This window comes from Telopea speciosissima, chromosome 8, assembly GCF_018873765.1.
Source record: "Telopea speciosissima isolate NSW1024214 ecotype Mountain lineage chromosome 8, Tspe_v1, whole genome shotgun sequence".
Taxonomy (NCBI): Eukaryota; Viridiplantae; Streptophyta; class Magnoliopsida; order Proteales; family Proteaceae; genus Telopea; species Telopea speciosissima.
The window spans coordinates 16489405-16625145 of NC_057923.1; the positions used below are offsets into that span (position 1 = coordinate 16489405).

Below are 135741 nucleotides of genomic sequence, written 5' to 3' on the forward strand. Positions count from 1 at the left end.
GTCTTTTAGGACTGGAAACCTTCCATGTGTGTATAATCTATACCACGTGGCTAATTTTGAGGTTAGTGGATCTGACCGTTGATGTTCCCGTCAATAGTAAAAGCCTCTCTGTAGTCAATACGGTTGCCAACGGCAGCTTCTTATCTAATCCTTCTTCAATTACCTATTTATGTTTATCAAAAAAAAATTACCTATTTATGGGTGGGATTAAAAATAGGGCAAGAGATCGTTGTCTGGTCGTGTAACGTTGTACTTAGGGGTGTCACTGCCAGGCCCACACCGACAGACCCAACCGCTTAAAGACCGAATCGGCCCGACCTGATTAATAAACGTGTCGGGCTTCAGCCCGACCCGTTTATAAATGGTCGTTCCCGGTGCTGGAGGTGGCACCGTCGGGTGCCCGACCGACCCGCCCATTTAAAGCCCCGACCGAGCCCGAACCCTTTTGCCCCGTTTAAACCCGACCCCCTTAGCCCGATAATTATTACCTATTCTACCCCCAACCCCAAGGCACGGCCATGTCCAAACGGCCAAAAGAGAAAAGACCCAAACGCAAACGTTCCAACTTCCAACTCCCTAACGACCTAGGTAACCTAACCCTCCTAAATGAATAAGTAACCATTAACCTTAATTATTTACCAAAAAAAAAACCATTAACCCTAATTAACCTTCCAAATTCCACCTCTTTTTTTTTTTTTTTCTATTTAGTCTCGCAAAGTCAAAATTTCAGTCTTTGAGTAATTGTTTGTGGATTCAATCTAACACATTTCCTCATAGGGTTTGTTTTATGATGGGGTCTTATAATCTAATGAGGATTACATTTGGAATTAAGGTGGCTTCTTTAATTAACTTCTACCAGCATCTAACAAGTGAATGAACCCAAACAGATTGGTAGTTACGCTCGTGTTCAAGGCAGTTGTGCATTTTATTGCATTGGTAATATTTAAATTTGAGCAATGCTAGGAGGACATTATCTGCCCACACCGTTTAGTACCCGTTTAGTGCCCATTTAGAGTTAAATAGGCCACTAGCCCGACCGAGGCCCGTTTAAGACCCGTTTACCTTGAATAAGGCTGCCCCGATTAAAGACCGAACACCGACCGACCGATATTAAACAGTACCATGTCCACCCAATGCAAGCCCGAACACCTAAACGGTCGGACACGGTGTAGCCTATAAAATTGGTGAGGCTCGGTGAGGCCCGTCTAGGCCCCAACCTAGACCGACCGAACCCGACCGGTTGACACCCTTAGTTGTACTGGTATGAGGACAATGAGAGGGTTTATTGCTACCCAGGTTGGAGAAATGTTCCTGCTACCTGGGCTTTGCAACCAAAGAAATGGAATAATTCACTTTCCCTTTGGATTCACAAATATCCTCTTAGGTTTTTGCATTTACCAAAATACACTTTTGGATTCCATTTCTTTGACTGTGAACCAGGTAACAGGAACATTCTTACAACCTGGGAAGCAGCAAATTTTCGTCCATCAATGTAGATGTGATTATTTCATAAAGGTATGGCGGTATTTTTATGCATTTCTATACCTTAAGGGTGTCCAAACCAAACAGAAACTGAATCAAATCATTTAAGTCGAAATTGGAGGACTGTTTAATAAATCGTTCGATTATGATTTTATAAATGACACCATTTAATTAATCGGTTCAATTATGTTTAGACCGTTTAATCCAACGGTTTCAAACCGTGTAATCCAATTAAAACCGTATAATCCCAATGGACATTAACCTCACGCCGCGGTGACAAAGGTTGCCGGTCATGAGGCTGGCGGCAACTCACCCGTTAGAAAAAAAAATCCACCAACGACTTCCCATATGGTCCTGCAGATTCCAATTCAGCCTAGTGATCTGCAAGTTCTATTTTTTTAAAAAAATTGAAACATCGCTACTTAGTAAAAAAACACAATGGAATTGCAGCATATGTCGCAACTACTGGCCTACAGGTGGCTGGTTGCGACCCTCAAAGGCTCTTAAAAAAAATCAGGTACACCCCAAAACCGCTAGAGGTCTGAAAACCATTTTTTTTTTTATTAAACCTTCGAACTGCCCACGCAGGTCTTAAGAACTTGCCACATGTGCACAACAGGGCCAACCTACTTGTGGGTTGCAACTGTGATTCGTCGATAAATTTGTTGGAAAAACCTAACAGAGATAACACGGAATAGATAGGAGGCAGAACCTCTTTATCTAATACCAACTAAAAGGAATTAACTGTTGGGAGCTTGCAAACTTACCTCTAATTGGACCATTGGCCTGTCAACTGTTAAACTCCAACTTGCCATTTTTTAACAATGACGATGGTGGTGCCAGTGGCTTGGTGCTTCTAGTTTCTGAGTTTTTAATGGCTGCTCTGATGGAGAGTAATGCCTTTGTTATCAAAACCAGGGATCTATCATGGATTAAGTAACTTATCCAATAATCCCTCCCATCAAGGTAGTTATTGGTAAATGGTTCTCCCAAACCCCCAACTAATTATGTTGACATTGCATCATAGGCCACATCATCTTACAGTAACAGGATAACAAAGTAACTTTTCTTAAGAAGGGAAAAAATGTAGTAACGTACATGTTAATGTAAACATAAAAAACGAAGATAACAAACTAAGTTAAACAAAAATGATACGGAGATTTAATGTGGTTGACACACCAATATGATGTGCTACATCCACAGGCGAAGCTAACGATGATTCACTATTTGACAGAAGAAAATACAACAAAGATCTCTCAAGAACAGCCAAAACTCGCAACAATAACTCTCCCCAGAAAACCCTAACTCAAAAATCCCCAAATATCACTAACCTCACAAAATTTTCCTTTTTAGGTCACCACCAAAAATGTCAGAGCTGAGCCAACTTCGAAACGGGTACAAGAATTCAAGAACACATAACATAACCTCTACAATCCAAGTTCGTACTCTTACCCTCTTTAGTATGTGTATATAACATGTACACACTTGTGTATTGAAAGATATAAGATTTCCATAGCCTGAAGGGTTCTCACGAACAGTTTCAGAATTTCCCTTATCCAGAAGAATAGTTGACATGTTCTGTCGCACTCAAACTCTCACACATTATCCTATTGGTACAAAGCATTACAAAAACAATTATTATTACTAATTAGTTTATCAACTCAACACCAATAATAAGAACATTTATATTAAATAAATCAAGTTATTCATATAAACTAAACAGACTAAGTATTCATAAAACCACGGCAAAGGAGGAATTCCTTCACCAATGACCATCATTGGCCTGGGATGGATGCCAAAGAACAATGGAAGGTATTACAAACCTCTAACCAATAAGGAGAAGTAATAATGATCCTAGATGAATGGGTATTTCTTTTACCGTGGGTAAAGGAAAACTTTCTCCTAAACTATATAACCATCCAAGACAACTCAACATCAACATGACATTATACACAGTTATCACCACATTAATTATTTTAATATTAAAAAATATTTAATGCATTATTTTATGCATATATTTACAAAATATCCCCACTTAGATCTTAAAAGGCTTGGGAAGGAGATGCCTCTTGAGATTTTCAGAGGCTTTTAGCTTGGTCTTGATCCTTGGATTGGACAAAGTGCTTTCAATTGGATAATTTAAGAACACAAAATTTCATCTAGTGAGTTTAGAGGGGGTACTGCAGAATTTCTTGTGACACATAAATCTTATTAGAACTATTTGGATTACAGAAATGGTATATCCTAATACCAATTGAAGACATCAACTTAAACAGGCCATATCCATAGCAGAATATGCACTCTGCTGGTCAACATGGAAGGAGAGAAGAAAAGTTAGGAGGTGTATGCAAAGATTTGTCCATTCTTTAATTGTGAGTTGAGCCAACTCTGGGAGGAATTCAAAGATGTTCCAGCTGACCCCTACTGGGAATAGGATGCCTGAATCCTATTCACAGACTACTTATTAATTTTTTCCTTACAAAAATGAGAAACAAAAGGCCAGTTACTATTAGACTTACCTCAACCTCTACTTACTGAATTTAGACAGCCAATATGTAAGTTATGAGGGTGCTAACCCTACCAAACAAGATATTAATTAGATCAAATAATATTTGAAAAATACTTTCCTGGTGGAATTTTTCAAATATTGGTGTGGGACTTTAGTCCCACATCGGTTGTGAAGAAGTAAATCATTTGGTTTATATATGTTTGTGATGTTTTATCACATGTTATATTTAAAAAGGATTGTATGATGCACTTGCAAACAAGGACAATGACCGTCCAAACATGTGCACAAGCATGAGGCACAATGTGACGCTTTGATGATGCACTTTGCACTTCACACTTGCACATCATCGCAATTAGACGCCTTAATCTTTCCAAGATCAACGATCTGTGATTCAATGTAGTGGTTCAAATTTCACCGTTGGATCAATGTCTGGTTAAAGGGGTGCAAACCCTTGGCACAAACGTTGAACCCACTAGTTGTATGTAGCCCATCCGTATAACCATGAGAGCCCAATGATCATGACCCTTTAGAACAGACATATGAGCCCTATGGATGTGACCCATCCAAACAGGCTTTGTGAGCTTATAAATGGCCCACCAAATCTATCAATCATATAATTAAAAAAAGGGAAGCAATTTTCTATCCTGGAGTGTGGCCTACGCCAACAATCCCATATGTGTATCTCTCTCCTCCTTAAAACAAGGGGGTAGAGATATCTTTTCACTTGGGGAAGAGAGAGATAGACTCATGGGAGTGTTGGCGTAGGCCACACTCCCAAACATAGATCTTTTTCCCTTAAAAATAAAAAATCAATTCTCTAATAGTTTCAAGTGATTACTATCTTTGCAATCAATAATCAATCCAACCCGATTTATCTTGGGAGGCAAGTTTGTTATAACCCATTTGCAATAGGATGCAAATACTGTCTTAAGGACAAAACGACCTCATTCAACTCAGGCTGTCTCTCTGTCCTCTTCCTTTTGATTTTAGATTTCTAACAATTTTCTCATGTACATCAGAAGTCTAATGTAATTCAAAATCTTTGTATGATGTTTGCCCATCATTACGATAAGCTCCCTCATGAACATTCCATATAGGAGTAACAAGAGTTTAAATTACTCAAGGATTACATGATATTGGCCATCTCTAAAATGTCAAAAATTATCTATATCTACATTTGCATCCACCACAATAGCTCCAAACCCGCAACCGAGAAAGACATAAAATAACATCATTAGAGGAGAATCTTGCACTAGACTAACTCTATATTTCGCAATCTCAGTTGGAGTCACCGTTCATATTCAATCTGCAATAGCTGGTAGAGTTCCAACATTTAATCTATTCAGCACAATGTTTCAAGAGAAGGTAGGATGCCTCAATGTACACCAAATTTTCACTTTCTCAAGCATTCTTGTCCCAACTCCAATTTTCACAACCATCAGAGAGCAAGAACAGCAATTATCATACTTTCCACCCTATCTTTTCATTAATGTTTCCCCTGGAAGAAAACTAGAAATATTCATCAGAAAAGGAATTATAATTTTACTAAATGAAAAGGAACTATACATTTATCTACATATTTTCATATATTTCTACATTTATCTTTAATTTTTCCAGCTTATTAATATATCAATGGAGTGTCCCTTAATTAATTGTTGAAATACCTCTGAATACCAATTTTTTTATTCTTGATCAAAGGGAAAAGTATTGGACACTTTTTTACATATGTATACGAAGGAAACAGTGTCTGGGGCTACAAGCTTGTGTTAGTTTGTAAACCCAGTAATTTGATACATGTCATATTCTCGAAAGGCAAGAATGCACAATTCTTTTAGTTAAACTATTCCAAAACGCATCTCAAAATGTAACCTTCATTTCTACGGTAACAATGACAACAAACAAGAACATCCAGAAGATGCAGTGCTCTTATTCATCCATTCATCCATTGTCGTCAATGGGATACATTATATCCACAAAAGTTCTTATTTTGGGGGCTGGAGGGTGAAACTACATTCAAGAGAGTATTGTTGAAATAAATGGTCAATAAAAATTTTAGCATAGAGAATTGAAGTCAATCATGAGGTTAGGAATCAAACTAACAATAAATACAGTTAAAAGTATAATATATTGACTTCTTATGTTTCCTATGTTTGAAAATCTCAAGGCAAAAGTCACCCAAGAACTTGGCATAACAAAGGGATGCATGCCATTTAATAAGCTACTGACCTGATCCCCTCAGGAACTTTCTTAGTGAAGTTGAGTCGAACTTGCTTCTTCTGCTTGAGAGGAACTGGCAAAGAAGTATCAGTAAAGGATATATTCATCAGCTAGCACATCAGAGAAACGTGTAAGAGAAACAATAAATTACAATTGGAACACAAACCTTCTGTCTTACTATGCTTGTTGGATACAAGGACAGAGGACTTCCACTCCTCATAAGCACGCTTTTCCATTTTCTTATGCCTCTTGTAACTTGGAAGCTGCAAAATACATTTTTTGTTGTTAGAATCCAATACCAATCAACAAAATAGTTTGCAACTAAGAAAAATTCCAATCAATCAGTAGGATAGACATTAACAGTTGCCACAATCCAATATTGGAAGTTGTAAATACTGCAATTCTGTATGGCTCTTGCCCACTTTCAATGACCCAAAATATTCCTTATCCTACAGGTGCTGTGAAGAAATGGATACCAAAGTTGCAGCAGATAATTAATGACCCTATTATTCACGGGATCTTGAAAAAAAGCAAATTTTTCTGAACTTTTTTAATACCAATTTACATTTGGTTTCTCAAGACAAATTTTCACTGAATTATTTGTGACTTTGCTAACTGTGGCAGTGACTGATGAAAAGGGGTGTGGGCAGATGGGGCAGCAAACTAGTGACAATACTCCAGACTCTTATGGCAAACAAGCGAGGCCTTGTAAGACAGCTCCCAATACTAAAATTCATTATTATCCTTGCCAAAAAACATGAGCTTTATTTTTTAGAATTAAACACCTTCAAGGTAAAATTGAGGCTAACGTTTCTATTCAATTACATTCCCATAGAGCAGAAATGATAAAACCAAACTAGTTTAAGTAGAAATCAAATTCTGAAATGCTCACACATGGAACAAGCATGCAAAACTCTGCTGAAACTGAATTTTCTGCAAACATCATAACTGGTGGTCTTAGAGTTGTGGTACAGCCCGAGGTCAATATTAATCCACAAAACAGTGAATGAATCTTGGAGACAAGAAGCCACTGCAATAATCTATCGTTTGGCTAAGAGAAGGAGCCATCACATGCAATGGAAAAAAGAGCATCCCAGTGCATGAGGCTCCCACTACTGCAGGTTCTGGGAGGGGCAAATGTATGCAGCCTTACCCCCTGCTTTGCAGGAGAGGCTGTTTCCAAGTTTCAAACCCACAACCAACAGGTTGCAATAGCGCAACTTAACAGTTGCACCAAGGTTTGCCCACTCATATGAGATAAAGTAATTTGCTGTAGGTAAGAAGCCATCAGGTGTTAGCAGGTATAATTCCATGTGTGTACTATATCAAACATTTGCAATAAACAGGTACATGTATCATGCAACTTGCAAATAGACAAAGAATACAGATTAAATATTCTTAGTACCTCTAGCCCATCTTCATCATCAACAGATGACTCCCCAGATTCATCGTCATAATCTTCACGTCTCCTCTTGCCAGGTAAAGCATCTAGCAGTTCTGTTTGTGAATGCGACAGTTTCAAGAGATTGGCTATAATCAGATTGGATGTTTGATACTCACCAACAATCATGACGTACATCAAGCCAATGTCAAAGCAATGGTCTTATGGTTAAGGCAAATGAATGATAAATAGGGAACAGTTTGGAAAACCAGCCACCAGTATGCTAAATGTCAGGTATATATATACCTCTGCTCCCTTTCACAGCTTTTGGGTCTTTCTTCTCCTTTGAGATTCCAAAAACATCAAAGCAAAGATCTTTCATAGAGGTAGAGACCTGCAATTTTAGTTCCATATATTCTATATTAGAAAGAGGAAGATAACTAGAACAAACAAAATTGAACTACTAAAGACTTCATTTCTTACACTAGTGAACTCAGACTCTGATGTGCCACAGAGCTCAATCAACTTCAACTTGTCTACTTTAAGCTGTGAAGAAAGTAAGCATCCAATATGAGAAAACTAACTAATCCAATAACAACCCCCCCTGGAGTTGGTGTATGTGTGTGTGTAAAAAGACTCGGCCACCATAAATCTTTGTGAAAAAAATTAAGCATTCCAACACAAGAAGCAATAACAAAATCGGATGCCTAACAATCAACTTCCAAGCAAAGACAATTATGTTGTGTATGTCTAGAGAGAGAGAGAAAACATGTGTGTATGTGCATGCACGCGCACACGCTACCTTATGTCTTTTTGCACACAGATAGAAAGCAACAGCTGTAAATACAGGCCGAGTGCAGTCTGCACTCGACCGCCGAGAAACTGGTAACGCACTGAGAAATCGCTCCTTGTAGCTGAAAAACAACATCATACGATAAGTTAATCTGCATTTACACAAAACCACAAACCTTCAAACTTTAATTAATATATATATAAACACAATCAACAGAATTATAAAATAAGCAGCAGTATATCATACTCGAGCACACCATCTAATCCATGCTTATACTCATCCAGACCATCCAACCGATGTTTTCACAGATATATTCTGTTCCTATACTCTCAAATAACCATGATAAATAAACCAATATGTTTATGCTGTTAACAAAAATGCACCCAATTAGGCTGGATTGTTCAGAAATAAAAGAAACAAAGGCTGACATGGGAGCCATGGACCTTTCAAAAGGAGAGGGGGTATCTCCAACTTGCCTGCATTTGCATTTCATGAATGGAAGATTGAGTATTAAAATACCACCTCCTTATGTACACATTTTATCAAGCACATGGTAGAGATCATACATTCCACATTATAAATTACGTGATTGTGCCATACATACACATTTTATCAAGCACGGGGTACAGATTCCAAGTAACAATGGATAGATTAAAAACCAGCTAAGAATCTCAAAACTCTTTTACTCGAAGTGATAGTGCAGCTAACCAATCTTCAAACTGAAACCCCTTCAGTATTATTGGGATGGTATTCACTCACTGATAGAGATTTAAGTAGACAAACACTTATTTATTTTTAATTATTCAAGAATATTTTTCGAACAAATCTACCAGGAAAAACAATAAAAAGAAATGAAAAATTCCCGTAACACAACTGAGCGGAGGAGGAGATGGAGAAGAAACTTACAGAGACAACCCCTTCTGCACGAAAGGAATTAGTCTAACACAACCAAATTGGATTCCCAATTCTCTGGTGTCCAGCTTCATCCTACAGTGTCGATTGTGATTCATTTAATTGAAACGCTCAATAAAATTGCAGTAGATAGAATTCCCAATTAAAAGAAGTGAAGAAAATAAACACTCACTTGACACCGAGGCCATTCTGCATCGCATTGAATGACCTGTTATATGCCTTCTCCGACATCCCACTCAACCTAATCGCAGCCTGCCGATCAAATAAAACCTGCAACCTGGACCGATCAAATGCAACCAAACAACAAAAGCGAATGAGCGAACAATTCAGAAAACTTAAAATTAGGAAAAAAGAAAAAGATTAAATAACACAAAATCCACAGATTGAATATATAGAGCACCTCGTAGCAGCAATTTCCAAGCAAATCACTCCTTTGCAATTCTCTCCCTGCAATTGATAACAATAACCAAATCAAATGATCACGAATTAGCCAAAACTAGACGACTGAGAAGCAATCAAGGCGAAGGCGGAAGATGCTTACGACTCCGATGATGGACGAATCAAATTGAACGTCGCTGAGACGCCGAAGCTCTTCAGCCTTACGGATTAAGACTTTGGCATCCGAAAGCCCTATCTTCCGCGCAATGTCTGAGAGATCCATTTTCCCTTTTCTGTCGAAAAAAGGTTGAGTCAACTTATTGCTTTGCAAAGAAGAGCTGCATTATAAACCAGAGTAACGAGAGAGAAACGTGGATAAAGGGGTGACGGGGCGACGGGGCGACGGGGCGGGAAGTTGGGAGTATGCTTTTCAAGTTTTGAATTCGGCTTTCCCGTTTTATTTCTCGCGCCTAAAAGAGCGAAAATTCCCCGGTAAAAATTGGCGCCAAATAGAGAGCGAGTATCTCGCGCCATCGCGTGGTCAATCTTGACCGTCGATCACAGGCTCAAAGCGACAATATGACGTGGAAGTATCTCTTGTTACTCTCTAGTCTCTTTACCCTTTAAACCAGAATAGGGTCTCTTTAGTCTTTACACTTTTCGCAAAGAAATGTAAGCGTAATAGGGATTTACCCATCTAGTTAGACACTTAAGAGGGATTTGCTTAGCCGTTTAAAAGGGAGCAATTAAATAATGGGAAAGGGTTCCTCCCGACTCTAAAGGAGGAGGGTGGAGGAATGTGCGCATCACACCAATGGTCTTGAAAAACAGTATCATTTACATAGGATTCACATGATTAGGGCAAGAGAAAATAATAAAGAACATTGTGTAAGAGGAAAATGGTATGCTAGCATGTGGAAGTTATTTTTAGTAATTTATTGAGTGCATATTATGGGAGAGAGTTGGGCATGCCCCCAACTTTCTGTAAGCTAGCGGCATTCATCAATTATAAGGTTGGACATAGGAGAGCAAGGGAGTCTTTTCAAAAGGTAGAGAGGAGAGGACGACACAGGTTGGGCACCCTAGAGACACACACACAACCTCTTTCCGCATATTATAGCATATTATATATATGGGATAGGGTTTTATTGATATTGTTTTGTACATAGGGGGAAGAGAGGTCATTCATGCGAAGAAGATGAGAGAGAGAGAGAGCGTGTGTGTGTGCTAGTATACCTCCTCAGAGCACCTTTTCCCTATGTACATACACCACTTTATATGTAACTTTTATCGATCTAAATTAATGCCCTAGAGAGTATAAACAATGGCAGGGTTGATTGTTTTCTTTACTTGGTTGAGTGTCGGTTCTCTTGGTTGAGTAGACTTTCCTTAAACAAATGCTTTTAAAATTAGGCTTTGCCCCCACATGGGTACATTGGATTATACAGTGTCTCCATACCATATTAAGGTTAATGGCTCGGTTATAGGTGTTACTCCCCAACATGACTTTCAGTAAAGTTGTCTTTTGAGTTCATGTTTGTTCATTTTGTGTCTGGAGATCTTCCCTTTGAAATTCCTTCATGTTTTTTCTTTGCAGATGATTGCATGTTTTTTGCACTTAGAGTCTCACATATACATTTTCTTTGCCGATGATTACATGTTTTTTGCTAAGGCGACAATGTTTGAGGTCAGCATATAGTCACTCTTCTCCGTTTATAATGCCTAACATATTTGCAAGAGGTAAGGTTTCATAAATCTAGTGTTTACCAAAAAAAAAAAAAGGTTTCATAAATCTAGTCTCTTGTTTAGTCCAAACACCTTCATTGGCGTTCGGAAGTAAATCTCTAAGCTTATAAGGTTTGTGAGTTCCAAAATCATGGAACATGTTTGTGGCCAAAAATGTCGTGGCTGCAAATCAACATTTATTTAGTGGGAAGTCATCCCGAACACAGCTTTGCCCTATTGATTCTACCCCTGAAACTCTGCTTCACACTTTGGTGTAGTGTCAGTCTACAGGGTTTTGTTGGCGGGCTTCACCCCTTAGTCTCAATGTGTGCGAGTGGAATAGTTTTGTTTTCTAGCATAACAACCCTAATCTCTTGTTTACCATGAAATCTCTAAATCAGCTACTGTTGGAAGGCTATACTGTAACCAATAGGTTTCCATGAAGGTGCTCAATGCCTCTGTTTTAGCTGTTTTTCAGCAACTCCTCGCCAGCATTTGTTCATATCTTTACTGATGGTGCTTGGGCGTCCAACCTTGCTACTGGGGGCGTGTCTTGTGATTCCAGATGGCTTTGGTCTGTTTTTAGTAACAAAATGCAAACAATGCAAAGATTTCTCTGCTTCTGCCATGGAAGTCGAAGCAATCCACAATAGCATTATTCTGGTTCTTAGCTTTTCTCTTCAGCATTTGGCTATTTTTTTTCAACTGCAGTTAGTGGTTGCTTCTCTTAATATTGTGGTTGAATCCCCGACTCGCATCATCAATAATGATATACTTTTTTTATTTCTTCCCCCCCCCCCCTTTTTTTTTTTTTTTTATTCTATGAAGGCTTCTCCTTTAATATCAGATGAAAAAGAGCAATAACAAAGAAAAGTTCGGCAACCACCAGAGGAGAGATGGAGCAAAGATTATTGACAAGTTTGGGAGGTGACCAATATGGAATAAAAAACAGAGCCCAATATTTCTCAAGAATTATTGCCTTTAATTCCCGCATAACTCATTATATAAATAACCAATTTGTAGATTCCAGAATTAGAGGCACATAAGATCCAAAACAAAATTCTACTATTTCATCACCAAAGTCCCCTCAAGTAAAGCTAATGAAAAACCTCTGTAACCTAACCCCACTGCACGTAAGAAGCCCAATGAAGAGGGCAAAAAGAATAAAGAAGACAGCAACTTCCTAAGACGCAATGGTAGCAGTCATACAAAGTAGAAGATCGCCATCAAAGACAACAAAAGGGCCACCATCCTGTCACCTGGCCCTTCTGCAACCATCATTAAACTTCAACTAAGCCATGACCAAAAGCAGTGATATTAAAGACATTGTTGTCTAAAAACAATTAGCTTTCTTCCTCGCCACCACCTTCCTCATCATCATCATCATCATCATCTTGTTCATCGTCGTCTTCCTCTTCGAAGCCATCAACACCCTTTAACTGAAAAAAAGTTGAATGTTTCAAAAAATAGTAGAAGCAAAAGGGAGTAAATCTACATCATCAGCCACTAAGACTTCCAATAAATTTAAAAATAAAAATAAAACTCAAGTGACTCCCATGATGAAGTGAAACTCCTCTACATGGCCCAAATAACAGAGTAACTACATTAATAAAAAGATGAGAAGACATCCATAAATTACACAACCAGAACTCTCAGATGCCAGAATTTTAAGCCTCTATCGAAAGCAGGCATGGAAAACAAAGCCTAACATCCGCAAGGAATCACTACACACCCATAACAAGCGCCAGAAGTGCCATAGGTTAACAAAGCCTAACACCCACCCTGAATCCCAAAGGGCTGGGCCAAGGCTGGGTTTTTAAGGCCCCGGCTTGGCCAAGCCCCATGCCCTGCCCTATATAACTATAAAGTAAATATATGTATCACGCAAGATAACGAACACATATTAACATAATTTAGGGGAAATATCATCCCCCTCCCCTCTAAGTTTCCTTAATATCAACCCAGTACCCAAGTTTTGGAAAATGGTAATGCCCCCCCCCCCCCCACTTTTTAAAGATTCTATCAACCATACCCTAAGGTGACTAACTCTGTTAAAAAAGCATATGAAAAGACGATATCACCCTTTTTAATTAGAGTTAAAAGGCAGAAGCCTTTCTCCCTTACAATAGGGGAAATCGAGAGAGAGAGAAGAAGGGGGAGAAAGAAGAAGACACCAGCAAGCATCTTCCGCCATTGACGACCTGCAAGCTTCCTCCGCCAGAAGTGCGACGCGGAGCGAGCTTTGGCGACGGTGGAGCTGCTCTGCCGAGTGCTAGCGAGTTGTGCGGCCTTCGCTTCCCAAGCGTTGACGGTTCCGATTCTTGTGAAGATCATATTGAAGATATCAGATATGGCAACAGAGTACGCAGCGGGTGCTCTGCTGTCGCTGTGCTCGGCGTCAGAGCAGTTGCAGAGGGATGCAGTGGCGTGCGGGGTGGTGACGCAGCTCTTGCTGCTGGTGCAGAGTGATTGCACGGAGCGAGCCAAGCGCAAGGCACAGTTGCTGCTTAAGCTTCTCAAAGAATTGTGGTCCGATCATTCCATTGCCAATTCCGACTACTTTGGTGGCACTGCTGTCGTTCTCTCTTGAGATTCTTTTTTCTTTTTTTTTTCCTCTTGAAATTCTATCTCTACGCTCTCATCCTGTTTGGTTGAATGATTCATACCCAACCAAAACGAAGGCCTACCCAGAAAGCAAAACAAAGGGATGAGAAAGGGAAATTGAGTTTCAGATTATTGGTATATAGACAAAGTGACAAACAGAACATCTTGCATGTATTTTTAGATTTTGTATGTAAGAATTTTGTTCTTTTCATTTAGAATCAAGAATAGATTTTTCAATTGGAGTAAAATTGAAAGAAAAATAAGAAATCTGAAATTGTATTATTCCCTTAGAGATGATTATCGTTGTTCATTGTTTCATATGATTACATCTGTTTAAGTTTCTTGGTTGGCACCGACGGAATAAGTTCTCTGCTTTGACTATCAATTTAAAAAGAAAGGCTTGACCATGACGGTGGTGCTGGCGGAAGAAGACGAAGAAGAAGAAACGCAGAGAGGAATAAGAGGCAAGAAGAAGATCTTGCGGTGGTGTTCGTCGTTTATGAGAAAGAGTTCAAGGAGATCTTTTTGATGTTGTAGGTGTGAGGCATGAAAGGAATAAGAAGAAGATATAGAAACCAAAAAGGGGTTTTGGTCTTTTGGGATTGCCGAGGGTAAAAATGGAATTAAATTAGATTAAGGGTAATCTGGGGTTTTAGAATAATTGGACATGTCCATGTCATCACTTAATGGCATTTTTTAACGGTTAGGGGGGGATTGTCATTTTTCAAAACTTGGGTATTGGGTTGATATTAAGGAAACTTAGAGGGGAGGGGAATGATATTTCCCCCATAATTTATATTAGGGCTCTTCTATACATCACTACGAAGAGTAAAACAGTTCACTTCAATATACCTTTTTTACCCTCACCAAATACTTTTCTGAGTTGAAGTGGAAGGATAGTTTTTGTAAATACATTTCTACGGAGTCACTATATCAATCCCTCCCCCTTTCTGGTTTCCACTCTTCCCTTATCCTGCGGCTCCAGCTCCCCACCCCTCTGCCCATGCCATAGCTCCTCTCCACCTCCCCCTTACTCACCCTGCCTTGCCCTCCCCTGCCCCTCCCTTTGCATCTCCCTCTACTCTCTCTCTACCCACAACACGCCCCTCTCTTGCCCTCTATGTAATTCTCATAGCCTTCTGCCGCCAAAAACCTCTTTCCACTACCCAATTTGCATCCCTTAAGTTGAATATCAAGACAAAAGTTGGAACTCTGACTTACGTGGAATATGAAGACAAAAAAAGTTGCTGATGGAAACATTGGAGTGATGATTGAATCTGGAATTAAATTTCCAGTTGGGAATCCAGATCCAATCTATTTGGGAACATGGAGACACTCGAGGAAGGAAATTAAATAATGTCTTTGACTTGGAAGTGATTATCCCTTGCAGTCGCAACTAGGTGGATTCCTTGATAAATCCCGTATATTCTTCAATAATGGAGGTGAGTTGAGCCCTATTGATTTTATTCTTCTAATTCAGGTCTACTCTATTAGAGGGGCTTGATTCTCAAATATGCATGTGGGTGTTCTCTGCAGTGGGCACTAACCCACACAAGAGGGGCTGAGAAACTGTTGATGTTGCTCCAGCTGCTGCAGTTACAACACCAATCAAGTTATTCACTCTGCAAACCCAACCGACGCTTGTAAACCTCATGCAACTCCATAACAAACAACCCAACATTGTCTCTACTGGCCATAGCTTATCTTTCGGAAAACATCAACAACAGGGGATGCAGATAGAGAAAGACAAAGTCAGTCAGAGAGGGAGGAGGAAGGGGCAGAAGATGTGAGGGTAGGGCGAGCAAGGGGGAGGGGAGAGGAGAAGCCAGAGAGGGAGGGAAAGAGGAAGCTGAAGCCAGACAGGGAGTGGGAGGGGGTGGGAGATGCAGAGGGTAAGGAGGAGGGAGGGGGAGCCCATGTGGGCGCGCAAGGGGAAGCGAAGAGGGGGAACAGAAGAGGGAGGGAGGGGGAGCCCATGTAGGGAATTGGTACACTTTTCTTAGTCTGTGAAATTCCTATATTTACCCTCAACACATCGAATAACATGACTAAAATGTATGGGGGAAAAAGCCCCAGTAAAACAAACCATTTCACTCTTCATAGTGCAACGAAAGATTACCCTTTGTATTAATATACAGCGTTGATTTAATATATTAAATCTTAAATATTTATTAGAAATTATTTTCTCAATTTTTGTGTATAAATGACAAAAACATGCTAAACCTTGTCTACAATGAGCCCAGAGAGCTAGGCCTGGGATGAGCCCTGAGAACCCCGGTCTGGGCCTAAGTTTTCAAAAACCCAGTCCATCCTGGCCTGGTTGCACCCCTAGGCTAGCTAGTAGCCTAGTACTACTTTAACATAGGGCATTGAGAGAAGACAAGACAGGTCATTTGCTCAAGTCCCATAGCAACATGTTAGGTATTCGCTACAAGGACAATAAAGCAGAAAAGCAGTTTTTATTATGCTGTGGAATTTCAAGAAATCTAAATAAACAAGAAAAATGACTCAACTCGTACAGATAAATCAACCATTTCCCTAGCAATCTTACTACAAGGCCCAGTGGGAGACAGGTTAATGGGGCAACACTCATTAAGCCTCCAACCAAAACCCACTCCACAAATAATGATCAAAAGCACTTCTAGCAGTCTAGGAGAGTTAAAGCAACAACCTGACTTGCATCACTTTACCAACAGACCTTGTGGAAAAGTTAACAATACTTCATGATTATGAGAAATAGTACCCTTATGCAATGTAGTTAGAACCTTAAGAAACAAAAACTGAGTAACAAAATTAGAGGTGCATTTTTTTTTGTACAGCAGTATGAAAGTAGTAAACGAATTTAATGTTTGGTGCTTTGTACTAAGGAAATTTAAGTAATCAATCACTGTGTTAAGAGTTGATTTAGACACAGCTCATGTCCCGTTGTCCACGTACATTTGTCAACCTATTTCTAGTAAAGATTTCCATCACATATTGTACAGTTTGTTTTTTCATTTTTTGGGTTCATATCATAGTTGGAAAACCAGGTTTTGACGAGTCAAAAAATTGTAAAACCTGGTCATGAGTCATGTAGACTCTGTCAGTGTTAAAAATGACCAGACTCGGTCCGAGTTATTATAGACTCGGCATTTATGCCTGGGTCACACAAAACTCAGTGAGTCCAGTCAGAACTCTCTCTACCAACGGACATTTTGTCAGTTTCAATACAAAGGCTGGCATTTTTGCATAGGAAAATGTATAAATTCATCATTAATAAATATTATTAATAAGCTAAACGGATATATTTATGCACTTCCCTTTCCCTAAGCAAAAGACCAAAGGTCTTGCCCCACGGTGGACTGGATTATATGTTAATGTGTTTTCCCAAAAAATGATTATATATTAATGTATTTATTCACATTTAATAATGAATACTAATAATGAGGGCTTTGAATCTTTTTGAGAATGAAATATTTAATGTTTCTCAATTAATTTCTAATTAGGAAAAAGTCCAAAGGTCATGCCCACTCTCGGTATTATGTATATTAGTTATTAAATGTATTTAAAAATTAAAAGAACATGACTCGCCTTGAACAGGTTTGACTTGTCCGAGTCACCAGGTTTAGAGAAAAGCCAAGTAACTATGATTCATATTTGAATTCAAGAAAATCCCCATGTACTCATAGTTTTACACAACCAGTTGCCGAACTTGTAAGATGTCAGCTTAATTATTTTGTAAAAAGAAAAAAAAGGAAGCACCGTCGACTTATTGGAAAAAAGGAGTCAAATCACTTTGATCGCTTGTTTCAGAGAAATAAGTGGCTCACAAGGAATGGAAAGAAACATATTATATTTGATCTCGAAGTCCTCATATAGAACTTCTTTCAGTCTTGGTTCACGGTTTGAGTCTCCATTCACCGATTGGCCCGATAACGGTGACAGTATTTGGTTCCAGGATTGGATCTCGCTCGTTCTTATGGCAGAGCACGAGGAGATTTATCATCAATATGATGATGGGAATGGAAACCAGAAGCACGATCGGGGTCTTCGTGGTCGAGGGCGTCCTTATAGCGAGACGCCACCAAAGCGTCTCCTATGACGATGTCATCACCAAGAAGAGCATAACGCTGAAACACCCGTCCTGGGTAAACCTGGTCAGTACACCACCACACAAGAATGTGGTGGCATAACGCAAAAAGAGGCCCGGATGAAAGAAAGCCCCTCAAAGATGAGTATCGAGGCCTAAGGTTTGAAAACAGAACATGAAATGTGCAATTCGGTCGCGTGGATTTAAAGGTTTAGAGAATGGACAGGGGAAAAAAGAGGATTAATATTCAACAGCAAGGATGGTGCCAAATAGTAGAGCTTCAAGAAGAAAAGTCAAAGAACATGAAGCATAGATCAGTAAGACTATTGAAAAGAGTAATTAGACTAGCCTCAGAGTTGGCAGCCAGGGTCACACCACGAATCAGTGCCCACCAAATTTAAAAGAGTTTGCAATTTCTAAAGAAAATAAAATCACAGTCAACAGTGGTCCCTCTTTTCCGTCTTTTCCCCTTCTCTTTTTCCCCTTAATAACTAGAACAGCAGCTTAAGAACTGAGAATTGCAAGTCCCCATCCAACATAAAAGATGCATGTCTATTCAAAAGCTTTATGTAATAAACTGGGACTTGGTTTCCAATCAGTTAAACATTTGGGCTTCAAAAAGGCCAAACTAAGACTAGTTCAAATTTGAATGCAACGACAATGAAAACAACAAGAACAACAATAATATAACATAGGTATTCCATGTTCAGAAAAATCATAGTTGTCAAAGTGACTAGGCAACCCAAGGCGTTGGAAAGGCGCCTTGGAGACTAGGCACCCATCTAGGCGAAGCCTAAGGCATGCAGTATATAAGTATATGTAATTTAACATTGATAATTTTACCAAATTGTGCTACATAGAAACCATATGAATGCAATAATATGATAGAAGTAAGCTAATAATGACCTAATATGAGAAAACCATCATATGATAAACAAAGTATAGGATATAATATAAGCATTCATAAAAAAAAAAAATGAACATAAATAAATAGAAAACTCGTGAAGTGTCAACAAGGCATGCTGTTGCCATCGACCCAAGAAAGAACCTGGACGCCTAGGCGCCGCCTTGACAACTATGTAGAAAATACTTGAAAATTTCTATCCAAAAAAGTAGCATTATCAGGTAATTTTACCCTTTTCTTTAAATCTCACTCCTACCTAGGGCAGTAAAAAACAGTCCCTCAGGACAGCTTACAATAAAACCCCTTGCCCTCCAGAAGTATAGCTGTATAGGTAGGGATATCAGAAGTCCCTTTTCCTTTGTATGATCAAAAGATCCACTGGAGACCATCCGTAAATAGATTAAATCAGTAACTTCCATGAAATAGCTAGAAATCACTGAACTAAACTCCCATAAACTTATACAAGGATGGTCAACGACCCTCTCACCCTCAATCAGTTGATAATGTCAATTCTCAGAAATCTAATCATGCAAGTAACATACTCCAGTAATCCACCATTTTAGCCCACCCATCGTGAAAAAAAAAATTTTGATTTTGCAAAAACCAAGGCTCCCTGATGTAGATTGAAGCATGAAGAAGACCAAAGGGGTAAAAAAAAAGTTACAGTTCAAGTGAACAGTACCATGCGACACTGTTCACGGGAACAGTGATTTGGGGGCTGACATGGACTGCTGGCTAAGAGGAGTTGATTTTAGTACTGTTTTAGGAATCCTAGTTAGTCTAGTTTCTATTTTATAGGTTTTATTAATTAGTTTCTTAATTAGATTAGGATTGGGTTGTTTTATTATAAATACATGTATGTGGCTGAACAGAAAAGTGACAGAGATTGAAGAAAAAGAGCTATTGATGAAGCTGTGAGATGCGGCAACGGTGAGATACAGTGGGTGAGAGGATAATGAGCTGAGACAGCCTGGCTGAGATAGCTCATCCTATTCCCCCCTTCTATATCTCTTTCATCTTCTTACCTAACCTTTGAGGTTCTTCTTAATATGTAGACAGCAAATAGCAATAAAAAAGTGTTTCAGTTATTTAATTTTATTCTTTTTATTGTATTGATCATGCTGCAACCGATCTCCTGCTAGGGATGTCAAAAACATAGTTATCAAGACGGGAAGGCAACTATGGCGTTTTAACGAGGCAAAATTCATGGCGGCAAGGCACCCGCCATGGCGTCCAAGGCAACCAAGGAGCCTGGACACCATCGTGACGCCTTGATAACTATGGTAAAAAAAAACCCGGCCATCCCGATCCGGCCCTAACTCCACCTAAGCCCGGACAGGGCTGGGCCAGGCCTGTGTTCTAGACAGGGTCGAGCTGGGTTTAGTATTTTGCTGGCCCTGGCAAGGTCGGGCCAGGCTTGGGTTGAGGCCTTGGCCCTGGCAAGGCCAGCCCGACCCTGTATACACGATATTCTTCTATATAATGGGCTTTGTTAAGTGGGTTGGGGCTATGTATTCATATATATTATATGTACAATGGGCTTTGTTAAGTGGGCTGGGGTTGTGTATACATAATATATATATGTTAAGAGGGTTGGAGCTTTGTTATTTGTTAAGTGGGCTCATTGGGCTGTTATGGGCTGTTCACTATTCAGGGCCAATCAGGGTCGGGCTGGGCTTGGGAAAACCCTGCCAGGGTCGGGCTGAGTTGAGGGTATGCTTGACCCTGGCAGGGTCTGGCTGGGCTTGAGTTTAGGTTTAAGCTGTCAAGGTTGGGTTATGGTTAAGGCCAAGCCCAGCCCAGCCCAGCCCGACCCATTGACACCCCTATCTCCTACTGGTTTCCCTGGTTCGAGGTTGAGTTTGCATTATTCCATACAAGAAATACTAGTAGAGGAGATAAAAGAGACGTCTGGAAGAGCCTTACTTCAAAAGAGCCATGAACATCATAGTAATCATTAACAGTATCTGGTAGAAGGTTTGTTAGGAGAAGAGGGGAACTTGGTAGAAATCAAAGTTGCAGGGGGGGGGGGGGGGGAAGAGTGCCCGCGCACACAGACCTCAGGCTACTCAAAGCATAAACTCAATTCATTCTTCAAATATCTTAAACGATGGGGAGTTATACCATATATAAAGAGAAATAAAAGACTCCTAAAATAAAGACTAACTCTCTAACTAGGAAACTCAGAACAATTGGGAAACGTAATATCCTACGTAGCTAACTTCTAAAAATTCCAAAAACTTAAACTGAACCCGATTCATCTCCATCAGGATACCCAATTGGGTTTGGGAAGCTCCAAGGTAGTGTATCTACATCAATTTCCCTGCTGTTGAGAAAAACTCATTGTAGAATGGTTGAAATAAAAGCCCACGAGCGAGGGCTATGGGTTCCATGGCTGGAAAATCGCGGGAAAGAACGAACTCATGATGTGGAATAGCTTTCACTACACTGGAATCCGTCGTTACTTGATCCACGATCTACTCATCTTGTGTTCCAACTATTGGCAGTTTTGGTTGAGGCAGTATTACTGATGCTACCTCTTTTGGCTTGGAACAAACGTCTTCAACTAATCCATGAGGAATGAATGTATGGGGCATGTGAAAAGGATGTAGGGTGCACAAGTTTCCGTCACAATCAATGATGCCTTTTCGTTCTTCTGGCCATTCACAACCCAATTTAACAACACGTCGGGGAGAATCAAACACTTCACAATGAGCACCATCACAATAATAAGAAACGGAGAATTCAATGAATACATAATCCTCAGAACGAAGAATGATCTGGTCGTTCTTTGATAACATCTCTACCACAGATCGAGAGATGAAATTGTCATCCTGCCCTTCATCAATAAACAGCATAGCAAGTTTTCCATTGGGCAATCGAACTCTAAACTTGAACACAAAGAAGTCCATGGCCATGGTTGTATTCGGAATCAGTAAGGGTCCACACAAATAAAAGGATGCCCAAATCAAGAGTCAAAGGCAAACAGTAAATAGATGAAGTTTATGACAATAATGGCAGGATTGTAAATAAGTAGAAGTTCCTAAAAGGGGCAAAACTGTAATATTGAAGTTCTAGAAGGAACACAAGAAATAAGGCATAAGGGGAAGGGTGGAGGCAATAATTGCAGAATTGTAAATAAGTAGAAGTTTCTAAAAGGGGCAAAACTGTAATATCGACGTTCAAGACGGAAGAAAGGAACACAAGAAGTAAGGCGTACGGGGAAGGGTGAAGGGTAATCTTGGAAACTAAGTGAAAAAACAGGGGGGGTAAATCAGTAAAAGGAAATAAACAAGATCGATTCGAAAGGCAGACGTAAGAAGGGGAAGAGAAAAGTTACCGTGTTCGACTGGGAGTCTGGTTCTCTCTCTATTTTGTTTACTACTACAAGCGGGGTAGTTCACAGAGGAAGGACACGAAGATGGGGTTGGGTTTAGGTATTTTGAGATTTATTTTAGTGGGAATCACAGAGGGGTTTGCTACAGTTGGGGTTTCACTAGTGGGATTGAAGGGTAGGGGTGGTCAGTGGAAACGAAGGAGAATTTTTCTTTTAATTGAACCGCAGAACAATAACAGGAAAGAGAGAATAGGGAAGGGAATGAAAGAAATTGTTTGGGGAGGAGATCGGCTCTGATACCAAATTGGTGGAGGGCCGGTTGGGAGAAGAGGGGAACTTGGTAGAAACCATAGTTGCAGGGGGGGAGAGAAGATATCGCATAAGAAGAAAGGGGGGGAAGGGGGGGAAGGGTGGGAGACCGGGAGAGTGCACACGCACACAGCCCTCAGGCTAGTCAAACCATAAACTCAATTCATTCTTCAAATCTATTCAACGATGGGGAGTTGAACCATATATAAAGAGAAATAAAAGATTCCTAAAAATAAAGACCAACTCTCTAACTAGGAAACTAAGAACAATTGGGAAACCAAATATCCTACATAGGTAACTTCTAAAATAAAGAGAATAAAAAAACTAAAAGACATTATTTCCCCAAATAACATAAATTCCTAAAATCCTACTAAATTCCAAAAACTCAATCTGGACCAGGTTCATCTCCATTTGGATACCCAACTGGGTTTGGGTCGGTCCAAGGTAGTGTATCTGCATCAGTATCTCTCCCTATAGGGGAAACTGGTCATGCCACAGATACGTCAAGAATCCACACAAGGATTCTGATTTCCAAAATGCACCCTCTTTTCTTTGGCTCTAGGTGGAGAAAAAAAACAGCAAGAATGAAATGTACACAGCCATCTTTCTCTAGACTGCCCAGGAAGTCACTCACTTGTTAGAACCTTCTTGACAAAGCAGATTATGAACACATCATAGAACCAACCAAAACTTACCAAACCACAAGATTCGATGTGGAGGCCAACTTTAAAAAAACAATCCTGGGTTTATAGAGCACATTCAAACTCCTAAAGCATGATAGTTCGTAATGAATAAAAATAAGGATAAAAAACTGAAGTAGAAGGGCGTTCAGAATAAAATTTGATACTCAAACAAACAGAAATTATAAATCCAAATGAATGATACAGAGCCCTGAACAAGTAAAATAGTGAACTTATAGAAGTTCCATTTAGCAAATTTAAGCACTTTGGACTTTGGAGAAAGAAAAGTGTTGAACACGTGAAAAAGAAGGATAACTTGGAGAAGTTCAAATCTAGCAATTTAACCAAGAAGACAGCACAGCATCCATAAGAGTGTAAAAATTTGAAGAGAAACACGACACATCTCTACATACCTCTTCGTCATCTTCATCTCCATCAAAATCCTCTTCATCAGCCTCCTATTGTCCATTCACCCACAAAAAATAGGACAGTTAGAAAGAGAGGGAAAATTATGCAGTATTGAACTCTCATTCAGGATTTTATGTTCTTATTATAGACAAAAAGAAGAAAAAAAATTACATTGTTAAAATATTTGAGAGGGTTGGGCCATAAATCTTCCTTGATTATCTCAGCCACCTGCATGTAGAAATGAAAGCTCATTAGCAGATTATTTCACCTATGGAGAATGGAAAAAAGTTTCTAATTGTCATTCAGTTCCAATTCCTGCTAAATTCATACAATCTGATTCCAGTGTCAAAGACTGATGCAGTTGTGTTATCATGGTCCAGCCATGACCAGATCTGGAAACCCATACCCCAAAGGAGAATCGGGCTAACCCAGTTTTTTGGACCAACAAGGGTTGTTAGGGGTTAGTTATTTGGGTTATTATTTAGTTATTTGGGTTTACATCTTGGAAGCAGTGCTGCATTTTCTTTGTTCTTTTCTCTGCAGTCCTTTTTTTTTTGGTAAATCTTTTTGCTTCTTAGTCACAAGTATTTGATGCATCTGTTACTATTCTTAGAGGTCTCTGTATACGAGTTCATCATGGAGAATTGTGCTTGTTGTACAATTACCCACCAATAGGAATTAAATATTTCCCTGAATTCCGCTGAAATTTATGAGAAGTAAATAGGACCAGCAGCAGGTGCTATGTGTAATTCATCAACTCGAAATGGTCATCTCCTTGATTGACACTCTTGGAAGGCATCTTGTTGGATCAACCCCTTTAAAACTCTGGTTATTTACAAAATTGTCATTTTCCTTTAATGTAGTTCAGAAGAACAAAAAGACCCACAACAAACCAAACCATTGGATTGGACCAAGAATGGACCAATATGTTTAATTGTGAGTGTTCCATGGATTATATGGGCCATGGGCTAAGTATTTTTGAATTTTCTATTGTAATCGGCCAATTCTATAAGCCCAAACATGAGGGATTTGAGTCCTCTACGGGATTAGGTATTAGTTTCTATTTTGTTAAAATCTAGAAGAGTATCTATTTTGTGGAAACTTAGGTTGTAACTAGCCAGGGATTCCTCCATCCACACATGGCAGATTTCCTATTTTGCTTATTCCATGAAGTTATAAGGGGATCATACCCACCCCAAACTATTTGAGAAATAATTTCGCCTTGAGATTGTTGTTAGAGGCAGAGCATGGTTCTATGGGATTCAGGACTACTCTAGTGATGCAGTAGGTGTTTGGTGGGATGTCAACGCTGGAGTTGATGGGATTCCTTCTCCACAATTGAGTGAGAAGCCTAACATATCCTTCTTCTTATATTAACAGGTCAGATTTCTCCAATATCTACAGCTTGCACATACCAATGTTGGTCACAGTTTTCTATTGGATTTTGATTTATATGTAGAAAACCTAGGACCTGTAACCAGTAACTTGAGAGAGAAGAGAATATGGAAGAAGAACTGATTATAATGCTTGAGCGCCTTAATCGACCACCCAGCCCCTTTATTTATAATAACCAAAATTACACCTTATTCCTACTCAAAGTAGGAATGCAACTTATTCCTAATCAAAGTAGGAATGATTCCTAATCAAAATAGGAATGCCCCCCTTGCCTATTCCTATTAGGAAGTCCCATTACAACTAGGAATCCCAAATAGAGATCGGTTAAGGGGAAACAATATAGAAAAGGAAATAAAAATAAAAGACAAAACTAATAAAACCAAAGGACTAAATCACCCCTATCGGGTAATTTAGCCTATCTCAACACTCCCCCTCAAGCTGGAGCAATACAAATAAGTAAAGAAAGAAGATCCAGCTTGAACTAAAGAAAAAAGAACTCCTAATAATGCTAACCACTCCCCCTCAAGTTGGCGCATACAAGGTACTAATGCCCAACTTGAACAAAATGGGAAAAAACTAAGTTGCAACAGAATCCAGCTTGACATATGAATGCAGCTCCCAAATAAACGGTCAAGAACTTGAAAAAATAGATCTTCAAAACTTGGACAGACTTGATCAGCAAACCGGGACTGGAATGTCTTCCAAAAAAGGCAGCTTTCAACGATCTTCAATAGCTATCCAGTGATGAATCTCAGATTGTCATAGTGACATACAATCTTGAAGTGAAATAACTGGAGCAGCAAACAGCGAAAACAAACCGAATCAGGCAGCGAAAAAAAAAACTATATCAACCCAATCGAAAGTCCTCAAATAGGCAACAACCAAATATCTTCAATACTTCAATACTTCAATCTCCCCCTAATAGTAAACTCAGCCCAATAACAAAGTAGATACCCATTTGCAATGGTGAAAACTCTGATCTTCTATGCTTTGCACCAAGTGTTCCTGCAAGTTCTGCTTCTACAATGTTTGCAGGTGTACTGTACATAATCCCCCCCTCACGTGTAGTACACGTGGACATAACAGAGATAATGTAAAAGACAGGGCAAAAACATAATATTCCAGAATTTTCTAAAAGTGCTATGGGTAATTAAAAAGGAATGGCAAAATTATAATTTACCAGAAGTTTCCAAAGGTGTTATGGGTAAATACCAAAGGTATGGGATATGAAGGGAATTAGAATTATTGAAAGAGAATGGTGTTGGTAAAAAGGATGGCATGGCTATAATTTGGTGGAAATCCACTTTTAAATACAATCTAAGCCAAAGGGCAAACTGGTAATAAACCAGAATTTTCAAGGGTCAATTGGGTAGGCAAATAGGGGAATGGATGAAAAAGTAATGGCAGTTCCGTAAATAATCAGAATTTTGCAAGGGCTTTTTGGTAAACAAAAAGCAATGGGATGCAATGAGTAAAATAACCAAAATTTCGTGAATGGCTATGGAGGGTGGCAATCTTGTAAATAATGTAAATTTAAAAACCCATTAAGAAAATTGTAACAAAACAAGGATATAATGGGCATTAAATTCAAGAGGAAAGGACAGAGTAGGAATTTCAGAGAATATAGGGGCAAATCAGAAATAACTTCAGGATAGAACAACTTTTGTATATTTTTAAAGGGCTGGCCTTGAGTGTAAATACCAAAAAATTGTGTCTTTCTTCCTTACGGTTTCTCAAACCAAGAGTAAAACTTGTTGACAGAGGAGCAACACTAGGCAATAAAGTAGGATTTACCAAAAACGATAAAGTAGGAGACAAAAACGGTAAAGAAAGTTACAAAGGAAAGTTTATTTTCTGCCTTCCATAAAACCAGAACCAACGGTGGGGCAGGGCGGTAACCTTGTAACACCATGGCGATAAACATGGGAGAGAAAACCAAAGAAGAAGGGATCTCACCAACAATAGCAAACCGAAGAAGGATCTTTCTATCTACTTCAAATCGGTACCAAATCAGTGGCCAGTGATGACATTAGCAGAGGCAAAAACCCACAAAGCCGCAGAAGGCAGCATTGCAGAACGCAGAAAGAAGCTTGCGACACTTAACCAAGAGATTGCATAACAGGTGCAATCAACAACAGCTAATCGATACTCAGATCAGCAGTAGTAGCCATGAACCAATCCTTCGAACTGGAAAACACCATAAACCGTAGCAGCGGCAGACAGAGGTGGAACCAGCGGAAAGGAATCAAGAGACAAACCAAGAAAACCAGGAGACAATTCAACTGCGGCACTCGATTCAACATCCATCAATAGCAATAGATTGCAGAAATCTTTCAACACCCCAAAAGCGGAAACCTGCTTCTATGTCGATCAGAAGAACTCATCACCGACCTCCAGCGTGAAACTCCACCGTGAACCAGAGGCGAAACCAATGAATCGAGGTAAGAAGAAACACACCGAGAAACCCAGCAGAAATACCAATATTACGAGAAACCAGATTCATAGCAGCAGTACTCGCAAGAAAGAAACCAGAGCAACAGCACTCGAGAAGAACACTCCTTCGATTGACAAACAAAACCCTAGTCCTCCTTCTTTTATGAACTAGGGTTTTCTCATCCAACCCAGAAACTTAAACGACCCTCAAAACTGCAAATTGTGAAGAGAATCAGTCACTGATTGCCTAGCTCTAATATCATGTAGAAAACCTAGGACCTGTAACCAGTAACTTGAGAGAGAAGAGAAGATGGAAGAAGAATTGATTGTAATGCTTGAGCGCCTTAATTGATCACCCAGCCCCTTTATTTATAATAACCAAAATTACACCTTATTCCTACTCAAAGTAGGAATGCAACTTATTCCTAATCAAAGTAGGAATGATTCCTAATCAAAATAGGAATGCCCCCCCTTGCCTATTCCTATTAGGAATTCCCATTACAACTACGAATACCAAATAGAGATCGGTTAAGGGGAAACAATACAGAAAAGGAAATAAAAATAAAAGACAAAACTAATAAAACCAAAGGACTAAATTACCCCTATCAGGTAATTTAGCCTATCTCAACAATATTCTTCTCACTAATTGCTTGTAGTTTTGTCCAAACCAAGGTACTAAAACTCGGGTCTCGGTACCAACTCGACTCTTGGAAAAACCGAGACAAGTCGAGATCTCGCCGAGTTGGTGCATTTTTTTTTGGTCAACTCGAAGCCTCAACTTTGGGTCAACCCAAGATCCGAGATCTCACCGCCAAGATATGTTGAGTTTTGTCCAATTAGGTAAGGTATTTAAGTGGTAGGTGGGTTAAAATAATGGGTTGAAACCGAGATCCAACCGAGATACGAGATCTCACCGAGATATTGCACTTTTGAGACTCGTAGGCAGTCTCGTCTTGGATTTTTCAAAAACCAAGAAACTCGGCGAGATCTCCCGAGTTCTCGAACTATGGTCCAAATAGTCCATCGAACTTTGGTATTGGTAGTGCTATGTTTCCTCTTGTGGTGTCCTGTGGCAGTAACTTTCATGGCTTAGTTGCTATTTTCTTCTAGTTTCTATTCCTATACTCTCATCTTGCTGTTTTCCTTTGGCTGCTATTTCATACTCCTACTTTTTATTTTGTTTACACTTGCTATTTCTTCACTTTCATTGATGTTTTTTACTATTTCTAACCTAAAGTTTCTAAATTTTATCCACTCTTAAATTTTAATAACTAATTGATATATTCCAATCTAACCGTTGGATTCAGTTCTAAATTTGGCAACCCATTCCATACATCTAAAAAGCCTTGTGACCAGAGTTACAACAAGATCTGATCACCCTAAACCAGGTTGCTGATATTGCTCTATTTGAGGGTTATTGATTGACCTGCTGTTCTAGATCACTGCTAGTTATTCTAATCCCAGCCTTTGGATAATAAGATAGTTATTACCATTATGTGACAATGGCAAAATTCATTGCATATAAGGGCCAAGAAAAATGCAATTAAAATGGCAAAAATCATTTTTTCATCAAATTTTCAGCTTTTTTTTTGTTGGAGGGGGGGAGGGGGAAGGAAGATAGAGAGCCGGCAGAAGAGTTCAAAATTACCTCATCATGAATTCCCTCTGAAATGTCTTTTTGTTGAGTTTCACTAAACCAGCTAAAGAAGCTACAATTGAAATAGTCAAATTTGAGAATTAAGGAATCACACACAGTAAAGTATCTGACAATGGAAGGAACAGATGTGAATATGCCTCTATAAATTGCAAATAAGGTATTTGCACAATGTCCATCATGCTGAAACAACTATGGCATATTCCATTTTCTATTTGCTGCTTTGAACAGGGAAGTGAGAACATGTGTTAACTTGTGATCAATAAAATAAACGACATGATGCAAAAAAGTATGCCCAAAAGTACAAGTGAACTTATGATTCATAGATTGAAAGGAAAATTTAGGTATCTCCCTTAAACCTATGTAATACTTTTGTTGTACCAAATCCTTAGACTTACACAATACTTTCTCCCTTGTTCTTATTAAAATCCAAATTTTCCCTCTTAGAACAATGGGCTAATATTAATTCGTCTAAAAGTCAGCCCAAAATGGGATCTACCCATCCTCTTATAAGTCATACACTCATACCCCATTGCCACCAAGTGCAAATTGACCTGGTCAAATTCCATTAAAAATTAAAGCAGCAAATAACCACCACTCAAGTCAATGGTCACTTACGGCCATTAGATAGGAAGAATTTAATTCCCATATCCAACGCAATGAGATTACTATTATTGTGAACCCACCCTTCCAATTTGAACATGATTATTTATGTATCATTCGAAATGTTACATTAATCTATCCTAATAAAGTCATGAAAATGACACATGATTTATTATTCTGAAGGCAAAGTTAGAACATAAAAAAAAGCAGGGGAGAAACTGTTGTGTAAGTTTAGAATTTAGGTACAATTGTGCAAAAGTATTTTATAGAGGAGTGTTAGTAATTGTCAATATATGAATATAATGTAAGGAAGATATTAAAAATTTCTCTACAACAAACTTTATCAACCCAAGAAAGGTGCCCAAAAATACACGTACACATAAATCACCATACATCTGAGAGGCCAAAGATATGCATAGGCAAAAATGTTGAAATCCTATTCAATGCACCTCCTTTATCAAGGTTCATGACTCATAAACAAACTGCATTGTTGGAATAACTAGGGTTGCAGAAAGCTTATAACCATGAATTAAAACTTTCCATCAAGAGTCAGAAGCATCATTTCTAAGTTCTAAACCAAAATAAAGTTTGGAACATGCATCAGAAAATCTTTCACCGAAACCTTAATGGCATGCACACACGAGAAACAGAAAATCATAGTTCAATGAAATTATTCTCCAGACTAAAATGGAATGACGTGAAACAAATAATGCAAAATCCAACATCAAAGTGCAAGACAATTTGGAGCAAGACCAGAGCATGCTGGATAGTTGGTTTTTTTTATTTATATATATATATATATATATATATATTTTGTATCTCCACTCGTTTCCATACCTTCTATCCACTTTATATAAGGATCAGAAACAGCAAAAAAGATGATGGACTGTAGATCATAATCCATTCTACACCCAAAGATAAAATCTAGAAATGACCAAGACTGCAAAGTGGAAGAATAGTTTATTGGTTACAGTGAATAAGTACCAAAAGGTGTTGTTTCTTCCCAAGATGACTACAAAAGAATGCAGAATGAAAAGAGTCCTCAATTGAAGCATTAATCACCCGTTATATCTCCAAATTCCAAACACTAGATAAAGCATGGTTTAGGCATATATTGAGTCTTTACACAAGCTTCACAAAGTTCCAGTCAGCATACTTCAACTCATTCCCACCAAAATGTCTCAGCTATTTATTTACAAAACCCACCTCACAACAAATACCTAAACACAATCAAGAGAAAAAAAGAAGTAGGAAGTAGGAAGTACATATGCTCTATTAGAAATCAGAACTAACTAACTAGCAGAAGAGAGAAGAAGAAGGGAAGCACACTGCCGAGAGGAAGAAACAGCAGCCTGCGATAGAGAATATGTTCTATCGCAGGTTCTGGGTTCTATTAATAAAGAAACACATAATATTAAGAAGTTGATTAGGGGTTTATAAGAAATTACCCCTAAGCCCTCACCTATTACATCTTAACAAATAAGGACATAAAGAAAGGAAAAGAACACAGAACCCCCAAAACCCAAATTAACAATGACAAACCTACCCCTAATTTTCAAAATGCTCTAATGGACTGGCAAAGTGAGGCCTTCAATCATTGGAGTGTAGCGATTGTTAATGGATCCTCTTATGTTTGCCATCCAACTGTGATGCAGTTAAATCACCTAAATGGCTTATTTTATTGGAAATAAATTTTGGGTTGGGTTATATATGTGTTGGGCCTTTGATCCAATGTGTTTTCATTGTAATGGGTCACTTTAATGGGCCTATAATATGGGTACAGGCTAGGCATATAGGATTAGTCAAGTCATAAGTGTCCTTATTTCTTTATTTTAATTGTTATTAAGTGTTTAGGCTGGAATGCTGGATTAGGATTCTATAAGTCCAGTCTTGTTTTGAAGTTCAGAATATACTCATAAACATGGTCTTATAATGAGTGCAAAAGAATATAATAATGAAGCTTCAACTCAAAATCCATAACTGGGCTTACATAGCAAGTCAAGAAGATATACCAATATAGAACAAGACTGCTAAGCCAAAACTGAGCTTACGTAGGAATGCCAAATATGGACATGATACAAACTTGTATAATAAATAAAAGGGTAAAGTACACGTACCCCCCTATAATGCACCCAATATTCCTCGTACCCCCCTAAGCCCCTCAATATTCCACGTACCACCCCTGCTTTACCCCCCTAATGCCATTTAAGTCCACACCAGATATTCAATGCTATAAGATGACCAAACTACCCTTTCTTCTATCTTTTCTAAAATTTGAAAAGACCTAATTACCCTGACCTATTTGCTAAAATTTGGAAAGACCAAAAATGCCCTCATCTTCTCCAAATCATCATCTTCTTTTACACCACCACCACCACCACCATCACCATCCCACCGTGAAGCCCCACCTCACTGAAGGCAAGATGTGACCATTGGGAAACGACTCATCCAGGCTTCCGCATGCAGAGAATCGGCTGTGATTAACGGTATTGCCCGAAAACCCACTCTCGTTGCCGTTGTTATTGTTTGATGTAACTGTTCGAGAAGACAAGAAAAGGGAATTCCTGTGAGAATCACTTAAAAAGTTCCAATTCTTCAAAAGAAAAAAAGAGGAAAAAAAGTTTGTTGAATTGGGGGTGTGAAATATGAGAAAAAGAAGAATCCATTTGAGACACAGGAATCAAAATTTCAGAAGTAAAATAGAATGCAGAGACAAAGATAGAGTAGATGGGGGAGGAGGAGAGGAAAACCAGTAGATTGGACCCAAGTGGGGGGTGCCCATCACCACAGTTATGACGAGAAGCTTAAGGGTGAAGTGAGAGAAGGGCTGACTATGGTGTTTTGCTGAAATTAAAGAGGCGAGGGAGGTAGATGGGGAGGAGGAGAGGAAAACCAGCACATTGGACCCAAGTGGAAACCCACCTGATTGAACCGCCATGAATGAAGTAGAATTTGGAAAGCAACCTTAAAGATAGGGTACCTACGAACAGAGATATGTAAGTGATGGCTAGACACGATAATGGGTGCTGGATGTGTCCTTATCAAAACTGCGTCTTCCTCCGTCGACCTGGATTAAATTGAAATTGTCGCCGATTTCTTCATTGGATTGAACAATTTGAATTCCTTCTTCTCCTCTCTCTATATCCGTTTTTTTAACCCTAATCTCTGGAATCTGGATTTTCCTTAGTTCTCCTTTCCCCATCATCCCTATCCCAAGACCCCTGCCGCCCACCCGATCTCCTCTCATCTTCCCCACTGCCCTCACCCTGCTGTGTAACCCCTCCCCTGCCATCGGCCACCCCGCTACTGCCCCTGCTGCAAACTCACTTCGGTTTCGGTTCAATATTATCTCTATGTTGTATACTCTGGAGATGAACTTAGTTAAAGAGTAGCAGTCACTACACACACGAAGGTTCTTCACAATCCGAATTGGTGTACCCAGGGTTGTACTTAATTGCTAACTTCTCACTGTAAGCGCATCCTCCTTTCCTTCTTCACCCATGTCAAATAGAACTTCAAATTTGTATTAATGGTGGTGGGTAGCAGTGGTGCTAGAGGTGGGGCTTCACAGTGGTGATGGTGTTAATGGTGGGTGGTGGTGGTGGTGGGGGGTATGTAAAAGAAGATGATGATTTGGGGAAGATTAGGGCATTTTAGTCTTTTCAAATTTTAGCAAATAGGTCAGGGCAATTAGGTCTTTTCAAATTTTAGAAAAGATAGAAGAAAGGGTAGTTTGGTCATTTTATAGCATTTAATACCTGGTGTGGACTTAAATGGCATTAGGGGGTAAAGCAGGGGTGGTACGTGGAATATTGAGGGGCTTAGGGGGGTACGAGGAATATTGGGTACATTATAGGGGGGGTACGTGTACTTTACCCTAAATAAAACCATTCCTACTGCTGAACATGGACTTTATATAGACATCACATTAATTCCAAATCTCAGGATAAGATATCTAAGGCCGAAACTGGACTTACTTAGTAATCAATGATATAACCAATTAAACACAAGATTACAAAGGTCGCAAGCGGACTTATATAGTGAGATACATCTTCCATAAGATGAATCACACTAAAGCCAAAATTTGATCTTACAAAGAAAGGAACATCCCTCATAAGATGAACCAATCAAAATCCAAAACTAAATTTACAAAAAGAACATCCCCCATATGATTGAACTACTCTTAGGCCACAGCTAGTCTTACATAGGCATCCAAATATATACCAATCAAGTTCAATGATACCTATTGACGAAACAATGGTCTTATATAGACATCTCATTTAGTCCAATCTCAAATAGATGATGTCTAAAGCCAAACATGGCCTTACATAGGAGCAAAAGATAATTCAATTATCAATCAGACTACTAATGCCAAAATGGTGTCATGATAAATATATTTCAATCATTCAAGAATGATTTTCATCCATTTAAGTTCATCCATGGATACCAAAATATAGGCTCTCGAGGCCTAATTCCAAAACAACACGTGTTTGATATGCTGTTTTGATATCATCCACAATATATGTATGAATCTCATATATTTCAAACTATACCAATTTGGAACAAGGGAAAACACATATAACAAACATGGACTTATATAGGCTTCAATAAATTTATCCCATTTCTCAACAAGGAAACCTAAAGCCACATGGCTGGCTTTACAAAAAAAGCAAAAAATCTACTCAAGGATTTGGCAATCTAATGCTACAATTGGTCTTACTAAAAAGGCAAAACTCACTTAAAGATTGAACAATCTTAAGCCATAATTGGCCTTACATAGAGACACACAATATATCATATTCATCAAATGAACTGTGTCTATTGACGCAAATGGACTTACATAGGGATCAAGATATTTCCATATAAAAAAAGGATCCCTAAGGCCACATATGGACTTACAGGAATGAACATTTTTCCACTTATTCAAATGAGGCATTCTTGCTGCCATAAGTCTGGTCTTACAAGGAATGAAATCATTTTCTATTTCATACATAGCATTCCCAATGCCACAACGACCAATGGCCTTACATAGGTGACAAAGATATACCAATCAAGCACAATCATCCTAATGCCGCATACAGTCTTAATAATGGACTTACATAAGAACATCAAGATAAATTTCCATTTGTATGCAATGTTCTTAAGGCCACATGGCATCACTGGACTTGTATAAGAATCCAATATATAACACGTTCAAGTATGATTCTTAAAGCCACACCATTTTGTCTTACATAGAGATATCAAGATAATCATCTCATTCAAGTGCATTGGATATGAACAGTTTATACGCTCAACAGTCACATTAGTTAAGTCCAGCGGAATTTGAATCTTCCCGATTCTGGTCGACCGTCACTGTATTGGCAGCTTAATTCAAATGAATTCCTAGAATGCTTCTCTTCTAAAAACTTTCTACTCATCCTAGAGCTTAACCAATATAACTCAACAATTCAGGGAATTAAATCGTCATCTTCTAATGACATATCCTGAAAAACTTGATCATGAATGCATTACTTCAAATTCTCAAGTAATTGATCACTAAATATATCACTTAAATATCCAAGGTACCCCACTTAAATATCCAAGGTATGCCAAAGACCTATGTGCTGTGATATGCATTATAACAAACAAATCAATATATGACCAATCAAACAAATTATTACATGGTTACCACTAACAAGCATAAAAGTGTATCTTATGATTCTTATCACATAAACACACTTACACAGACACACACACACACACACACACAAACAAATCAATATATGACCAATCAAACAAATTATTATATGATTCTTATCACATAAATACACATATTGCTAGAATTCCCTTCTAAAACACATTGAGCATGATAATTCTAGAGACATGCTCCCATGAGCTTTCTAGCTCAATTGGACTGGGAATTGTTGCAGCCGAGATCTTCCTTCCACGGTATGGTCCGATCCTGCACACAATATAATCAGATGGCAGAGCGGGTGATTGCCCCAGAATGGATTCCAAGGGAGGACTTTCCAATGCCTAAGTCAGATCTCAGAGCAATACAGCAGTTAACGGGGGCGGAGAAGGAAGGTTTGGTTCTAGAGCTCATGGCTCTTAACCAATGGAACACTCTGTAGATGCTTACCTTCTTCTCTTCTCCTGTTCTCTTATATATGACGTTGTCTCCTCCCCCCCCCCTTTCCTTGGGGTTGCGTATTCTTCAAGTTAGGTGGGAGATCCGAGAGGGGGAGCCGTTAACTGAATTTGTCAGTATTGTTAGTAATTGTGCCTTAGGCTGGCCACGTGTGAAGTTCTATGCGAACGCTTTAGGCGTGAGACTGTGGTTGGTGGTTTGACCGGGTTATGGGTCCTTAATCCTGGACCGTTCCTTGGTTCAACCTTATTACACGTGTTCACATCCCTGCAACAGGAATCATTCCCAACCCCAACTCCCTCCCATAAACTTCCATTCATCTTGACATTATCCATTGTCATACACAACATGGGATACCATTGTGGCAGACCTTAGCATTAATCCTTTGTTTCACATGGTTCCTTTGAGGTTTTCGATTCTGATTCGGACACTTTCCTCTTTGAGCACTAGTGGAATCTGCATCAACTCTACCAAAGAAAGAAATTTGGCTTTTTGGTACCCATTTCTCCTTGTATCCTAGCCAGTTAGTTTCTACGGAACATTGAACTCTAATCTGTCCCTTTTGCCACATCAATAACAGGTAGTATAGGGCTTAGAATGACGCTTTTTCAAATATGTGTTTGGCTTATTATTGTAGCCAAGTCCAAAGGAACTAGATGCAGATCTTTGTTGACCAACTAAGTCATTTAGGGTCTTAGTCCCGTTTTAAAACTTCTCAAGTGAAGAGTTTAAATCTTATGCCTTTAAACTCAAGGACTATTTTTCCTTTTTGAGACACTCATTCTCACATTCCAATGTATATATGGTCCTTTTTAGAACTCTATTTTTCTCGATGATTTTCTCATACTCCATAGTCCATACACAATTCTTCATATTCATTGGCCAACTCTTCAAACTGTGGATTTTCATTTTCCATCTCATCATCGGTTTGAATTTCTTCAATCTCATAGAATGCCATTTGGCACTCCTCACTTGAGTCATCATCATCTGACTCCTTGCTTCTAGGTCACCCAAGTGGTGGTTGTAAAGGTTCTCCAACCCTTCTTCTTTAGCCTTTCACTCCTCTCAACTTTTTGTCCTTTTCTAGAGAGACAATATTCAGCCATTTATCCAAATTTATCACACCTAAGACATTGGACATTTTTCTTAGCTTGGGGACTTTGGCCAAAAACACTAGACCTATTCGTTGTCAGTAAATTCTTAAATTTTTGGCCAAAAGAACTTTGTCATCATCAAGGTATTTAAAATCATCATCTTCTGAGCAAGGTTTCTAACTATGGGGGGATTCTCATTCTGCTTCAACACCATCATAGGTAACTAGAAAACCAATCAGCTCATCCACTGATGGTTTGTATATCTTTAGCCTCTTGGATGACTATAACCTTGGTCTCCAAAATCTTAGTCAAAGACCTAAAAATCTTGTGCTAGATCATATGGTTTATAGGCCCTTCCTAAGGGAGCTAACTCTTTCACAATTTTAGTGAATCTAGCATACATCTCACTGATCTCACTATCCTACATTTTAAATAATCCATAGGAATGCATCAGGATATTTACCTTTAATTCTTTGACTTGACTTGTACCTTCATGATTAAGTTCAAAGCATTTCTAGATTTCCTTTACAGTTTTGCAAATACATACCCAGCTGCATTCATCAGGTCCAAATGCACAATATAAGATGTTCATTGCCTTGGAATTGTTATGATGAGACCTTTTTTTTATCTGGTGTCCATATTGCCTTGTCAACCAACACTTTTTCTCCTTGTCCATTGGTTGTTGTGGGAATCATATAGACTGCTCTTAACAATGTCCCAAATGTTAGGATCACTTGCTTACAAACAGATCTGATGCAGAAGCAAGGGTGTACTCAAGGAAGAAAAAGAAGAAGGCTGCTGCCTACCTTGGCAGCCAGCCACGATTTTGATTTTCAACTACTGTTGGAGTAACACTGTTCACATGATACTGCTCACGTGAACAGTGCTGTTCTATTGGGTTGTTCTGTTTTTATTTTGAGTCTTGTAATAAACCAATGAACCGGTTGGTCCAAATTGGACCAGTTTAAGTTATGGTCAGCCATGTGGGCTAAGTTAGTTTCTATTTTCATAATTAGTAGGTGATTAAAATTATTAGCTCACATCAGTTTAGAAACTGATTGTCTTGTACTCCACGCAAAGGGGGACCAAATTGGAAACTTTAGATTTCTGAAACTTTCTAATTTTAGACCCTGTTGCTCCTTTCTAATATTATATACAGCAACCCAAGGGGCTGAAGATCCCACGATTTGATTCAAAATCTATCTCTGCTGTTATGCAAGTTTTGCTTCCATGAACCTATTATGTGGTGTTCGATCCTAGGAGAGAGGAACTGGTGTTGGATCCTACTGACTCCTTGCGATGGGAAGCCCAGGAGGTTCTTTCTTGTTGTTCAGTTTCATTCCCTGCAAGTCTTCAAGCCTTCAGAAGTCTCTCCCCTTCAACCGAACTCCATTGTTGCTGCCCAGACCTTCATTCCCAGGTTCCCTTCTATTTTTGACTAACCTTCTAATTCCATTCCCTCTCTCTCCTGCCCTATCCAGCCATTAGTTTTCTTCAAGCTTTTCAGCAAACCTTACCCCCTCTAAGACCTCCACTCGATCCTATCCTTAGCCCCATCTGACCTGCAGATCACCAAATCTCCAAAATCACATTAAACCCTGTTTTCCCAGTCTACAGAACTAATCGGCAGAGACAACTGCCCTGCTGCAGATTTGTTTCTTTAGCCTTTTTTTTTATTCCCTATTGATCAGACCTGTTCCCTCACCTTAACCCTGACATTAGACTTACCCATTAGTCCACCAAATCAACCCAGCTTTAACCCATCGAACTGAACCAATTTTTCCCTGATTTCAGATCCTGGTTGGGACTGGTTGAGACTTCAATCCTGTCTTACATTAAGATCCTCATCCTCTGTTTCCAGAAACTGTATAGGTCACCATTGAAAAGAGGAGACAAGTTGCTAAAGCAGCTTCCGGCAAAGCACAATCTGATTGCCATTACCCTTCGGATTTGTCTCCTATTGATGAGAACGTGCCCCCACTAAGATTCCAAGCATTCAAGAAGTGTGTCCTTGAGCCCAAGCATCATAGTGGAATATGTAAAGCTGCATAAAAAATAGACTCATGGATTGGTGTTACTCAAATTGAAAGATCAAGTCAAGCCATCCATGAGGATTCAAGCAACTCAAGCCAGAAATGGAAGATTTATTTGTAGTATGCTTGAATGTATCCTAGGTCTTGTGCCTCATCTGTAATATCTAGATGATCCTAGGATGTAATGATCCAAATGCTTAAGCTCAAGCTCAATCACCTACGGATTTAAATTGAAAAACCTAAGAAAGGTGGCTTTAGTGTAGACTGACTAAGTCAACTGGACCAAAATGGTTTACATCCATCATGATCATTGACTTATACCTATGGTAACCCTAAAGGACCTTATTTTAGTTCACTTGGAGTGGCATAAGAGTCTCCTGGAAATTATGACCAAGTAATGTGCTTAAAAAGTTGAAAAGGTCATTTCTGCACCTGGCGGTCAACCAGTTGGTAACTGGGCGAACGATCTTATCGCAGTACCTTGGTTACCAAGAGCACTCTATGCATACAAATGCAAAGTTCGGTCACCGGTGCATCATTCGGAGAATCTACGATAGGTGTTCTTCTCAATTTACATCGTGGTGGCCAGCCGACCCTGTATTGGCGGTCAATCAGAATTACCTGTGAGGGGTTCAGAATTGAACTTGGAAGACGAAAGGGAGGGAAGGGGACAATCAGCTGGCAGGCAGCTTCAATCCCCGCAGGCAACGCCTTCCTCAAAAACAAAATTTATTCTAATATCTGATAATTGAAAAGGCAACTACATGCATACATAGAATTTAAATACAGCTCCTACTCAAACTCCATAACTGATACAACTCAGACTCCTATGTGGCTAACTCTCAAATAAAATAAAACAAAGATAAATTTTCAAATTACATGAATAACCCTGACATAAATAAAACCCTACATTCCAACATTGCACCAAAAAACAGGTTTGGACCCGGTTCTTCTCAGTCTGGGTTTCCATATTGGGTCATGCCAGTTCAGCCACGAAAGCGTTATTAAATCATAATGTCTGCAAAGACATGACATTAGAAAATTTGAAAGAAAGGAAATTAAGAAAGAAAACCAACCTTTCTTCAGCAAGAGGCCTCTTGGTCCCTTTCTTCTCATGATTACCTCCATTAGCAATATCCTTCATATGATAAAAATGTAAAGTAAGTTTTTAGCAGAGTCAAAACACAACAGCAAATATCACTGTGTCACTGAAAGAAATCAGCATTACCATGCCCTCTTTCCACTTTATTGTTGTACCAGTTATTTTAGTTGTTCCTTCATCGAAGAAGGTAAAAGTCTTCGTAAGTTTTGTGTCTTCAAAATGCGGGTTTGGATTGAAGTTCTGAACAATACAAAGAAACAGAATAGCCATCCACTCAATAACCATCAATTGAACTAAAAAATAAATCAATGCCCAAAAGAAAACTTGAAGAGAGCAAAAGATAAAGCATTTATAAGAGAATTAAGGGATCAGGAAGAAACTCACAAAAGTAATAGAGTACCCTGATTTCACATCTTTAAAATCTTCTACGTCGAGAGAGCTTAAGTACTTAAAAACCTGTTCCAATGAAGATGAACAAGTAGAATATAAGCAGCCAAACAATTCAAATATCAAAAAGAAAAAAAAAATGTTGTAAAAGATCCTACTAGCAGGTATAAGTAATCTGTTTCAGATTAAAAAAAGCCAAATAACAGGCATGATCGTTGGATAATGAAGAAATGATATGCTAAGATTCCTCTCAAATTGACATCCTAGTTCATGTAGTTTACAAAAAGGAACCAAACCTTCTGGTCTTCCTCGCTCAAAAGGTCACCAAGTGCAGGGTGACTTAAAAACTGCACACAGAAACCCTTGCACAAGTCAGTGGGATGAATGAATACTCTATAAATGAAACAAGGCTCTGCAGGAGGATGGATCACTCACAGCAGTCAACCAAAAATCAGGAATAGATTTGATGATTGCATTCCGCTTCTCATAGACAGGCCTACGTATCTCGTTGTACTTTTGCTCGACTTCCAAGACTTTGTCACTTGCTTCCTCATTAACCTGTTGGTCCACCAAAAACTGCATAATTAAGCTTTATAGTGAACTACTACAGTTTCACTGCAAATAAAAGGAATGGGATGAACTACTATAGTTTCATTACAAATAAATGGTAAAGATTGGTCTGTGTCAACTATAGTATTGTTGGCTCAATAAGATAGACACCAAGAAGAAATAAATGTTTTCGTTGTTTGATTATTTAACCATCTCATGGGAGAAAATGTCTTGTTGATTTGAGGAAAGCTTTGCCTTGCACAAGACTGTTCCAAAGATATTAAAACTTCTTAAATTCAGAGCTCACATAAACCCCAGCAAATCAACCACCACCACCTTCACAGCAGAATTTTAAGACAAAACCACAAGACTAACAAATGTACTCCATATGAATGCAACATTCCAAACCATCCAAAAGAATCATTAGCATACCCCAAACTAATTTTTTTTTCTTTTAAAAAAAAAATAGAGGACTGAAATAACAATCACAAATCTTATTTGAATGAAACTCACAATGAACCAAAAGAGTGACAAACACATGATATTTGAGTATGGTCCAAACTGGATTTTTACAGAGGGTGGAGAGAGAGAGCGTGTGTTTGTTTTTGTGAACATTCCATCTAGTTAAATGTTGGAGAATAAAGCTAAACATGAAACACGGGAGCATAACAAAGCTTCACTAGCCTAAAACAAATTAAGGAGACAACCCAAATCCGTCCAACAGCAGCACTGAGAATGCCAATAGTTTCGAAATCACACACACAAACTAATCCAAACCCCCCCCCCCCCAACACAAAAAAAAAAAGTGTAAGCAGTTGAATGAACGAACTAAGCACCGTCGGCTTCATAAGTATTAAATAACAGTCATCCAAACCTCCCTTTAGACCACTCTAAATATCTGCCACCAAAACTCCAATGAAGACCACGAAAATGCAAGCCCAAAAACAGATAATACCAAATAGTAGAGAAGGATTTAAGCTAAAAGAGAAACTCTCCCGAGGATAACCAGTAAAAAGAAAACACAAGCTCCCAGATATAAGAAGTCTAAAGCATTACGGGAGAAAAAGTGGTTCTAAAGGGAAGGCATGGAAAAGTACCCATGAACACTGAGAAACTGCAACCGCTTTCCAACAATATGAAACACTAGACAAAGAACACGAAAAACGTGGAAGTGAGGGCAACAAAGAGAAAGTACAGAAATGCTCACCTTCTCGAGCTCGTCCTGTATCTCCTGCAACTTCTCGATGGACAGAACTAGCTCCCCATCAATGTGATCTGAATCTTCCTCCTCACCTTTCTCTGCGCCCTTCAGTTTCTTTGCTTTGTCAGCAACCATTTTCAACCTAGCGTTCTTCTGATCTTCTCAAAACTGATTTTTCTCAAGCAGCGGCCAATGCCTGGAAGAGTAACAGTAGATGGAAAGAAGAAAAATGAAGTGAGGGTTGAGGTCCCTGGAGCTGGGAGACAAACCGGCTAAGGGGTTTCTGAGGGGAAAGTTCCTTGGTGGTATTTAAACGATCTCCTTGGTTATATCTCCTTTGCGTGGGACCCGCATCGCGGGACCCAGCGGTTGATGGACCTCTTGCAAGTCTCGTTTCAGGGAGAGTTTTTTTTATCCTTTTTGGGAGTGGGGGTTGTGGTGCTGGTGCCTGAAAGTTAATTAGAAAATCCGTTTTTTAATCCCCAAACCCTAACCCTAAAATAATGAGAGTCTCTGATCCTAGGTGTGCACTACATCCTCACATATTTTTATTATGGGAAAAATAACTCTATCCGGGAGTGTGGCCTACACCAGCACTTCCATGAGTCTATCTCTTTCTTCTTTATGTGAAAAGACACCTCTATCCTCCTGTTTTAAGGAGGAGAGAGAAACACATGAGAATGTTGGCATAGGCCACACTCATGAACAGAAAACTATCTCCCTTTTATTATATTAAGGGTAAGAGACTTTTTCCCTTGGTATAGGAAACACCATCAAATAGAGACTTTTCCCTTATATTAATTTTGAGCAAGAAATTGTTGTCCAGTCGTATAGTGCCATAGTAACGTGGGACTAATAAAAACATGCATGTGAGCGTCAATATATATAGGATTTTTTATTTTGTAAAGAGTATAGTGGTAATTTCACATGCTTCTGTGTCAAGGTCCATAAGCTACAAGACTAGTTAGCGTTCTTTTTCCCATCAAATTTTTTTAATCAAAGAAAGAAGATTAAGAAAATTAAATGTGAGTGGGTGTAGACGGTAGAGGACCATACTTGCTCAAACAACCCTCTCCCAAGAGAAAATTACTCAAAATTGGAGTTTTTTTTTAAGTACGACAAAATTTTAGTTTCAGTTTACCTAATTATCCATCTAATATTATCTTTAATAACTAAACTACTCAATATAATATTCAATATTACCAAACAACCCAAAACATTGTGCTTCTTCACCCACATGCCACATATGGTTTTTGACATTTTTGCCCTCTCCTTCCTCATTCTCCCCTTTCCCAATCACTACCTCCAGTTCTTTCCTTTCCCGTACTCCCTCACATTGCCCTCCACCACCATCGATGACACCATCTCTGTTGACTCCACCACCATTGCCTAGAATGTTTGGTGTGCAGCTCCATGAAGAGACAAACGCTCATTGTCCCCATCATCTTTGCAAGAGATCGACGAACTGTTGGGAAAAATGCGGAAATCCTTTTCCACCTGTGTGCAAAGAAGAAGACACAAGTATTTACGTGGTTTGGCAATGCCTATATCAACGGGCGTAATTGGGACTTCTTCAATATGAGAAAATTGAGACAATAACCGTACAAGTAATAACACTTGGATTTAAACCAAACCCAACCCTGTATCCAAAGCCGGATACCCCTTGTACACCCTCTCACAACTCACACCCTCAAACCCCTGAAGAGATTATACTAAACCCAATACTCCACAAACACTCTCGGCTCACTTGTTATGTGCTTCTTGCACTTCCTATTACTTGAGCCTCATTCCCTCATCTCTATTTATAAGCAAGTAGGGGAGAGAGATTTCAACCATTGCATTAAATGGGGTAGATAGGAGGTGGTGGATAGCCTCCACGTTTTTCTCTTCCCTTTTATTCTTTCTTCCAAAATGGCTGAAGTCATCTGGCATTATCTTCATTACTTCCATTTCTCTCTTTCTTTTTCTTCTTCTCATTTATTGCAACATTGACTTTGTTTATATAACACACCACCACCCCACCCTTTTGTCAAAAGGTGGTGGTTGTACCTCCTTAATGAGGAGGACCCAACAAACTCCCCCTCCGATTCATAAGGAGGGGTCTGTCATCCCTGCCATGCTTTTGCAAAAATCGTTTTTTACTTTAGGTAAAGTCTTTATCATCATATCTGCTCCATTCTTATCAGTATGAATCTTTTCAAACTGCAAATGTTTCTGCTCTAGTACATCTCCTATCCAGTGATACCTTACATTGATGTGCTTGGTCTTGCAGTGAAAACTTGGATTATTACTTATGTGGATAGCACTTTGACTGTCGCAATGAACAACGTACTTGTCTTGCTTCAGACCTAGTTCTTGTGTGAACCGCTTCATCCATAACATCTCCTTACATGCTTTTACAACAGCTATGTACTCAGCTTCTGTGATTGATAAGGTCACACATTTTTGCAACTTGGATTGCCATGACACTGCTCCCCCTACAAAAGTAAAGAGGTATCCTGATGTGGATTTCCTCGAGTCAATATCTCCTGCCATATCTGCATCTGTGTATCCCTGCAACATAGGTTTTCCACCTTCAAAGCACAAACAAGAATTAGTTGTACCTTTAAGATATCTCATAATCCATGTCACTGCTTCCCAGTGCTCTTTGCCTGGGTTAGCAAGGAATCTACTTACAACTCCAACTGCATGTGCAATGTCCAATCTTGTACATACCATGGCATACATAAAGCTCCCTACCGCTGACGAGTAGGGTATATTCTTCATTCCAATTATTCCTTCTTCAGTTGAGGGGCTTTGGTCACTACTCAACTTGAAGTGGCATGCAAGTGGGGTACTTACATGTTTTGCTCCATATTGAACCTTTCAAGTATCTTCTGCACGTACGTTTCTTATGATGTAGCCATAGCTTCCCAGCTTTCCAATCACGAAAAATCTTCATCCCTAAGATTTGTCGTGCCTGCCCTAAATCCTTCATGGCAAAGAACTTGCTCAATTCTTGCTTTAAGCTGTCAATTATACTGACATCCTAACCAACAATTAACATGTCATCAACACAGAGCAAAAGAATAATAAAGTCATTTTCTAAAAAGTTCATAACAAATACACAATGGTCTGATGTTGTTCTTGTATACCCATGATCCATCATGAATGAATCAAATTTCTTGTACCATTGCCTTGGTGCTTGTTTCAAGCCGTACAAGCTCTTTCTTAACCTGCAGACCATGTGTTCCTTACCCCTTGACTTTGAAGCTTTCTGGTTGCTCCATGTAAATTTCTTCTTCCAGATCACCATGGAGAAAAGCTGTTTTTACATCAAGTTGATGAACTTCCAAGTTCATGCTTGCAACCAAACTCAACACTACCCGTATGGATGACATTTTTACTATGGGTGAATTTTTTTTATCAAAGTCAATACCTTTCTTTTACCCAAAACCTTTCACAACCAACCTTGTCTTGTACCTTGGTTGTGGGTTGTTCTCTTCGGTCTTTAATTTGAACACCCATTTGTTCCTGAGTGTCTTCTTACCCTTAGGTAAGCTTACCAGATCATAGGTGTGGTTCTTATGCAGGGAGTCCATCTCCTCTCGCATAGCTTTTAACCACTCAGCTTTGTGCTTATCAACTTTTGCTTCTTCAAAGCACTCTGGTTCACCTGCATCTGTTAGTGTAACATACTGATGAGGTGGGTACCTGGTAGATTGTTGTCGCTCCCTGGTGGATCTTCTTAACTGGGACTCAGCTGGTGGTTCTTGAGTCACCTGCTCCCCTTGTTCACCATCATTGGTATCATCTGTAGGAGCATCATTTTCACCATCGACATCACCGGTTGTATCTTCAACGCCTTCTTGCACATATCCCCCATCATATGTGCCATGGGTGGAGAATCTGGATCAGAATCCATAAGGTCATCAATAAACGGCTAAGATTTTTCAATCTTATCAAAGTCTTCAATTGTTTGGTCTTCAAGAAAGACCACATCTTTGCTTCTGATCATCTTCTTCTCAACCGGATCCTATAACCTGTAACCAAACTTGTCATTAGCATATCTTAAGAAAATGCATTGTTTAGATTTGTCATCAAGTTTGGACTGTTCGTCTCTTGATACGTGCACGAACGCTCTACAATCGAACACCTTTAGATGGTTGTAGGATACATCTTTTTTACTCCATACCCGCTCGGGAATATCTCCATTCAAAGGAGATGATGGAGATAAATTAATCAAGTATAAGGCTGTCCGCATAGTTTCTCCCCAGTAGCATCGTGCCAATTTTGCATGTGAAAGCATACATCTGATTCTTTCTATAATGGTGCGGTTCATCCTTTCAGCTATACCATTATGTTGTAGGGTCTTGGGAACTATTTGTTCATGTCGAATTCCATGGTCTTTACAGTACTCTTCAAATTGACCAATGTACTCACCACTGTTATCAGTACGAATGCATTTGAGAGGTTTTCTTGTTTCTCTTTCAACATTAACATGAAATTGTTTAAATACACCAAAAATTTGATCTTTAGTTTTTAATGCAAGTGCCCACACTTTTCTAGATGCATCATCTATGAAAGTAACAAAATAAGACGCACCACCAACTGATTTTACTTTCATAGGTCCATAGACATCAGAATGTATCAATTCTAAGATGTCTCTTTTCCTTTGGGGAAAACTTTTGTTGAAGGTAACTCGGTGTTGTTTACCGATTAAACAATGAACACAGCGGTTTAGGGACGTACCTTTAATGTTTGATAAAAGATTACCTTTTATGAGAATTTGCATCCCTTTCTCACTCATGTGGCAAAGTCACCAATGCCACACGTCCGTAGTGGACTCATCCTCCGCTGTGTTTATTTCAAACTTGTAAATTTGTACTTTTGTTTTATACAAAATGCAGCACTTACTTCCCCTTGCCATCATAAAAGATCCTTTGGTAAGCTTCCATCGACCGTTACCAAAGTGATTGTGATATCCTTCTTCATCTAATTTTCCTGCAGATATCAAATTTAAATGGACATCTGGTATATACCTTACGTCCCTGAGAACCATTTTACAACCAACATTGGTTTCAATGTTCACATCACCCATCCCCATAATTTTTGAGGTACCACTATTGCCCATTTTTACAACACCAAAATCACCAATTTTAAAAGAAGTAAAAAATTCTTTGTGAGGTGTAACATGATAAGATGCACCTGAATCGATGACCCAGTCTAAGCCATTGCATGTGAGGGTGAGACAAGATTTTTCACAGCTCGAGATGATGACAATGTCTCCATCTGAGCTCACGGCAGTGGTGTCGTTTTCTTCTTTCTTGTCATCCTGGTTCTCTCTTTTTGTCTTAAGTTTTCTGCAATCCTTTTTTCATATGCCCTACATTTTCCAGTAGTAGCATGTGATCCTTCCTTTCGACTTGGATCTTCCCTGTGACTTCTCACGATCTTGTGGTCGTCTGGCTCTGCTTCTCCCCCGACTTTCCATGACAAGTGCCTCTTGCTGAGACAGCCTCGAGGATTTTCTTCTTGTCTTATTCTCCAAGAGAGCCGCTGTCACCTCGTCAACTTTAAGAGTGTCTTTTCCGGCCAATAGGGTAGTCACCAGTGTATCAAATGAAGATGAAAGAGAAGCCAAAAGAAGAAGAGTTTTATCCTCATCTTCAATTTTTACTTCAAGATTTAACAATTGAGTAACAATTCTATTAAAAACATTCAGATGATCCATAATGTTAGTTTCTTCTTCCATCCTAAATTGATATAATTATTTTTTCAAAAACAATTTATTTGTGAGGGATTTTGACATATATAAACTTTCAAGTTTTAGCCATAATGCAGGTGCAGAGGTTTCATTCAACACATTGTACTTTACCTCAGGTGCGAGACATAAGCGGATGGTACTTACTATCATTATTTCGAGTTCTTCCCAGTCATCATCAGACATGGATTGTGGCTTCTGGGCTTTGCCAGACAATATTTTAAACAACCCTTGTTGCACCAAGATGTCTTTGACTGTGCTTTGCCACAAACTGAAGTTATTTTTGTCATAAAAAAACTCAATGTCGAACTTACCCATTGAGATTCATTTTTCAATCATCGTACTGCAATCAAGCTTTTACACACATTCACGTGAACCGAGGCTCTGATACCATTTGTTGGAAAAAGTACAGAAATCCTTTTCCACCTGTGTGCAAAGAAGAAGACACAAGTATTTACGTGGTTCGGCAATGCCTACATCCACGGCGTAATTGGGACTTCTTCAATATGAGAGAACTGAGACAATAACTGTATAAGTAATAACACTTGGATTTAAATCAAACCCAATCCTGTATCCAAAGCCGGATACCCCTTGTACACCCTCTCTCAACTCACACCCTCAAACCCCTGAAGAGATTATACTAAACCCAATACTCCACAAACACTCTCGGCTCACTTGTTATGTGCTTATTGCACTTCCTATTACTTGAGCTTCATTCCCTCATCTCTATTTATAAGCAAATAGGGGAGGGAGATTTCAACCATTGCATTAAATGGGGTAGATAGGAGGTGGTGGATAGCCTCCACGTTTTTCTTCTCCCTTTTAGTCTTTCTTCCAAAATGGCTGAAGTCATCTAGCATTATCTTCATTACTTCCATTTCTCTCTTTCTTTTTCTTCTTCTCATTTATTGCAACATTGACTTTGTTTATATAACACACCACTACCCCACCCTTTTGTCAAAAGGTGGTGGCTGTACCTCCTTAACAAGGAGGACCCAACACGAACAACTCCACCGTGACAGCACTGCCTCAACATGGAGTCGCGCATAGAGCAGTCGTCTCTCATAAACTTCCAGGGAATCACTCCATCTGGTTTTCTCATAAACATCCAAACTTCGATTCCACGGTTTCTTCTATGCAAGGTCGGATTCTTTCGGATTTTGGAAATTTTCCTTGGGAAAAGCCAGAGATTCAAAGTCTAAGACGCTGACACTCCATCAATTCCTCTTCAGAGTTCAGACACCCTAAGATCTCGGCAAGCATTGCAGTGTTAGAGATTGTAATCAAATCAATTTCTGACCCTACGTCTGTGAGAAAAATTATCGTCTCCATTTATTTGCCCCTCCATTTCCTTCATTAGGGGGGAAGTGGACCCCACTCGGGCAGTGTGTTCAGACAGGAGGTAGGGTGGTCATTTCTACCTCTCTATAAGATGTAATGGAGGAAATAAGGGGCAAATAAATGGAGACGATAAAGATCCCGCCTGTGATTGTTGCAAACCATCGTCTAAATAGGATGTCACAGTAATTGTACTAAAGGTGTCCCCTAGATCCCTGATGAAGATCCAAACATGACTTGGAAGTTCAGAATCTCATGTGAACATTGAATGTGACCATGTCAAACTATTAGAAGGCAACAAAGAAGAAAATGTGTCATGTCCATGACTGTAGAGAAATTATTTCTCAAGTATGATGAGATGTAGGGACTACATTGTAAATCATTACTTGAAGCACAAGTCCTGATGACCTAACCACAAGTGTCTCAAAGTGTCTTAGGCCAAAGAAACCTAATCTAAGGGTTAACATTTTTATGTCTCCTAAATAGAAGTGGGCTACAAGCTTTCTAAATGTGGCTTCTTCTGTCAAAGCCTTAACTGAAGTAGGCATGGCGAAATTGAGTATTGCAACTAGTCTAAGCATTGAAAACAAGAATTGATGGGGTAGGGTTGAGATACAGTGATTATGGGCATGTGGAAGAATAAGTGCTAAGCAAAGTTCATGTTTATTACAACTCTTATTATAGAGTATGCGGAGAGAATAAATGAAAATGCAAGCAAACGAGTTATGGTTAAAAAGGTGACAAATTGATGCTTGTCCTAAATGTTGTAAAGAATTTAGGACCGAGTTTCCCTTTACCCACAAAGGGACGGGAGAGGGAGAGGGCAGCAAATGGGTATTAGGAGGGTATTTTGGAACATACCAAAGTCCTGGAAAGGATCGTGAACCCTAGGATGATGGGTGAATCATGCTCTAGAGCTGGAGGAATACTTGTCCAAGAATTTATATTTGTTTTTTGTAGAAAGATCAATGGAATGTTAGATGTTAGGGGTGGAAGCGAAGGTGCACCATGGATGGCGGCGGAGGACGACAAGTCATGGGAATTGGGGAAGTTGTGAAGCTGTGCATCTAGTGAATAGCCAAATGGGAGAGAGGAGGAAGAGGAAGGTGAGGGGTAAAATGTCAACAAAAAAATAAAAAAAAAAACAATATCTGGCATTCTGGTGAGGGAGGGGACTATTTTAGGTAATTTTACCTGATCTTATGTTGAGTAATTTGGTTCAAAGAAAGATTGCGTGGGTAATTTTAGTAAATCGAAACTCAATTTTTAGGAATCTTGTAATTTTCAAGAAAATCTAAGTATTATGTCCATCTATGCCATAGCTATGGTGCAAACTGCAAAGTAAAAACCATTGAGTACCAACTTCCGATTTTGGTGTGGAGTTTTGGTGGAACCGTAACTTCGAGTCGAGGCGCTACTTACAGTAGTAACAGAAACCGTAATTAGTAGTCACGACTTCTGTGAGCACAATCGCAGGCTTTAGTGTCTATCTTTAGACCTTACACCATCCATTCCAATTTCCACTGCAGGCGAGAGTGGAGACGACGGTCTTCAGTATCAAATTAGCAAATCAATGGAGGCTTGCAGGTTGATGCACCCCACGACCTCGACAGCTCTCTTCAGAAGCGTAAGACCATTGAATTCAAAGCTCTCACAGTCCATTCTGCGTTCGCCCACAATGTTACACACAGGTTAATGTCTCCTCTACGCCATTCTCCACCTCTGAATTGCTGTTAGTGTTCCATTGTCTTCTATCTCAAAAGCCCCAGATTTTTTTTCCCCCAGTTTCCCCTTAGAAATCTTATTTGATCAATTAATTGATTAATTCTCTCTTTTAATTGGTGCTTCTGAGCTGAGGGAGGGTGGAAGATAACGTGAACCGCTTTCTTTGTAGCTGGAGGTTCGGGTAGGAGGGCGTATGATGCATTGCTGTTGGACGCCGGAGGCACGCTTCTGCAGTTGGCAAAGCCCGTTGCAGAGACTTATGCAGCTATCGGGAGGAAATATGGTTAGTGGCGGTGGTGTTGCGTTTTCTGGCTTCCCAATTCCCATTTTTCCGTTTTTGAGTTTTGATTGTTTGACCGCCACAGGGCGCACCGAGTTACTAGGCTCTCAAAAAATGAGATATTTGATATGATGATGTCTCTCAAGATGAGGCCTTGCAGGTTTAGGAGATCGATCTGTCCTATTTATGTGAATCTGTTGATAACATTTAATCTTTTGTGTTGTTTTTTCATTTTTGTTGCGAATTTTATGCTTTGAAGCTATTTTTATTATCTCTATATAATATTTAAAGCTGAATTTGCAAAATCTGCGGGTTTGGGTTTCATACTTCAGCTGAGAAGTGGGAGAAGCTTCCAATTGCAGAGTTTACACGGGGGGCTTAGTACTAAGATATGTGATCATATGCTATGAGCCTATGAATAAATATTTTCGCATCAATGACAAGGAGCAATATGGTGCATAATGAATGAGTTAAGTGGATTGGGGAAGACCAAAAGTGTCTTGGCATTGAAGTAGTTAAAAAACACATTATCGCTTATGATTTTATTCAAAGATTTTGGTTCTAGATAAGATTAAGGCAAATAGAGAATTCATGTAGCTTACTCCAAGATAAAGTTTAATTGAGTTGAAACATATACATATGCAAGAAAAATATAAATGAAAGTGTCCTGTCCATCCTAGATTTTGGATTTTCTTCAGTGAAGAGTTGAACTTGCTGAATGGTCAGTTCAGTAGGTGGACCACATGCACAACACATCAGGTCTGTCAAATTTCTTACCCCTTTTTGTTTATGTGATATGCTTTTTCTTGCATACTATATCAGCTTTGTCTAATCTGCCCTTCTGAACTTTACAGGTCTGAATGCAACTGTTGGTGAGATAAAGCAAGGATTTAAGAGAGCATTTTCAGCTCCATGGCCAGAGAAGCTTCGTTATCAGGTTGATGGCCATTTTGTGCTAATTTTATTTTTTAATGCCTGTCTGAAATAAATACACTCCATCTTAAATTTATTTTTTTCTAAATAAGAGAATCATTACTCTACCCTGTAGAATTACTTGATGTTGAATATGTTCATAGCGTGGCTTCAATCTATTTCCTTTTCTTTTTTTTCAAGAAGTCTGGTTCTACTTCCTTTTATATTAAGAATTACGGTTTGGTAATCATCGCTGAAAATATTGAATTCAACCCCCTACAGTCCTGATCTTCTTTGACAAGCTTTCTTTTGCAACATTTGATTCATTGATGATCAAGTTCTCACTACCTGTAATGGTATAAACAACTCAATGTCCTTTCTAAACCATTATTCCTTTCAAAACAATGAGCAACGTGTTTCAAAAACACTGATCCTTCTCAGAGAAAATGTAGCATTCTTATTCAGTATTGAATCCTTATTGCTCAATCTTATGCTCCAATGGTTGAAATATGTTCAATTTCACATTGATTAGTTTTCTTTCACTCATTTCTCTTTCAGTAAATACTTATCTCCCCCCCCCCCCACCCTAAAAAAAAAAAGAAATAAAGAAAAAGAACTATAACACCCAGGTGAATGATGTCGTCTCCATTTCATAACGATGCCAAAATGAATTTTTTTCTAGCCCCTTGTCTTAAATCTTGGTGGTGCTGGTAGGGAGATGGACGACCGTTTTGGAGGCTTATTGTTTCTGAAGCAACAGGTTGCTCGGATGACAATTATTTTGAAGAAGTATATGAGGTAAACTTTCTTGTGCTAGGTAACTCTTACCATTGACTGATTGGATCCTACTATCAATTGAAAACAAGATGTTTCCATCTGAATTTTCAATTGTTTCTTTTGTCAGTACTTCGCAAATGGTGATGCATGGCGTCTTCCTAGTTCAGCATATGAAACATTATGCCTTCTCAAAGATGCTGGAGGTCATATTCACCAAGTAGTTTCCGTCTTTCTCTGTACAGTGTGTCATTAGAAGCTCAATAATGTTGTGTAGTTCTTGCTTTACTTTATTTCTAACGAAGTGAACGGTAATGCAGTTAAGTTGGCTGTTGTCTCCAATTTTGACACCCGCTTGAGGGGACTGTTGAAGGACCTCAATGTTGTAGATCTGTAAGCTTCACTGCTCCTAATTTCAGTCCTCAAATAGGCTAGCATGAAAACAGGCATGTCGTGTCCGTATTTTGGAGACTCGTTTTTTTTAGGAGCAACAAACTCTACTTTGGACTCTATTGTCTATATTTGGATTTTGTTGACTGCTGGAATATTGGTAGGTTTGACCAGGGGGAGGCTTTACCTGAGTGAAAGTGGAAAGCTATATTTATTTACTTGTCTTGTTTCTGTTGGTTGAACATGCATGCGTGTAATAGAGTTTGGGATGTCACTTGATAGCAGACCCCTTATTCTTGTTGATGTTAAATTATCTCTTCTTATCCTCGACAAAGGCGACTACATACATACAGCCAGCTATATTTTAAAGGAAAAACAATTACTTTTTTGTGTTTTTTCAGGTTTGATGCGATTATTGTATCTTCAGAGGTTGGATATGAAAAACCAGATGCCCAAATCTTCAGAGCTACTTTAGGTTTGGATACAAATATTTTTTTATTTTTTGAAGTAGGCAAAAGTTACTACTTCTATGCATGTTGGTGAACTCCAAGGTCATATGACTCGTATCATATATTAGTATGATATTGTCATTTGTCCAGCAATTGATATTCAATGACCAGCTTCATTGTCTAGTTTATGCACCTGATATCTTGGACTGTTTCATCTATTTGGGCATGTGTATGTGTATGTTTGACTTTGTAGATCACATCTGTGTGGAAGCTGGCAAAGCAGTACATGTTGGAGATGATGAAGAAGCTGATAAGGTTGGAGCCAATGCCATTGGAATCGATTGCTGGTGAGTGTATGTTTTAGGTGCTACATTGCAAATATCTCGTTGTAGAGTCATTTTTATCCATTCCTTGTCTGGGAACTTCAATGACATGAATACACCATGCAAAGTCATACATACTCTGATAACCGATGATCTGTATGGCTTCGGGTCTTAATATTTGTCAAAATTGAAAAAAGTGCTTTATTTATCTAGAAGAGACAGTCAGTAATCCCCTTTCACAGCTATTAGAGAAAAATTGGCAGGGCTTGAAATCACCAAATCTTTAAAGGGCGTACCCAGTGCACGAGGCTCCCGACACTGCGGGGTGTGGGGAGGGTCATAATGTATGCAGCCTTACCCCTGCTTTTGCAAAGAAGCTGTTTCCAGACTTGAACCCGTGACCATTTGGTCACAATAGAGCAACCTTTACCATTGCACCAAGGCCCACCCTCAAAATCACCAAATCTTTAAGAGGGGGAAAAAAAGTAGCACCAACTGGCAACTGCTAGCATCTGTGATCATTTGAGTGTGGGTCTCATATAGTAGAAGGAAACTTCATCAAAATCCTGCATCAATTGCCCAATAAAAGATTTTAGCAGGCCTCCAGTGAGAGTCATCTCCTTGGATGTCAGAGCTTTAACAGATTTCTGGCAGTTCGATACAATCATAATATGCTGCAGAGGTAGACTTCTACTTAGCATACCCTGTCTGCGTGGAAACACTTGGCTGCTATAAACTATATAGTTTTCGTTTGAATGGAAAGCCCAGATTTGAGTGGAAAGCCTCTTCTTTTACATGGGATGGCTAAGAATTTCCTGATCATGATAATTTTTTACCTATATATCTTGAGTTGGGATCTATTCTTTCTTATCATCTGACCACCGAGGCAGGCGGCAATTTTGGGTGCCCAAGTCAGCTCCAACTTTCAGTACATCTTATGCTTTTGGTTATTGATGCTGTCTTATCTTCTTCCATAATGCGTGTAATATGAATGGCAGGTTGTGGGGTTCAGATGTGAAGACCTTTGTAGAGATAAGAGACTGCATCCTCAGACCAGACCCATAAGCTTCTACTGAGTTTCAAGTTTTGTGTTCCCAGCATGCGGTGGTCTTGGCTTCACCAACTAAGTTTGGCCCTTGAAAGTGTGATTTGCGCAATTAATATTGTTTTTATCTGTCAAACACTGTCTTCCATCAATGTTGCGTGGTTTCTGATGAGCTCTAATTAAGACACATCCGGCCAAAGAATAAAATAAATCGTCTGGTCTTTGAGTTCTGGGTTATGTAGAACCTCAACAAAACTCAATTTCTGTATTCTGCATTTCATATATTTGTGGAAGGTACTTACACTTGTTCGGTTAATTGAAGATCAGTTTACCTTGGATGCCTAATATCAGTTTATCAATAGAAATAGGGAGAGGATTCTTTGAGCAGGTGGCATAGGAAGTGTACCAATGATCAGCGATGAAATGGTTTCGTACATAGGAGGTAGAGAGGTCATTTCATGTTAATAGCAGAGAGATAGAGAGGGTGCTTATTGCCGATTCAAAGAATGTTTTCCCATATAAATTATACATGCATCCTTTTATTTGGCATAATTGCCAAGGGTATAAGGAAAAAAAAAACAAACAAAATGGAAATAATCAGAAGTAGATAGGTAACGAAATTTACCCTTTTGTTGGGACTTGGGAGATGATTTTATTTCCGTTGAGTGGGATTTACACTGCAGGTAGGCAGCCTCTAATTTTCGTACAAGTCCAGATTTTAGGAATTTTTTTTTTTTTTTTTTTTTTTGGATGAAAAAATAAAGGTGTATAGATTAAGGGATAACAAGTTTGTTTACATCATCATGACCATACAAAAAATGACGATGGCAGGTCACAGCCTTCCTAGCAAAGTTAGTCATCCAAAATAATATAGGCAAGAGTCATGCCTGTTTTGAGGAAACTTTGTTTTATTAAACCACTTTTCTCGAGGATGGAAGTCTGTGAATATGACTAACTGCTCAGTTTCTCTAGTTGCTTCTCCTCCCTCGTCTCTCTCGCCCTTTTTGTAGCGTCTTTCAAACCGTTTGTTATGATTCTCTCTTGTGGATCCCTAACCTTTAGCTAGTGCTCTGTTTCTAGAGTCATCTCTCCATTAGGATTTCAGTCTCTAGGTGGTTTTGGTTCTTACAAGTTGGATCATGTTTTAGAAAGAGGGTTTTCTAGTTAGAGCTTGTAGAGCTCAAAGTTGTTGTTAGAGTTCTTGATCACAGCATGGCATGCATATTCTCACACTCTGGATTTGGGTTGAAGGGAATCTAATTCCTCAGTGTCGGTTCAACATCTTGTAGAAGATGTTGTTTCGACTACTGCTCAAGTGCACTTTGAAGTGGATCTAGATCATCTAGGCTATCGTCAGTCAAATTTTCCAACAACTCAGCTTTATCTCAACTAAACAGGGTCAGTTGCATGGATCCTTGCTTCCAATTAGTTCTATTTGAGGTCATACATGATACAAGGCCTAAGCTATGCATGTCTTTCCTCACCACTTCTCCTAAGGTCATTTTAGGTCTGCCATTTGCTCTTTTAGTTCCTTCATTTTGAATCAAATCACTCTTTCATACTGGAACATCCAAAGGACTCCGCTGAACATGGCCATGCCACCTCAAACGACTTTCTTGTAGCATATCATGTATCGGAGTTACTCCCAAACCAATTGTAATATGATAATTCCTTACTTTATCCTTCCTAGTTTTGCCACTCATCCTTCTCAACATCCTCATCTTCGTTACACTGAGGTTATCTATATGATGCTTCTTGACTGCTCAATTTTGCACCATACATCATAGCCGGTCTTTAAGTTTTAAAGGAATACGCCGATCACACAACACTCTAGATGTACCTCTCCACTTCACCTATCCTATTTTAATTCTCTGTGAAACATATCCTCTATATCATCTTCTTTGTTTATGATTGAGTAAAGATATCTAAAATAATCACTTTGCGGAATTTTCCTCTCATCAATTTTCACCACCTCATTATCCATCCTAGTGTAACCAAAGTTATGGTTTCATCAACCCCGTTCAGGTAAGCATTCATGTTCTTCATTGTACAAGTAGAGAGCCATCTCGGTTGATTAAGTGGCTTCTCCCGACGCCAAACGCCGGATGACGCAAGGTAGCGGCATTCAAAGTCTAAGATGTTGGCTACAAGCTACGATTCTAAGTCAGTGAAAGGGAAGCTGACTAAGCTCCATGGTTTTACAGTGGGAGTGGCTTTAGCCTCCATTACATTTACTGAAAGACTTCTTAGTTTTGTTTTGGCAACCGATGGGTGCTAAGAATGTGTTTAGTGCTGATGGTGGTTCTTTCACCATTGATTTCATGTCTACAGATGAACATGACATAGTTTGGAAGCTGCTCCTTAGTGGTTTAATAACCATCCACTTCATCTTCTCCCTGTTTCCCCACATATTCCCCATCATGTTAATTATGGTTTGGAAGTCTTACTGATTTGGATACATATGGTCCTTTGAGTAAAGAAGCCTGATATAAGTTCCATGTCAAATATGGTGATTCCTCCAAGAAAAAGAAGGCTCCGCAGTCTTGAAGAATCCCATAGACCACTACCCCCTTCTCACCCCTATGAAAATTTCCTTGATCCCTATAACCCTTGCTATCCACCTCCATCTTCTCCAGGCCCTCGACCTACTTTCCCCATTGATATGTTGACAGAGGTCCAACGAAAACAACAAAATCTACTCTCCCAACCTTAGCCCCACCACCCTCACCCTCAGCCCCGAAATCATCTTTTCACACCTTCATCCATATCTCTTACTCCTTCTCCACCTCCCTTACAACCCTATCAACCACCACAATCCACACAATCTCCTCCACTTTTTCCTTTCTCCCCTAGCAACAATGCAATTGAAAACTCCAATGTTCTTTCTTTTTTTCCTTTGAATCCTTACCCTCTCTACTCCACATCCATTCAATTATAATTTCCATCAATAAGTTTCTCTGTCCCGCACTAAAGGAAGACTTCGAGATTGATTCTTGGCTCTTGGTGAATATCAACAACTTTAGATTTCTAAATTGGTCACCTTTGAAGAATTTATTAAACGAACTTATATCGAATTTTTGGACCCTCAGACATCTATGCAAGATACAACCCGTGAAGAATCTCTCTCCATGAAGTGCTACTCATTGCTCCGTTTGGATGTTGATAGACATTATGTAGGGATGTAAATGGATCGGATTCAGCTCGGATAGTGCTATGTCCGCATCCGCATCCTATTAGCTTTCGGACGGATTCGGGTAGTGCTAAACGGATATGGACACGAATAAGATCTAATATTTTATCCGTTTACATGTAAAAATAGCTTTTCAGATAGCTATAGTCTATCCGTATCTGCATCCGTTTAGCTTTCGGACAAATTCGGATAGTACTAAACAGATGCAAACATGAATGCGAAAACGGATTTTGACTATTCATTTACACCCCTAACATTATGTCCGGATGACAAAACGGTTCTATAAGCTTTGAAACTTGGATGGTCCCACTCTCAAGCAATTCTTTCTCAATTCCCTTTCTGAGCCTCTCTTGGTGATGAAACTTATAAATTATTGGCTCAACAAAAAATGGAATTTAAAGCCACTCTAATAGGAACTCTTTATCAACAAGTTTTGCTTGCTCTAAGCAAACTCTGCAATCAAAAGGAGTTTTGGAAAGATTGGGATGACAAAACTGAAAAGCTTCATAAAGCTTGTGATAAATCCTACCTCAAAGATCAAGTGCAAGGATCACAAGCTTTCTGTACCACAAAGCGTAACCACCACCCCAAATTTCAGAGTTATCCTCATTCCTTTGACTAATCTCGTCATCTCGGCAAAAAGCATTTCAAAGTCAAGGCTCGAAATTTCAAGTACAAATGGAAATTGTTGTGTTATAAGAAAATCCGAGGGAAATTCATGCATATATTGGCCACCGTCCAAGATCCTACTGTACTTGGCGACGATGGTATAGGGTCCATCTTCTTTCTTGAACAAGATCCTACAGTTACTACTCTCTTTGCCATTGATTAACCTGAAGATATCTCTTTTGAACCCAAGTCCGAGGAATTTGAATTCCTCTACTAGCTTATCCCTTTTCATGATTAATCTTATCTCCAAATCCCCATCAGAATCCAAATCTTCCGTACTCTTTCTATCTGCCATAAAGGTTTAGGTTCTTCCTTGCCTGATAAAGACATTTTGATTGGTTTCGATATGTTCCATTCTCTCCGATGGCCTTCAACAGGTCTTAATTATAAACAAAAAAAAAAACACATTTTCTACCATGGACTTGTTTCTAATCTTTTTTTGCATGTGAACTGTTCGAGCTCTTCAAAAATCAATTAATTAAGAATTCTTATGCAGATTCCCACACAGAGTTCCTTTCTAAATATGCCCATCCTCTTTGGCAGAATCCAGAATTCTTCATCCATCTTCCGTTCAAGAAGAATGAAAATGGTGAACCCTCTAATTCTCTAAATGCTAATCATTCTGGAATGAATCCTGAGCACTTGAGTCTTGCTGCCCAAGAACTGCAACAGCTTCTACAACAGGGATTAATTAAGCCCATTTAGTAGATTATAAGTATGCTCTGTGGTTGCGGCATAGTTGGATCTTCCACATCAGGACTTAATCTTCTTTGACGGACATTTTTCTCTGGCAAAATAGCATTTCGGGTGCCTTCTTTCTATAATTACAAACTGGAGTTTTGGGGGGGTTGCCTTCATCCTCTGCTAGAGTTTTCAAATCATTCACTTCAAGAGGAATCCTGTGTATAGGACTACTAAAATTGGTAATCCTCAAGGAGCGGGTTCTCTTGTTAACATAAAGTATGAACTTCATAGTATTTGTGAGATTTATGGTGAAATCTTTCACATGAGTAATTATCCATGATCGCTTCTATGCATCAGCAAACCCTAGCTCCACAAACAGACCACTGGTGAGTAAAGCTCAATCCACTTCTCATATTACAGATTCCCAAACACAACCCCCCCCCCTACCACCCTGGGTGTGCAGCTGGTCCATCTGCCGCAAAGTATCAGCCAGAGGGGTCTCTTGCAGATCCTATATCTACATGCTTCTCCAGGCTCTCTTCTATAGCCAAAGAAGATAAAGAAGAGTAATTTCAACAAGAACGCAAGATCTAGTGAGGCAGTTCACGCCATCTCCATTCCCTGATTGTCTCAAGAATCCAGTACAGAGTCTCAAGCCTTTTCACAAGGATGGGAACTACATAAATGAAACCCCCAACACCACTAACACGGTTGAGTGATATAGACAACACTTCCCCACCTTCCAAATCTTCTAAAGCTGCTATCATGGTACATCAGCCTGCCCAAGTTAACAGTTATTTTAAAATCCAAGAACTCTATAGCATTTAAATTTATCAGAAAGAAGATCGATTCTGGGATTTAAAGCAGAAAAAATGAAGAATAGAAGGACAACCTGCAGCAGAGGGCAATAAACAAATATTCGGTGAAAGCCATAGCTTGCAGCAATTCTCACCAAATGAACGATACAATTCCACCTCAAGGCAAAAGGCCTTGACCCTAAGAGACAAGCACACTAAATTCTTTTTCAGGCAAGATACCGATACAATTTCCTGTCTATTTTGTCCCTCTCCAAGAACTCACGCTCAATGAGGGACTCGATCCGTTTCTTTATTACAACAGGGTTGGGCAGGAACCGTGACTGCAACTGTTTTGTGACTTCAGCGACAATGTTGTTGTGATCCAGGACCCTCCTTGACTTCATGATCCTAACAATCGCAGCCTCAATCTGGGGCTTCCGGTCCTCCTCCACTCTCTGCCGGGTCTCTTGCTTTTCTGGCTCTGACTCCTTCTGTGCAACCACTGTGCCTATCTTCACCTTGTAAAACTTGCTAGTGAACTTGTCATTGAAGAAAAAGGCATCATCCTCAGCAATATCCTTGCTCATGGGTTCCTTCCTAAGAACATTCTTCCCCTTTACACAGGCCAATGACTGCAAGCACCTCTTCAAGTCTGAGGCCGGTATCTCCGTAGCCTGTTCAATCTCCTTGTAGCTCAGGCAGTCAGCATTGTTGAACAGCATGAGTATACACATCTGGTATGTGGACACATTCAGCTCATGCTTCTGCCCCTTCCCAAAGGTTGCTTTCAGATCAGCTGTGCCCATGTTTGTTTGCCAAGACAATCTCCGTCCAGTATGCGTTCCTAGATAATACGCCCGGAACTTTTCACACACTCCCAGAATCTCAGCTGGCAGATTGCACGTAGAGCTTGGTTGAGTTGGCCATGACCCTGTTGTGAGGACCTGGACAGCTAGTGTAGGACTGTCCCCGGTATCAGCAGCCTGGCTAGCATTGAACCCTTGCATTGTATCCTGAGACGTCTTCATGTCTGTAAACATGCCTTCCAATTTGGAAGTGAACTGATAACCACACTCTGTCTTCAGCTTAACTATGAGACTTCTCTCTGCATCATCCGAAACAGTTTTGCCTGAAAGAAGCCGCTTTGCCAAGTGTTGCTTGTAGTACTTCTCAAAAACATCCTTTTCTTGCAGGTAGCGGAAGAGCATCATCACCTTGTCCAGGACAATCTCTACGTCCTCTTCACTGACACCTTTCAGGCCTTTACGAAGCTTATCATCCACAAACAAGGAAATAAATTCCGGAGACCGAGCGTTCAAATTAATGAAGTACTCAAAGGAGGAATTTAAAGCATTCTGAAATGTCTTGTCATTGTTGAAGGCCAAGCTGATAATCTTATCATGCTTATCTTTTTCATCCAAGAGCCGCTGGACAAAGTCCACAGGATCCCTTAACCTCTCAGGATCAGTAACCAACTGCTTACCAGTTTCCCGAATATGACCAGTCATCACATCTCTTATTGTAGAGAGTCCATCGGTTACCCGGCGGAACAAGTTGTACATCCTTCCCAGGTCTTCATACTTATCATCCACTAGCATGCTCACCAAGCCTGAGTTCTCCATATGGACTAGCCTCTGCATGTGGTTTGCAATCATCTCCCTCTCCACCACATTAGTTATCTTGGCTTCACTCTTTGCATCCAAGTAGTGGGAGACTCTCTCCATCTCTTCATTTAGACGTCTCTCAGCTTTCTTCAGGTAATCCCCACAATCACAGCATTCAATGAACTGCTGAGACTCAACACTGTAGAAATTGGCAGATACCTCAAGGAAAGGCTTCTCGAAGTCTTCTTGGTAAACAGATGAACCCAAATCCATAAGCATCTTGATTATATTCCTCATCAACCCCCGGTTTATAACTTCACCAGTCCGTTCTCTGTGCACAAGTTCAAGTAGTGTATTGAGAAGCCTTGTCTGGATCTTGCTAAAGTGGATAATATTGTCCCTCCACAAGTTCAAACCCAGCTCATGGACAGGCGTTTTATGAGTAACGGGAATGAAAGTCCTGTCCATATACATTAGTATGTCTCGGATCATCTGCAATGCCTTGTTATGGTCTGTCCATTTCCTATTCAGCTCTTCCAGAAACAAAGCTCCCTGAGCAGCTTCTATGGATTTCGATATCTCTTTTAGATGCATAGTCATTGTTGTCACAAGTCCTGAGTACAGCTTGTCTCCAAATTTGTGCAACACCATATTGTAAGCATTCCTGAGTCCAAAGTGGTTGGCGTTCAGGAGAAAAAAAAAATCTCAAATGCAAAAGAGAGAAATATTTTGCAGATAAAGTAGCATATTCACAAACAACCATCTAAGCAACCATGCCCAAATACGTCTAGATTCTTCGCCTAGTTAACCAAAATGGTTCCTCACCATGTACAACAAAAAAAAGAGAGAGACAAATGGCAAAGAAATACAAAATGAAATTTAAAATTAAAAATAAATTTCCAGTAAATATTTTTCCGTTGAGAAAAATGGAACCCACTTTGTCATTTACACAGATCTCCACCAAACAGTATACTTAAAACCATTAGCAGTATCATGGTAACAGCTTGTATCACCATTTCATCTCTTGCTTTGTCATTGCTAGCTACACATTGAACAAGCACATCTGAGGGTAGGCCCTCCAATATATATTTATTTTTAATGCTGAAAGATGGTTGTTAAGGTGAAAATGGAGGCAATATCCAATTTATTCCAAGCCTTGACCATTCGATGTAAACAAAATCATTCAGACAAATGATTATACAGTTGGATCAGAGTCTACAAATCTGCTGGATCTGTCTGTACATGTAATTTTGGAATGTAAAGGACAAAGCATCTAAGCCCCAATCCCACAGGTTAGAATCTACAAGTCTCCTGTCCTAGTGTAATTTTGGCTTGTCAAGGACATGCACAGGTAAACTTGACATGCGCAGGATGAAGCATCTAAGCCTGGGTGATGTATTCGTAGTCATATTAGGGATCTGTTAAGAAGATGTAAGAAACATACCAAATGGAAGCCCAGAGCTGCAAGCAACACTCTGAGATTTGGGTATATACCACAATGATAATCATACAAAGCAAACTTTCTTGTCTTGAAAAATCTAAGAAAATGGTTATTTTTACCTTGAAAAAGCTAAGAAAATGGTTAATATACAAGGCATACTGCATTGGTAACAGACAATGAAATAAAAGATGTAAAAATAAATTAAGAAATGAAGATTAGTCACAGTACTTTTTTCAACAAAAAACACATAATATCGATAAAAAAAGTTGTACGACACATATTCTACCACTTCGTTGAAACATGAAACTGTTGCAAACTACAAATCACATCAGTCAACACTTTAAATGCACTGCCGTGAACAATACTTTAAAACAAGGCTGCAAATTAAACAATCAAGAGGCAGCAAAGTTTGATGTGCAGAGGGAGGGAGTTTTGCCTTCTTCCCCAAAAGCACAACTGTTTCTTGATTATACAGATTCAACAAAAAGATCTAACAAACTGATAAACTCCTATTCAATAAAGAGATAAGACTCCGTAAGGGAGATGGAAAATTTTTATCCAGCAGCAACAACCAATGGATTGTTGCCCATAAAGTGCAAACTTTCGATGGACAGCAACGTAAAAATAGATAAAATAATAAAAAGGGAAACAAGATGCAAACCCAAGGTTTTTCCGGGGTTTGCAACAATGAGGCCACTTCTGCTGGCAACGACATTCAGGAAACACTTGCCCTCTGATAAAAGAGATTGAACTGATTGCCAGATGACCCACTCTGTATACAAAGAGGCACATCCTATCCAAGTCAACCTCTCACTCTCCTTTACAAAAGAAAGAAAAGCCTCCAGTCTGTGAGACAACCTTTTCTGTAATATAAATACCCACAAAGGTTTTGATGCAGATACTTGACTGGAGCGATTGGACCTGTTGGGATTCCTAGACCACGAGGAACCGGGTTCTTGGTTCAGTAGGATATTTTGGGAGGTTTATTTTATTTGAGATAATATTATGTAACCTTCTATTTTATTGTGCTTTATTTTGGGCAGATTACATAGGAGACAGTTTTCCTATTTCAAGTTTCATAGTTGCTTTAATTCTTAAGTTAGTTTCTATTTTATAGGAGCTTTATTTATTTATATGGTTAATGGTTGTAACCTCACTTCTACAGAGAGATTGAATGAATTAATGAATTGGTTGAGTTTGCCGTGGTGTTGCTTGGGCCTGCTGGCCGAACATGCTCTCTTTCTCTCTCTTATCTCTCCCCTTCCATCAATCTGATTTCTTCCCTACAACGCAGTTGCTTCCTTTATCTCAGATCTAATAATAAATTTGTCAATTATTGGGCCTGCTTCCATCTGAGATCTATAATCTGGATTTTCTGATTGCACTAATCGGTATCAGAGCTGAACCTGGCCATGGATACCTATGTTTTTAAGACCAGAGTTTGTTTGCCCCAACAGAAACATTGCTATTTTACTCATAGATAATGGGCAGTGTGACCATTTTATTTCGCGGTCTGCGGTGGAAATGTTATCAAAGACCAACGAGATCATCATTGAATCTGAGGATGATGCCTTCGTCAAATTCGCAATTCCCCAATATTGTTATGATGCTTATTGTGAAGTGTTTGATTCTTCAAAGTGCATTATTATAATGAGTTGAGAGTGGTTGGAAGCATGGAGGGGCATCATTTATTATGATGAAAATTTGTACACCTTACAGCACTCTCACATGCGCCAGATATTTGTTCTTGAAGGATTGATTGACGAAGCATCCTCAGAACCAAAGGAGTGCACCAACAGTACAGCCAAAGGAAGAGCCGAAAGAGTAAACACACAAGGAAGACTGCTCTGATGTGGCACAACAATAATGGCAAAGGAAGACGAGATGATTAATATGGGTGGAGCAACAATAGACTCTATTGCAATGATTGATGTTCTACATATTGAGTTTGTTATTCCCCAACCATTTCAAGATGAGGACATGCCTTCCATGTTTCATCTTCTGAATATGGTTCTTGATACAAATGCGGAGCAGGAGGCATTCTCCTGTGCTCTTCCATTACTGCCCTTCTACAAAACTTGAGGGCGAGTTTTTCTCAACACCAGGGGAATTGATGCAAATACTTGACGGACCAGTTTTACTTGGTAAGATTCCTACACCACAAGGAACCGATTCCAAACCTGGTTGTTGGTTTAGTATGATGTTTAGAGAGGCTTATTTTTTTTGGGATAATATTATATAATCTTTTATTTTATGGTGTTTTATTTTGAGTAGATAATTAGTTTCTATTTTATAGCAGTCTTTATTTATATATATGGTTGTAACCTCACTACTACAGAAAGATTGAATGAATTAAAGAATTGGTTCAGTTTGTCGTGGTGTTGTGTGGTCTTACTGGCCAAACGTGTTTGCTTTCTCTTATCTCTCTCCTTCTTTCCCTCTCCTTCCATTGATCTGATTTCTTCCCTTAACAACACAGTTGCTTCCTTTATCTCAGATCTGATCATGAAGCCTGCTTGCATCTGAGATCCATAAACTGGAATTTCATATTGCATTAGGTTTTCAATGCCAGCCTATATAGAAAGAGATGCAAAAGTAAATCACTGTTAAAAAGGGTTTAAAAGTACGAACATTTGAACAATTTTTAAACACAAGCTGCGAGTGATAACAGTCAAGCATACAACAATGGGTAGGGTAAGGTAGATAATGGCTTTACCCTCACTCTTTAAGCGATGTAGATGATATTCACCTTTATCTTATAGGGATGGGCAAGGATTGCTCCAACAACAACAACAACTAAGCCTTATCCCAGCTAAATGGGGTCGGCTACATGGATCCTTGCAAATTGAAGTAAGAGAAAAGAAGAAATGAAGACATGAGAGATGACTGATGAGAAGTATGAAAAAGAGAAATGAAAGTAAGAGGAAACGAGTCCAACCCAGGAAGTAAGGGAAATCTCAGCTATATGGGGTTGGCAACATAGATATTTGCCCTCCAATAGGCTCTATCCATGGATTTGCTCTTACCTCTACCTTATATGGCAAGGATAAAAATTCCAATCATACAGCAGATAAACGGGTAACGCAGGTAAAGCATCAAGGGAATAAAATTGCGGAAAGCACAATTCCGATAAATAAGGAATTTGGGGCTTCTATTAGACTTCAGACCTTTAGGCTATATGTATTTAGGTTGGGGAAATGAGCCATGGGTAGGTTAGATGGGATGTATATGCTCTGTGCCTTGTGTGGGTGCGCACATGTGTGCGAGTAAGATTACCTAATTATTCCTAACTAGACAGGTACAAAGGGAGGGTACAACCCCGTTACCCTTAGCTTTACTCTCCCCACTTTTTAACGGGGTAAGAAATTCTTTAGGCTCCATCCGGTTGCAAGGGAAATAAAGGGAAAGAAGTGAAATCAAATCAATACTAAAGTGGAAACTTTTGTAATCATTACCCCACATAATTGTGTAACTAACTCCAAATATTCCAATATGGTTATTGAATTTTACTAAGCAATCAAATTCCTTTGGTTTGAAAATTAATAAGATATTACATTTAAAAATATAATTACCAAAAATTGTAAGAGTTTTAAGTAGATTACACAATCATAATTACAAAACTTTCCTTTTTCTTTTCAAACCTGATTTCACTCACCTTCCCTTCCCTTTACTTGCAACCAGACAGAGCCTTAATCGTACCCTCCAAACAAGTGACAGTTACTGTGAGTAAACAGACACCCATTGCCACCCTCAGCGAGAAGCAACTAAGTATCCTAGCGGTTAAACTTTGACTGAAGCTCCACAGGCGATCCACGCCACCAGCATAGATTGGATATTCAGAGATTATGAAGGCAGCATCAGCACTCTAGCAGGAGGATTCAATATGAACCGCCACAACCACTTGGTAACTTTACCAAGTTGAATTTTGACGGAAGCTCCATACGCAATCCAAGCTGCCAGCATAGATAGGGCAAGCATTCACAGATCATCAAGTTAGCATTATTGTCAGGTTCTACCGAGAAGTGTAATTCCATCACAGCTGAACTAAAGGCAGTGATCAAGATCTTAGAGGAATCCTCTTCCAATGGGAGGTTGAACATGAGGGTTGAGTGACGCAGCTTTACTTATAAAGCAGTTGAACTCGAATATGGAAGGGCTTTGAAGATACATGCATCTAATAAGATTCCAATTACTGAATGGAGAGATTTCATTTTAATGGTGGCTAAGATCAGCTAATGGTGTGGCTGATGGTTAGGCAAAGGCCAAAATAAAGATGCACAAACCATATATTTGGGGCCTCTCCAATCTAGCAAATCTCCTTGTTGTGTTTGTTTTGGTGTTCATGTGGTTTGGGTTTCAGATTACCTAATTGTTGTTATTTTACTCTATATAATATTCCACCTTTTTAAATAAAATTAATAAAAGGGAGGGGGGGGGGGGGAAGAACACAAATACGAAAGAAGCGCACATTGACTAATGGGGGGCAGGGAACAGGAATAAAAAAAAAGGTAGCTATTTTTTTGATAAGTAATGAACATATTGTTGTAGGGCTGAAAAGTAAGGAGTACCTCCTTTCTGAAACTTATCCATCATGATGCTAAGTCACCTCAACAATCCCATGGGCAGCAAAATCAATGATTATTAACTCCAACAGATGCACATGATACCTTGGAATGAAGACTCTATGACCATATGCAATCACATAATTCACATCAATTACATGATATACTATTCCCAACTATTATTTGCATTCAAGGTTTCATTTTCAGCTTCTTAAATTCACTAAGAATGGACAGAGACCAACTGCTTTGTCTATCTACAGAACCTTGAAGTAATTAGTCATCCATGCCAAAAGAGAACCATAGCAGCATCTTTTTCTTCTTTTCTTTTTTTTTTTGTTGGGGGGGGGGGGGGTGAGGGGGAAATAATTGTCGTCCATCTTGAGCAGACAACAAGGCGTAACATAGACTGATTGGCTTAAGCCACACTTCAGAAGAAGTTTTTTTTTTTTCAAAACATAAAGGCATATAAAGATTTATTGGAAGAAAAAAAAGACGAACAAAAGCAGGAATAAGACACTGTAGAGGTAAACTTAAATCACACATATACAATTAGATAAGCAATTAAAAAATAGAAATGCCAGATAATTTGTAAAGAATGTACTTCTATCAAGAAATCAAAAGAAAGCATCACTTCCATCACCCATCACATGAAAAAAACATAAAATTCACAACTACTAAAATGCATATCCACCAACACCCCCCCCCCCTCTTTCTGGGGAGAGAATAATGATAAATGTTAAACCCAATAGTAGGAGAAAGATATATTTGAATCCTGGCTACCTAAAAAAATGGAAGGTAGGAGAAAGAAATACAGATAACAAGACTCATCTAGGGTAAGGAGACCATAAACATTTGAACACAAAAACATCTTCTAAAGGCCAGGATCAAGCAACAGTAAAAGCCCCAATATATATAAATGTCCTCACTGCTCACTTTGTGAGGACAGAATCCAGGAGGAGAAAGAGATGATTTTATCAAAGGGAGGAAAAAGAGTTATGAGAGAGAGAGAGAGAGAGAGAGCATTGATAACAAGAAAGACCTAGACTATGAAGACCATAAAAAGTTGAGCACAAAACCCTTTGCGGAAGGCCAGAATCAAGCAACAGGAAAAGCCCAGTCAATGTAAAAGTCCTAGCTGGTCCTTACTTCATGAGTGCACACTAGCAAGTCACAAATTCAAGTGTTCAATGGAATAAGATAATCCAAGAAGAGGATAAAAGGAAAAGGACCTCAGAATGAATGGGACAGACCTCAAAGGACCATTACTTAGGTTAGAAAACCATATAAAATGGTGGAATCACCCTCAAAGATCATATGCTTCTAATTACAGAAGGATTTCAAGTCAATGTTCACTAGCCATTATAAAATGCAAACTTATACATAAGGTTCAAAAACTTAATGCATCGAGAACCACCCATTACCTCTACAAAAAGTACACATGCATATGTAACTAAAATTATGGAGTGGAATCTAGCTCCAAAAAGCCAATTTCCCTCCCAGTTCTGTTGACTAATCCGCCACATGGCAGTGTCTGTTAGCACTCAAATTTTGTGGACACGTTGACTATGTCATTATCAAACCATGTGTTGACATTCAGGCCAATTCAACATCATCATGAGAAACAATAATGCTCTGAAATAGAATGAAACAGTCCACTCTATTACAAGAACAGGAACAGTTGAAAAAATGTGGGGAAGATCCCAATACAAGGTGTCATACAGTGGATAGGGTCATCAGATTCGACATGCGGCCTATCTAGAGATTCCCCATCTATCCAATAGTCAATATGACCAAATCACCAAGAAGTGGCTGAAATAGGCCATTGGATAATTGTCTATAGGACTCTTAATAATTGAAGATCAGGGTTTCCAGGATGAAGAAAGCTCATCTATATTCCAAGTAAGTACCCTTTTCCACTCTCCACTGGCTCTTCCAACTAGGACGAATCTAATAATAAAATTCAACATCAAAGATAAAAGAATTATTTCAACCAGGGTTTCACTGACAATTGAATAAAAAGTCAACTGTGTTCAAGGTCCCTTATTTGTGATGGTTTATGTTGAGGAAAGGATGCCATAAGTACAATCCTGATTATTAATGGCTTTTATGTTTTGGTGATCACGTTTCTATCTGTATCCATTTACAACTATGGTGGTTGATTGAGTGGCCAACCGGTTCTAAGTAGAGCGGTTAACCGGTGAGAATCCTAGCAGTCTACTGGTTCATGATCTGCTGATTATCACCTATGGACTTAAAATGGAAAACTTAAGATAAATGGTTCATAATGTAGACTGACTAAGTCAAAATAGACCTAAATGGTTGACATCTATCATGAACCTGGACTTGGCCCTTTTGGTAATTTGAATGGACCTTATATTGATTCACATGGCATGGTATGAGAACCAACTGGAAAATATGTCCAAGAGATGTGATTTAAAAGTGAAAAAAAAAATCCATTTACAACTATGGTGGTTGATTGAGCAGCCAATCGGTTCTGAGTAAAGCGGTTAACCGGTGAGAATCCTAGTAGTCTACTGGTACATGATCCGCTGGTTATCGAGAGCACTCTTGATCAGACGGACGATCAATTCGGTTGACCGGTTCATTAACCGGTGGAAGTTTGAGAGGTGTTCTTTGCAGTCTACAAGGTCATGGCAGATGGACTTTGTACAGTAGTCAACCGAAGTTCAAAAAAAATAGATCCGTTAGAACATATAACAGCTAGCTTTTTTTTAGTTGGAATTGGGTCTATAAATAGTGAAATAGTCTGAGTTTCAAAAAGGATTTTGGGAAAATTGTGTGGAAAATCTGTTGGGTTAAAACGTGAAAAAATCCATCACTTATGTGCTTCAACTTGCAAACTTAATAAGCTATTGAGCAAAGAGGTTGAGAGCTACAACTTGCAAATCAAGTCAGCCATTGAACATGAGCCACTGAGCAAAGGGGATCAACATATGTGCTACAACTTGCATATCTACCTGTAAAAGAGGTGACTGGTGTTTTGGCCCTTCCAACCATCATGAATCACTTTTTATTGATTGTGTGGTAAAAGGTATTGACGCCCTGAACCTTGCTGAGGTGTTTCTCCTACCTTACAAGGAGAGCATGGTTGATCTAGGAGAGATCATTGTGGTTGAGTGTTTCTCTTACCCTGCAAGGAGAGTGTGGTTGATCTCAGGTAAATCATTGTGGTTGAGTGTTTCTCCTACCCTACAAGGAGATTGGTTTTGTGGAATTCCAAGCCGGTGAGAGGGCATTGGGAGTTGGCGTAGGACGGTATTAAGGTAATGTTGAACCACTATAAATCTATGTGTTCACTTTCTCTTTTTTCTGTATCTCCTCTATTTATTTTATTGTGTATTTGTTTTACTAACAAACTGTTGGTGTTTGAGATAGTGCGAATCGAAAGTAAAATGAGCTAAGATTCAGCATTAACCCAATTCAACCCCCTCTTGGGTAGTCTACACGGTCCTACAAATGGTATCAGAGCGGGTTCTCTTCAAAAGGACTTACAAATTTGAAGAATAATGGCAACCGGATTTTGTCTACTGGAAGGAGCTTCAGCAACTCGTCCTCCTCTGTTCAATGGCCCATTGTATAGTTTCTAGAAACAAATGATAAAAATATATTTGCAAGCTACCAACCCATAGGTGTGGGATATTGTCGAGAGTGGTTTTGCGATCCCTTCAAGGTTAACAAGGCTTAGTGGACAACAAAGTAGAGAAAGGTTGGACATCACAATTCCAAGGCAACGAACATTCTATATTTTGCTCTTGGACCAAATGAATACAACCGTGTGCATATTTGCAAAACTGCCAAGGAAATCTGGAAATGCCTTGAGCTTGAGTTTGTTCACAAAGGAATTAGCCATGTCAAAAAATCAAAGATAAATCTCCTTACACATTCCTATGAATTATTTAAAATGCATGATAATGAGACCATAAGTGAGATGTATGCTAGACTCACTAAGAGTGTTAATGAGTTAGCTTCCTTGGGAAGAACATATAAATCATGTGATCTAGCCCATAAGATTCTTAGACCTTGACTAAGGAACATATAAATTATGTGTTAAGGTTATATACGTGTTGAACCTTTGATCCCATGGGTTTTCTATGTAATAATCCATTTTTATGGGCCTAAAATATGGGTAATTAGGTTGCATACGAGATTAGTTGTTTTACTTCCATACTTGGTTTTATTTTGGTGTTTTTGTTCATAAATTGAACCAGTTCAACCAATGGTTCAATTTAAGTGACTTTAGTAGTTTCCTTTTAAGTGTTTAGTGGGGCTGTACTAGGACTCTGTTTTGAGTGTATTTCAGTTTCCTAGTCAGTTTAATTTACCTAATAGGTTAAGGATTGGATTAGGCCTTTCCTTTTTAGTATAAGAGTCTATTTTTGAGTCTTTTATATAAGGTTGTAAGGGGGGCAACTATTGGACACGAATTTTGATATTAATGAAAAGCTTTTTCTGCTCTTCATCTCCATTGAATATTTTGCCTTGTGTTTGATCAAGACTGGTGGGATTGGTTTTTGATCCAATCGACACCTTGTGGTGTGAAGTCCGGGTGGTTCATAGATGGGATTGGTGTTTGATCCAATCGACACCTAGCGGTGTGAAACCCGGGTGGTTCATAGATGGGATTGGTGTTTGATCCAATCGACACCTTGCGGTGTGAAGCCCGGGTGATTCTCTTCAAGTTCTACTTTCTAGTTTCAGTCAAAGATTCAATTTTTATTCAAGTTCCTCCATCAACAAGCTGCTGTCAATAATTTTCTGTCATTACAAGTAAGCTGGAAGCATCCCCATCCCCATCCTTCTATATACCCAAACCTTGGTTTCCCCTTTTTGTTTTCAATTTTCTCAAGACCTAAACATCACCCAGCCATAACCATCCATCAATTCTGTCCCATTTTTGGATCGAACCATCCCCTCACCTACTGGGAAACTCGATCCAAACCTGGTCCTCATCTGACCATCCTAAACCCTGGATTCCATCGTCCTCCTTTTCAAAAACCCAATACCCTAAACCTAACCTTCACTGATAGACTTCCCTACATCAACTTGACCTAACCCTATGTCCCATCAAACGCTAATCCTAATGTAACAATTTTCACCCATTTTGACCTAGCCGGATTACCTAGTTCATAGTAGATCCTGGTTATTGGTTTCTAGTTGGTCTCCTACCAATCGAGGACTACATTAATAAATCATGCTCCTAAGATTTCATCATCAAACAATGATAAAGAAGCTTTATTGGCCAGAAAATTAAAAAATTTCTGAGAATGAATAGATCTAATAATTCTGGCCAAGGTCCCCAAATTAAGAAAAATGTTCAATGCTTTAGATGTGATAAATTTGTACATGTGTCTGAGGACTGTCCTACAAGAAAAGGGCACAAAGATGAGAAAGATGAAAAGCTTAAAAAGAAGAAGAGAAGAGCCTTCATAGTCACCACATAGGATGACCTGGAAGCAAGCGAGTCAGATGATGATAACTCAAGTGAGGAGTATCAAATGGCATTCTAAGGAATTATGGAACCTCAAAGAGAAGATGAGGTGAGAATGAAAATTCTGAGCTTGATATTACTTATAAAATATTATCCAATGCTTATGATGAATTGTTCTCAGAATATGAGAAAATCATTGAGAAAAACAAAGGTCTAAAAGGATCATATTTGTATTGGAAAATGATAATGAGTCCCTGAAGGTCAATGAGTCCTTGAACTTGAAAATGGAAGATTTGAAATCTTTACTTGAGAAATTTGAAAAAGGAACCAAGACCCTAGATGATATGGTGGATCAAGAAAAATTTGCTCCTAAGACTTTTTGGATTGGATACACGGATAAGCCTAAAACACCATGGATAAAAGCTCAAGTTAAGCCGTATATTACCTGTTATGGTTGTGGCAAAAAGGGGCATATTAAAGCTCAATATCCTTTAAAAACTAACTGGCAAGGACCCAAAGTGAAATGGGTACCAAAAGGCCAAGCTTGTTCCTTTGCTAGAAATTTTACAGGTTCCTCGAGCAAAAAGAGGAAATTAACCAAAACAGAATTAGAAGCCTCAAACAAACAATATGAAGCAAAGGTTAGATGTTATGGTTAGCCGCAAATGTTCAAGGTATCTAAGCCCAAACTCCCATGGTGTGTATAAAAATGGTCGTATTAAAATGAATGGGCACTTATGGGAAAGAGTTGGTGTTGGGAATTCATCCCACTCCAATTGAGCTTAAAAGCTCATTTGAGCATGGCTCTAAAGTGAGCATGATCACAGTATGCAAGATAAGATGATTGTACAGCATCAAGAGACATTTGATTTGATTGAAAACCTTGCACCTAATGCATCAATGGCCTATAGTGAAATCAAAGAGCAAATATCAAAGCTCAAAGATCTCTCAAACAAAATATCTCAAGTCAAAACTGATCTTTCTAATGGAAAGAATGTCTCTGAGGAAATTTGAAAAAGAAGAAAAGAATTGATGTCCTCATAGAACAGCTGAAAGATGTAAAAGCTGATTTGACACAACTTGCAACCAAAGAAAGGGAACTTTTTCTGTTGAGAAAAGAAAACCATGTGAAGGTTAACAGTCTAATTTATCATCTTTCAGCAGTTAAAAAGGCCTAGCTGATTAGCTTCTTAAAAGTAGCTGTCAAAACTTAAGTAGATCTCAGAATGGATCTTTCAATCTTTAGTTATGATTTGTAATACTTTATATTTAAGAATTATTTGGGCAAAAAGTCATTGTGCCAAATTATTACTATTCAAATGGATTGATATTCTTGAAATATTTTGCTCAGTGTGAGATTTGATTCATGAGTATTGTTTGGCTGTAGGAATATTGCATATTATATGGATGATTTATTTGATATTCCTATATAAGTACTGATGGGTTTTGTGCTATTGGTGTTAGGATTTGTGCATGGATGTAGTTGATGTAGATCGAAGCATGAAGAAGACGACAGAATTTTTTTTTTTTTAAATTTACTGGTCACATGAACAGTACCACGACTTATTGCTCACGTGAATAGCGTTGTGGGGCTCAATATCGACAGCTGGCTTGGATGAAGATGGTGCCAATATTTGTTAGGATACTATCTATTAGTTTCTATTTTCTTGCATTGTTATTGAGTCAATAGCTAGAGTTTCTATTTTTATGTTAGTTTCCCTTTTTCAGTTTTATTGGCAGCAAAGCAATCTCCCCCAAGGTTCTAAATCTCAGGTTTCGACCAGCCCGAAACCGAGATATGGACGAAACCTGGTATTTTTTCCCAGCCAACTCGAGACTGTGGTTTCGAGGCCCAAAAATGGTTTTCTAGGTCTGATTTTTTGTAAACAGCCTATTTTTTACATTCTAAACACAATGCACGAACTATTTTCACAACAACAACCAAAAAAAAAAAAAAACACTCAAAATGGTACTCGTGGTTATTGACCCAAGTTTACAAGTGTACGTTGAAGGATACACTAAATCTGGTATTATAAATACTTAGTTCACATAAAGTTGAAGTACAAGAACACTGAATAATACATGTTATCCAAATAAAACATTAAGGTGCTCAACAGTCAACACTCGCTTAATTTCATGCGGAGTTTCTTGGTGGGTCCAATCCACGAGCTACGTACCGCTGAATATTTCAAAGTTGTTCCTCTAAATGTACTACATATGTATCCCATGAGATGCTTTGGGCCCAATTGTTCTGATAGTCCATAACTACCCATCTATAAGCCCCATCATCAACTTGTATAAGATATCCCAACCAAGGGAAGGGCTCACCATGATGTATGTTGTAGATGCACCAAATGAAGTAAATATGCGAAGATATCCACCCTTTTTAGCCAAACTCCCATTCCCTGTGTCGAAACCACCGAGATCTCTAATGTTTTGATCGAAACTTACGAGAAATAGCATGTTTCGATCGAAACTTCCCATTTTTAAGCGCCGGTTTGGGTTGGTTCAACTGGTTTCGACCAGTGCCGGCCGAAACCAACCGAGATATGGTACTTTTTAAACTCCCACCTTAACTCGTCTCGGTTTCTTGCAAAACCGAGATATCTCGGTGGTTTCGGTTGGTTTCAACCGAGTTCTTTTTCCATGATCTCCCCACACTAGTGGGAGTTGCTAATTTTGTAACCATTGATGAGATGATTATAAATAAGTGTATGTGGCTGAGCAGAAAAGGGAGAGAGAATGAAGAAAAGAGAGTTATGGTTGAAGTTGTGAGAGACCGTGGGTGAGAGGCCCTGGACTGAGTCTGAGAGAATCCCCTATCCCCCCTTCCATATCCCCTTCTTCTTCTTCCTTATCCTTTAATGTTCTCCTTTCATATGTAAAGAGAAAACAGCAAGAAAAAAATTCAGTTACTCAATTTTATTCTTCCTTATTTTATGGATCCTGCTGCAATCGCTCTCCCACTGGTTCGAGGTCGAGCTTGCATTAGTGGTTGAATTATTTTATACTCCTATGTAAATCCAGTAGCTGTTTAGCGGCCTTAGGAATACTATGCATGAATGTGAATGAATTCCTTGCTATTCGTATATAAGTCCAGTAATAATATGGCCTTAAGAATTATGCTTAAATGTGATCTATATTACAATTCTTATGCAAGTCCAGATGTACCATGTGGCCTTAAGAATACTGCATTCAAATGGTGATTTATCTTGATATTCTCATGTAAGTCCAATTGTAAGGTCTTGTTTGTGGCATTAGGATGACTATGCATGATTGGTATATCTATGTCTCCTATGTAAGACCATTGATCATTGTGGCTTGGGGAGTACTATGCTTGAATCTGAGAATTATTTCATTCCCTCGTAAGACCAGCCTTATGGCAGCAGGAATGCCTTATATGAATGAATTAAAAATGTCCATTCCTACACAAGTCCATGTGTGGCCTTAGGAATCTCATTTTATATGGAGATATTTTTTATCCCTATGTAAGTCCATATGCGGCTTTAGACACTTCAATTAATGTGTGGTATACTAGCTGTGTCAACGTAAGACCTATTTTTTTGCATTAGAGTACTCAATCCTTGAGTGGATTTTGTTCTTTTGTAAGGCTAGCCGTGCGGCTTTAAGGTAGCTTATATATTGTGTATGCCTATCATGTTGCTGCTTATATAAGTCCATGCTCTTTTGAATTGGGCCTCCTTAATATAAATTGGGAACATATTTTGTTGGAACCTATGTAAGAACATGTGCTATGTGAATTACCTGTTCTTAATTTATATTATTTGATATTTGTGGTATTCACATATGTTGTCCGATGCCTATTGATGAGCCTAAATGAGAATCACTTTGAATGATTGATGCATCAATATGTTAATATGATGCTTGGCACTATTGGCCTTAATAGCCTAACACATGATTGGATTATCATCTTTTGCAACTATATAAGTCCATGTTTCTATTGGCTTTAGACATCATATATTTGAACAGGAATAATTGTGATGTTTATATAAGACCATTGTTTTGGCCAAGTAACACTGAACTTGAATGGTATATATATTGATGCCTATGTAAGTCCAGTTTCGGCATTTGAGTAGAGTATTGCCTCTCTATATAAGTCCACCATCTGCCTTAGTAATCCTATGCTTAAGTGGTAAAATCTTCAATTACTATGTAAGACCATTCCTATTTGAAACTCTTGTGTTGAGTTCTTGCTTGTCGCCTTAGACATCTTGTTTGGATTGGAATTAATGTGATGTCTATATAAGTGCATGGTCAGTAGTAAGAATATATTTCAAAGAGATATCATGTGCATATATGATATTCCTACATAAGCCCAATTTTGGTTATAGAAGTCATTATCTTTATATGGAAATTATCTTATTGGCTTGCTATGTAAGACCATTTGTGTGGCCTTTTGAGTTGTTTGCTTTTAATTGGTTTATTAATTGCACTCATTGTAAGACCATGCTTATGGGCATATTCTGGTTTTAATTGCTATATCCTCCCTGGTTTCCTTCTTTTTGTCAATGATAAACGGGGAGGAAAATTTTGTGGTTAAAAAAGCTACATTTAGTGAGAATATGATGTCGAACACACGTTCCAGCACAGGTGTAGCCACAGGAAAAGGCCCAAAAACCAGTCCAGAAACGCTGTGGGAGACAGCCTGGTCTTATGTAGCCTTGTTCTTGGTTAGTTCGATGAGCAAGAACCTGTCCAGGTTCATCTCCCCTATCCTCCATCATATTTTGTGGAAGATTATCTTCAGATTTAAATAGATTTTGAGCTCGCATATTTCCAGATTTGAAGAGGATTTCGTCCACATGTCAATCCAATATTCTGCCTACATAATAGGATTGACCAGCTTTCTTTTTGGGAAGTGATTGGCCATATTGATCAACCTTATTAGATATTTCCAGAATCAAACTATGATAAAGATTAGCCACTGTTCCACCTGTCTAAGTGAAAATATGTTTCAGATTTTGTTAAGCCCCATGGCCATTGCATGGAGAAGCCTTTGGAGGGTTATGACAGCTTGCAATGATCCTATAATTTAGGGAATTATAGTTTCTTATGTAGAGGTTTATTAGCAGTCCAATAATTCCTATTTTTAGGTCTCTTTGATTGTTTTTAATTAGGAAAAGTCTAATGCTGTAACCGATTTGAAGTTCATAAATAAAGGAAAAAACGGATGTACAGCCAAGTCCAGTTGGAGAAAAGAATGAGCTTGGTTAAAGCCATTAATGGCATAGTTGTAAATCCGAGATCTCAAAAAATTCGAGAAACTCAAGCTTCTAGAGACGAGTTTATAACCGAGGCATAAAACCTACACGGCTACACTAACTCAAATATCTCGATTGAAATTTGGCGAGATTTAGGTACTTTTGTACTGTCTCGCCAAAATGAAAAATGGTACATTGCACACTATAAAAAGGCACTAACTTGAGACAGACTTCAAAATTTCGAAGTACCTCGACAGAGAAGGGGGAAAACCTTGGTTCTTGACTTTTTGGCCACATCATTACTCAATCACTCAATACTACTGGGATACACTACTAGGAGTTGGGACATGGAAGACTAGGGCAGTAGGGCGTCTATGACTTATGTATTGTTTACTGTACTTGGGTTGGATGTCTATGTAATAAGCATTGTTCACACTTCACTGTACTTTGTAGTTTGTAGTAGAAACTTCAAGTATTTTAACTATTTCTTAAATAATTATTCAATATTATGTGTCTTCAGCCATTATTGCATAATTCACTTGTTTACTTGCCAATTATGTTTCAAAGCACTCATAATGTGCAGAATAGGCAATTTTACATTAAGGGTTCGACGTTTACTGCCAACCAAGGATGCAAATCCAAAACACCAAATTGGGTTCTTTTGTTTACAATTTGAAGATTTAAATATGTTTATTAAGCCTAAAACATGCTTCCCTTAAAGTTTCGGAGCCAATTGTGGCCATTTGCCCACCGAAACATCATACCAAAACAAAAACAAAATAAAAAAGCACAAACTCGCCGAGATCTCGGTGATCTCGACCTGGTTGAGACACCGAATAGAGATGAGTTTTTGAACCTTATTAATAGCTGTGAGAGACAGGTACAGTGAGAGGCCAGGGAGAGAGTGGGTTACTCGATCCAATCCTCTATCCTTCTTCTCTATTTTCTATTTTCTTCGTTGTTTCTATTCTGGTTTTTATCACCCTGCAAATCTGAGATCAACCGAGGTTCCAAACTACTGCTGGGATTCATTATTTCGATAGAAGATTTCATGCTACATTAGTTGCTTATTGAAGAAAGCCTCAAAATACCATGAGGATGCTTACTCTTCATTGAAGAGTTTACGATCCTCCTGCAGTATTGGTTGCAGCAGCCATGGGGGGACAGCAGATGGAGACTTTCCATTGAAGTCTGATTCAACATTTCTACCAAACTTGAGGACGATTTTTTTTTTTTTTTCAAGATAGGGAGAATTGATGTAGATCACAGGTTTCAGCACAGGTGTAACCACAGGAACAAGGCCCAAAAACCAGTCCAGAATCGCTGTGGGAGACAGCCTGGTTCTTGGTTCTTGGTTGGCAAGAACCTATCCAGGTTCATTCCCCCTATCCTCCATCATATTTTGTGGAAGATTATCTTCAGATTTAAATAGATTTTGAGCTAGCATATTTCCAGATTTGAAGAGGATATCGTCCAGCATGTCAAGCCAATATTCTATCTGCATAATAGGGGTCGACCAGCTTTCTTTTGGGAAATGATTGGCCATATCGACCAACCTTAGTTGAAGAGATATTTCCAGAATCAAACTCTGCTAAAGATTAGCCATCGTACAGCCTGTCTAAGAGAAAATGTTCTTCAAATTTTGATGGAGGGTCTATAAATAGTGAAATAGACTAAGTTTCAAAAAGGACTTCAGGCAAAATTGTGTGCAATCTCTGCCGCGGGTTAAAACATGAAAAAATCCACTGCCTATGTGCTTCAACTTGCAAATCTAATGAGCTATTGAGCAAAGAGGCTGAGAGCTACAACTTGCAAATCAAGTTAGCCATTGAGCATGAACCACTGAGCATAGGGGATCAACATATGTTCCTTTTTTTTTAGCAGAAGGGTGGAATTGGAGGTTGGATATTGGTGCAACGGTAAGGTTGCTCCAGTGTGACCAAGTGGTCACGGGTTCGAGTCTTTGGAAATAGCCTATTTGCGAAGCGGGAGTAAGGCTGCGTACAATATGACCCTCTCCAGACCCCACAGTGGTGGGAGCCTCGTGCACTGGGTACGCCCTTTTAGGAGAGGGGTGGAATTGCAAAGGAAATGTAGCTAACAAAAGACCACCCTGAGGCGACCAAAAGGATTATTTCACAGGATGCATGGGTTACTTGGTTCCAGTATTTCAACCAATACAGTTTAACAGTTCACAAGGTATAACAGCTTTCCATAATTATTAAGCTAAAACTTTAAGAATTTAAGAATCTAAGAAACTAATGTAACAAACGAAAACAGGAAGTCCAAATACAAACTAACAAAATGAAACAAACGCGGAAACAGTACCAAGAAAGGATTGAAATCCTATGCAGAAGTAAGCGAGCAAAATATTATCGAATGCAAACATCGTAATCCGAATGAAGTAATGATATAAGATTAAACAATCTAAGGCAATTGAAGAACTGCTGAAGCTTAATGCAAGGAGTCGAACCTATACAGCTCTTCAAAACTCAGCCCACTTGCGTTGTGATTGTATATCTCATGTATTGCATGCTCCAATATCTTCCATGTCTTCTCTGCGTACTTCGGATCCACCACCACCCGATGTTTGAATGCTTCTATCTGAAAATTCCTTTTTTTTTGAGCACTCATCTTTCCTTCTTAAAACAAAGGCCAGGCGCTGGAGAAACTAGTTTGTGCCACGAATCAGATTGCAGAAGCCGCCCCAAATCCTCAAACAAAAACCCTAAATCGTATAATATATATCACCAGGTAAACCAGAAAATGGATTTCTTTGCCGAACCACAGTTGAGAAAGTTTGAGATCGAAACTTGTAGCGAACAACACAGTTCCCGCCTCACATCAAACAGCAAACCAACCTCAGATCGAAAGGTTAAAAGATAAGACTAGATTAATTGCTGCGTCAACAATTATTCTCACTCCAACAGCGAATCTTTTGTAGGAATAATTCAATTACTGTTGTTCTTACGGCCTCAGACACCAAAACAAAGAATTCCAGCCTCGCAAGAAATTACCGACAACTGGATGAGACCTGAAAATATAGTTCTTCGCTGGATTTTTCTGAAGCAATCTTAAATTGATCCCAAAAGACTTCCTTCCAGTAATCACAAAAGGAGGAGGATGAACCACCTTAGCCCTTGGGTCGATGTCGAATCCAGCGTTACAGGCTTACAGCTCGAGGAGGAAATGTCAAGAATTCGATGGTTTTGGCTATGCCTGTGGGGTCAAAATGTAACCTGAGGAGACATGAATCGAAAAAACTGAAACACCGAAAGCGAAAGCGGGATTGGAGAAGAAAACCCTCGCTGTACTCACGGAGATTTCATCTAATAAAGTGTTTCAAATATATTTTCTGTTTCCTTCATCTACCTTTCATCTTTATCACCTCCAGTTTGCTGACCGTCCCAGTTCCCCAGTTCCTCTAACAAAGGGGGCTGAAATGACCTCTCTACCTATGCCCAAACACCCTGCCCGGGTGGGGTCCACCATCCCCCTATTAGAGGAACTGAGGAACTGGGCCGGTCAGCAAACTGGAGGTGATAATTTTCCTCTACCTTTCTCCTCTTGTCTAATATTCCCTTTATTTTTCGGTTAATTATGGGGAAGACGAACAAATGGAAAAAAATATGGATGAAATATATCTTTGGTTTATGAAAGTTCTTATCCACCGATCGGCGATGAATGAACAAATTATTCGCATCAATCAGGAACGTTCATTTAGTCTGGGTTAGCCGATGTCTACGTGGCATTATAATTCTGTTTCTCACACTAAGATTATAGCAGCCGATGGATTGGAATCGTAATCGATGAAGGAACCAAGCTAAAGAAATCTCTCAAAGGAAAGCAGTTTTCTGTCCAAGAGTGTGGCATACACCAGTACACCCATGTGTCTATCTCTCTCCTCCTTAAAACAAGGGGGCAAAGGTGTCTTTTCACATGGGAAGGAAAGAGATAGACTCATGGGAGTGTTGGCATAGACCACACTCCCGGACATATTTTTTCCCAAAATTTTAATAAAGCACCGCTCACATCATTAGTCGTTCATGATATCCACATGGCTAACTTCTTTGACTAATCCTACTATTCCTGACTGTAAGGACAGGCTCCGTTTTACTAGGCTAGAATCTAGAATCTTCATCTTTGGGAAATCTAGACTCTAGATGCCCCTTACTTGGATTTTAATCTTCTCCAATTCTCTAAAAAAAAAAAAGTGTGGATTGTAGTAGTTTGGAGTGGAGATGTCGATACCTGGCAGCTCGAACATTCAACTGTTCGAGCTCATTGGTTTTTTTTTTTATTTTCTTCTTCTCGAGCATTGTTGGATGTCTGAGCTGCCTGGTGTCGACATCTCCACCCCCAAACTGCTGCATTACACACTTTTAAGAAATCGGAGAGGATTATTTTCCCCTTTACATACGTCTAAACTAAGAATCAGTTTTCTAAGACTTGGCTTAGCTACCTAGATCAATCCAATACTTGAGTGAATCGGAGGATAAATCCAGAAAATTTATACCTTATATCAAATTCTAGGGAGAAAGAACGCTACTAGATGTGTGAGGTGCGTTGCCCCTATGCTCAAACATAGGGGTGGGCGAAATGACCATCACACCCATGGAAAGGCATAATATTCTAGGTGTGATGGTCATTTTGCCAATTCCTGTGTTTGGGTGCAAGGGCAGTGTACCACACGAGCCCAGATAGCATTCTCTTTCCCCAAATTTTATTGTCATTTTGAGAGAAAGAACACTAATTGGTGCATGTGGTGCACTACCCCTGTACCCAGACATAGGGGTAGGCGAAATGACTATTGCATCAAGGAAAGGCAGAATTTTCGAAGGTGCAGTCATTTTACCTGCACCTATGTCTGGGTGTAAGGGCAACGTACCGCACGTGCCCAGATAGCAGTCTCTTTCCCCAACATTTTTTAAGATCAATGGTTTTAATAAGTGGATTGCAGCTAGGTTGGTGGAGCTGAGTCTCCGGTGTGAGGAGGAAGGTATAATTTCTTGGACGGCTTTAGTGTTTGGTTCTCTAACTCACGTGGGAATATTGGAATAACGTAGCTATGGATTAGGTGTCGCGTCTAAGCAACCTCTGTTCTTGTTTCTTTTCTTTGGTAAGACCAACCTCTGTTCTCATGCTGCATGTTTTCTATTCAAAGCAGGATCGATACTAGTACCTGGTTGATAGTATACCAGATCGGTGGTGTGGTTACAATAATTTTGGTACTTGGTAGTTGGTACAGCAATTTGAGGGTAAAAACATTCGTTATGGCCTATGCGGATTACGAACTGATATGTATCAGTATCGGTTTCAGAATTGGCCAATACGTAATCAGTGATCCCAGACTACCTGATTCAAAGTGAACCTTCATCAAATCAGTTTTTGTTTCCATGAAAAATAAAAAGGGCGCACATTCTCTGTCAGGGAGCGTATCTGGGCGCAGGTTGCACCCGAACATGGCAGGGTTTGGGTTATCTAGGGGCAGTCCGATCATTTTGCCCACCCCCGTGTGTGCACACTACGCCCCCGAGAATTTTACTTGTACACCCACTGAGGTTTGTCCCATTTACTTGTACACCTACTTGTTGTTTTTTTTTTTTTTCTTTTTTTTTTTTGATGAGAAGAAAAGCACACACAAACTTACATATTGTCATATTCAGGGTTACAGGCATTTGTAGCCAAGGTCCTAGCGTACGCAATACACACATGATTACTAGTATGAACAAAGGTTACTTCGGGAGTGTGATCAAATATGTATAGGAAATCTTTAAACAAAACTCATGGGCAACTACATTTGGCAGGAGATGGAAGAGTTTCAGAGATGAACCGGTTGTCAGTCCAAACTTCTTTAACCTTCAACCCTACATTGGCAGCATGGTCAATACCTTTACATATTGCAAAAAGAAGAGCCGTTAGATCGTCCCGTTGAACTATAGTTCCTGTGTCAAAAAAGTTAATCCTGCCATTTGTCAAAAAGAAATATGACCAGCCAGCGTGGTTTAGTCCTGATTTATAGTATCCTGCACAAACCAAAACAGCAAGCTTGAGTATAGGCAGTTGCAAAAGAAACGTTCCAACAGGTGGAGTATAAACCGATATATCCATTACATGAGAGGATGCAAACAAGGGAGCGGGGAATAAATAATGGAACGTGATCCATTTTTGAGTGCAAAGAAGCACCCATTTGGGATCAGCCACACCAGAACCAGCAATAGTTCTATTCCTAGACAACCATATGAAATAACAAGTTATCATAAACACGCTAAAAAACCACACAACGAGTAGTTTGTTTGACCTAAGGAGGGAGTAAAAAACAAACATAAAGACTGAATATTATCAAACACCATAGAATCAGTTCTTAAGCCCAAAGGTCCTGCTGCCCAGATGTGTCTAACCCAATCACAAGAAACGAAAAGGTGCCATGATGATTCAACACCATTTCCACACAAAGCATAAGATGAGTCAATCTGGGTCCATTTAGAAAGGATAGCTTGATAGAAAGTCCTGCATGTATCAAACGCCAAAAGAAAACTTTAAATCGTCAATGAAGATGTAATTTCCAAAAAAACCTCCACCAATGAAAATTTAGAGCAGATAAATTGTCAGAGTGAGAATAAGACATCGAGCAGCCAATTTAGGAGTGAGGATTCCATTTTTGGCTAGAGAGCAACACCATTTATCCTCATAATTAGAGAGTTAAAGATTGAATATGAGAAGCCATTAGTGGAGGTAAACAATTGTTAAGCAGACCATAGTTCCATCTATTAGCAAATAAGAAAGAACTAATTGTCTTAGATCTATCAGAATCCAGAAGCAGAGAAGTCTTTAGATTAGAGAGGTTACCTTGAAAACCCGGAACCCATTTGTCATACCAAAAAAAGGTAGAATCGCCATTACCTACTTTTTTCTGCACCAGTTTCTCTAGGTGTGGGATTATGTGGGAGATGTTGTTCCAAGTCCAAGATCCCTTCTTGGCCCTTGTGGCAAGGTCGAAAAGAGAGACTTTCAGGAAGTATTTGGCTTTAAGTAGGCGGGCCCATAGAGATGAAGGTTCAGTGATGAGCCTCCAGCCGAGTTTCAGTAAGGGAGCTTTGTTATGGGTTTTAGCCTTGCGAAAACCCAGTACTCCACGGATTTTTGGTAAACACATCTTATTCCAAGACACAAGTGTAGCTTTCTTTTGTTACTACCATAATTACCCAACCAGAAATTCAAACAAATAGAGTCAATACGCTGACAAATGGTGTGTCAAAATTGGAAGCAATTCATAAGATAAGCTGGGGTAGAAGCCAACACAGATTTGATGAGGACACCTTGTTCAGCATAAGACAAATGGTTTAATTTCCATGACGTAAGTTTCCTCTGCATCCTAGTAATCATCCCTTCCAAATCCTTGACTTTAGATCTGCCATGAAACAAGTTAGTACCCAGGTATATGGAGTCAAGAGTCAACACCCACTTGTTTTTAAACCCTTATTAACAGACCCCCTTAGATTGAGGGAATACCCATTCCCTTAGGGGTGAACATGTTAAGTGATGATATCAGCAGTCCATAAATTAGTAAATGGCCAAAATGGCCTTATGGGTTGGTTGTCATAAATCATGTTTGAGAGTACTTTTCTTTCCTCTTTCGTTCTAGTGCTACGATTCCCACTGCCGCGTCAATCAAAGGTAGCCATTACCGCTTCAGTCGAAGCCCGAAGGTAGCCATTGTTGTGAGGAAGAATATGTGAACCAAGAAATTCGTTCGATGTCCTCTCTCTTTCTCTTCTTATCTATCCCTTTTAACCGAGCTTTTAAAACATAACCCTTCCTTTCTCTCTTATCTCTTTCAAATTTGGTTTTTTTGTTATTTTCAGAGATGGATCGATTCGTCAATTGAAGAGAGCTGCTACTTTTGCTGGTTTTAATCCCAGACGAGTTACCCAATTGTCTTGGAATCCCAGATCGTCTTCTGCTCTTTCTTGTACCCTCTTTCTCTCTACTTATTTACATATGTTTCTTTTCTTCTATTTAATCTGGATTGAACCTGGTTATTTATCTCGTTACTTTGCCAAAAATTTTTTGGAGCTCTACAGGGCTTTCTTATATGAGGGATTTCTGTCAGAGGAGGAGTGTGACCACCTCATTAATCTGGTATGAGACGATTTCCTGTTCTTTTCACCCCACCCGTATACTTTGGACTGTGGGTAGGAAATACCTTTTTTATTCATTTTTTTTTGGTCAAAGTATCATTTGATTCATGACAGTTGTGACGAGAATTTGTTGTTTGATCGGTTATTTCTGGGATACGTGAGATAAAGCTGGAGAAATCGATGGTGGCGGATAAGGTTCCCTGACCGGTGCGGTTGGATCCAGATCCTCTACGGCTCATGTAGAGCAGCGATCTAACCGGCCCTGTGATATGAGCGTGACACGTGTAAAGTTGATGATCCAACGGTAACTTTTAAAAACTTTGAGTTAAGACGGTTTAGCTATATGACAAACTCATCTGAACCGGTCTATGTTTGCCAAGCTGGACCGGTCTACAACTTAAACAAATGAAACGATTTGGAACCATCGTCCCATTTTCAAAATCTGAAAACCCTAAGCTTTCTCTTCTCCCTCCTCGTTCGAACCCACCACCATCGTCTTCGTTCTCTTGAACTCTCTTACCTCCTCTGGTCTGGCCAATGTCGAAGTCATATAGGTCTCTTCATCGTCTTTCACTTTGTGAAGAGACCCTATTGGCGAATCTCGAAGGTCGGATTCAAAAACCCAGTAGAAACCCACCCCCACCGTCTTCCTCCTCTTGCACTCTCTTACCTCCTCTGGTCTGGGGAAGGTTGAAGTCGTGCACGTGAATAAATCCTGCTGGCGAACCTCGAATTCAAAAATCCTGATCTGGATCTGGGAAAGAAGAAATAGGGGAGCTCTGTACTGTGGGAGAGACCCAGCTTCGCTCTCTTTGTTTGTGTGTAGTGACAATGTAAGCCTCTCTCTCTCTCTCTCATACTTGATCTTCCTTCTTTGCTTTCTTATACTGTTAGTTTTCCCTATTAGTAATGAACCTCAAAGTTGTTCGCCCTGTATTATTGCTGGGTCTGCTATTTTTAGGATCATTAGGTGGCGTTGCTATCTGGGTTTTGTTTTATTGGTTTGATTTTGATTTTGCTCAGTCTGTGTGAAGCTGTTAAACGGCCAATCTGGGTTATATTTTGTTTTATGTTTCTGTTTTTCCTTTCTATCCCTATTAAGATTGATTGTTCATATGGATGTGGATGGAGATGGGCTTGGTTGGTTGATTATTCATATTTGTTTTAACAATCCATTCTGCCTAGTGGGTTTGAGAAATGAATATCAAGATAGTTGGAGGATTCTGGTATTTCTTGGGTTTAAGAGAGAAAAAAAAATAATGTTATATGTATGGACTTGTCCATTGGGTGATTAGTGGATCATTGCCACCCTTACTGCTTATCATATTTGATTTCTTGTTGAATCCTTTACAAAATAAAAGAAAAAAATTGATGATCAAGTGAATTAGCTATATGCCCTGGTTGGTTTTCCTTTTGGCCTTGAGAACTTTCATGGTTTTCAAGTGTGCAAATCCTTTGTGTTTGATATTAATAGGTGTAATGTGTCGATTATGTTCACAGGATTCAAATCTTTCACCATTCAAAGTACATGGTTGAACTCAACGTGGAGATCCCTTTGTTAGAATTTTAGTTCTAATAAAATTCTATATGGACATAATTAAATCCCTAAACCAGGCTAATTAGGGTTTTGGTCTAATAAAGTGGGGTCATTAAGTTATATTAGAAGTCTAATGTGGACTGGCTTAGTGTGGGCCAGATAGATTCCTATTGGGACTGTGATGAGTCAGACCCTATAGGGATTACAATATAAGGAGAGCTAGGTCCCCCCTCTACCCATTACAACTTATTATTCTCAATTACTATTGAGGAGTGCATTCTTGAAAGAGAGGGAGATATTCAGTGTTCGTAGTCCCTGTGCATTCGGTATTCTCATCAGGCCAGTTACTTTGGGAATAGAGGGGAAGCACCTAGATCTTTGTTCTTTATTTTCCGCTGTAATCATCATCACTATGGATGTGAAACAAGGTCAGTGGTTCTATCCCTATTTTTTATTATTTATTTGATTGTGTTCTTGAACGCCCTATGGAGATCCTGGCTTTTGGGATTTTGTCCCTATTCGGATCGATTTATTATAACATGTGGTATCAGAGCCTCCATAGATCCGTTCTTGAACCTATATGGATTCAAAATAATAGAACATAATAAGGGAATCGAAATTTTTTCGATTCGAATCAAGGTTTTTAGGGTTTTTTCCAGTTTTCCAAAAACCCGTACGGACACTGGCATTCTGCTGATTTTTTTAGCCGACGAAAACAGAATCTGATCACATGGGGGCGTAGAGCTTGAAAAATCAAAATTTTTGGTGGGTGGATCACCGTCGGCGGCTGCCGGACGCGCTCCCACGCGCCGGCAGCAGCCGCGGGTGATCTTCACTCGCCGACAGAAGAAAAAAAAAAAAAGGGATTTGGGTTTTGCTATCGTGCGCCTAATAGTATTTCTAGGTGATGCTAACGTGCGCCGCTCAAGTCGGGTCGACCAGGTTTCTAACCCGAAAACCCGACCCGATGACTCGGTTGATGACCCTTTTTGGGTTGACCCGAACCCGATTGGACCGGGTCTGAACCGGTTCACTCGAAGCGGGGTTGAGCCAACTTGATTTGGTTTGCCTTTTTTGACCGGTTTGACCAGTACAGTCAATCGGCTTTAGACCTGAACTTTGACCCGGCTTTCTGGGGGCTACGAGACTCCGTTTGGGGTCCCATTTTTTGCGTTGACTCTGTTTTTCTGTGCTCTACACAGTGGTGCCCTCTGTTTTGATCAGATATGAATATTTTAAACATTTTTGGTATTCTTTTGATGCATGCCCTTTATGTAATTTATCGGTTCATTCTATTGGGAACCGAACCAATTTCTGAATTGCTGGACTACCTACCTTGATGAACAGAATTATTATTATTTTGTGTTAATTTTAAGACATTTAAAGTCCCTTGTCATAAATTATAAAATAACACATTGTTTAAGGATGTAAGTAATTTTGGAAAATCCCGAAAGAGGGTTTCATGTTTTAGACAGGATGCAACCACCAAAGCGACCTTCCTTGTTGGATTTGTGAAACACCGGTCTTATACAGTTGTGGGATGTCCTTCAACTCTGATGTGTGGTCATACACCCAAAGGTGGTGGTCATGTATTGGTACTTGAAGGGGTACATATACAGTATGCATGTGAATAGGTTGACCCTAGAATTCTTCACACCCAAAGGTGGTGGATTTTGAAAGTTGAGCTGCATTCCCATGGCCACTAGTATGTAGGGATTTTTACAATTGTATATTGAGAATTCAGCCCAAAGTTATTTTCACAATGATGTGTGTAAAATTCTCATTAGCTTATAAAGTTTTCAAGCAATACTTGCATCATTTTAATTATTATACTGTTCATTGTTTAAATTTTCAGTCACCTTCTCTGTCAATAATAACATGGTTACTATTGAGCTCCTCACTGGGTCAAACTTTAAGAAGTGGAAAGAGGACATTATGTTTGCTATGGAAATGGCAGATGTGCACATGTCCCTTGTTATGGATACACCAATGGAACTAACTGCTGATAGTACTGAGGATGAAAAGTCTATGCATGCTGCATGGCAAAAGAGTAATCGACTCAGTATACTATCCATAAAGAGGTCGATACCGGAACACCTAAAAAGTGGTCTGCCTGAGAAATGTACTGCTAGGGAATTGCTAGATGCAATTTCCAAGAGATACAAAGTTTCATCGAATGCTGAGATTGGGACACTTCTGCAAGGGTTATTTAATATGGAGTATGATGGTTTTGGGGGTGTTAGGGATTATATTATTAGGATGGTTGATTACCAAACTAAACTCAAGGCCTTAGACATTCCTCTTCCAGATGCCCTAATTGTCCATCAAGCCTTAAATACCCTACCTTCTGAATTTGGCATCATAAAAACCAACTACATTTCCCAAGATGGAGTCTGGAGCATTAATGACCTAATTTCTAGGGTTGTGTCTGAGGAAGAGAAACTGAAGAAAGAGAAAAAGCCTACTGCCCTGTTTACTTCCAAAGCCCGTAAGAGTAAAAAGTCTAAAAATCATACTCATAAGTCTGCCAATAAACAGTCCGATCAGACTAACAATTTGGGACCCAAGAAAGAGCGTGATCGTTGTTTCTTTTGCAAGAAGAAGGGTCACATGAAGAAGGACTGCGACAAATACAAGGCTTAGTTACTCAAGCCCAAGCAGCCATCAGGTAATGATTCTTTGGCTTTTGTTTGTGAATCCAATCTATCAGAAGCCCCATCCAGTTCTTGGTGGCTAGATAGCGGTGCAACTAACCATGTTGCTTTTACCATACAGGGGTTCATAAACTGGAGGAGGCCAAACAAGGATGAATCAAGGCTGGTCGTAAGAAATGATGGACATTCTGACGTAGAGTTCGTGGGAGATGTCATTTTATTATTAGATTCTGATTTTAAATTGACTTTAAAGAACACTTTTTATGTACCGTCCTTTAGGCGAAATTTAATTTTGGTTTCAGTTTTGGACATTAGTGGTTTCTATTTTGAAATAAAGAATACTATGGTTAATTTATTTTTTAATTCAACTAAAGTTGGTTCCTGCTTTATGTCCAACGGATTGTACAGATTGTGTTTGTCTCCCACTGATATCTACGTCTCCTGTAATGTTGAAAGTGTTGTTTCTAAAAGACCCTTACCTAAATAACGGTCTTTCACATTGTGGCATAAGAGGCTAGGTCATATTTCTAAGGCAAGAGTGGAAAGGCTGATAAAGTTTGACATCCTGCCTACTCTCGAAAGTGATCTAGAAACTTGTGTAGACTGTTGTAAGGGAAAGATGACCAAAATAAAGAAGAAAACTGCAATCCGTAGTTCTGACCTGTTAGAAGTCATTCACACTGACATCAGTGGTCCCTATTCAGCCACATTGTGTAAAAAATTTTATTTCATCACTTTTACAGACGACTATTCCCGATATGGATACCCGTACTTAATTAAAGAAAAGTCTGAATCTCTTGACAAGTTCAAGATTTTTAGGACTGAAGTTGAGAAATAGTTAGGGAAAGTTATTAAAATTGTTAGATCTGATCGTGGGGGTGAGTATTATGGCAGACATGGCGATGCTGGACAGCTTAAGGGCTCGTTTGCCAAATACCTTGAGGACTCTGGAATAGTTAGTCAGTTTACTATGCCAGGAAGTCCTGAACAAAATGGGGTCGCCGAAAGGCGAACTGCAGTCCCTTATGGACATGGTGAGGAGTATGGTTAGTAGGACAAATTTACCTAAGTTCTTATGGGGTGAAGCCTTGAAAACTGCTCTTTATATCCTTAATCGTGTACCTACTAAAGCCGCTCCTCTTACACCTTTTGAGTTGTGGACCGGCCGTAAACCCAGTTTAAATCATCTTAGAGTTTAGGGGTGCCTTGCAGAAGTGAAGTTGTATAATCCGACTTTAAACAAGTTGGATCCCAAGACTACTCGTTGCTACTTTGTCAGTTACCCAGATCATTCGAAGGGATATAAATTTTATAATCCCTGCGGAGGCACTAGGATTATGGAGTCACAGACAGCGAAGTTTCTGGAATTTGATGTGGCCGAAAAGAATGATTGTTCTCAGACTGTTCAAGATAGTCACATGGTTGGTACATCGGTACCTATTCTTCTACCTATTCAGACTGATGTGGGGCATACTGTGCCATTGATTACACCTGTTGGAGTTCGGGAGCCCGATATTGATACCGCCCCGACATTCATGTAGCACCGATGAGATTCCTCTTATTCAGGATGCGGTTGAGGATCCTATCATTGATGCGAGTTCAGTGAGATTCCTCGATTCGAGTTGAGGCGTGAGTGGCACTATTACGAAGATCCACCTAGGGAGAGAAGGTCACTATATCACCTATCTATGAGGTCTATACGGGAGAACATGACTATGACATTGGTTGTGTGGTCGATCCAGTTACTTATTAGACCTTTTCTAGTCCTCGATCAGATTTGTGGATAGATGCGATGAGAGGTGAAATGCAATCGATGAAACATAATGATATTTGGGAGCTTGTTGATTTACCTAAAGGTTGTAAGCCCATTGGTTGCAAATGGGTGTATAAAACCAAAAGAGATTCCAAAGGAAAAGTTGAGAGGTTTAAAGCCAGACTGGTAGCCAAGGGATTCACTCAGAGAGAGGGAGTATACTACAATGGGACCTTTTCTCCAGTCTTCTCGAAGGATTCCTTCAGGGTGATCATGGCATTGGTAGCTCATTTTGATATGGAGCTGCATCAGATGGATGTTAAAACCGCCTTTCTCAATGGCAATCTTGATGAAAAAGTATATATGGTTCAGCCTGAGGGTTTTGCAGTGGATGATTCAGATCGTCTTGTGTGTAGACTCAAGAAGTCTATCTACACTCTCAAACAAGTTTCTAGGCAGTGGTATCTCAAATTTGACAGTGTTGTGACTTCGTTTGATTTTATGGAAAACAAAGTGGATCAGTGTATATATCACAAGGTCAGTGGGAGCAAATTCTGTTTTCTCATTCTGTATGTGGATGACATCCTGCTTGCAAGCAGTGACCTAGGGATGTTGCATAATACAAAGCAATTTTTATCTAGGGAATTTGACATGAAGGACCTTGGTGAGGCCTCTTTTGTTCTTGGGATTGAAATCCATAGGGATCGTTCTCGCCGTTTATTAAGTCTTTCTCAGAGGGCTTATGTTGATCGTGTTCGGAGAGGTTCGATTATCTTTGGATTGTAAACCTAGGAATGTTCCTATTCTTAAGGGTGACAAAGCGAGTTCGACACAGTGCCCGAAAAATAAAGCTGAGAGGGATGAAATGAAGAAGGTGCCTTATGCTAGCGCACTTGGTAGTATCATGTATGCTCAGGTCTGTACTAGACCGAATATTACTTTTGTGACGGGACTTCTTGGCAGGTATCAGTCAGATCCTGGTCTTAGTCACTGGGTTGCTGCCAAGAAAGTATTGAGATACTTAAAGGGGACAAGAGGTTATATGTTGACTTACAGACACGTTCATGAACTCAAGCTAGTGGGGTATACAGACTCTGACTTTGCTGGCTGTGAGGATGACAGGAAATCCACATCAGGTTATGTTTTCTTGATGACAGGAGGGGCAGTATCATGGAAGAGTAAAAAGCAGACATTGGTGACCACTTCGACTATGCAGGCAGAGTTTGTAGCATGCTATGGGGCTGCTACTCAGGCTATTTGGCTCAAAAATCTCATAAAGGAGTTGACTATTGTAGATTTTATGGATAGACCCATCCAGATATATTGTGATAACAGCTTTGCTGTGTTGGTTATAAACAACAATAAAAGACTTAGAGGGTCTAAACACATGGAGGTCAAGTATTTGACCATAAAGGAGAGAGTAAAGGAAGGTGACATTATAGTGGAACATATTAGTACAGATGATATGGTTGCAGATCTCCTAACCAAAGGTCTTCGCCCTTGTGTTTTTGAGAGACATGTCATGAGCATGGGCTTAGTTGCATCATGGGATGTGGTTAGTTAGTGGGAGTTTGTTTTATTTTGCTTCATTGTAATTTAAAGTTTCTTTTCATCTGTATTTTTACCTTATGGTAAATTTTGATTTATATATATATATCAGGTGTCATTGCATGCAATTTCTTTTAAACACATGAGTGTTTTATTTATTGACATGATGTATATATTTCTGATTTTAAAGTCTTAAGGAATGTGTTAACCTTAAGCAAGGCTAGGGCATTAAGTTGTTTGCCTAAAGGTATGTCTTGTAACACATAAAGTATAACTCGAGTTATTTCTGATGAGACATACAGATTCGTTAGAATCACAAAGTTTATTTCTCTAGTGAGCTTGTGCCACTTAAAGAAGAGAAATTTTGGACTGATAAACGGATAATACATAAGGAATCACTACGTGAGTATTATCTCGTTGCCACACTACCACATTGCATCCATGTTAGTAGAGTTGAGGGCTCTCGTGACCATGGAAGGCTCTGTGTCGCTTGATCATAGATGCAGTTACCGCCATGATTCGGTGTCTAAAACTCTATGGGATAGGATTGACTTTCTAATATGACCTCTAGACCAATTTATTTTAAAAATTGTGCACATAAAGTTTTCTTAAAGAGTTGTAGCCTGTGATTTGTTTTGGTCAAAACTGTTTTTAAATCCTTTTAAAAATAAGGAATTTAATGTAAGTCCAAATAAATCGATCCGAATAGGGACAAAATCCCAAAAGCCAGGATCTCCATAGGACGTTCAAGAACACAATCAAATAAATAATAGAAAATAGGGATAGAACCACTGACCTTGTTTCGCATCCATAGTGATGATGATTGCAGCGAAAAATAAAGAACAAAGATCTAGGTGCTTCCCCTCTATTCCCAAAGTAACTGGCCTGATGAGAATACCGAATGCGCAGGGACTACGAACACTGAATATCTCTCTCTCTTTCAAGAATGCACTCCTCAATAGTAATTGAGAATAATAAGTTGTAATGGGTAGAGGGGGGACCTAGCTCTCCTTATATAGTAATTCCTATAGGGTCTGACTCATCACAGTCCCAATAGGAATCTATCTGGCCCACACTAAGCCAGTCCACATTAGACTTCTAATATAACTTAATGACCCCACTTTATTACACCAAACCCTAATTAGCCTGGTTTAGGGATTTAATTATATCCATATAGAATTTTATTATAACACCCTTCTTCTTTTCATCCATTTGCTGAGGCTAAAGATTGGCTCCACTTGGGGAAAGGATAACGTACACATCAGTATACAACAGAGGAATTGAAAGAAGAGCTTGACAACAGTGCAAAGGCTGAAAGAGGAGTATAATTCTGAGAAGATACTCAAGGCCCTCAAGAAGGATTTTTGCTATGATGGTAATCTTGTGGCGGACGAGAAGTTTGGGGGGGGGGGGGCGCAAAGTTATTCAACTCCCCAAGTGATATCAAGGCTGGCATTATTAAGAAAGAACAGATCAAGATATATGGCTTCTGAGAGCTGAAGAATTTGGATATATTATGACTCGGGTGTATGATGAGATGTGGATTTCATCTCATTTTGTGAAATTTTTGTATTTAACTTTTGTGTGGTTGAAGTTCTAAGTGGGTTGTTTGTGTGAACTTCTCTCGTCTTTTATCTTTCATGGGGTAGTTGAGGGTGTCATTACTCCAATATGGGTTGTAATGAAGCTTTTACCAGTATTGCTGAGAATAAAAACACCATTTATGGTCTTATGCATGTTTAGTGAAATTTGAAATATGTTTCTTGATCATTTTTTGTGATGATTTCTCTTTGTCACCAGTGTGGTTGTGCTTTGTGCGTATGAATTGGATGATTGTTTAACCAAATGGTTAGTTTTGGAGCCCCTTTCATCCATAGTAATTGTTCAAAAAAATAAAAAGGTTTGGGAGAGCTATACTTGAGATGCAAGGGCCTCTGAATATACTTCTCATCTTCTTCTTTTTTTTTTTTTTTTTTTTTTTTTTTTTTTTGTATTTGTCTAAAAATTATATCCAATTCTTCTCTTTCATTTCTGCAAAACATGATCTCTATATCAAACCAAAACACAGGAAAACCAGGCTTGGTCACTTTATGGATAACATCAAATGGCCAGTACAAACTGTTGTTCCCGGAAGGCCTTGTACCATTAGTCTTTGGCAAATCTGAGGAATACATATAATTCAAAAGTAGAAACCAAACCTAATTGGACAAGGAAAGAAATAAACCAAACATGACACTGTATGAATCTCGATGGGTTGAAACCATCATCCCCTGGGAACAAACCCAGGTGCTCTTCCTTTTTGAGCTGAAGGCTCACCTATCTGTATAAACCTTGTTGTGAAAGTATCAAATTCCTTTATCCCATGAATCATGAAACTCTTTTTCCTTTCTTGGGTTTTGAAACAAGGTTTGTGGCATCAGAATGCACATAGATTACTGAATTTTGACACAACTTACTTAACCAAAATCAAATCATTTACAAATTTTAATAGTAATACATGGCATAAAATGGAGGCGGTTGAATCAGAAACAAATGGACAAGATTTAACTTATATTGCAACATCAAACAAAAGGGCAAAGTAATAAGCCGGAAAGAGAACAGAGCTGAGAAAAAGCAATTTTGCTTATATGTCTAGGATTTCTAAGGGTAGAATACGTGACCTAAAGTACAGCAGTTTGACCATTCCTGTTCTGAGAAAGAATACTCTGTTTCTAAATTTTCACTTGTTCATTGATTTATATATTATTGTAGAAAGGTTAGCAAGGAGATGGAATTCTAATCTGCAAAAATTTCAAGAATCTGTGCTTAGTCCACTACTATATTATTCATATTATAACAAACTCCAAAGTTTTGTTTCTTCTATGGAAGTTGCATGATACTAGACTCTGGAATATTGAATGGGCTGGGCATTCTCAGTGGTTCATTCCACACTGTACAGCCTTAGGCAAGATAAAAAATACACCATCAAGGAAAGGGATGTTACCACTCTTAAGCAAATTCCATCCATATCCACATGAACAATCAATCCAATCAATCTTAATAGGGAAAAAAACAAGAAGGAAAAACAGAAACATAAAACATAAATATAACCCAGATTGGCCGTTTGGCAGCTTCAAATAGACTGAGCAAAATCAAAATCAACCCAGGAAAACAAAACCTAGATAGCAACGACACCTAATAATCCTAAAAATAGCAGACCCAGCAATAATACAGGACGAACAACTTTGAGGTTCATTACTGATAGTGAAAACTAACAGTATAAGAAAACAAAGAAGGAAGGACCTAGTCCAATGGCTCACCCAATCTACCAATGAATGGCCAGGGGAACTGTTTACTCTGCTTTGGGACATTATGCATTTTTTGGGAGTTTTTCACAGCTTTAACTTCTGTAAACAAAATACAGCTTTTGTGTTTCTTGCTCATAATTTAGCTGTTCAGGCCAGATGTAATAGATCTAGTATATATACTTCAGACATTTCTGTTCTTTAATTATAATTATAATTCTCTGTATCAAAAAAAAAGAAAAAAGAAAACAAAGAAGGAAGGTCGAGCATGTGAGAGAGAGAGAGAACAGGGGGGTAGAGATAAAGAGAGGCTTAAATTGTCATCTACACACATAAACAGAGAGAGCGAAGCTGGGTCTCTCTCACAGTAGAGCTCCCCTATTTCTTCTTTCCCATATCCAGATCTGGATTTTTGAATTCGAGGTTCCCCAGCAGCGTTTCTTCACAAAGTGGTAGACGAGGAAGAGACGTACACGACTTCGACCTTCGCCAGACCAGAGGAGGAAGACGATGGGGGTGGGTTTCTTCTGGGTTTTTGAATCCCACCTTCAAGGTTCGCCAACAGGGTCTCTTCACAAATTGGAAGACGATGAAGGGACGTACACGACTTGGACATTGGCCAGACCAGAGGAGGTAAGAGAGTGCAAGAGAACGAAGACGATGGGGGTGGGTTCGAACGAAGAGGGAGAAGAGAAAGCTTAGGGTTTTCAGATTTTGAAAAGGGAAGATGGTTCCAAATCGTTTCATTTGTTTAAGTTGTAGACCAGTCCGGCTTGGCAAACATAGACCGGTTCGGGTGAGTTTGTCATATAGCTAAACCGTCTTAATTCAAAGTTTTTAAAAGTTACCATTGGATCATCAACTTTACACGTGTCATGCTTATATTACAGGGCCGGTTAGATCGCTGCTCTACATAGGCCGTAGAGGATCTGGATCCCGGTGCGATTCCCTAGTGCCTCTCACAAGAAGGGATGCGACCCACTTGGGGCACTTGATCGAACACTCTGCCCAAGTGGAGTCCACCCTCCTCTTGGGAGAGGCACTAAGGAACCGCACCAATCAAGAACCACATACGATTAAAATTCAGATAATGAGTTGTGTAAAAATATCATGAATGAAGTTCGGACGAGCTCCAACATGTTTCTTCGTAAAGAACAGGTACGTGGCTTTTCTCTCTAATCTTTGATGCATCGCTTTTGCCACTATCTTTGATTTGGGAATGAAATTGTGCTTTCTTTTAAATTTAAATTTGGATCATAAAGTTATGGTGGGAAAGAATGCTAATGCTATGGCCAAATTTTGCTATAAGATAATAGGCAAAGCTCCATGACTTGAACAATAACGCAGCTTCTAAAATTCCTTTTGAATCCTGCTGTTCTGCACGACGATGCAACTTCTCTCTCTTTCTTGTTCTTTTGCTGTTTTAATGTAGAAAGACTATTTTGGTCTTTTACATTATAAAACTAACACCGTCAATCTTAAGGGGTTTGTAAGTAAGAATTATAAAATAAGAGGATGTACAAGTAAACGGGACAAACCTTACGCGGTGTATAAGTAGTTTATTCAATATTATATAAAGCAACCCGAGGGGCTGAATAACCCACGATTTTGGCTCAATATTGAAATGGGTTTTTTACAATTATCACCCCAAAAACTTTGATGTCTAGTACCATTACCCCCCTAAAAACTTTCAAACAACTATTACCTCCCCTATTGCATACTAATAACTAATTGGCCCCCATCGTTACATTTTCGGAGAGAGTTAGTCGTGACAGTGTACCGTTGTCATGGATTTTTTAGGATCAAAATGCCCTTTTGGGGGGTAGTAATTGTGAAAAAAAAAACCCACCCCATCACCGTCCCTTCTCCTCCTCCTTCTCTAATTGCAGTCCAATGTTTATTCTAAAAATCTTCCCAACCTGCAACCCATCTGAGAACTCAGGGAAGGAAAATGGGGGTTGACATTTTTTGTACCAGGTTAGACCATTCTACCCTTGATAGAGTAGAATGACAAAAGTGCCTTTACTTTAAAAAATAAAAAAAAACTTGCAACCCATCTTCCCCAAATCGATTTGGGAAGATGAGTTGCAGGTATCCTTCAACCCCCATTTTCCTTCCTTCTTCGATTCCTTCCAATCTTCCTTTTCTTCTTCTTCCCTGAGTTCTCAGATGGGTTGCAGGTTGGGAAGATTTTTAGAATAAACGTCGGACTGTTGTTGTAGTGTACTAGTGTAGTGGGAATTCTTCTTTCCCAAATCGTTTGCTTTAACCAAAATCCAGCAGAATCAGGTTTTTAAACAAAAATTTATAATAACGATGGGAAGCAAAACCAAAGCTTGGAAACAACTAACTTTGACTTCTTGTAAAAACCCTCTCTCTCTCACAAAAAAAAAGGGTTTTAGATTTAAGCAGGCCCTAATTTCTTTAGGTTTTCTATTGTTTATTGTCCAATTGAAATTAGGAGTATATCAAACAAGATGGAATGGATCAAAATCAAATAATCAATACCGAAAAATGTTTGAATGAAATGGTAACGAAGAATTCACAACCCACATATATCGTTAACAGATGCAACGATTCCTTTTAACAAGCAGGACTGACCTACTGAAATCAAAACCTGGCGGACACAGGGAAGTTGCAGGTTTGTTTTCCACTTGGTTCTCAGGATTGAGAAGGTTTTTGGGTTTGATATTCAAGGGTTAGGGTCGCCTAAGGGAAGGTAACTTACAGCCCAGATCTGAAAAGAAAAGAGGGGGGAACCATTTAACTAGTTGGTTTGCAAAGCCCAAAATGGAGACTAGTCAGGGCTTGCGGCAATCGGTGATGGAAGAGAAAAAGTAAGGGTTCTGTTTTTTTTTTTCTTTTTTGGAGATAGCGGGTGTAGAAGATGAACATAATCAGAATGTAAGAACTGTAATGGCATTTTTTTATGCAAAATAGACAATTGATGCACACGAGAACACTAAAAATCAGAATGGAAATTTTGTTGAAGAAAAACAAAGAAATGCATAGAGATGCAGTTTAGGATAAGAGAATCATGAGGCTGAGATACTTCAACGGTTAGGGTCGCCTAAGGGAAGGTAACTTACAGCCCAGATCTATATAGAAAAGAGGGGGGGACTAGGGAGATCGAAACAACCTTGCTGCAACTCATCTTCCCCCATCGATTTAGGGAAGATGGGTTGTAGGTTTTGTTTCAACATAGAAACGGTGATGGGGTGGGGTTTTTTTATAATTACCACCTTAAAAGGGCATTTTGGTCCTAGAAAATTTGTGACAACGGCATACTGTCACGACTAACCCTCTCCATTACGGAAATGTAACGGTGGGGGCCAGTTAATTATTAGTATGCAACAAAAGAGGGTAATAGTTGTTTGAAAGTTTTTAGGGGGGTAATAATAGATATCAAAGTTTTTGGGATGGTAATTGTAAAAAACCCAATTGAAATTGCTTTCGAGTTTCTACAAATATGGAGAACAACCGTTAAAACATGGGCATACTCGTCATTTTATATTTTCCGTCTATATTTCGAGTTTTGACCGTGAAACGCAGTGGAGGAGGAAGGTCTGCCCCTTTCTCTTCAATCCTCTCTGCCTGGTTAGTGCCACCGGCAGTAGGGAGAAAACCCACCCGTAGTGTCTCTCTCTATTTGGTTTGGGTTCTTTTCCCCTAAATTTGACCAGTTCCTTTTCTGCAACCAACGGCTGGTTGGAGCATAACGGCGGTTATGGACCTCAGGGAATGGAGGGAGAAAGCCTTTTGCAGTTGCATCTCCGATGCCAGGAGAAGATCTCATAATTTTTCTGTCAGAAACCAATCGCCTAAGAGGGAACCGGGTGGGTTTGGATTGATGAGTTCTGCCGTACGTGATGGCCACGCTGATGTTAAGGAGAAGGGGAGTTGTGAATCAGAGGCCAAGGTCTGGTTTACGTCGCCGGCGCAGAGCTGTTGTTGAACATAGGAAATCCTCTTCCGTTTTTTCGTCTGATTTCCCACGGCTTATTAAGCGAGAGGTGTCTCATTCCCCTTACTGCATCAGCGAATTTGGTCATGAAATTTCTGAAGAAGGCTCAGTGCCTATGAATCCTGCAGGGAATGCTCTCCAAAGTAAGCGAGAATTCTTAAACCTTTTTCCATATATAGGCATATAGCCCCTTTTGCGCTTCCCGTTCGATTTCTCTGTTTTTCAATGAAACCTTCTTCAATTGTCGTCTTGAACGTGACTTGTTGATTTCTAGTTCGTTTATCAGACTGTGTATGTTAATTTGTATTTTGGTAACTGAATAAGGAATTCTCATGTTTATGCTTTAGAATTTAAGATGGCAGGCAGGGGCACACTGTTGGTCGATTGGGTGAAGGAAGCCTGCATGGGCTGCTCTTTCCGTCTCAATCTGAACCGACTGAAGAGGCGCCGTCAAGCCCTGAAGCCGAGGTCGAACTATCATATCTAGTTTATCATCTTTTATTGTTAACCTGGAGCTTCATTAGCGGTCTCCCCTCTATCCCCCCCGCAAGTCTGCGTAAGTAAACTACCTTCTTGCACTTGCAGCTAAGGGGAAGCTATGTAAAACCTAACACGATGCAGAGAAGAATGGAAATCGCAAACACAATCACACAATGCGCACAAGGATTTACGTGATTTGGCAAGGTTGGCTACGTCCACGGTGAGATGAGATCTGCTTCACTATCAATGCAGAATAGGGTTACATTCGCTCGTTCCTCACACCTCTCTCAGATTTGCAATACAGAGAAAGAACTATCGTTACAGATTTATAGCGAAACCCTATATAGGAAATTTACCAAAATACCCATGTAGTCCTTAAAATTTTTTTCCCCGGAGGCTCCACACAGCAGTCCATCATCAGAAGTCTAGACAAAAAAACCTCAACAAGCTAGGTAAAGAGAGAATTCAGTCTAGTTTGCTCTACGAGGGATGAAGCATGTTGTGGCCAACCAATCCCTAAGTGACATGAGGCAGGACCATAGTTAGTAAGTTCGGGAACGACAACAATACGGGAACGGATACGTACGGCAGCCAAATGGACTGTACGGCAATAATACTTTTCGGAAAAATCCGGTGCAATAAAACGCTACGGCAATAATACGGTACGTGTATAATACGTGTATAATACGGTTGCTCTGTAAAAATCCGGGAGCAAAAATACGGGCATATATTCACTATGCAATAGACATGTACACCTAAGAAACACAATAATAGCATTTACTAATGTGCCTAAATATATAGTTTGATTGGTCAACAAGCCTAGATTCATTATATTCTTTATTGTATGGATTAGAATGGTCAATCAAAAGCGATGATTGAAATGAATATTGCTTATCAAAGTCTAACAGATACTCTACCAAATAAATCAAAACATCAAAGACAAAAATAACACATTATGTGTTATAGAACCATGAAAATCCCACAATATATCTATTACAATAAAATGTATAGATCATCCATCAAATTATCCTATGCAATCCATAAAATATAGTTCATATCATAAAGAAAACATCTATAAAACATAGTTCATGTCATGAAGAAAACAAAATATCAATTGGTCCTCAATCTGATGGTGCTTATGTCTCTGATTCATATGTAAAAGGAGTGACAATAGTACGCAGCTGACTTAAATTGCCACTATAGATTGGAGTATAAGGTTCAGTAGAATTAAATGCAGATCCAAGCCCAAGCTCTCTATCAAGCCATGTCTGATCATCTTCCACCATTGTATCCTCCTCATTTTCAAGTCCAACTCTATCATCATCTTCATTAATTGGAATCTCAAGAAGTTTATCTAACACAATTGAGTCCTTGCTGAATTTCTCAATTTCCTTTGATTTGAGTTTCATAAGGTTATTCATCCTTACATAAATCAAATCTTGCAACATCTCAGGAGAAAGCTTGTTTCTCTTTTTGGTTTGCATAGCTTCAAAAGCACTCTAGTTTCTCTCACATGATGATGAACTACAAGGTTGACTCAAAATATGAATAGCTATCTTTTGAAGCAAAGGAACACAACTTCCATGCATAGTCCACCATGGACCTACAGACATAAAAGTATGTAAGGAAATAATAAAGAACAAATTCATTATCAAATTTAGAAAAATAAAGAAGAAATAAAATAAGAATATAACAAAAATTATCAAATTTTTTTTACTTACGTGGATGGCAATCAACCATTAATAAAGAGAGTTCATGAAATAGCTTTTCTTCTTTCTCATAATAATTTCTGAACTCATTTGCAAATTGTCTCTTGTCATCTGGAGAAACCATAGTCTTTATGATATAAATAACTACTTGTTGCACATCATTTTGGTAGTATGAAATTTTTCCATCATACATAAAGAAAGGATTCAAAAAAGCTGCCATCACTTGCACAGGATGAATTATGTTTGCCTCTTTTCTACTGTCAAACAATTGCAATAGCCTCTTGTACTTCGATGAATCTCTGTTGCAACGATCTATGATGGTATTCCTTGCCCTTTCCATAGCCTCATACAAAAATGGACTTGTAGCTCCATCACCATCAACTAGGCGAAGGACTATGATAAGAGGTTCTAAAATGGACAACACATCTTTTGCATTCAATCAAAACTCGGTACTTTGAATTATTTGAGTTACCATTGCACCCAAATCAGACCTGCAGTGCCTGTTGATCCTCCATTCTGCTGATGCAACCATAACTCTTAACAAATCCTCAACATCAAGAATAGATTTAAGCATAAAAAAATTAGAGGCAAATCTGGTCTTGCAAGGTTTTTTCAATTCTTTGCCTCCTTTGCATTCCCTCATTAAGGCTAAAACAGTCTCATGCTTGTACATAAAACCAACAACCAACTTTGCCTTGTCAAATACTTCTTTTACCCATGAAATTTGTGCATCAATGTCCTTTAATAGTAATTGCACTCCATGTGCTGCACACCTTATCCTATGAATGTGTGGATATTTCTCCATATCAAAGAGATTGCAACCTCATAGTTGGAAGTGTTATCTGAGATAAGTTGAACAACTTTCTCTGTTCCAATTTCCTCTATTATAGGCTCAAGTATTTCTCTAAGAAATAGTCCAGTCTTAGAAGAATCAGAGCACTCAAAAGAGTTGAGGAAAACAGCCCCCTTGGGTGAATATGCAATAACATTAATGAAGGAACGTTCTTTCATTTCAGTCCATATGCCAGACATAATAGTGCATCCTGTAGTAGACCATGACTCCTTAACTGAAGCAACATATCCTTCAATATCCTTCCTCGCCCTTTGTACCAATTTGGTCCTCAATGTAGAATAACTAGGTATGGCATAACTTGGACCATAACAAGAAGCAAAACGTATCATCTGAATGAAACTAGGAGTTTGAATAACATTGAAGGAAATGTTATTAAAAAAGAAACAACGAGCCAAATCATCATCAACTTCATCCTTGCTTTTCTGTTTAAACATTCCATCTACACTTGGTTGTTGAAGACTTGAAGACTGACCTATATGTTCTCTACTATCTAGGGGGCTTTGTGAAGTTCCAACATTACATGCAGTGGAACTTTCCCCAGTCTTAGCTTTCTTATTACTTAATGCACGGAGTGCCTCAACATGGACATCATCAGGCACATTGCTACATATCCCAACATCATTTCCCTTCAAGCAAGCTAAATGATATTTCACTCTTGAAATACCACTTGCATACTCCTTGTTACAAAATTTACATTTGAAACGCCCTTTTAAACTTCCACATACTTCCATAATTGATCTCTTTGTTTAACCATTTTCCCTTAGTGTCCTAATAAACAAACAAATATAAAAAATAAAAAACAAACATTCCATAATACAAATAAATAAAAAAAAGAACATGAAGCAAAGCCATGAACTATCAATTAACTCAAGAACAAAGGATTAAAGATTACAGGCATATAGGCAATAAGGTATGCTTGAAGTGCAAATGGAATTATAGTCAAAATAAGAGAGGGTGGATCAAATGATAATTTACAAGTAATCATATAAACAGATATCAAATGATATGGACAGTTGAAATCATAGACAAAAGGTAAATAATTGAATATGGAAAGACATAGTGGATCAAGTGAATCCATGGAGGGCTACACCTGTATAGGCCATGGATGTAGGTTTTTCCACTAACCACTCACTATAAATAAACCCAAGAAAAGTAATATGGATGATAAGAACTCCCATGATGAGAAGTGGAGTTCCATGTATAACACAACATATCATACACAAATTAATTTCTATATTGTTAAGAAGTTTAATTTCAGGAACCAAAGAATTCCTTACCACATAAAGGACAAAATTCCCCTCAAAGTGGGTTAGTTTTTTTCACAAAATAAAAAGAGGCTAAATAGGAGAGCATACATGTGTGGCTGAGGCTATGATTAAGACTTAAGAAACTAAAACCTTCCCCTCTTTCTTGGTCCCTTCCCAAATCCCAACTTGGAGAATATAACGAAAAGACAAAACAAACTTATTTGAATCTGAAATTGGGTATTACTATTGAGGGTTGAGAAGGGTGTTTATTCTGTTATTAAGTTACTAGGCAGTATACTGTTATTGGAGTTTTTCTGATAATCAAATTGGGGCTGTCCTCTCTTGGGATCTCATCGTAAGGCTAGGCTGTCTTAGGTCTGGTCTTGCATTAGAATCTTTTGCCAACATTGCACTTTTAGTAGGAGATATTTCAGGATTCATGTTCAGAAGAACTGGCTAATTGTTTAATTGCCAGCAAAAATGTGACACGACCCTCCTCTATTCAAGCTTATGACCTGCAGTGTAACTGCACTTCTAGGGCTTTCCATAAATTCAAAAAAAAATTGAATTTTTCCTTTTATTTTCTATCCGGTTCTTGTCAACCAAGCCAAAGAAATCTGAATAGAAATTTCTCCCCGGAAAAGAAAGCAACAAGAAAAGATGGTAGATGTACCCATAAAACCAACGAAAAACCCAATACAGAAGATTTCCTATCGGAGCTCCAAGAAAGAAAACGAAAACTTACAAATGGACTGCAATCTACGGCTTGAAGAACGCAAGAAGCACGCTGCAATTGATGGCCTGAAGAACGCAAGAAGAGGAAGAAGAGACAGAGAGTAATGTGGAGACTGGAGACTGAGAGCCGTTGGACGATGGAATTCTTTCGTTTTCCGCTGGAGAAGCCGAGAAGAATAGAAGATGAGGGTTTGTTTAGCTTTTTGGTAAGTGGTAGATTGTAATTTTATATTTTATCTAACGGTTAAGATCAACTTTAGATATTTTTTTTAAATAGTTAAACAAACGTATTTGTACGTGTATTATACGTGTATGATACTTTAGGCCGTAAAATCAGCGTATTTATCCAACTCTGACGTATTATACTCAATACGGCGACTTTTTCATTGAAACATTCGGATACGCGTATTATATGCGTATAATATGCGTATTTACTAACTATGGGCAGGACTAGAAGAACAGACGAACCAGTTGCCCGACCCAGACTGAACCATCTAAATCCTTGGTGAACCAAACTGTCTAATTCAATCGGTCGGGGTCGGGTATTGAGCGCTAGTCTAATCTGATCGCACTAGATCGATTCCCGATTTGACCAGGAGACCGAGCTGAGTAGTTGACCCAGCTTACTCGGACTGCTCACCCTTTTTAGTAGTCAACATATGACCCTACATTACACGATCAATGAACACGTCAGACGAATCCTAAAGCTTGGGCGACAAGCAATTAAACCCATGTGGCAAGCTAACCTGACTAAGGCCCGAGCCAGTTAAGGTCATGCTTTCCTTGTGACTCCCAACCCGACAGATGTCTCATTCCAGAGGTGACACCTACCCCTATATGGGACGCTCCATACCATCTCCGATCTGGAAAATCACATTCCGATCTACCATCTCAACCCCATAAATAGCAACGCCTACCTCAGGTAAAAGGGTCTCTCACTTCCTATTCTTTGGATTTGAGTTTTTATCTGTTGCAAAGATCTGACTTAGGCATCGGAGCATCCTAACCTATTTAGGCAGACACTCCTGTTGCGTCAAGAAACCGTTAGGGGGATTCTCCTGCTAGGCAACCTACACAGAAGAGCAAAGTAAGCACAAGAGAGCTTGCTCTAGCGGGGGACTCTCCGATGTTTAAGTCAGGCCTCTCTAGTAACAGTTAAAAGTAATAATAGTTAAGATGTCTTTGTTAGGCTTCTACCTGTGTATATATAGCATGCCTTGTAAGTAGAGACGGTGGTGGAGAGTCCCAATCTGTGAGTTCTATTCATGGTGGGAGAGGTAATCATGGAGTCCCTTTGGGAAGGCGTTCCCGAATTAGTAAGGGCCGTGGGCGCTACTCTTGCAGTTTCCTAATGGGAGTGCGCCACTAACTGGCAGTGATAAGCTTGGAGTGAGTTGATCTACTTCTCACGTGGCGGATTAAGCCGTTTCATAACTGAACTCCTTGTTGGAGCAGGTATGGATATGACCTGATGGGCTTATAGTCGTTAGACCATTCCTGACCATGGTGACGTGGCGTGATGCCATTAGTTGGCTGGGTTTAGGTATATCATAAGCCCCTACTTCGGCAAAGCCTTTAGGGTCTGCTGTAGTAGAACATGTGTGCTCTTCATCGCCTAAGGAGTTGGCGTTCTACTCTTGGCTGAGTGGGATGTGTCTTTATTTTGTCTATAGCGTACCCTGCTGCCGACCAACAATAGGTTCACACTCGACCGCGATCCGAGCGATGATACGTTCCATGTTCTCAACCGAGTGACAACGTCGTGTGCACCCTCGATAGAATGACATCGTTTCTTGTGCTCTTGACCCGCGCTCCTGAACAAGCGTCCATGTGCTCTGAGTGGTAACATGTTCCCTGCTCTCGACCGAGCGGTAACACCTTTCCTTGTGCGTGGTTGAATGTGTTGTTGGGAACCCTGGTTGTCAGTCCTTGAAGTGTTTAGGGGGGTGTAATATGGGCTTGGATCCCTTTCTTGCCGTCGTTCGGTCTTATGCTTCTTGTCCGTATCTTTTTGATCGTCCTTGACGCTGGACGACCTTTTCTTCTCTTGGGCCTTTGGTTCAGCTGCTTTCCTGGCCTTCAGAACATCCCTCATATTGGCAAACTGGTTGCAGCGGTCTATCAAATCCTCCAAATTGTCGGGGGGGTCCAATGCCATGTACTTAACCAACTCGTCATCGGCAATGCCGCCGTACAAGGCATTGTATGCCATGGTGTCGTCCAGATCCTTGATGTCAATGGATTCTTGAGTGTACTGTGTGAGAAAATCACGGATCGACTCATCACTTCTCTGTTTCACTGCTAGCAAATTAGCAGTTGTTTTCTTTTGCTTAATGCTACCCTGAAAGTGAGTAACAAACGCTTTGCACAACTCCGCAAAACAACTGATTGATCCAGGCTTCAGGCTGGAGAACCAAGTAGTGGCTGCCCCTTTGAGGAACTTGGGAATGCTCAGCAAGTATCTTCCTCTGAACCGCTGTATAGAGTCCTCACCGCGTTGACGTAATTGATGTGGTCGTGCAGGTCTGTCTTCCCATTGTACGTCTCAAAACTTAGGGGCTTGAATCCCGTAGGGAGGTTAGCGTTCATGATGGCTGCTGAGAATGGGTGACTGCCCGACATAGAATGTGCTCTAGGGAGCGAAGCACCTGACCATGAATGAGAGTAAGGTTCCGTAGCGTCGATGAGAGTAAGGCTCCATGAGGGAGGGATTTGTCAAATTTGAATTATCCTTCTATAATGAATCGTCGTTCATCGGGCGGTTTCTCTCATCTGCCATGTATGCCTTTGTGCTCGTTAACGGGAGCAAATGAAGAGGTTTTTTTTACCCCGCACTCCATTGGCTAATCAAAGTCAAAGTGACTTGCTTATTTTGAATGGGTTACCAATAGAATCGTCGGTTCAAAGGACGAGAATAACAAGCCTGGTAGCATAGAGAGCTAAAGAAATGAAAATAGAAGCGTCTTTATCCATCCATGAAACTAAACATCTCGTACCCTGCCGTATGATCAATGAAAATCATAATATTGGCAGGGGAAAATCATCCTTGGAACAGGCCTTGTTGAGATCTCGGAAATCGACAGTAAGACGAATCTGCCCGTTCTTTTTCTTTACTGGCACGACCTTTGCTAACCAATCTGGATGCTTCTTAGTTCGGATAAAGTTCGCAGCCAATAATTCTTCAACTCATGCCTCAAGTGATAGGTGATGTAGATTAATCCCCTAAAGGATTTTTTATTGGATATAACCTTTGGGTTGGGTTATATACATGTTGGGCCTTTGGTCTCATGGATTTTCAATGTAATAGGTTACTTTTATGGACCTAAAATATAGGTAATTAGGTTGCATACGGGATTAGTTGTTTTAGTTCCATACTTTGTTTTATTTTGGTGTTTTTGTTCATAAATTGAACTGGTTCTACCAATGGTTCAATTTAAGTGATTTTAATAGTTTTCTTTAAGTGTTTAGTGGGGCTGGATTAGGACTCTGTTTGAGTCTATTTCATTTTCTAGTCAGTTTAAGTTATCTAATAGGTTAAGGATTGAGTTATGCCTTTCTTTTTTAGTGTAGGAGTCTATTTTTGAGTCTTTTATATAAGGTTGTAAGGGGGAGGGGGGAAGTATTGAACACGAAAAAGGTTTTTGTCATTGAAGATTTTTGTCTTGTGTTTGATCCGATTGACACCTTGAGGTGGGAAGCCTGGGTGGTTCGTTGGTGGGATTGGTGTTTGATCCAATCAACACCTTGTGATGTGAAACCTGGGTGGTTCATTCAAGCTCTCTTTGTTCTCCATTGCTGTCTACATTCAAGTTCTAGTTCAAGTTTTGATTTTTATTCAAGATCTACAATCAAACAAGCTGCTGCCAAGGAAATTCTACAACTATAGTAAGTTTGAATCATCCCTAACCCCTACCATTCTTTTTCTAATCCTCTCACAGGCCAAACCCTGAATTTCCTCCTTTTGTTTTCAATTTTCCCAAGACCTAAATTCTCCATAGACCAAACCAGCCATCAGAACCAGCTCAAACTTGGATTGAATGTTCCTCTCACCCTAAGGTGAACTCGATCCAAACACCTACCCAAATTGTCCACTGAAAACCCTAGGTTCCCTTATTATTCTCTTTTCATAAACCAAAATCCCAAAACCTAAGTTACTGTCAAACCAAGTTTACACCCTTAAACCTATCAAAACTTAACGTAACCTTCACTGGTAGACTCCCTACATCAACTTTGCATAACCCTACCCTCAAATCCTAACCCTCAATTGACCAAAACCCTAATTTTGGCCTACCCGTGTGTCATAAGATCCTGGTTTGGCTCCTAGTTTGACTTTTCAAACCTAGACTACATTAATAGGTTGTGCGGTCGAACTTCCGGCTGCTTAAGCCTCACAAAAAAGTCATCCTTAGTATTTGACGAGGAAATAAATGAGCTAAAATTCTAAGGGTGACCTAAAGACTGGTAAAGTTGAAGAGAATTGACAATTCCAACATACTATACACAGAGGGCTTGCAATCCCCTTTAGCACAATACCCATCCAATTGGGCTCGATGATCCTCCATCTCCTGGTAATCCTCTTCATCCGACCACTATGCTCAGCGTACTAGGACTTGTACTTTACATCCCATATCTCGTGTTGTTTCTTATAGCTCTCTTTCTCCATCTTTTCGTGCTTTTGATCCTCTCTTTCTTGTTTCGATTCCTAAAACTTGGCGGAAGCATCTACTGATGGAAAGTGGAAGGCAACAATGTTGGAAGAAATGAGAGCACTACGTAAAAATAATACATGGGAGCTTGTGACTCTTCCTCCGGAAAGAAACCGAGTTGGATGTAGATGGGTCTTCGTGGTCAAACAGAAGGCGATGGTTACGTGGATCGATATAAGGCACGCCTGGTTGCAAAGGGTTCACCAAACTTATGGAGTTGACTATCGGAGACCTTTGCAGCCGCGAAGCTCAACACGTCTCAGGTGCTATTATCTTGTGCTTATAAATCTTGGGTGGGATCTTCAACAGTTAGATGTCAGAATGCCTTCCTCCGTGGGGAGCTGAGGAGACCCCCCCCCTTCGTACTTGGATACTCCTATGGAAGCTACTACAAAACTTAGGGAGAAAGAGGGTGAGCCTTGGACAAGGGTATTTATCGGTTAGTGGGCAAGTTAATCTACCTTTCTCACACACGACCGACATTGCGATTCTTGTGAGTTTGGTGAGCGTTCATGCATGATCCCTATTCCTCTCATATGGATGCGATCCAGTCGTATTTTGAGATATTTGAAGTCTGCTCCCAAAGGGAATCCTTCTATCTCCCACGGGTCACCTTAATATTGAGGCCTATACGATGCCGATTGGGCTGGTTCTCCTGACAGAAATCTATCTCTGAGTTCTTGTTCCTTTGTTGGTGGGAACCTTGTCACATGGCGTAGCAAGAAGCGAATGTTGTGGCCAGGTCCGGTCTGAGCCGGAGTTTCGTGCGATGGCCCAAGGAATTTGTGAACCTCGTGGCTTAGAGGATTATTACAGGATATCGGTATTGCTATTCATCTTCCCATGATGCTTTATTGTGACAATAAAGCAGCCATTAGCATTGCTCATAACCCCATCCAGCATGATCGTACTAAACACGTGGAGGTTGACCGACATTTCATCAAGGAGAAGCTTGAGGCCGGCCTCATTTGTGTTCCTTTTGTGAAGTCTCTTCGATCAACTGGCTGATGTGTTCACCAAGGGACTGAGTAGCAAGTTGTTTCATCCTATCTTAGTCAAGTTGGGCATGCATGATATATATGCTCCAACTTGAGGGGGAGTGTTAGATATATGGCAGAATACCGTGGGGTATTCGGACCTTTTCTTTGTTATTTTGTTAGTTTTTGTATTATGTGGTTTAGTCCCACATTGCTCATGTACATATTTTACTATTCAATTATTCTTATAAATAAGAATGTGCTTGGGATGGATTAATCATCCAAGCATCGAGTTCTAATCCAGCTCTGATACCATGTTAAGAGGACCAGATTTAGAACTCGATGCTTGGATGATTAATCCATCCCAAGCACATTCTTATTTATAAGAATAATTGAATAGTAAAATATGTACATGAGCAATGTGGACTAAACCACATAATACAAAAACTAACAAAATAACAAAGAAAAGGTCCAGAATACCACGTATTCTGGCCATATATCTAACAGATTAGAGTCTTGGAACAAGCACTTGAAGAAGAGCAATCTGCTCGTGCTGCTCTGTACCTTGAGCTAGAGAAGGAAAGAAGTGCTGCTGCAACTACTGCTGATGAAGCCATGGCCATGATACTGTGTCTGCAAAAGGAGAAGGCATCAATATAGATGGAAGCAAGGCAGAATAAGAGGATGATTGAATAAAAAATCTGCTTGTGATGCAGAGGAAATGGACATTCTCAAAGTGATTCTTGTGAGGAGAGAGAGGAAGAAGCACTTTCTGGAGAAGGAAGTGGAAATTTATAAACTTATAGGCAGTTAATAATTCTTAAAGAAGGAAGTGGAAACTTAATAGGCAGCTAATACTACTTGACTGTAACAGTGTAAGCTCAGGGAAAACCAAGACCGAGAGGGAGGAGAAAAGAAGAGATGGAGAAGAGAGAAGGGGACTGGAGATAGAAGAGATTGAACTGTCCAGTCCCCTCTCACAACCCTTTATTTATATGTGAATTCAGATTACAACTTAAGATGCTTAATCCTACTAGGAATTACAAGAAATAGAAAATACCAGAAATCAAAATAGAACTAGGACTAGGACTGACTATTACATAATTACAACTATATTGTGAGACACCTAGGAGCTAGGTATCTCGATTAGAACTAGGAGTACTCTAATTGAGATACACTAACCCTAGGAGCTCGATAGACACATACTTCAACATTAACAATGGGAGTTTGGAAGGTGATGGAAATGATATGGTGGAAATCAAGGTTTAAAGTATTGGTATCGGGTATCGTATCGGAAGAAGGGTGATTGTAAGAGACGTATCGTATCGTATCGGAGAGATCCAAGATACGCTCGATACGTGTGGAAATGGTCAAAAAACATGTGGAAATGCTTATGATATATGCAAAATACAGTTTTGAAACATAAAACATTATAAATAAGTAATATGTAAAATATATAATGTATGAAAAGGAGAACATAGTACGTCGAGACAAGTGCATTAAATTGATTATATATAGAAGATGCGATAATACTAATACTAATTTTTTTAGGTATCATATCGGTACCTTAAAAATAAGATACGTATCGGTGAGTATTGGCGGATACAGAAGGATACTCTAAACCTTGGTGGAAATATCAGCACCAAGGTCTACTTTTTCATTGGATTCAAGTGAGGATCCGGAACCAATGCTGCAGCGGATTAGTGAATCAATGGACAAAAGAGAAAGGGAAAAATGTAAAAGCATCATTAAATTATGAGGCACAGAATGTTGAGGGACCAAGTTCCGCTCATGCTTTTGTGAAAGAGCTACCATCTTCATACTGGGATAAGGATGCCAACCTCCTGAAACGAGTGGATTTTCAGAGAAGCAAGTCATCCACTTGTGCCAGGATCCTGTGATGAGTGTAACCAAGAGGTTCAGGAGAAGGATCCCACGATGATCAGTCTTCATGACTGGGCCACCTCTGGAAACCTCCCTATAGTGATCAGTAGGTAAAATAGGTAAGAGAGATTGGGAGATTTCCATATGTTTGATAGAATGTGTAAGAGAGATTTGGACGTTTGGTTCGGTAGAGGAGGAAGAACAAATGAAATCTATTCTCAAAAATGGAAGTTACCTATGAATTTCTTATGCATGAAAAATTTTCATTTGATGCAACCAAACAATTTCAATTTCTTGACCAAAAATCTATTTGTTGACTTATTTCAAGAAGTCAATGAAATTTTGAAATTGAAATGATACCAAAGGGAGCCTTATGTGTACTGCTCAATGCCGAAAGTATGGAAAAAGTAGAATATTTCTCTTCTTGCTGATTGCAGAATGAAGTAAGGTCCATCACTTTCAATCCTTCTACTTCAATCTTTTTTACTGTAATGTTTTAAGTTTATATCACCTTTTCTTGTTATTAGTGCCTAGAATTAGTACGGAAACGTCACGTGGACTGTGTATCTTTTTTCTATTTGATTATTTTCAAGGAATTGGTGTGATGTAGTGCGGAAAATTGTTCTATCTATTTTTGTTTTCATTTAGTATTAGGCTTAACTGAATAATTTGTTCGTGTAATAATTTAGATATCATAATTTCTACGAGGTGATTGAGCAATCAGGAGTTGTACATGGTTTGCGTTTCAGAAATATGCCTGCAATCGTTACTACTGCAGTTGGTCATATGGTAAATATTCACTCTTGTCAACATAATTTTTTTTGGGTATCAGAAGTCATTTTTGGCTCATAAGTTCTCCCTTCATCCTTTGCATTAATATTAATTTCTTAAAGAACTGTGGTTCACTTCCTTTTTTGGCTATTTTGTGCAAGGATAGATATGTTTCACCAAGTGTATGGAAAAAAGAGCTGAATTTGTGTTTGGTAGGAATTGAAATGCATAGGTAGAGGTCAGGTTGCTATGAGATAAAACCACAAAGGGCTGGGGTTCTGGTTTGAAATGATCCTTACATGCAGCAACTGAGTTGGCTTTTGCAAAATACCCCTGTTTTGCTTGGGTCATCTCCTTTCTACAATCCACATGGTGAGTCTCACCACAAAGCCTGTCATGTGGTTTAAAGAGCCACCTTTTCATGCCTTCTTGTTTTTGAGGAAAAGCAAGAATTGTCAAAGTTTATTGTTTGTAAAGCAAAAGTGCACCATAGTGCAGTTGGGGCTGGCCGGCTGATGCTGACTAAGGAACTGGGTATGTTGTTAACACATGGGGTTCCTTGCAATTTGGATGGTCTCACTCCACCATGTATGCTTTGGCTTCTTCCCCAATTACCTGAGGTTTTGGCCTTGTTTAGCTAGTTTATCTGTTGCAATTTCTTTCTCCCCTTGGGGGCCCGTTTGTATTTCTTTTTCTTCTCTTGCTAATGAATTTTTTATTCACCCAAAAAAATGTTATCTTTTTATTTTGGTTGGAGATAGCTACAAAGGAGTTATCACTTTCCGATTTTGTTTCAAGTTTCTTAGTTGCTTTAGTTTCCTTGTCGGAGACTAATTTCTATTTTATGGGGTTTTTTTCTCTTTTCGTATATGGCTGTAAACTCACCGCTACATAGTGAATGGAATATTGAAAGATTGAGTTGCTGTTGGAGCCAAGAAATGGCCATGAGCTCTCCTCCTTTCCTCTCCCCTCCCCATCAATCTTCTCCTCCTCCCTTTGAGTAAGCTAACTCTCACTCTCCTTTATTTCTTCTACCTTGTAGTGTTACTCTGTCTTTGCATGACTTGGGGTCAGCAAAGAGAGATATCATTATCTCTCAGCTCTTCATTAACCTATTTCAAACCTTAGGGTTTGAATAACTTCCTCAGGGTGATTCAGTCCCTTGGACATCATCCCCTAAGATTCCCCCTATTGTGATTTATTGTTCTGAAACCAAACCTGCTCCTTAACTACCGCCATGTTTGATTTCATTAGCTTAACTTTATTAATAACCGGTTGTTGGGGCTGGAATTTATCGGAATCGGTAGGGTTGGGTAAAGCGATTCCTCACCTGAAATCTTAGGTCAAACGATGAGCATAGGAGAGAGAACTCTCACTCGCAAGATCCTCCTCTTCTGCTGATTTATGGGTTTGTTCATCGTCTTCCCATATTACCACTCCCTTCGTCCTTATTTTGTATCCAGTCCTTATTTTTATCTTCATTCAAAGTCTACCCTTGTCCAATAAATCAAATTCCCTTTTGCATCCTTACCTACATATATCTTCCTAAGTAACCCTTTAAGATTCTATTTATTTCCCAAACTGCCACTAACCTTGTAAACTTAGGAATATTTACAGCTTTGCCATTATTTTGGTTATCGTACACTTGGGTGGGCCCATAGTGACCCAAATTTAGGATTTTCGAACCTCAAGGTCACATCAATTCATATTAGAGCCGAATGTACTCCTCCATACCTTAACCATGGTGGCCAATAGTGTGCTTATTCAGCGATTTAACTCTCATATGGAAGAAAATGAAGCAGCCACTGCCCTTGTTACAGAACGGGTTACTTCTCACCAGACCATCATGGCATCACTACAGGGTTCCATTGACAGATTAGCACCATCAAATAAAAAGGAAAGAGTCCCATACAATCTGGGGATTCTTCCAATTTTGTACCACAGGTTCCGTCTTACACTGCACCATTGCCTCTGCTACATTTTACACCACCGCCAATATCATATGGAATTGGTCGACATGATGATCCTCTTTATGGAGCTCACAGAGGAGTGAAGCTGGACGTCCTCGATTTGTACGGGGATAACAATCTGGAGTAATACCTTGACTGAATTCATAGCCTAGAGACTTTCTTCCGATGATACAGATTGACGGAGGCCAGAATGATTTTATTTGCTGAAGTCGAAACTAGTGAAACAATGCCAGAACCCAAAACATGGTCGAAATTCACTGAAACTGTGAAATTTCGATTGAAACTTGGTAAGTACCAGGTATCACACAACTAAAAAGTTTCGCTAAAATTCGGTCATTTCGAGTTTTTGACAGAAATTTCGAACATTGTCAGCGACAGAATCGGACTCGAGGCATTGGGTTGATAAACACTTGGGCTGAGATGTAAGAGGCCATGAACCAACCGATGATTACTATTTACTGACTATGAGCAATGCATGCACCTCAAGTTTGCATAGCTGAGACAGGATGGCATGACCATTGAGGAATATGTGGCCAAATTTTATTACTTAGTCACTTGATCTGATTTTGAGTGGGATGAAGAGGTTTTGGTAACACATTTTTCGGAACAGCTTGCATCCTCAGATTAGTGCTGCATTGGCTTCTCGACTGCCTACGATGGTGGATGCAGTACAGGTAGCATATCAGGTGGAAGACGAGCCTTACAATCCAAAGAGCTTTCCAGGTACCTTCTCTAAAGCTGATAATTAAAGCAAACAACCTCCCTCAACAGAGAAGTCCTTCAACAAGTCACAGGTTAGCGGTTGATCTACGGCATCAAGGCCAAACCATTTTTACTCTGCACCTTGAGGTCGTGGTTTTGACGTACCTGTGATGCCGAAGGCTGCAACTCTGTGCTTTATGTGCAAGGGGTACATGCATATTTCTGCCCAGGGTTGACAAAAATTCTTTAATACCTCTTGCTCCAGAAGAGCAACAAAATCTCGAGACAGTTGTTTGGAGGTAGAGCATGAGCCTGGTGAAGGCAACGGTGATAACAATTGTTAAGATGTGTATCACAATAAGGGAGATATCCTATTATTGTAAAATAGGGAGCATGGGTAGTTTAGTCTTTTTAGTCATTCTATTGTAACCTTAATATAACCCTACTCCATTCTATTATAAACAAAAGGGCTAGTGTCATTATTGACACAAGTCATAATCATAGTTCGAGAACTCGCGAGATCTCGCCGAGTTTCTTGGTTTTTGGAAAAGCCGAGACGAGACTGCCTACGAGTCTCAAAAGTGCAATATCTCGGCGAGATCTTGGATCTCGGTTGGATCTCGGTTTTGACCCATTATTTTAACCCACCTACCACTTAAATACCTTACCTAATTGGACAAAACTCGACATATCTTGGCGAGATCTCGGATCTCGGGTTGACCCAAAGTTGAGGCTTCGAGTTGAAAAAAAAAAAATGCACCAACTTGGCAAGATCTCGACTCGTCTTGGTTTTTCCAAGAGTCGAGTTGGTACCGAGACCCGAGTTTTAGTACCTTGGTCATAATTTCCCAAATCCCAACATGGTATCAGAGCTGAGATCCACCTTGGGATCTTCACCATGACCTAGTCCCATTCTTACTCGCTTTCTGCCATACCCTAAACACCGCCACCTCTCCTCCTTTATTCCTCTCTCTCTTTCTGCCTCTTCACAGCACCACTACCACTTACTGCCTCCACCTCTCGCCACCGCAAGCTACCGCTATCACCACCTTCCGCCTTCCTCTATTGCCGCCACTAGCACCACCACCTTCCGCCTCTCGCGGTTCTTTCCTTGGAACCATGAGCTTTATTTTACCCTTGGTGGTGATTTTTTCTCCCACCAAGTGCCCCTTTTGTTTGATCCCTATGGTTTAAGCTAGATCTGATGGCTCACTCTTAGATCTGATCTTTTTTTTGGTTGTCCATGCTACACCTTTTTTTGTGGCATGCTTTGGTGATTTTTTCCAACGACTTTGTTCGTGCAGTTGTGTTTTGAGATTATCTGTTTCAGATAGAGAGAACAAATACGTCAACGACTTCAACCGTTTCTCCTGTTTTGCATGGAGGGAACAACCGTCATGATTTCCCTAGAATCACTATTTGCTCCGTTAAACTTGATGGGAGCAATTATATGATGTGGTCGAAGGCTTGCTTCCTTTCGATCAATTCCTGTGGTTTTTCCAAGTATCTCACAGGAGAATTGGAGAAGCCTACAACTGCTGATTCTGCTCAATGGAAGTGGAGTTCCGACAACTCCCTTGTAATGGCCTTTCTGGCTTTCTGCTGAATTCGATGCAACTCCATATTGCTCGGGGATACCTTTTACTTGATACTGCTGCCCAGATCTGGCAGGCTGTAAAGGAAACTTATTCCCAGGTTGGGAAAGCTGCCCAGGTGTATGAACTGCGACAGAAAATCAGCGGCACCAAGCAGAAGGAGATGACCCTCTTTCAATATTACTCTGAGTTACGAGTTATGTGGCAGGAACTCGATTTTTATGAAGATCGCACCCAGCCTGTGAAGGAGATTCTGAAGTGGGACTATTGTGGTAAGAAGCGCCATACCAAAGCTTATTGTTGGAAACTTCATGGGCGTCACGAGACTGGTAGTGGTGGTCCTCTTGCACATCACACTCAGACTACTACTAAGGGTCCTACAGAATCACCTTTTTCCCAGGAGCAACTCTATTTTGTGCCACATGATGACCTAGTTATCTACTCCGTCTGCTGCCCTAGCTGCCTCTGTGGCAGTTCATTCCATAGTTGTCACAGCGTCACGGTGATACAAGTCGTTGGAGGTGTGTCTAATCGATATATCGACACGTCGCTCGCCATGGCAATCATGTCGACCATGGCAGAATTGTAATTAAATCCAAAGTTGAATGGCAAAGTTGATAGCAAACTAGTAGATAAATCAAGATTTATAAGAGCAATGGCAGAATTGTAATTAATCTGAAGTTGTAAAGGAGTGGCAGAACTGTAATTTGATGGAGTTAAAGAGAAAACTGAATGGGCTAAACAGAATAGCAATAGAAAATATAGGGGGTTTTATGTAAATAATACAAGTTGTCCTTACAATTTTAAAGACTTAATATGTCTTCTTCAACCTTGCAATAACACGATAGAAAGAGAGGCGGTGAACTGGAGTAGTTCCAGCAGTGGAAACTCCTTCTTATGAAGACGATTCTCCTTGCAATTTCTGGAACAAAATCGCAGTGCCAAGGTTTGCTGATCCCAACGAGAAATAGCCCCAAAATTCTGATGGCAACCGAATGGTGAGATCTGAAATCAGTTCTGGCGGATGTCTTAGTTGTAGGTTACTTCGAAAATTTGAATTTCACAGAAAGAGAGACTTTTGGATATGAATCTTCCAGGTATGGATTGCCCAAGAGAAAAGAACTTATGGATCAAATCTCATAACCAGTCGATGTGTGTGTAAGGATCCTATGATGGCTTTCCAGAATCTGGTAGTACCGCCCAGAAAGAAAAAACTCAGAAACCAAGGCTAAAATAGGAGATTTAAGGAAACAGCGTCGCCATGGCGTTGGTCGATATGCACATTTCTCTAGCGCCAGGACGCCATGGCAACTATGGTTCATTCTGAGTCTCATTCGGCCCATTCAGGTATTTATTTCGATAATCCTAGTGCCTCAATGGTATCCATTCCTTGGATAATCGATTCGGGTGCTACAGATCATATGACTGGGTCTTCCATCCATTTTTCTCAGTATTCTCCTTCGTCAGGTAAGGAAAACGTTCGCATTGCAGATGGCTCTTTTTCTCCTATTTCTGGGAAGGGAGTTGTCCAAGTCTCTAATTTATCTTTATCTTTAGTGATACATGTCCCATCTTTTCCTACTAATCACCTTTCCATTAGTAGTATTACACAAGCTTTGAATTGCAAAGTCACATTTTTTCTTTCACTGCATTTTTCAGGACATGGTGACGGGGACAATGATTGGCAGTGATAAGTTGTGTGGTGGTCTTTACTTCCTGGACAACGGTTCTTCTGTTCTTTCTACTAAGGTCTTATCACACGGACATCCTTCGTTGGGCACTTTATCTATTGTTTTTCCCACTTTATTTTTCAAATGTAACCCGAATCAGTTTTTTTGTGATGCTTGCGTTTTTGCAAAGCAAACTAGAACCATTTATCCCAGTTTGGACAATAAAAGTTAAGTTCCTCTCTCTTTAATTCATTTTGATGTATGGGGCTCTGCCCTTTGTGTCTTTGTATCTGGTTACCAATGGTTTGTTCTTTTATTGATTGTCATACTCGGGTCACTTGGATATACTTGATGCGTCAGAAAAGTGAAGTCTTTGGGTTTTTAAGTGTTTTCATCAAATTGGTAAAAACACAGTATGGTGCCTGACTTGGTGGCTTCAGATTCTCTGTACTGATAATGGGAAGGAATATATGGAGGGTTCTTTCCAAACTTATCTTGCGGACTTGGCTATTATCCATCAGACCAGCTATGTTGATACCCTCGCTCAGAATGGGGTTGTTGAGCGCAAGCATTGTCATCTCCTGGAAGTGGCCCGTTCTCTGATGTTCGAGATGCATGTTCTGGCACAATAGGCCAATACTGGAGTGAGCCTGTTCTCTCTGCCGCTTATTTGATAAACCAGATGCCGTATTACATCTTGGCTTTCCGCTGCCCTCTTGAGGTTCTTACTGGGTCCTCTTCTTTTATTGTGCCTCCTAAGGTCTTTGGCTGCATTTGCTTTGCTTGTAACCATCACCTTAATGGGAAGGTTGATCTCCGTGGTCTCTGGTGTATATTTCTTGGATATTCGGCCACCCAAAAGGGGTACAAGTGCTATCACCCTCCTTTTCGTTGGATGCTGGTAACGATGGATGTTGTGTTTCATGAGACAGAAGCCTATTATTCTTTGTCAGCTACTCTTCAAGGGGAGTTTATTGCTTTACGTGAAGATGTGTCGTTGGTCGTTCCTCTTGAGGTTAGACCAGTATATTCATGGGCGGGGGGCGGCCCTTGGTTGAGATGGGGACGACAGATTGTGTGCCTGAGACTGATCCTGAGTTTCCCATTCAGGGGGAGCCCAAATTGTTATGAGTTTTTTCAAGGAAGAACTTAAAAAAGACCACTCCAGCCACTCCAGTTGATAACACCATTAGTGCGCCACTCCAATTGCCCTTTGATTTAGTGTCCACATCTTCGTCTCTCAGTCATGGGGAGCCCAAATTGTTATGGGTTTTTTCAAGGAAGAACTTGAAATAGACCACTCTAGCCACTCCATTCGATACCACCAGCACTGCGCCACTCCAATTGCCCTTGGTTGAGATGGGGATGACAGAAAAGTGTGCCTAAGACTGATCCTGAGCCTCCCATTCAGGGGGAGCCCAAATTGTTATGAATTTTTTCAAGGAAGAACATGAAAAAGACCACTCCAGCCACTCCAGTTGATACCACCATCACTGCGCCACTTGATTGCCCTTTGATCTAGCGTCCACATCTCATCTAGTAATCTCTCTCCTTCTAGTAGTCCTGATGAATCTCTTGATTTGCCTATGGCTGTTCGTAAGGGAACTAGGACCTGCACACAGCATCCCATTTCCCATGTAGTGTCATATGATTCCCTGTCTCCTTCATATCAAACTTTTGTCTTTCGTTGCCCTCTATTTCTGTTCCTCTGAATTGACAAGAGGCTTTTGCAGACTCTAGATAGAAGGATGCTATGCTTCAAGAAATGAGAGCTCTTGGGAAAAATGATACATAGGATTTGGTACCTCTTCCTCCCACTAAAAGGCCTGTAGGATGCAAGTGGGTGTTTACTGTTAAACAGGTGTATGGGTAGTTTAGTATTTTTGATCATTCTATTGGAACCGTAATGTAACCCCACTCCATTCTATTATAAATAAAGGGGCTAGTGTCATTATTGACACAAGTCATAATTTCCCAAATCCCAACACCTATTTTGATGTGTCCTAAGTTGTCTAGGTGTCTTAGACAGTTTTAGTTTGCTTTGGTTGTTCCTAGTTTAAGTAAGTTTCCTATTCTAACATATGTAGAGTTGTAGTACAACTCAATTTACCTTGTTTAAATAAAGGACTGGAGCAAATGATACACACACTCTCAGTCTAACATGGTCTGGGAATTCTTCCTCTATTCTCTCTTTCTCCTTCTTTGGTTCTGGTTTCTCAAGTTCTTAAATTGTCACATCGTATCAGAGCGATAAAGAAGAAAAGAAAAAAAAAAACACCAAAATAATAGTGAGTACTGGACAACAACATTCTGTAATGTTACTTTGTTCTTTATTTTCCTGCTGTTACGAGTCAACAGGGTAGTGAGAGATTTGTTCAATCTTTCCCGTACCCTTTCAAGCTTTGATCTAGAGTCTCTACTACTGAGCGACCCTCCCTGTCGAATCCCAGCTTGAACCCTTAGCTGAAATCTAGAGTTTCAGATTGGAACTGAATCCTATCCTTCCACCTATCGCCTGGACTGGTTGCAGAAACACCCTTGGACCTTCCCTGGTTGATTGTTGGACCTATTTATGGTTTAATTCGGAAGGGTTAGGGGTTGCGACCCATCACCTGAAATTTCAGGTCGACCAGAATGTGTGAAGGAGCCCCCTTGTCTTGTTTTACTGCCAGCCCATGGTTCAGCCTTCACCATTCACTCCATTGTTGAAGATTGAAGCTAAATCCGTCTGGAATCAATGGTTTAGTGTGGCGACTTGATGTTTGAACCCTCGGTCGATTGCATTGAAGATGTGGGAAATCACTAAATCGAAGTGGTTCTTGGCTATGCTGGTTCTGTTTTATCATGAGGTTGAAGACGATAAGTTTTAGACTCTTCTTATTGCTTTATTTCATCCACTTTCCCAAAATACCCTATCCTGTTCTTATTATTCTCTTTTGTCCTTGAGTTTTACTTTATTTCAACAATTCTGAAACCAAGTAATTACAATTCTGCCACCAGACCCCTTTGCTATCTTTGATATATTTACAATATTACCACCGGTTCTTTAATTTGCACTATTTGTTACTCTGGTGTGTCCCAACACTTCTTTACTGACCAATAATCCCTTGCAAATTTCGGGTTAGTTACCATACTGCCATTGCCTTTTAATACTTGGAGTATTATTGATTGGGTGGGCCCTTAAGCGATTCAAGCTGAGTTTGAAACCCTGGATTGCATTATTTGGTATATTTGTTTGGATGGTCCTACAAGTGTGGCCAGAATTTATGGAATTGCCATTGAGCTTGCATAGTTGTACTTTTGTTGCTTTGGTGGGCCCCAGTTCGCATCCGTTTGGGATTTGAAATTTTTTGAAGATTGGTATTTGCATGGAGATTATTTGCTATAGTGAGGGGGAGATTGGAGATTATTTTATTGGATAGGTTGGAAATTATTTTATTGGAGATTATTTGTAGTTACTCTTGAGTATTGGATTTTTTTTTTTTGTGATGCTCATCCTTTGAGATGCTGATTATTGGTCATTATTTGTCCATGTATCGTGCTACGTATGAGGGGGAGATTGGAGATCCTTATCTACTCAAGTTATCAACTCAAGACTATTTTTATCTGAATATTATTATTATTTATTTGTTTGTGTCGTTGACAACAATTTTATCTGTGAAGATGATATTCAACAATAAAGTTATTTGGTTCACATCAACCTGATGCTACTACTTGATTCGCAGTGACTGATACTGCCTATTGATTTGTTTGTGTCATCATCAGCAATTTTATCTGTGAAGGTATTCAGCAACAAAGCATAGATATTTGGTTCATAGCAACCTGATGATGTCTGGTTCCCAACAACCTGATGCTACTACTTGGTTCGTAGTAACCTATACTAATATTTATCAGTGGATTTTGTTATATGAGTCCTCTGTTTGGCGCTCAAGGAGTGTGTCTAATCTTTACTAGTTAGACCTTTAATTATGTGATCTTTGCTAATCACATCATTGTTACATGTTGATTGGAGTGCCTTCCTTGAGAAGGGCTTATGTGTTGGCATTGGAGCTGTACTTTTATCTGTTTTTGTTTGAGCAGGTTACTACTTACTACTTGCCTCCATTGGGAATGGCTGATGATGTAGTTGTTGGATGCTGCACTATCATCTTTTGTTGGGAAGATTACTACCTCCTACCTGCCGCTTATGATGTAGTTGTTGGATGTTGCATTTTTGTCTTTCGTTGGGAAGATTACTACTTACTACTTGCCTTCTTTGAAAAGTGCATTTGGTATTGCTGTTGTTGCTATGATAGTGTGGATTGCGGTTAGTGTTTACTACCACCTATTTTGCCCGTTGTTATTAGATTTTTATTCAACACGAAGATTTTTATCTTCTGAAGTTGCTGATGATTGATGTGTTTGAATTGATACTGCTACCTGACTGAAGTTCTCCCTGTGCTCTCTGGTGTTTACCACTACTGTTTATGTTCAAGACTGATGCGGCTTTTATTATCTATTTTTGTTGTTCCAAGCTGGAGCATTTTGATATTTGTATCCTCCAACTTGAGGGGGAGTGTTAAGATGTGTGTCACAATGAGGGAGACATTCCTATCTTGACGTGTCCTTAGTTGTCTAGGTGTCTTAGACAGTTTTAGTTTGCTTTGGTTGTTCCAAGTTTAAGTAAGTTTTCCTATTCTAACTATATGTAGAGTTGTAGTACAACTCTGTTTACCTTCTATAAATAAAGGACTGCAGCCCAAGATAGACACACTCTCAGTCTAACGTGGTTTGGGAATTCTTCCTCTTTTTGCTCTTTCTTCTTCTATGGTTCTGGTTTCTCAAGTTCTTAAATTGTCACAACAGTGATGGGGAGCGACAACCTTTCTATGCTCGTCCTATTTTGTTTACTCACAAGGTTTTTGACGAGGAAGATTGGCGCCATAATAGTATTTTTCAGACTTGAGTGAAGTGCAACAACCATGTAGCATAGTGATTAATGGAGGCAGTTGTACTAATATTGTCTCTGAAGACATTGTTCTTAAACTTGGGTTTCAGACATAGCCACATCCATATCCCTACAAAGTTGCATAGTTGAACAACATCAATCTCAAGATTACTGATCGGTGGTTGTTCACACTCTATTTGTGGGTTTTGGATACGGTGCAATGTGGTGGCCTACCTCCAAAGGTGTGTCACATTCTTCTTAGATGATCGTGGCAGTTTGATAAGAAGGCACAACATTGTGGGTATGCGAATACCTACTCTTTCAAGCACGGCGGCCAAGAAATGAAGCTTTTTCCTGCCAAGGACCTCCCTAAAATTAAGCTCAAGAAGGTAGCAGGCTCGCCTCCTCCAGCGAGTTAACTCAGATGGCATCCTTGGTTCTTATCCAAACTTGACGGAGTCAAGTTCTTTTCAGAGGAAGAGAGTGGATGTAGTAACGCTAGCATGGATGGACCAACCCGACTGGATTTAGCGGCCCAAACCAAGGGGAATCGGGCCTAGACCAGGTTTTGGTCCAAAGAGGGTTGGTAGAGATTTATTTCTATGTTGGGTTGAGCAATGTAATCTTTTTATTTTATTTGGTTTTATTTTGGCAGTAGATAGCACAAAGGAGTTATTAGTTTCCTATTTTGTTTGAAATTTCTTAGTTGCTTTAATTTCCTTGTTAGAATTAGTTTCCTGGTAGAGACCATGGTTCAAGATTTCGCGAAATATCGCCGATATATCAGGATATTTCGGAAATCTTGACAGTACCGAGACAAAGTGACAAGGCGAAATGGAAAAAGTTCATATTTCGGTGATATTTCGGCGATATTTCGTGATATTTCTTGTGAGTCTTGCACTCTTGTGAGTTGTGAACTTGTGACTTTGTGTATTGACTATTAAGTATGAGTATTGACTATTGAGTATTGAAGTATTGACTATTATGGAGTTTATGAGTTATGAGTTATGACTTAAGAGTTATTTTTGTTTCATTACTTTGTTTAAATTTCTTACATGTCTTTTAGTACCTAATCAATGTGTATTTAACTATTTATACATCAGGGTCGGTGACCGTATACTGTCAATTAAGGGTGCTAACCCAAAACACTACTTTGAGTTCATTTTTTTTGCAATATGAAGGTTTAAATGTGTTTATTTAGCTTAAATAAGGGTGTACATGAAGTATTAGGCCTTAATATGGCCAAAAACCCACTGAGATGGAGTGCCGAAATATGGCAGAAAAAATACCATATTTCGGCCATCTCGATCAGCCCGAGATACCGAGATATTGCGAGATTTTAAACTATGGTAGAGACTAGTTTCTATTTTATTGGGGGGGGGGGGGGTTCTCTTTTTATATGTTTTTGTAAACTCATTGTTACGTAGTATATGAAATATTGAAAGATTGAGTTGCTGTTGGAGCCAAGGAATGGCTGTGAGTTCTCCTTTCCCCTCTCCTCCCCATCAATCTTCTTCTCCAGTTCTCCTCCCTTTCGGGTAGGTTCTTAATTCTCACTCTCCTCCTTTATTTCTTCTACCTTTTAGTGTTAGTCTGTCGTAACATGACTTGGGGCAGCAAAGAGACTTATCAATATCTCTCAGTACTTCATCAACCTATTTTTAACCTTGAAGTTTGAATCACTTCCTCAGTGCGATTCAGCCCCTTGGACATCATCCCCTTAGATTCCCCCTATCGTGATTTATTATTTTGAAACCAAACCTGCTCCATAACTACCGCCATGTTTGATTTCAGTCGCTTGACTTTACATTAATAACTGGTTGTTGGGGTTGGAATTTGTTGGATTCAGTAGGGTTGAGTAAGGGTAAAGGTTGCTCCATTGTGACCAAGTGGTTGTGGGTTTGAGTCTGGAAACAGCCTCGCTATGAAAGCAGCGGTAAGGCTGCGTACATTATGATCCTCCCCAGACCCCGCAGTGGCGGGAGCCTTGTGCACTGGGTATGCTCTTTTTTACTAGGGTTGAGTAAGGCAATTCCTCACCTGAAATCTCAGGTCAAATGACAATCATACAATAGAGAACTCTCACTTGTGAGATCCTCATCTTCTGCTGATTTCTGATTTTGTTCAGAGGTAGAAGAATTGGTGAAGTTCTTTTAAACAACACCATAACCCTGGTCTTCCCATAATACCTTTTATTACCCTTCCTTTATTCCTTTATTCTATCGAGCCCTTATTTTTATCTTCATTCCAAGTCTACTCTTATCCCATAAATCAAATTCCCTTTGCATCCCTACCTACATTTATCTTCCTAAGTAACGCTATAAGATTCGATTTATTTACCAAAGTGCCACTACCCTTGTAAACTTTGGAGTATTTACAGCTTTGCCATTATTTTGGTTATTGTACACTTGGGTGGGTCTAGAGCAACCCAAATTTAGGGTTTTCAAAACTCGAGGTCATATCAGTTTGATTCTTGGGAAAAACACCCAACAATTTGTTTTTAAAACATCAATTTGATGCTAAATTTGGTGGAATATTCAACTTAGTTTTCTTTTACTTAATCTATGGTTAGACTTTTATATTGCCCATTGTCATTAGCAAAATTTTTGTATAGGCTTAAAAACTAAAACCACACAGGCTCCCAAGTAAGAAGGAATGGTACAAAAGTACATGTATGCCACACGAAAGTAAAATGGGAGGCTGTAGGAATACTCTCTCTATTTATCTATTATATTTGGTGCTTATTGCTTGGAAACTTTGCCTGAAAATGTATTGTAGTAATACAAATATCAGATTTCTATCAACAACTTGTTCATACTGTATTGGAAGAAACATTAAACCAGAGCTAAATGCTTTTTATAAGCATTCGATTGGAGGATAATTTGGCAAGAGCATGAGTTAAATGCTTCATGATCGGAGTAGATGTTGTGACTAGAGAGGGAGGTCTAACCATTTCTTTGTTTCTAACTTGTGGTGGCAGCCTGTTGAGTGAAAGAGCTTTGACACTGGGGTCTGGTTTTGTGATGCATACTGATGGCTGAGGTGTTTAAGTCTGCAGTCTAGAATCTTTTTGGTGCTGGTGCTTAAGAGAGCTGTTAATTGTACAGGTACAATCCCAAGCCATTGAAGCTTCTTGTCTTCCTCATTGTTGATCTTTCTTTTAGAATGTAACTGAGGGTGCCAACTGAAATACTCGTTGAATATTTGTCAATAGTAGATGTACCATTTTAACATCCATGGCATGTGCACTGCTCTTTTGCTGTTCCTATGTCATATGATGAATCAAACTGGTGGTTATTAATGGCCGTCTAATCAACTGCCAATTTCATCATGGTTTTTGGGTGTTTTCATGGACTGAGACCAACATCTTTGTTTCTTTCTACCTGACATGCTAAACTAAAGGAGAATGAAAGTTTGGGTACTCATGTAGAGAGTGGGTTTGTGTGGCAGACATGAGGCTGGTAAACGGGTCACAGATTACCTGGAAAGGTGGATGGATTATTGTAATACAACCTATTCCCCTTTTTTTGTCGCTTATATTATCATGTATCAAACAGCCTTACCTCAGTCAGGTCTTTCTGATTATTCTATGTTCTCTTTTACTTTTGTTAGAACATAGAATATCCAGTACCCTTCTGCAGACTCTCTCTCTTAGTTTTTTCTTTTTTGTTTGGGGGGAGGGGGGTTGTATAACAGAAGGTTATATTGCAAGAAAGGGTCTCTGCAGTTATATTCATTGATATTAAGGATGTCAATCGGTCCAAACGGACCGATTATGGTTTGGTATCACCAGTTTCGGTGTGAGAATAAGTGAGTCCAAAACATGATCCAATAATGGTGCACTGGTTTGGGTTCGTTTTTAAATTTGGTTAAGTGTTTTATCAGTTTCAGTGCGGTCCGGTTTGGTTTTGGTGTCAAAATCCCAGAAACATGATCCAATAAGCTAATATCATTTTCGGTTCGATTCGATTTCAGTCAATTTGGTGTCGCTTCATTTCGATTCGGTTGCGTCCTATTGATATCATATTTATCAACACTGGATCCCACTCCAGAAGCACCTGGCAGTTGAACTGTGTTGGCATAACTAAATGGGCCTCAAATTATTATTGTCTAATAGAGCTTTGCATGTTTTCTAGAGGTAGAACTCACTTGTGAGATGTGATGATCTAAAGTGATCTTATGAACATGGATTCTTAAAAATGATTTGAAAGAAGCTCAACAGATCAGATGGGGTTTGTTTTTCTGATAGGTACACTTTGGACTGCTAGTGGAGAAGAGATCTCTTGATACATTTTTATTAGTTGTTTGTTATTGTTCATCTGACAAAGAAAACATGGCACTTTTGCAGAGTATAGGTGTTGTGAGTTGTGATTGATTTTTGTAGGGAAGATAAGGTTGGGAAGATAACTGAGAATTCTTCTTTTATTTTATGGGAAGCACTAAGACACCCTACCATAAAAATAACATCGTTTTCAAACCAAATCTCAATACAAAAAAGTACAATATTAAGATAGAGATTTTATCATTCCTATATGGATACACTGTGGATATCTTTTGCTTATTAAAGTGAGAAAGTACTTCTTCCACTTTGCCGAAAGGACTACTTTATGTCAGCCATAGTATAATAAGGGAAAACAGGGATCTTTTATTTCACAAGGAAAAGGATTCCATGTGGTCTACCACATAAGTTGCCCCTTTGTTAACCACTGAATTCGAATCTGCTCCCCCAAAATGTTGGCATGAATCCTGATTCTCTACTTATGCTTATCCAAGGGTTTTAAGGGCCCTACCTTCTAATAGTCTTACCCTCTATTCAAATGGTAGTGATATGTGGGAAAATGGAATGTGCCTCTTGGCATGGTGCTGGCCTTGGTCCAAGGGAGAGGTAGCTGGTTCGACTCCCCCTCCGGTTGATCCACCAAGTTGTGTCGTGTGGTTGGATAATGACGCAATTTAAACTATTAGATTAATAATCCATATTAAGGGTTGTGGGTGGCCATTTTATGCAAAAATGCTAGAGGTTAGGACAGTCTCCAAACTCACCCTTTCTAGGACCTCACATAGATGGGACCAGCATTAGGTAATGACCCTTTTTAGATTCAAAATGCATGTTAAATATTGACCATTTGTCAAGTCTTAAAGCTAAAAATTAATCATATACCTCCTCATGTATTGACATGCACATTTTTCTAGGGTATTTGTTTTGGTATGTTTACTCTAAGAAGTCTTGAATTTTCAAAGTTCTATTATGCAAATTAACCATTATGATTGGGTTAAAACAGTAAAACCACATGTAAGCAAAGAAAACTTGGGGTCTATTTTTTTTTAACAAGATATGCCATGAAGCCAAAATATTGAGCCAATTAAGAAGTCTATCAAAGATGCTAGCCTGTTGACTATTATGGGAAAAAGGTAATTGATTAATATTTGCTTCTATTCTTTATTTTTCACTATATATTTGTGGTTCCATCCTATGTGGGATGTTAGGATTTGACTATTATTCATTCCTCTTGCATAGGCATAAAATTTAATTAAGAATGTCATGTTACAATATTGTTCATAGGAGAAAGTTTTCCTCCACCTATCCAGGACAGTTCACTCACCATCCTAGGGTTCACAAACCCTATACGGTTTTAGTATGTTTCCAAAATATCATTTTGGTGCCCTTTCCCGCCTTCTCCCGCCTCGCGGTGAATGGATCACCGTGGGTAGGGGAAAACTCGATCCTTGTTCATATGATATAGAAAAAAGGATTTTAGATCCTTTCATACTCGAGATGGAGAAAAATTCCTCCATGCCACATTTATCATGCTACATCATTCTTTTAAATGGTTGGATTTGGAGAGAGCACTTACAAGCGAAATAAAATTTTTATTGTTCGAACAAAGCAGAATGAAATGGAAAAAAAAGTATAAAATTTTCAAATGGGTGTCTAGCTATAACTTTAAATTGGTATCACATTAAAACTTAATATTCATGTAATAGTTTCAATAACCAAAATATACACGGTCAGAAACTTGCCAGTGAATGAACCGACGATGAAAGGGTTAGTTGATCCAACGTTTTCAACCCACCCCTCAGTAAGGGCCCGCCATAAGCAAGCACGAAAGAAAAGAAGGCAACTAGGAGAAGCAACGAAGAAAGAGCTCACGAGTAACTAACAAAACAAAGCACTCAACCATAGGGTAGCAACTAAACTAAAGGAAGATGGTCGTATATAAGGACAAGTCCTGGAATCAATCAGTCAATAATGGATGGCATCTATATTTTTTTGATATTGTATATTTTGTTCTATATTTTTAGACAATGTGCATTTTGATATTAAACTATTATAAAGAATATTAATTGCATCCAGATGCGTGGAAATTTTTTTTAGAGAAAGTTTTCTTGCACCATTGATGCAGGAAAGCCACCAATGGCCTTAAATATTTGCCATCCTTATTTATGAATGGTCGATACTTCTCTCCTGTTCTTTTAAACCCTAGGAACTCCAGCCGAACCCATCAATCAATGGAGTCCATCTGAATCCAACCGTCAAGGGATTCTCCCTTAACCGTGGTGAAGGAAAGCTCGGTTCAATTTTTTTTGTGAATTATCTTAATTTTTTTTACTATATATATGACAATTTTTTTTTGGCCTTGGGTTATGTTTGCTTGTTAAGAAACATAGAATTATGTTTTCAAAAGAAAAAAAACATCTGGCAAGGAGTTTTTGTGATGGAAAACATTCTTAGTTCTCTAGAATGTATGGAGAGTAGCTTATAGGGAAGAAAACTAGTTGACAGCCTTGAAAAACTTTCCATATGAATAGATAAGTTTACTTACATTTATGGGAATGAGGGAATCCTCTATGGGGAGTCCACTTAATCTATTTATCTTTAAGATTGAGACAGACTTTTTCCTTTGTGGGCACAATCACATTCAATTGGGGTTAGCCCTCTTTGACCCATTTGAGGCATTTTAATAAATCACTAGAAACTTCCCTGATGAGTGTAGAATCTCTTTGATTGTGATGTGATAGTGCTTTGTAATCTTTGACCACTACTCTTAAGTGGAGTTAGTAATTTCAGTAATCTTTGCAGTCTTTCTTATAAGGATATCCCCTTTGGCCTTCAACAGTGGGAACATAGCTACCCTATTATATCTATCCTTTGGGAACCAACCTACTCTAAACATGCTAAAACAAAAGCCATAATCAGTTTTATCCAATAAATAATCTAATATTTCTTATTTTAAATTTTATTAGGGGACCTCAAGTGGAGATGACCCTTTATATGGTAAGCATTACTTCTCTTTTTTTTCTTTCCCCAAGCCTGGGGACCTTGGAGCCTGGAGACTATCGAGTACGTACGGGGCTGTCCTTATATGATGACCCTGTGTCCAATTAAGTTGGTGGTCCAATTTAGCAAAGAAATGGAAAATAATAACAATAATAACAATAATAATAATAATAATAATAATAATAATAAGTGGTGCTGGCCCAAAAGGGTTTCATGTGTTTGCCATGTTATCATCTTTTTGGCCCATTAGCCCTAAAAAAAACAAGGTTTAATCTACTCACATCATCATAAACCATTCATCATATTCTTTTAGATTAGGTTCTTGCAGAATTAGTGAAGCAAATTACCATTTTTCATTAAAATGTAATGATAATTTTATTTTAAATATTTATCAGTGTAATTATATAATAAATTATAACCATTTGATATAGACCAAATAAGATACATTATCTAAAAAATTTTAATTAAATGTATAATGTCATTTCTATCCTCTCTATACGACAAAAACGATCATCCCCCTGTTGTAATTTAATATGATCCAAGACGTACCCAATCTTAATTATACAGAGCAAAACCTTTTTTTAATAGGGTGGGACAATCAACTATGATCCAAGTTAGAACAACCTCTTCATCCTATGCATGTACATATTATATTTAATGCAATGGACCATACTCCAAGTATTTATATATTATCTTCTCCCATTATCACACATAAGGACATGATACATTTTCAATAAAGCTATCTAAAACTGCACCATTTCATTCCATTGCTTACAGATTGAACCACAACGGTCTGACCAGACGAACCGGAACATACTAAAAATAAAACTACAAAAAAGGCTTGATATACCATATATACGTAAACAGTAATAAAAGTGATAGCTGTAGTATTGGTCAACTAAGCGTTGACGACTTAACAGCACTCAAAAAAAAATAAAAAATAAAAAAAATAAAAAAAAAAAAAAAGAAAGAAAGAAAAGAAAAGGAAATTTCCAGCGAGGTCTCCAAATCGGATGGTTCTCAATTGATGTTTTATTGGTAAATTAGAGGTGGTGGTGGGGACCACAAATTCCTAAAAATTCCAAACTCGTGGTGGTTTCCCGCACTCTATAATTTCTCTTGATCAGGTAACAATGTCTTCGTGATGTTGACTCACATTGAAGACTTTTTGGTACGCAATTCACATCAAATAATTGCCCCCTCCCCCCACACCCCCCCAAAAAAAATAAAATCTAACTTTAAATATAAAATTAAAAAAAATAGGGTTAGAGATAATCGTAGATGATGATGAGGTGTGTGGCACTGTGGCGTGGCGGCCAGCGTATAAGAGTCCGGCATAGCGGCAGGCAAAAAAGTCAGGAGTGATGTGACCCAACTGCCAGTTTTAAAGTCTAGGGGTGTGACGTCAGCCCTAAGTTCTTGGAATCGGAGGAGATGGAGAGAGTGGAGCGTTTGGAAAAGGAAAAACAAAAGGTAAAGTGAAAAGAAAGTGAATGAATGACTTCAGCCCTAATAATCAAATAAGAGAGTAGAGCAGAGGAGAGGAGAGGAGGAGGAGTACTATAAAGGTTGGGAAGTGATCGTGTATGTGACAGTGTGAGTTTGTTGGTTGCTTCCCAGGCACGAAGATTCCAACTGTCGAGCCTACGTGGCGTTGTCAGCCCACCCACCATCCTCGCCAGTGAGACTCGAGAAGGACATTCCCTTGTAGAGCTGGGCTGTAGGACCCATCCCTAACTGTCACACTGTCCCCTGATTAAATGGAGCTTTTAGAGCCCACAATCCCAAGCCCAAGCCCAGCACCTCTTTAGCCTTTTGTTTTTTGCCCTTTTGCTTTCATATATATATATATATATTCACACTTAAAATGGAAAAAAAATGGGACAGCTGTTGGCATCTAATATGTACGTGTAGGTGTAGGTGAATGTACATGCAGAAGAACTCTACTCGCTCGGTTCATCTTCCCCTTCTCTCTCTCCATACTTGCCCTACAACCTAACTTTGCATATGCTCTACTTTTAGATATACTTGAGTTTGAATTCGAACTTTAACTAAAGAATAGGATTGAGTTTTCCTTCGGCCACGATGAATGGAAACTCAATCACTGTGGCATTTTAGATGCGCGTGGATCATATCAAGAGGGTATTTTGAGAAAAATACCAAAATCCTATAGGAATTTGTGAACCCTACGCTGGTGTGGTGAACCTTCGAACCAGGTGAGAAAAACTTTTTCCTAAATTAAGGATAATCAAACTCTCTCTCTCTCTCTCTCTTAACCGTAGAGAAGAATGAATCGGATCAGATCATGTGAGACTATAAGGGGATAGGATTAAATTTTTTTGGTGGTAAGGAATCCAATTTTGTCAAGGGAAGAAGAAAGGCTAGCTACCACCTAAATTTCTTTTGGGTTGTGGATCCCAACCTTTTTCTACCTTTCCTCTTTCTCTTCCCTTCAATTCACATCTCTCT

General features: G+C 39.3%; 5 protein-coding genes across 9 annotated transcripts; 1 reads left to right on the forward strand and 4 right to left on the reverse strand.

Annotated features, from left to right (window-relative positions):
- Nucleotides 1-5140: 5140 nt before the first annotated feature.
- LOC122670855 (origin of replication complex subunit 6) lies at nucleotides 5141-28240 on the reverse strand. Of its 3 annotated transcripts, XM_043867865.1 has the most exons (14): nucleotides 28237-28240; nucleotides 20884-20895; nucleotides 13068-13072; nucleotides 9836-9962; nucleotides 9695-9741; nucleotides 9467-9571; nucleotides 9289-9369; nucleotides 8392-8503; nucleotides 8073-8135; nucleotides 7896-7983; nucleotides 7614-7705; nucleotides 6375-6471; nucleotides 6218-6281; nucleotides 5141-5489 (listed from the first exon to the last, which is right to left on the reverse strand). In XM_043867865.1, exons 4-14 carry the CDS (start codon nucleotides 9953-9955, stop codon nucleotides 5453-5455), a joined length of 906 nt encoding a protein of 301 aa, XP_043723800.1. In that variant the 5' UTR covers nucleotides 9956-9962; nucleotides 13068-13072; nucleotides 20884-20895; nucleotides 28237-28240; the 3' UTR covers nucleotides 5141-5452. The 3 variants fall into 3 exon arrangements, with proteins under 3 accessions (XP_043723800.1, XP_043723799.1, XP_043723801.1); XM_043867864.1 differs by lacking the exons at nucleotides 13068-13072; nucleotides 20884-20895; nucleotides 28237-28240 and having other exon boundaries at nucleotides 9836-10014; XM_043867866.1 differs by lacking the exons at nucleotides 13068-13072; nucleotides 20884-20895; nucleotides 28237-28240 and having other exon boundaries at nucleotides 5141-5500; nucleotides 9836-10014.
- On the reverse strand, nucleotides 12363-42583 carry LOC122670856 (NAP1-related protein 2). Of its 2 annotated transcripts, XM_043867868.1 has the most exons (11): nucleotides 42296-42583; nucleotides 40975-41097; nucleotides 40836-40886; nucleotides 40537-40608; nucleotides 40279-40392; nucleotides 40127-40188; nucleotides 29185-29245; nucleotides 23880-23936; nucleotides 23734-23758; nucleotides 17984-17992; nucleotides 12363-12793 (listed from the first exon to the last, which is right to left on the reverse strand). In XM_043867868.1, the coding sequence occupies exons 1-11, from the start codon at nucleotides 42422-42424 to the stop codon at nucleotides 12741-12743; spliced, it is 756 nt and encodes a 251-aa protein (XP_043723803.1). In that variant the 5' UTR covers nucleotides 42425-42583; the 3' UTR covers nucleotides 12363-12740. The 2 variants fall into 2 exon arrangements, with proteins under 2 accessions (XP_043723803.1, XP_043723802.1); XM_043867867.1 differs by lacking the exon at nucleotides 17984-17992 and having other exon boundaries at nucleotides 12363-12836; nucleotides 23714-23758; nucleotides 42296-42580.
- Nucleotides 42584-50893: 8310 nt separating this feature from the next.
- On the forward strand, nucleotides 50894-55479 carry LOC122670858 (haloacid dehalogenase-like hydrolase domain-containing protein 3). 2 transcript variants are annotated; one of them, XM_043867869.1, is made up of 10 exons: nucleotides 50894-51061; nucleotides 51265-51378; nucleotides 52230-52312; nucleotides 53002-53085; nucleotides 53192-53267; nucleotides 53382-53454; nucleotides 53853-53926; nucleotides 54154-54247; nucleotides 55222-55326; nucleotides 55394-55479. In XM_043867869.1, exons 1-9 carry the CDS (start codon nucleotides 50944-50946, stop codon nucleotides 55286-55288), a joined length of 783 nt encoding a protein of 260 aa, XP_043723804.1. In that variant the 5' UTR covers nucleotides 50894-50943; the 3' UTR covers nucleotides 55289-55326; nucleotides 55394-55479. The 2 variants fall into 2 exon arrangements, with proteins under 2 accessions (XP_043723804.1, XP_043723805.1); XM_043867870.1 differs by having other exon boundaries at nucleotides 55222-55323; nucleotides 55391-55479.
- Nucleotides 55480-60589: 5110 nt separating this feature from the next.
- Nucleotides 60590-82055, reverse strand: LOC122671119 (cullin-3A). The gene is made up of 2 exons (XM_043868214.1): nucleotides 81360-82055; nucleotides 60590-62876 (listed from the first exon to the last, which is right to left on the reverse strand). The coding sequence occupies exons 1-2, from the start codon at nucleotides 81518-81520 to the stop codon at nucleotides 60836-60838; spliced, it is 2202 nt and encodes a 733-aa protein (XP_043724149.1). The 5' UTR covers nucleotides 81521-82055; the 3' UTR covers nucleotides 60590-60835.
- A 22675-nt stretch (nucleotides 82056-104730) lies between these two features.
- On the reverse strand, nucleotides 104731-105540 carry LOC122672085. The gene has a single exon (XM_043869587.1). It carries the CDS (start codon nucleotides 105538-105540, stop codon nucleotides 104731-104733), a length of 810 nt encoding a protein of 269 aa, XP_043725522.1.
- Between the last annotated feature and the right edge of the window lie 30201 nt (nucleotides 105541-135741).

Coding starts and splice junctions, on each gene's coding strand:
- LOC122670855 (XM_043867865.1), bottom strand. CDS start 9,955: ATGGATCTCTCAGACATTGCGCGGAAGATAGGGCTTTCGGATGCCAAA. Junction 7,984..8,072: donor CAGAGTCTGAGTTCACTAGT/GTAAGAAATGAA, acceptor CTAAAATTGCAG/GTCTCTACCTCTATGAAAGA. Junction 6,282..6,374: donor CAAGCATAGTAAGACAGAAG/GTTTGTGTTCCA, acceptor CTTCTTTGCCAG/TTCCTCTCAAGCAGAAGAAG.
- LOC122670856 (XM_043867867.1), bottom strand. CDS start 42,424: ATGGTTGCTGACAAAGCAAAGAAACTGAAGGGCGCAGAGAAAGGTGAG. Junction 41,098..42,295: donor TACAGGACGAGCTCGAGAAG/GTGAGCATTTCT, acceptor GTGGACCAACAG/GTTAATGAGGAAGCAAGTGA. Junction 40,393..40,536: donor CAGGGTACTCTATTACTTTT/GTGAGTTTCTTC, acceptor TGTATTGTTCAG/AACTTCAATCCAAACCCGCA.
- LOC122670858 (XM_043867869.1), top strand. CDS start 50,944: ATGGAGGCTTGCAGGTTGATGCACCCCACGACCTCGACAGCTCTCTTC. Junction 51,379..52,229: donor AGCTATCGGGAGGAAATATG/GTTAGTGGCGGT, acceptor TGAACTTTACAG/GTCTGAATGCAACTGTTGGT. Junction 52,313..53,001: donor CAGAGAAGCTTCGTTATCAG/GTTGATGGCCAT, acceptor TGGTGCTGGTAG/GGAGATGGACGACCGTTTTG.
- LOC122671119 (XM_043868214.1), bottom strand. CDS start 81,520: ATGAGTGCTCAAAAAAAAAGGAATTTTCAGATAGAAGCATTCAAACAT. Junction 62,877..81,359: donor AGTTTTGAAGAGCTGTATAG/GTTCGACTCCTT, acceptor CTTTGGACTCAG/GAATGCTTACAATATGGTGT.
- LOC122672085 (XM_043869587.1), bottom strand. CDS start 105,540: ATGGAAGTATGTGGAAGTTTAAAAGGGCGTTTCAAATGTAAATTTTGT.